The 121,896-nt window shown below is 48.4% G+C and overlaps 5 protein-coding genes, 2 long non-coding RNA genes, 1 other non-coding gene and 3 pseudogenes across 35 annotated transcripts; 9 read left to right on the forward strand and 2 right to left on the reverse strand.

Annotated features, from left to right (window-relative positions):
• The first annotated feature begins 1,295 nt into the window (after positions 1-1,295).
• Positions 1,296-2,532, forward strand: LOC136794921 (THAP domain-containing protein 11-like; annotated as a pseudogene).
• An 11,757-nt stretch (positions 2,533-14,289) lies between these two features.
• Positions 14,290-15,887, forward strand: LOC131764576 (heat shock factor protein 1-like; annotated as a pseudogene).
• Positions 15,888-33,587: 17,700 nt separating this feature from the next.
• LOC136792002 (uncharacterized) lies at positions 33,588-42,225 on the forward strand. The gene is made up of 3 exons (XR_010835041.1): positions 33,588-33,806; positions 40,976-41,110; positions 41,822-42,225. It is a non-coding gene; the product is annotated as an uncharacterized lncRNA (long non-coding RNA).
• A 1,627-nt stretch (positions 42,226-43,852) lies between these two features.
• Positions 43,853-58,069, forward strand: KIFC1 (kinesin family member C1). 2 transcript variants are annotated; one of them, XM_059077995.2, is made up of 11 exons: positions 43,853-44,071; positions 50,077-50,217; positions 50,349-50,442; positions 50,961-51,014; positions 51,127-51,177; positions 51,385-51,785; positions 52,466-53,245; positions 54,042-54,332; positions 54,433-54,506; positions 54,634-54,709; positions 57,783-58,022. In XM_059077995.2, exons 1-11 carry the CDS (start codon positions 44,060-44,062, stop codon positions 57,825-57,827), a joined length of 2,019 nt encoding a protein of 672 aa, XP_058933978.1. In that variant the 5' UTR covers positions 43,853-44,059; the 3' UTR covers positions 57,828-58,022. The 2 variants fall into 2 exon arrangements, with proteins under 2 accessions (XP_058933978.1, XP_058933979.1); XM_059077996.2 differs by having other exon boundaries at positions 43,880-44,071; positions 50,080-50,217; positions 57,783-58,069.
• LOC131764588 (uncharacterized) lies at positions 57,993-62,210 on the reverse strand. Its single transcript, XR_010835045.1, has 4 exons — positions 62,176-62,210; positions 61,892-61,945; positions 60,435-60,503; positions 57,993-58,953 (listed from the first exon to the last, which is right to left on the reverse strand). It is a non-coding gene; the product is annotated as an uncharacterized lncRNA (long non-coding RNA).
• Positions 59,222-64,402, forward strand: PHF1 (PHD finger protein 1). 15 transcript variants are annotated; one of them, XM_059077998.2, is made up of 15 exons: positions 59,222-59,442; positions 60,177-60,355; positions 60,444-60,525; positions 60,626-60,721; positions 61,161-61,261; positions 61,357-61,505; positions 61,694-61,789; positions 61,984-62,052; positions 62,200-62,323; positions 62,434-62,501; positions 62,669-62,773; positions 62,881-63,070; positions 63,155-63,249; positions 63,520-63,600; positions 63,763-64,402. In XM_059077998.2, exons 2-15 carry the CDS (start codon positions 60,197-60,199, stop codon positions 64,049-64,051), a joined length of 1,704 nt encoding a protein of 567 aa, XP_058933981.1. In that variant the 5' UTR covers positions 59,222-59,442; positions 60,177-60,196; the 3' UTR covers positions 64,052-64,402. The 15 variants fall into 15 exon arrangements, 10 of the variants coding, with proteins under 10 accessions (XP_058933981.1, XP_058933983.1, XP_058933980.1 ...); XR_009337872.2 differs by having other exon boundaries at positions 59,231-59,442; positions 62,892-63,070; XR_010835042.1 differs by having other exon boundaries at positions 59,234-59,442; positions 62,892-63,070; positions 63,155-63,276.
• Positions 64,403-64,501: 99 nt separating this feature from the next.
• Positions 64,502-66,103, reverse strand: CUTA (cutA divalent cation tolerance homolog). 3 transcript variants are annotated; one of them, XM_059078019.2, is made up of 6 exons: positions 65,995-66,103; positions 65,385-65,593; positions 65,166-65,225; positions 65,010-65,055; positions 64,841-64,890; positions 64,502-64,723 (listed from the first exon to the last, which is right to left on the reverse strand). In XM_059078019.2, the coding sequence occupies exons 2-6, from the start codon at positions 65,564-65,566 to the stop codon at positions 64,597-64,599; spliced, it is 465 nt and encodes a 154-aa protein (XP_058934002.1). In that variant the 5' UTR covers positions 65,567-65,593; positions 65,995-66,103; the 3' UTR covers positions 64,502-64,596. The 3 variants fall into 3 exon arrangements, with proteins under 3 accessions (XP_058934002.1, XP_058934000.1, XP_058934003.1); XM_059078017.2 differs by having other exon boundaries at positions 65,860-66,014; XM_059078020.2 differs by having other exon boundaries at positions 65,775-66,014.
• Positions 66,104-68,092: 1,989 nt separating this feature from the next.
• SYNGAP1 (synaptic Ras GTPase activating protein 1) lies at positions 68,093-99,700 on the forward strand. Of its 10 annotated transcripts, XR_010835046.1 has the most exons (20): positions 68,093-68,349; positions 71,638-71,759; positions 73,883-73,988; positions 80,275-80,366; positions 80,829-80,950; positions 83,111-83,264; positions 83,490-83,588; positions 84,973-85,599; positions 85,730-85,874; positions 86,090-86,234; positions 87,782-88,018; positions 88,149-88,350; positions 88,563-88,741; positions 89,387-89,428; positions 89,828-90,902; positions 91,338-91,511; positions 92,637-92,848; positions 93,981-94,071; positions 94,935-95,014; positions 97,775-97,856. XR_010835046.1 is itself a non-coding variant. In XM_067006035.1 (19 exons), exons 1-18 carry the CDS (start codon positions 68,283-68,285, stop codon positions 94,029-94,031), a joined length of 3,864 nt encoding a protein of 1,287 aa, XP_066862136.1. In that variant the 5' UTR covers positions 68,093-68,282; the 3' UTR covers positions 94,032-94,071; positions 97,775-99,700. The 10 variants fall into 10 exon arrangements, 8 of the variants coding, with proteins under 8 accessions (XP_066862136.1, XP_058933974.1, XP_066862138.1 ...); XR_010835047.1 differs by lacking the exon at positions 89,387-89,428 and having other exon boundaries at positions 92,643-92,848; positions 93,968-94,071; positions 97,775-99,700; XM_067006035.1 differs by lacking the exon at positions 94,935-95,014 and having other exon boundaries at positions 93,968-94,071; positions 97,775-99,700.
• A 79-nt stretch (positions 99,701-99,779) lies between these two features.
• Positions 99,780-100,917, forward strand: LOC131764173 (GTP-binding nuclear protein Ran-like; annotated as a pseudogene).
• A 549-nt stretch (positions 100,918-101,466) lies between these two features.
• ZBTB9 (zinc finger and BTB domain containing 9) lies at positions 101,467-104,483 on the forward strand. Of its 2 annotated transcripts, none has more exons than XM_059078006.2 (2): positions 101,467-101,737; positions 101,993-104,483. In XM_059078006.2, exon 2 carries the CDS (start codon positions 101,999-102,001, stop codon positions 103,409-103,411), a length of 1,413 nt encoding a protein of 470 aa, XP_058933989.1. In that variant the 5' UTR covers positions 101,467-101,737; positions 101,993-101,998; the 3' UTR covers positions 103,412-104,483. The 2 variants fall into 2 exon arrangements, with proteins under 2 accessions (XP_058933989.1, XP_058933988.1); XM_059078005.2 differs by having other exon boundaries at positions 101,511-101,737; positions 101,918-104,483.
• A 12,158-nt stretch (positions 104,484-116,641) lies between these two features.
• On the forward strand, positions 116,642-116,714 carry TRNAG-UCC (transfer RNA glycine (anticodon UCC)). Its single transcript has one exon. It is a non-coding gene; the product is annotated as a tRNA-Gly (tRNA).
• The last annotated feature ends 5,182 nt before the right edge of the window (positions 116,715-121,896 follow it).

The raw sequence follows: 121,896 nt of genomic DNA on the forward strand, positions 1-121,896 counted from the left end.
TAATCAGGAAATCAACACCACTATCCAATTATAGGTACAATTCAGATTTCATCAGCTGTCCCACTAATGCCTCTGTCCTTTTTGGTCCAGGATTGCAAATCGCATTTGGTAGTCACATATCTGCAGACTCCTTCAATGTGGGCAGTTCTTCTGTCTTTCTCTTTCATGAATCAGTTTTAAAGAGTACAGGCTTTTCATTTCTGTACAATGTCTCTGCAACCTAAGTGCGTGTTGGGGCAAGAGAGAAATGATGTGGCCTTTGTGTATCACATCAGAAGTTGCTGGAGGCAAAACCATCTCACTCCTGATGCTGCCAAACCAGTCTGGCAGGTTCTCCACCTTAAAGTCATAACTGTCCCTTTGTAATTCCTAAGTATCTGGCACATCACCAAATCTCCACCTGCCTGCCTTAGCATCCCTTTATGACTCTCATCGTTATAAGCATGATGATGTTTATTTTTATTTATTTATTTTTTTTGAGGTACGCGGGCCTCTCACTGTTGTGGCCTCTCCCGTTGCGGAGCACAGGCTCCGGACGCGCAGGCTCAGCGGCCATGGCTCACGGGCCCAGCCGCTCCGCAGCATGTGGGATCTTTCCGGACCGGGGCAGGAACCCGTGAGGTGGACTCTCAACCACTGCGCCACCAGGGAAGCCCGATGATGTTTATTTTTATTTTTAAATTTTATTTGTTTATTTATTTTTGGCTGTGTTGGGTCTTCGTTGCTGTGCGCAGGCTTTCTCTAGTTGCAGTGAGCGGGGGCTACTCTTCGTTGTGGCTTCTCATTGTCGTGGCTTCTCTTGTTGTGGAGCACGGGCTCTAGGCGTGCAGGCTTCAGTAGTTGTGGCACGTGGGCTCAGTTGCTGTGGCTTGTGGGCTCTAGAGCTCAGGCTCAGTAATTGGGGTGCACGGGCTTAGTTGCTCCACAGTATGTGGGATCTTCCCAGGCCAGGGCTCGAACCCGTGTCCCTTGCATTGGCAAGCGGATTCTTAACGACTGCACCACCAGGGAAGCCCGATGATGTTTATTAAATGGTGATTTTTTTTTTTTTTTTTTTTTTTTTACTCTGTCATTTCTTCTTCAGTTTTCAGTCAACAATGGACTATAAAAGAACATTTCTTTCTCCCTCATTTATTCATTTATTTATTTATTTATATCATATGGACTCATGGATTCCAATTTTACTCAATAACTTGTAATCCATTACTACCATATTTACTTATATTGCCTGGACCCATGCATTTGTATTTTATTTAATTAATTGTTGTCAGTTACTATCATCATTAATTTCATGTACAAATTATCCCAAATTTGGGCGGCGCCAGACTCTGGCATCCGTGCTGCCTGGAGCCCACCATTCCCACGGGAGAAGATGGGAAGCCCATGGGCTTGGTGGTGCAAGTGGAGTTCATAAGCCACAGCCCCAGCAGCTGCAGCATCGGAGCTAGAGGCTGCTACAGCCCCAAGGGCCCCCAGCTGGTGGGGGGCGGGGAGGGGGGTGAGGGCTTCCCTGATACTGGCTCGGAACACTCTACTTGTCGTCAGGCACCACGGAGGAGGAGCTCCTGCGCAAGCTGGACGAGCAGCTGTACATCCTGGTGCTGATGGAGGTGGAGATGAAGGGCAGCATCCTCACCTGTGTCTCACCGAGGCCAAGCTCTGTGAAAAACTCCTCAAGAGGGATCGGCTGCTGGCTATGGCTGTCATCCGCAAAAAGCACGGGATATGAATGAGTCCCATTTCGGCCTTCGGGACTCCCAGACACCTAGCAGCTTAGTGGGGACCTTAGGCCGCCACTGTTGAACTCCCTCATACTCCTGGGGCACTGGTTGACAGTACTAAGGCTTAGGGCAGTTGGACTCTTGCTGGTGACCTGGCACCCTCTCGTGTTTCCTCCTGAAGCAAGGTCCTGAAGTCCGGGATCTCAGACTCTGCACTGGTGACACCAGCAATTATGACTTTGTCTACCCCTCCCCACCTTCACCCCCACCCCCAAATTTATGTTGCAGTATCTGGTGAAGCAGAGGCTTCAGAACCATTGAACTTGAAACTTATCCCCTACAGATGCAGGCAGGATGCCCAAGGACTATGGGTTTGGGAATACAACACCTTGAGTTTGGCCAGCAATCAGAACTCTTCCATGTGTAGTGATAAGAGATCCAAGTAACATCAATTCTACTTGTTGTGCTTTTCCTTCCCACGTGCAGCCTGTGCTTCTGATAGGGACTGGCAGATCTGTGCCTCTCCCTCCTAGGACCTCCCTCCCACGAGGCCATCTACAAGGCAATCTATGGGATCTCAGTGGAGATCCAGCTTGCCAGGGACTTAAGTCTATCCTGTTATGTTTGCTACAAATTCTATTTTCTGTACAATTAGTCAGATTAAAATTTTCACTATGTTTGTTTGGCAAAATGAATTAAAAAGAAAGTAAAGTTTAAAAAAATTATCCCAAATTTGGCAAATGAGAAAATGCTCCAAGCTGGTTCCTGTGTCTTTTTGCAATGTCTACAACATTATTTGATCATTCCCTTACTTTATGGTACAAGAGGTAATTCAGGCTCAATTTGTACTTTTCCTGACTTAGCCCAGGAATCAACCATTTCTTCAAGAGCCTCTGGCTTCTTTTTTTTAAAATAAATTTATTTATTTTATTTATGGCTGCGTTGGGTCTTTGTTGCTGTCTGTGGGCTTTCTCTAGTTGCGGTGAGCGGGGGCTACTCTTCATTGCAGTGCGTGGGCTTCTCATTACAGTGGCTTCTCTTGTTGTGGAGCACAGTCTCTAGGCTTCAGTAGTTGTGGCTTGAGGGTTCTAGAGCCCAGGCTCAGTAGTTGTGGCTCATGGGCTTATAGTTGCTCCACGCATGTGGGATCTTCTTGGATCAGGCCTCAAACCAGTGTCTTCTGCATTGGCAGGTGGATTCTTAACCACTGTGCCACCAGGGAAGCCCTCTCTGGCTTCTTTTAACTAAGGATAGTATTTGGAAACCAAGATCTGGGTGCCAGATATCTTCATTGCTACTATGATGCCATTGCTCCTAGGCCTTCTCAGCAAATAGAGCTAGGAAATATATAAATGTATATATGTATACACATACATACATACATACATACATACACACACACACACACACACACACACTGTTCCAGTTACTATAGCCACCTAACATACCACCCCAAAACTTGGTGTAAAACAACCATTTTATTATGCTCATGGAATAGTGTGTCAGAAAGGACACAGTAAGGATGGCTTGTCTTTGCTCAGTGATGTCTGGGTCCTTATCTGGGGAGACTTAAAGGCTGAGGGTGACTTAACCACTGAGATCTGGGATCATCTGGAGGCATCTTCGTCACATGTCTGGCAGTTGATGCTAGCTGTCAGCTGGCTCTCTGCTGGCGATGTTAGCCAGAGCACCTGCACTTGTCCTCTCCATGTAGCATGAGCTTTTTCACAGCATGGCAACCTTGAGATAGTTCAAATTCTTACATGGCACTCATGGCTCCAAAAGCATGTTGAAATGAGTAAGGCAGAAGCTGTATAATCTTTTCTGAGCTAGCCTCAGAAATCATGCAGTATGGGCTTCCCTGGTGGCGCAGTGGTTGAGAGTCCGCCTGCCAATGCAGGGGACACAGGTTCGTGCCTCGGTCCGGGAGGATCCCACATGCCACGGAGCGGCTGGGCCCGTGAGCCATGGCCGCTGAGCCTGTGCGTCCGGAGCCTGTGCTCCGCAATGGGAGAGGCCACAACAGTGAGAGGCCCGCGTACCGCAAAAAAAAAAAAAAAAAAAGAAAGAAAGAAAGAAATCATGCAGTATGACTTCTGCTGCATTCTGTTGGTTATAAGACAGTTACAAACATGTTTAGATTTAAGGGGAGGAGGTATGGACCTCATAACCCACCTCTTTTAAAAAATTATTTTATTGAAGTATAGTTGATTTACAAAGTTATGTTAATTTCTGCTATATAGCAAATTGATTCAGTTATGTATATATATATATATATTCTTTTTCATATTCTTTTCCATTATGGTTTTATCACAGGGTATTGAATATAGTTCCCTGTGCTATACAGTAGGACCTTGTTGTTTATCTATCCTATATATAAGAGTTTGCATCTGCTCATCCCAAACTCCCAATCCTCCCCTATCCCACCCCCCCATCCTTGGCAAACACAAGTCTGTTCTCTATGTCTGTGAGTCTATAAACCAACCTCTTGACAGAAAAAATGGAAAGAGTTCAAGACAAAGTAGTAGATGAGAAAGACAACAAGAGTACAGCCAGTCCTTTCAAAGAATTTTGCCCTAAAGGGAAGGATAGAAATGCAGCATAATGTAGAAAGAAATGTGGGCTTAGAGGAAGGATATTTAAAATGGGCATATTTGGGTATTTTTATATGCTAATAGGAATGACAAAGTAGACAGGGCCAGGGGCCAGGGAGTGCAATTGTAGGAGTGATGCTCTTGATGGAGAAGGACTGGGATTCAGTGCACAAGTGGAGGGGGTGACCCTAGATAAGACACATTTGTGATGCCTGGAGGGAGACAGAGTGTAAGGGCAGAAATGTAGGAGAATGTGGGAAGTGGAAAAAGAAGTTCTTTTCTGTTGTCCCTGGTTTTCAGTGAACTAGGAAGTAATGTCATCAGCTGGGCATGAGGGAGTTGATTTGAGGAGAGAAAAGAAGGTGCCCCAGGGCAAGAATAAAAATGGAGGCTCACATATCATAGGTCTAAATTTTTTAAAGTTAATCATCAAGTTAATAAACTGTTAGGTATGTTCTTTACTCTTACTTTGGCAAGTCTACTTTCATAACAACAAAAGAATATGTGTAAAGCAACACAGTTGAAAAAAATATCAAAATGACTACATTTAATTATTATCGCATGTATCTAGGTATTCTTTTGGTGGACCAGATATGGCTGGATGAGTAACAAAATAAAGATGTGTATTACTGGAGAAAGAATAGTCTCTTCAATAAATGATGCTGGGAAAACTGGACAGCCAACATGCAAAAAAAAAAAAAAGAGTGAGAGAGAGAGAGAGACTAGACCACTACCTCACACCATTTACAAAAATCAACTCAAAATGGATTAAAGACTTGAATGTAAGACCTGAAACCATACAACTCCTGGAAAAAAAAATACACAGTATGCTCTTTGACATCGATTGTAGCAATATTTTTCCGGATATGTCTCCACAGGCAAGGGAAACAAAAGCAAAAATAAACAAAGGAGACTACATCAAGTTAAAAAGCTTCTGCACAGCAAAGGAAACCATCAACAAAATGAAAGGACAACCTACCGAATGGGAGAAGATATTTACAGATCATATATCTGTTAAGGGCTTAAAATCTAAAATATATAAAGAACTCATACAACTCAAAAACTACTTGAATTTTTTACATGGGCAGAGGAGCCAAATAGACATTTTTCGAAAGAAGACACACTGATGGCCAATAGGCGCATGAAAAAGATGTTCTGCATCACTAATTATTAGGGAAATACAAATCAAAATCACAAGATATCATCTCATGCCTGTCAGAATGGCTATTATCAAAAAGGCAAAAAATAACAAGTGTTGATGAGGATGTGGAGGGAGAAAAGGAACTCTTGTACATTGTTGGTGGGAATGTAAACTGCTACAGCCACTGTGGAAAACAGTATGGGGATTCCTCAAAAAATTAAGAATAGAATTACCATATGACCCAGCTATTCCACTTTTGGGCATTTATCCCCCAAATATGAAAACACTAATTAAAAGAAATATGCACCCCTGTGTTTATTGCAGCATCATTTACAATAGCTACTCTATGGAAACAACTTAAGTGCCCACTGGCGGATGAAAGGATAAATAAGATGTGGTGTATGTATATTAACTGGAATACTATGCAGCCATAAAAAAGATGAAATCTTGCCATTTGAGACAATATGGGCGGATCTTGGGGGTATTCCACTAAGTGAAATAAGTCAGATGGAGAAAGACAAATACTGTATGATTTCACTCATATGTGGAATAAAAAATAAATAAATAAATGAACAAACCAAACCAAACAAAAACAAACACGTAGATACAGAGAACAGAGCAGTGGCTACCAGAGGTGAAGGGATGAGGGGAGGGTGAAGTGGGTAAAAGGGGTCAACTTTATGGTGATGGATGGAAACAAAATTTTTGGTGGTGAGCACACTATAGTGTATACAGAAATAGAAGTATAATGTTGTACACATGAAACTTATGTTATAAACCAATGTTACCTCAATTTAAAAGAGACATGCATTATTTACAAGTTAATAAATATATATTTCAAACCATTTATTTTTCTTCATTTTTGCAAAGTCACTAATTATGTTGTTATAATTGAGATTTTCATATAATCTATGTTCTATTAACGGTAATGGGCTAAAGAATTTAAAAGTTAAATGCAGGACTTCCCTGGTGGCGCAGTGGTTAAGAATCCACCTGCCAATACAGGGGACACAGGTTCAAGCCCTGGTCAGGGAAGATCCCACATGTCATGGAGCAACTAAGTCCATGAACCACAACTACTGAGCCCACTTGCCACAACTACTGAAGCTCATGTGACTAGAGCCCATGCTCCACAACAAGAAAAGCCACCACAATGAGAAGACGGCACACTGCAATGAAGAGTAGCTCCTGTTCGCCACAACTAGAGAAAGCCTGCACACAACAACAAAGACCCAATGCAGACAAAAATTAGTTAATTAAAAATAAAATAAAACTTAAATGCAACTGACTTCAAACTTTACATAATTTGAATATATTTTCATGAAGACATATAATGAAGTTAATGTAAAATTATTATCATGCTTTCTAATGTTATTTTTCTAATATTTAAATCATCTATTAAAATTGAAGTGTAAACTGCAAATTATACTGAATAAATATTAAAAGTTATTTATAGAAAGCTGCCACTTGAAGTGAGGTCTTCCCTGGTGGTGCTGTGGTTAAGAATCTGCCTGCCAATGCAGGGGACATAGGTTTGAGCCCTGGTCTGGGGAGATCCCACATGCCGCGGAGCAACTAAACCCATGCGCCACAACTACTGAGGCTGCACTCTAGAGCCCATGAGCCACAACTACTGAGCCCACGTGCCACAACTACTGAAGCCTGCGTGCGTAGAGCCTGTGTTCACAACAAGAGAAGCCACTGCAATGAGAAGCCTGTGCACCACAAGGAAGAGTAGCCCCCGCTCGCCGCAACCAGAGAAAGCCCAAGAGCAGCAACGAAGACCCAACACAGCCAAAAATAAAATAAAATAAGTTAATTTAAAAAAAGAAAGCTGCCATTTGAAAATTTAACTTTTTGAAATTTTAATTAAATCCTATGAAATATTTTTATAAAAATAAAACTATTCATGTATTAGATGCCTATTTAGTTTCCAGTGTAACTTCATGTGCCATATTTGTTATGCATACATATGCATATATACAAATTGAAGAGTAATATTAATTGTTTAGTACAGGAACATGTTCCTCAGCCACTGTGGGCAACTGTGACCCTACTGGGAAAGGATACATCATTATGTAAGAAGGTACTGCATTCATACTGACTGAGAGAGGAGGTTTGACAAGTTAATTAATTTGTCTTTTCTGTTGCTTAATCACTATCACTGCTAAATTCTCCCTGCATCCCAAACAAGTGGCCATCTGCAGGGTCAGCAACAGCAAAACCTATGAATCTTCACAGCATTTGGTCAACATCACCTTTTGTTTCAATGATAAAGGACAAGAGGTAAGGAGACACATTTCCTTGCAACTTGAATAGTGTTCATTATAACAGCAGATGTTTAGACTTATGGTCATGCTGTGTCTAGTAGACTGCCTTCTAAAATGGCTCCCAGTGATCTCCACCTTCTGATGGTTAGGCCCATATGTAATTCCCTCCCCTTAAGTGTGGACTGAATCTAGTGACTTGCTTCTTTTTCTAGTTGCAGCGAGCGGGGACTATTCTTTGTTGCGGTGCACAGACTTCTCATTGCAGTGGCTTCTATTGTTGTGGAGCATGGGCTCTAGGTGTGTGGGCTTCAGTAGTTGTGGCCCACAGGCTCTAGTTGTGGCTTGCAGGCTCTAGAGCACAGCCTAAGTAGTTGTGGTGCACAGGCTTAGTTGCTCCACAGCATGTGGGATCTTCCCGGCCCAGGGCTTGAACCCGTGTCCCCTGCATTAGCAGGCAGATTCTTAACCACTGCGCCACCAGGGAAGTCCCCTAGTGACTTGTTTCTAATGAATAGAATTTAGCAAAGAGTGACGGGATGTCAATTCTGAGATTAAAAGTCATGACTTTTCTCTTGTAGGCACTTTATTGCTGGTTTTGAAGAAGCAAGCTGCCACTTTGGAGAGGCCCACATGACAAGAAACTGAGGGTGGCCTCTGGGAAATAACCAAAAAGAGACTGATAACTTCAGTCCATCAACCTTTAAGGAACTGAATCCTGCCAACAATTCGTGGAGCAAGATTAGAAGCAGGTCTTTCCCCAACTGAGCCTTCAGATGAGATCACTGGCAACACCCTGATTGCAGCTTTATGGGAGACCCTGAAGCAGAGGATCCAGCTAAGTTTCTCCCAGGTTTCTGATTGACAGAAATCATGAAATAATGTGTGTTGTTTTGAGCTACTAGTTTGGGGGTAATTTTATATAGCGAGAGATAATTAATACACTGTACCAGAATTAAGTGTCAGATCCTTAGTAATAGAGATACCCCTATGTCCCTTCGAAATTGTTTGTGTGTTGACATGAGGTGTCCTCTTAAATGTGGGCTCAAGGCAGAGTCCCTTCTTGCCTGGGTGTACTAATAGTACCATGACTAGTTCATCAGTCTTCAATTTTTTTGCTTGCATGTTTCCTAAAAACATTTTGGAAAACTATGTGACCTCCTGCATATCTTTTACCCCATATCTAATTTCTTTCCTTGTAAATTTAAATAACTACAAACGGTGTAAAAATTTTAGTATCTTATAAATATCAACATTTAAGAATAAAACTGTTTATATTCCTGGGGGTTTTTTTTGTTTTTTTTTTGTTTTTTTGGCTGTGCCGTGAGGCATGTGGGATCTTAGTTCCCCCAACCAGGGATTGAACCCACGCCCCCTGAAGTGGAAGAGCAGAGTCTTAACCACTGGACTGCCAGTGAAGTCCCAATGCCATAGCTTTTTGATATTCAACGTCATCCTTTTAAAAAACATATGAATAGGGACTTCTCAGGTGGTCTAGTGGTTGAGATTTCACCTTCCAACGCAAGGTAACAGGTTCAATCCCTGATCGGAGAGCTAGGATTTCACATGTCTCAGGCCAAAAAACCAAAAAACATAAAACAGAAGCAATACTGTAACAAATTCAATAAAGACTTTTAAAAAAATGGTCCACATTCAAAAAATAAAAATCTTTTAAAAAAACAGATAAAACATATGAATAAACTCTTCTTCAACAGCTGGACATTTTACATTATTTACTTTTTCCTTGAATTCATATTTCATTCACTTCCATTACATAATTTTTTCTTAATGTATTTTATATGTGAAAGTCTTGTATTGATCTTTCTATATTTCTCTGTAACAAAATATATTTTAAAAAATTAGTTCTTTTTAATTTCTTTTAACCATAGTACTCTAAATGTTTAAACTTTTCTTTTGGATTGAACTATTAGTAACGAAGCAAATTGATCAAAATCACATAAATATATTATACATTTTGATAGATATCAATAAGCATAAATATAAAATTTTATTCACAAGCATCTTTTAATGGGTTTTTAGCTAGTTCTGTATTAAGGAAGAACAAGTCTGACTCCATATTAGATCTCTTCCTTTTCCTTTTTTTATTTAAAAAAAATTATTTATTTATTTATTTTTGGATGCGGTGGGTCGTTGTTGCTGCGTGCAGACTTTCTCTAATTGTGGTGAGCAGTGGCTTCTCTTGTTGCAGAGCATGAGCTCTAGGCTCATGGGCTTCAGTAGTTGCAGCATGCAGGCTCAATAGTTGTGGCTCTTGGGCTCTAGAGCACAGGCCCAATAGTTGTGGTGCATGGGGTTAGCTGCTCCACAGAATGTGGGATCTTCCCGTACCAGGGTTCGAACCTGTGTCCCCTGCATTGGCAGGTGGCTTCTTAACCAGTGCGCCACCAGGTAAGTCCTCCCTTTACTTTAATCTTTATGCTCTGTTGCCTGTGCTTAGTCGTGCTGGCTCTGCACCTTTTGTAAAAGAATGTTGCCTATAGCTTCAAGTATACAGGATAGCCTGACCTTGACCTGACCTGAACACAGACTAACATTTGTCTTGTTGGAGGTTTAGAGGAACATCATGACCTGTGAACTGACCTACCTGGACAGCTGCAAGAACAAACGATCCCACACCAAGAAGTTTGCAACAACTAACCATGCCACTCCCTCATCTTGCCTTTAAAAGGGCTTTGCAGGACTTCCCTGGGGGTCCAGTGGTAAAGACTCCACACTTGCTTCCACTATATGGGGCACGGGTTCAATACCTGGTCTGTGAACTAAGATCCCGCATGCCCTACAGTGCGGCCAAAAAAGAAAAAGGCTTTGCTTGAAAGCCTTTGGGGAGTTTGGGCTTTTTAAGCCATGAGCCACTCGTCTCTTTGCCTGGTCCTGCAATAAACCTTTCTCTGCTCCAGACTCTGACAACAACAACGTTCTGGTATTGTTTGGCCTCACTGTGCCTCAGGCACATGGGCTTGCTTTAGGTAACAGTTCATGTATCATTGAATCGTAAGAACAGCATAGCTGGAATGAGACAACCTTCAGTAACAATCCTCTATTTATTTTTTCATCAGAATAAAAGCTGAGTTCTTGTTCACATAAATAAGTAAATGGGAATGGAAATAGTTTTATTATAGCAATGACACTCACTTCTTTGAACTCCTTCTGAATTATATGCCAAAAATCACATAATGAGCCATCATTAAATGTATTTTAATGATATTCAAGCTGAAAACTCAATTAGATTCTCTTCTAATTTTGTTGAAAGCAACGAATTGAAAACCACCTGACTTGCTAAAGGATTCATTACTCAATCATTAGAGTCAATTACTTTCAAAAACAATATTTCAAATATTTCAAATTATACTTTAGTTTAGCAACTCAGATGTTTTTGTATTTCCCCATCTTGGGAGAATGGCAAATGGGCAATGACAAAAGAGCAGGAGAGAAATGAAAATATGCACAAAAGTTCACAGGTAATTCAGTTTTAGGAAAAGGATATACAGAAACAGAAAATGTGAAAATGGATACATTCATAACTGGCCATTTCCTCCTGTCCCTTGTAGGACTTTGTGTATTCCTTGAAGTCCGCACACTCCAGGGTGAAAACCACTAGACTAAGGACATGTAGTATGATTGTCAGCCAGCACAAGGTCTACTTGAGACTTAACCAAAAATTCAAAGTGAGACCAGTCAGCATGGTGTGTGTTTTCCTTTCCCTCCAGATATATTCAGCCACGCGCATGCAATGGCAGAGTTGGCAGAGAGTTAGGACTTTGCCAAGAGTGCTGGGAAAGGATGAAAGAGCAAAGGAGTCAAGGCTGTATGCAAAGTAACATCAGGATTATTGGTGAAGTCCAGACAGGAAGGTGAGTCCTAAAATTTCCAGTTCTTAAGGATGAACTCTCCCAGGGTAGCAAAATGAGAAGAGAAGGGGGTTCAAGCTTTGGACGGCTCCAATATTTAATGTCAGTGGGGCAGGAGATAGATGGGCTCCAGGTTAGATATTTACAACCAGCCTCCTGTTTGCACTTCGAAATAGGAATAACAACAGAAACAGGGTAAGTTAGCCAGGCTTTGTCTCCTGAGTACACTTTAAGATAACAGTCATGGCAGGGAACAGAGACGGGCTAAACCCTGTTTGAGTAAAAGATCAAGAGGTCCTATATTTCCCATCTTTGGGGCAAAGGAGACACTGCACATGCACAGAAAGGCTCCTTGGGGGTCAAAAAAGAGGGGTCACCACCCCAGAATAGGTGATGCCAAGGGCCCCCATAGGCCTCTGGGCTGGAATCCATCTTGGAAAAAAGTTGTGCATGCAAGTTGGGGAGGGTCCTAGGACAGGTCAGGTGTAGAAAAAGAAACCAGATAAATGGTCAAAGGTAAACAAAGACTGGGAAGAACTGTATAAATGACTTAACTGCCTCTTTACTGTGCTCCTCTTCATTACAGAGGACACCCACACCCTTCCTCTCTGGGTGCGGTTATCTCTGCCTTGCTTCTGTCTTAACTAAACAAACTGTTTCTCTGTGTGCTCTCCCACTTGTTGGGCTGTGTCTCTAATAATAAACTTCATACCTGTTTTTACATTTTTTGTCTCCCTGAGAAATGCATTTTTCAGTGGAGGCAAGAGCCAGAGAAAATTTACTTCTGGCCCCCAGCCCTTGCTGGTCTAGTGGCTAGGATTCCTGGTTTTCATCCAGGCTACCCAGGTTCAATTCCTGGGCAGGGAACTAAGATCTTGCTTCAAGCCACTGCTCACTGCTGCTGCATCTCCAAGATCATCAGGATAAAGAAGGCAGTGGAGGTCAAGAGTGATCACAGAGGTGGATATTAGAAAGTGTTGTGTCTTGGAGACCAAGGAAAGTGTCCGAAGAAAGTGGAAGTCCACTTATCTGGTGCTGGAGAAATCAAATAAGAGGAGGTCTGGAAATTTATTGTATTTAGTTACATCCAAGTCATTGGGGGATTTAGGAGAGTAAGAAGCAGAAGCCCAGCTGGAGGGGGTTGTGAAAAATGAGTGGGAGGTGGGGGATGGGAAAAGCCAATACTAACAGTTCTTATTTGGATGTGAAAAGGAGGACAATAGGATTATTCTTTATCCCTTTTATTTGTTTTCATTATAATGTTTACTGCAGTTTATTTTATATATATATATATATATATATATATATATATATATATATATATATATATATATACACACACACACACACACACACATATTGTCTTCTCTTCTTTATCTGTGGGTCTCCTTTCTCAAAACTGCAATCAAAGCTCTATGAGGCTGGCAACCAACACTGTCTTGTCCAGTCTGTGCAGTATACTGGACACTTGGAAATATTTTTGTATCAATTGATGAAAAAACCAATGCTAAACAAAAGGTTTACAGAAGTAGTCCATCCCCAAACAAACGTATATCTTGATCCAAGGACAAATTTGTGTTTCATTTCTTTGAACTTGAAAGTAATTTTAAGCTCTTTTGGTTAAATCTTGAGAATTGGACATTCAAGTTCCTCTCACCTCATGCTGCAAACCTCCCTGAAATGGGATAAGAAAGGCACAAAGAGAACAGGGGAAGAGACAATATCAGACGGGAGAAGACAACATCTTAATTGGAAAGCTGGTGGAGCTGAGAGAAGAGTGATTACTGACCTTGTCAATCTGAAAAAGCAAAACCTAAGGGTGAGAGCAGGAGCTGTGGGCAACAAGAAGCAATTCCTGAGGCAGAACTTCGGGAAGATGTAGGAATTTCACAACTCTAGTTTCCCGTGAAAGCAGAGGTGCAAGGGGAGGATGGATTAAAAGTTTTTGAAGAAGCTGAGATACCTGTAGTTAATTCCCCCCATAGTTGGTAACCAGGCAACTCCCAGGCCAGCCCATCATGCTGGGAGAAGACTGGGGAAAGACCAAACCAGACAGATTCTGGCCTTGGGGACACCAAGCCCAAATGAGAGCAGAGAGCAGGCTCCATACTGAACACAGGGGCCTTTAGTGAAGACCTATATCCCAAGCAGTGAACCACCAGCCCCCTTTCCGCATTTGGTTCCCAGAAGACTGACAATCCACTCTCACCCCGGAGGCAACTGACTCACTCAAGAAAAAATACCCACAGATATTGATGTTTGAATGTGATTCAAAAAATTTGCCATTCTGCGTGCAGGAAAGCGCAGAGTCCTAACCACTGTCCTGCCAGGGAATTCCCATGATTCAAAAATTTAAAAGTCTGGATTCCCACTCAATTACTCAAGGCCACTAGTTCCCACCTAGGTTCCAGAGTGGCCCACCAGCTTGTGGGTGTCTCGCTTTTAAATAGGAGTGCTCAGGTCAGGACCACCATATACTGTATTTGAGGGAGACTTTGGACATGAACAAAAAAATCAAAATAAAAAGTTAAAAAGAGGCCAGTGGGTGGCGCCGGTGGGAGCTCAACCGTCGCAAGATGGCGGCGGCCACGTGGCCCACAGGCCCTGGCACGGTTCGCATCCGGGCGGCCTGCGGTGGCGGCCAGCCCGTGGTCTCTCCTCGTGGTCACTCCCTCCGCCTCTCCCGCCTTGCCCGGGATGGATCTGCCCGCGGGCCTGGGCACGGCGGAGCCCAGCAACGTCCAGGTTTTTCTGACCAAGTTGTGGACCTTTGTGAGCAACCAAGACACGGACGTTCTGGAGTCCAAGCAGGAGCGGCGTCCACGTGCTCGACCAGGGCCCGTTTGCCAAGGAGGTGCCACCTAAGTCCTCCAAGCACAGCAGCACGGCCAGCTTCGTGGGGCAGCTCAACGTGTGTGGCTTCCGGAAGGTGGTCCGCATTGAGCAGGGCAGCCTGGTCAAGCCAGAGGGGGACGACACCGAGCTCCAGCACCCGTGCTTCCTGCGCGGCCAGGAGCAGCCCCTGATCAAGAGGAAAGTGACCAGTGTGTCCACTCTGCGGAGCGAGGACATAAAGATTCCCCAGGACAGTGTCACCAAGCTGCTGACCGACATGCAGCCCATGAAGGAGAAGCAGGAGAGCATGGATCCCAAACTGCTGACCGTGAAGCCAGAGAACGAGGCCCTGTGGCGGAAGGTGGCTGGCCTGCGGCAGAAGCACGCCCGGCAGCAGAAAGTCGTCAACAAGCTCATCCAGTTCCTCATCTCGCTGGTGCAGCAGAAGCAGATCCTGGGGGTGAAGAGAAAGATCCCCCTGATGCTGTACGACAGCTATTCCATGTCCAGTACTCCCTGGAGCACATCCACGGCCCGGGCCCCTACTCGGCTCCGGCCTGGCCTACAGCGGCCGCGGCCTCTGTTCCCCAGATGCTGTTGCCGGCTCGGGACCCATCATCTCTGACATCACTGAGCTGCCCCAGTAGCCCCTTGGCCTCTCCAGGCAGGAGCGTAGACGACGAGAGGCCCCTGTCCAATAGGCCCTTGGTTCGAGTCAAGGAGGAGCCCCCCAGCCCACCTCGGAGCCCCTGGGCAGAGGATGCCGGTCCCGGGCACCCGTCCACCATGGTGGATACGCCCCTGTCCCCAGCCACCCTCACTGACTCCATCCTGTGGGAGAACCTGCGCCGGCTGCCTCGGCCACACCCTTCACAGACGCGGGGGCGGAGTGGGGGAGGGGGTGCCCCCTTTCGCCCCTGTCCGCCTCGGCCCCACCCCCCATCCCTCCCAGAAGTGCCTCAGCGTAACCCGCCTGGACAATTTGACTTGCGCTCCACAGATGTCTGGGGTCGCCCGCTTCTTTCCCTGCCCCTCCTCCTCTCTGCGTGTTTGAGTGCAGCCAGGAGACCGAGCTCAGGGACCACTTGGACGCCATGGACTCGAACCTGGGTCTGCAGACCAAGCCGGCTAGCCACGGCTTCAGCGTGGACACCAGTGCCCTGCCGGACCTGTTCGGCCCCTCAGTGACAGTGCCCGACAGGAGTCTGCCTGACCTTGACAGCAGCCTGGCCCGCGAGACCCCCAGGCCTCGCGAGGCAGAAAGCAGCAGCCCTGACTTGGGGAAGCAGCTCCTGCTGGACCCGGGCTCCATGGACATGCGGGGCAGCAGTCTGCTGGTGCTCTTAGAGCTGGGGGAGGGCTCCTGCTTCTCGCAGGAAGACGACCACGCCGACGACCCCACCATCTCCCTGCTGATGGGCTCTGAGCTCCCCAAAGCCAGGGACCCCACTGTCTCCTAGAGGCACGGGTCTGGGCGTGGTCCCCCAGACCAAGGGTCCGGCCCTGTGTGCCAAGGCTTGCTTGGGGCTTCACAGCCACACTCGGACTGACTAGTACACGAGTGTTCATAGAACTATATTTTGGATTTTTACATGAGAAACCCCCTTTCCCCTTCCGTAGAGATATACAGATAAATACGAGAATGGACGGAGGGATAACAGTCGGACAAGACAGGCAGAGATCTATGAACAACGGGCTCTGTCTGTGGCAAAAAACAAACACACAACAACAACAAAATACAGAGGCAGAGAGAAGAGGGGAATGTCACATCAACTATAATAAACTTCCTCATAGATAAGTTTAGAATATTTATGAAAGAAGAACAGGATGCTGTAAAAAATCAGCAAGGAGGTGCTGTAAGATGATCAACAGTATATGAGAAATAAAACCTTAAGGTCAATTTTAAGACCCAGATTTTTATTCTTATGAGCGAAAGAAGCTACTGGTATTGAAAAAACAACAGTTGTCATTATTGTCCTTAGCTCAACCAACCAAAAATGGTATGTATCTTCTTTTTCCGTCTTGAAAATGAAGGGAGTCTCTAAAGAAAGAAATCTATCTTTCTCTGAGAAATTACTGTTTGTTCTGGTTATTTAGGAACTGTATTGGTTTGACACTGCAATTAATTTACAAAGGAATTCTTCCTATTGAATAGATAACATACGTGCAAAATCCCAAAGGGAGAAAGGAGCAATCGCTTGTTTTCTCGCGTCCTGCAGCCACCCAGTTCACCTCTCAGGAGCCAAACTCTTTTACTGGTTTCTCCTGCATCTTTCCAGATAGAGGCAATTTACTGTGAAGCCAACTATGCTTCTGCATCAGCGTGCCTTGCTTGCTTAGGCCCCTTCCCAGGCCTTGTACCTAATTTTGTATTTGTACTTTTTGTATTCTTTTCCTTAAAAAGGGCCACCAGAATTGTACAAGTTTCAGAGCCCCTCAAACCTGAATCTGCTAGCTTCCAGAGACAGTGTCTTCATACACAAGCGTGTATTTGCATATATTCTATAAAAATACATAAACAGTATATCATATTCATTGTTCTCTGCCTTGCTTTTTTACACTTCATTTCTTGAAATCAGTATTTACAAGAGTTGCTCCTTTTTAACCATTGTGTTACATTCTATTGTAGGGATAATGGTACTTTTATATAAACATTTCATCTATTGATGAATAATTGAGTTATTTCCACTATTCTACCAATACACATGGTGCTGCAATGAATAACCTTGTATGTAATTCACAGTCAGGGTGACCATACCTGCAGGTGTCTGGGGTAGTCCTTGCTTGTAACAGTGCTCCCTTAGATTCTCAAAAATGTCCACTGTAGATGTATATTCTTTGAAGGAGAATCACTAGATTAAAGAATATGTAAATATTTAACTTCAGTAGATATTATAAAATTGCTGTCTGTAGAGGTTGCACAGGTGTACCCTCCCATCAACGTGTGGACAGTACTAATTTCGTTCCCTGGCCCCTGAAAACTGAGAGTGTTATCAAACTTCTATATCTGTGTCTACATGATGGGCAAGACATAGTGTGTCAGTGTTATTTTAAATTACTTTTACAAGTTAGGAGTGAAATTAAGTGTATTTCTATTTCAATCAAGTGGTTGAAAAACTATTTGAATTTCCTTTCCTATAAATAATCTATGTCTTTGCTCATTTTCTATTGGTTGTCAATATTTTTCTTATTGATTTGAAAGAGATTTTTATATGTTGGGGAGTGCTGCCTGTTATTTAGAAATAACTTTGGGAAAGTAAAGGCTGGAGGTAAAATATACACATACTTTACTTTAAACCCATGCTTTTCAAACTGGTTTACACACATCCTAGGAAATACTTGTCAGTGTGGCAGGGAACAGAGTAGATGGTGTTTAATAGCATCAACTCTGGAGCCAGACTGCCGGGTTCATGTTCCAGTTCTGCCTCTTGCTAACTAAGTAACTTTGGACAAATCTTTTAAATTTCATTGACTCAATTAACTATCCATAAAGTAGATAATAATCTCTATTTCACAAAGTTGGAGTTAAAGAGCCTATGCCAAGAAAAGATAGTTAGCTTGGAAAACCAAAATAAACAATAATTCTGGTCCTGTTATTTGGCTTTTTAAAAAGAATCATAAGGACACACAAAAAATTAAATCAGGGCTTCCCTGGTGGCACAGTGGTTGAGAGTCCGCCTGCCGATGCAGGGGTTACGGGTTCGTGCCCTGGTCCAGGAGGATCCCACGTGCCACGGAGCGGCTGGGCCCGTGAGCCATGGCAGCTGGGCCTGCATGTCCGGGGCCTATGCTCCGCAACGGGAGAGGCCACACAGTAAGAGTCCTGCGTACTGCAAAAAAAAAAAAAAAAAAATTAAAGCAAAGGGATAAGAGTATGCCATGCAAATTTTGAACAAGAATCCAGCTGGCACAGATAACTTCTTAACAGACTGTATCAGTTAGTTAATTGCTGTTTTTATTTATTTATTTATTTGGGGGTTTTATTTATTTATGGCTGTGTTGGGTCTTCGTTGCTGCAGGCTTTCTCTTGTTGTGGCAAGAGGGGGCTACTCTTCGTTGGGGTGCAGGCTTCTCATTGCGGTGACTTCCCTTGTTGCAGAGCACGGGATCTAGGCACATGGGCTTCGGTAGTTGTGGCACGCGGATTCAGGAATTGTGGCACACGGGCTTAGTTGCTCCGTGGCATGTGGGATCTTCCTGGACCAGGGCTTTAACCCGTGTCCCCTACATTGGCAGACGGATTCTTAACCACTGCGCCACAAGGGAAGTCCTAATTGCTGTTTTTAAAAAGGAACAACAGGCCCCAAATGGAGTCACTTATGCTAAGCCCCACCAAGACTTAGTACCTAACTTAATTGTACTTTCAACTTCTCCCAGGAGTGGAATTTTAAACCAATTAGTCTGAAAGTACCTGATCAACCTTAGTGAAGCAATCAGCTTGATAAGACCCCCTGTCTTCCCCTAACGCAAGGGGATCTTCCCTGGAAAATTCACTTAACTTCCTTGTCTCATCCTCCTTCTGCTTTTAAAGTCTTTCCATCTTGAACATCTCCTCAGAGCACAGTTCTCTTTATTTTTTGGTGGGTTTTGTTTGTTTGTTTTTAAATAAACTTATTTATTTTATTTATTTATTTTTGGCTACGTTGGGTCTTCGTTGCTGTGCGCAGGCTTTCTCTAGTTGTGGTAAGCAAGGGCTACTCTTCATTGCAGTGCGCGGGCTTCTCATTGCAGTGACTACTCTTGCTGCAAAGCACGGGCTCTAGAGCGCAGGCTCAGTAGTTGTGGCGCACGGGCTTAGTTGCTCCGCGGCATGTGGGATCTTCCAGGACCAGGGATCGAACCCATGTCCCCTGCATTGGCAGGCGGGTTACTAACCAGTGCGCCACCAGGGAAGCCCCAGTGTCCTGGTGGATTTTTTTGGTCCTGCTGCCTGGCTTGTGGGATCCTAGTTCCCCGACCAGGGATCGTACCCGGGCCCACATCAGTGAAAGTGCTGAGTGTTAACCACTGGACCACCAGAGAATTCCCTGAGCACACTCCTCTTTGTTAGATAGGATGCTGCCCAATTCATGAATCATTGAATAAAGCCAATTAGATCTTCAGATTTTCTCTGTTCAGTTTGTTGTTTAACACTGTGTATCTCACTATCCCAATATTTTGTGTCTTAACCATTTAATTAACTCACCCTTCTGTGGGTTAGCAGCATGGGCTGGGCTCCTGTATGGAATTCTTGTAATCTCAGCAAAGCTCACTCAGCAGCTGGTCGGTTGGACAGCTCTGCTTCTGAAGGTTGCCTGGGTGTTGCTGCGGTGATAAGAGGTGCCTGGGCCACCGGTCTTGTCATCCAGAAGACTAGCCTGAGGGTGTTGGCTGGCAGGGTTTCGGGATTGAGAGCAGAAGTGTACAGGGCTTTCTGAGGCCTTGGCTGGCACAAGGTTGCTTGCACCTAGTTTTATTGACCAAAGCCAGTCACAAGGCCAATCCAGGTTCCAGGAGTGCGGCAACAAGCTCCACCTTTTGATGGAGTAGCTGCCAAGAGCACATTGCAAAGAGCTCAGATAACAGGAAGTGGAGAGAATTGCAGTCAATTCCACACATAGATAAATTTGAAGTTTGGAATACAGAGTGCAGATGAGAGATAGCCAGCAATCATGGGGCTAGACAAACCCACAAACATCCCACAGAGCAAAAATCAATCTGAACATCTATCACAGCCAGACAAAACCAAAACCACTTCTGGTCTGTGCTGGTTAAGTAAAGCATTTCCTCCCCTGCACCTGGCACTGATGGGTATGGTGGGATGCTGCGGGAGTCTGGAAAGAAATTCACAAAGAAGAATCCAATCACACTGTCTTTGTTCCCCAGCACAACTTTCCAAGTCAAGCCAGTGATAGCTGGCCGAGGTAAAAAACTTAATTTAAAATGAAGTGTGGAGGACTTTTTATAGAGAAATTAAGCAGACTCGCTCTGTGACCTTCCTGAGTATTGTTCAAAGGCAGAGAAAAACCTAGCTCCACAGGGCAGGTTACCAGGGACAATGGGGTAAAGGATAAAGCTATTATCTAACTACAACCTACCAGCTCACAGACTCAATGTACTGCTACAGAGATAAAAAAAAATTATAGATTGTAGTAAGTGATGTAAAGGAAATAAACCGCGTGAGAGAGAATTAGAGCTATATAGAGAGGGGAGGCATTGGGTTTCTTGATAGAGTGGCCTGGAAATGACTCCCTGGGGTGACTTGAAGTCAGAGAATGAACTGTCCCAGTGTTTACGGCAGAGGGACTGGCTAGTGTCAAGTCACAAGAGAAGGAAGACCTTGGCACGTTCTCGGACAATGACTTGCTTTTTCTTTTTTAACTACAATTTATGGGATAAAAATCATTTTATTACTGCAATCCAGAACACATGCATCCAAAACAAAAATTTCATGAAATTCTCCTTCTACATAAAGTGCTAAAATGCACTCTTGTATTTTCTTTTACTTCAGGTTCATTGAGACATAATTTACATACAGTAAAATCCACCCTTGTTAGGTGTACAGTTCCATGCGTTTTGACAAATGTATGCAGTCGCAGACATCACCACACTCAAGATATAGGACATTTCCATCCACCTCAAAATTCCCTGAGGCTCCTTCGTAGTCAATCGCCTCCCCCAACATGAAGCCACTAACAAGCACTGATATGATTTCTGCTCCTACAGATTTTTTTAAATAGTTTTTCTTAGTGTCTTTCTATAGGTTTATTGATTTTAATGATCTTTTCAAATAACCTGCTTTTAGTATCATTGATTTTTCTCTGTTTTTCTGTTCTCAATTTCATTGATTTCTGCTCTAACCTTCCTTATTTCTTACTTATTCACTTTGAATTTAATTTGCTCTTCTTTTTTCTGACTTCTTAAGATGGAACATAGATTAATAATTTGAAACTATTTTTGTTTTCTAGTTTAATGATTAAATTTCCATTTAGGCACCACTTTGGCTGTGTCCCACAAATTTTGATGTTTCCATCTTTATTCAATTCAAAATATTTTCTAGTTTCCCTTGTGACTTCCTCTTTGACCCATGGGTAATTTAGAAGTGTGTTGTTTAGCCTGCAAATATTTGGGAGATTTTCCAGATATCATTCTAATTTAATTCAGTTGTGGTCAGAGAATATACTTTTTATGATTTCAGTTATTTAAAATTTGTTGAGGCTTGTTTTATGGTCCAGACTATTATCTATCCTGATGAATGCTCCATGTGCCCTTGGAAAGAATGTTGTTCTTCTGTTGTTGGGTGGAATGTTCTATAAATGTCAGTTAGGCCAAATCTGTTGATAGTGTGTTCAGATCTTTTTACCTTTGCTGATTTTCTGTCTACTTGTTTCATCAATTACTGAGACAGGAGTATTGAAGCCTCTAGCTATAACTGTGGATTTATCTATTTTGACTTTCAGTTCTATAAATTTTGCTATATGTATTTTGGAGCTGTGTTCAATGCATGAACATTTAGGACTATTATGTCTTCTTCATGAATTTTTGTTTGTTTTTGAGATTTTTAAAAAATTTTTATTTTATTTATTTGGCTGCTTCGTTGCTGCTCACAGTGTTTCTCTAGTTGCGGCAAGCAGGGGCTACTCTTCATTGCGGTGCGTGGGCTTCTCATTGCAGTGGCCTCTTTTGTTGAGGAGCACGGGCTGTAGGTGCACGGGCTCAGCATTTGTGGCACGTGGGTTCAGTAGCTGTGGTCGCAGGCTCTAGAGCACAGACTCAGTAGTTGTGGCGCACGGGCTTAGTTGCTCCACGGCATGTGGGATCTTCCCGGACCAGGACTCAAACCTCTGTCCCCTGCATTGGCAGGCTGATTCTTAACCACTGTGACACCAGGGAAGTCCCTGTTTTTGAGATTTTTTTAAAACTTTTTTTTTATTGGAGTATAATTGCTTTACAATGTTGTGTTAGTTTCTGTTATACAATGAAGTGAATCAGCTATATGTATACATGTAACCCCTCCCACTTGGACTTGCCTCCTACCTCACCCCCATCCTGCCCATCTAGGTCATCACAGAGCACCAAGCTGAGCTCCCTGTGCTATACAGCAGGTTCCCCCTAGCTATCTATTTTACACATCGTAGTGTATTTGTGTCAAACCTAATTTCCCAATTCATCCCACCCTCCACTTCTGCCCCTGTGTCCATACGTCTGTTCTCTACATCTGCATCTCTATTCTTGCCCTGGAAATAGGTTCATCTGTACTAGTTTTCTAGATTCCACATATATGCATTAATATACGATATTTGTTTTTCTCTTTCTGACTTACTTCACTCTGTATGACAGACTCTAGGTTCATCCACATCTCTACAAATTACCCAATTTTGTTACTTTTTATGGCTGCATAATATTCTATTATGTATATGTACATCTTCTTTATCCATTCATCTGTTGATAGACACTTAGGTTGCTTCCATGTCCTGGCTATTGTAAACAGTGCTGCAGTGAACATTGGGGTACATGTGTCTTTTTGAATTATGGTTTTCTTAGGATATATGCCCAGTAGTGGGATTGCTGGGTCATGTGGTAGTTCTATTTTTAGTTTTTTAAGGAACCTCCATACTGTTCTCCACAGTGGTTGTATCAATTTTACATTCCCACCAAAAGTGTGAGAGGGTTTCCTTTTCTCTGGGATGTTTGGTACGATTTCAATTTTCTTAAATTTTCCGAGGCTTAATTTGTGACCCAAGACATGAACTATCTTGGAGAATGTTCTGTGTGCACTTGAGAAGAAAGTGTATTCTGCTGCTTTAGGGTGGAAAGTCCTATAAATATCAATTATATATATATATATTATATATATTATATAATATATATAATATATTATATTTTATACATATATAATTGATATTTATAGGACATTCCACCCAAAAGCAGCAGAATATATATATAATATATATTATATATATTATATAATATAATTATATATAATGTCCTATAAATATCAATTAAATCTATCTGGTCTATTGTGTCAGTTAAAGCTTATTTTCTGCCTGGATGATCTGTCCATTGGTGTAAATGGCGTGTTAAATCCCCCACTATTACTGTGTTACTGTTTATTTCCCCTTTTATGGATGTTACCATTTGCCTTATGTACTGAGGTGCTCCTATGTTGGGTGCATAAATATTTATAATTATGATACCTTTTTCTTGGGTTGATCCCTTAGTCATTATGTAGTGTCCTTCCTTATCTCTTGTAACAGTCTTTAAAGTCTACTTTATCTAATATGAGTATTACTACTCCAGCTTTCTTTTGATTTCCATTTGCATGGAATATCTTTTTCCATCCCCTCACTTTCAGTCTGTATGTGTCCCTAGGTCTGAAGTGGGTCTCTTGTAGACAGCATATATACGGGTCTTGTTTTTGTATCCATTCAGCCAGCTTGTGTCTTTTGTTTGGAGCATTTAATCAATTTACATTCAAGGTAATTATTGGTATGTATATTCCTATTACCATTTTCTTAACTGTTTTGGGTTTGTTTTTGTGGGTCTTTTTCTTCTCTTGGGTTTTCCACCTAGAGAAGTTCCTCTAGCATTTATGTAAGGCTGGTTTGGTGGTGCTGAATTCTCCTAGCTTTTGCTTGTCTGTAAAGCTTTTGATTTCTCTGGTGAATCTGAATGAGATCGTTGCTGGGTAGAGTAATCTTGGTTGTAAGTTTTCCCCTTTCATCACTTTAAATATATCCTGCCACTCCACTCTGCCTGCAGAGTTTCTCCTGAAAAATCAGCTGATAACCTTATGGGGATTCCCTTGCATGTTATTTGTTGCTTTTCTCTTGCTGCTTTTGATATTTTTTTCTTTGAATTTAATTTTTGTTAATTTGATTAATATGTGTCTTGGTGTGTTTCTCCTAGGGTTTATCCTATATGAGACTCTCACTTCCTGGACTTGAGTGGCTATTTCCTTTCCCACGTTAGGGGAGTTTTCAACTATAATCTCTTCAGATATTTTTCAGACCCTTTCTCTTTCTCTTCTTCTAGGACCCCTATAATTCGAATGTTTGTGCATTTAATATTGTCCCAGAGGTCTCTGAGACTGTCCTCAATTCTTTTCATTCTTTTTTCTTTATTCTGCTCTTCAGCAGTTATTTCCACCATTCTATCTTTGAGGTCACTTATTTGTTCTTCTGCCTCAGTTATTCTGCTATTGATTCCTTCTAGAGTATTTTTCATTTCAGTTATTGTGTTGTTCATCACTGTTCTTTAGTTCTTCTAGGTCTTTGTTAAAGATTTGTTGTATTTTCTCGATCCATGCCTCCATTCTATTTCTGAGATTTTGGATCATCTTTACTATCATTACTCAGAATTCTTTTTCAGGTAGGTTGCCTATTTCCTCTTCATTTATTTGGTCTTGTAGGTTTTTACCTTGCTCCATCATCTGTAACATATTTTTTAGTCGTCTCATTTTTTTTGATGGGTGAGGCTGTATTCCTGTCTTACTGGTTGTTTGGCCTGAGGCATCCAGGACTGGAGTTTGCAGGCAGTTAGGTAGAACCAGATCTTGGTGCCGAGATGAGGACCTCCAGGAGACCTCTCTCCAGTTAATATTCCCTGGGGTCTGAGGTTCTCTGTTAGTCCAGCAGTTTGGACTCAGTGCTCCCACCACAGGAGCTCAAGCCTGACCTCCCAGCCTAGGAGCCAAGATCCTGCAAGCCGTGAGGCACAGCAGATAAAAAAAAAAAAATGCAGAACAATAACAAAGAATAGGGCTCCCCTGGTGGCGCAGTGGTTGAGAATCCACCTGCCAATGCAGGGGACATGGGTTCGAGCCCTGGTCTGGGAGGATCCCACATGCCGCAGAGCAACTGGGCCCGTGAGCCACAACTACTGAGCCTGCGCGTCTGGAGCCTGTGCTCCACAACAAGAGAGGCCGCGATAGTGAGAGGCCCACACACCGCGATGAAGAGGGGCCCCCGCTTGCCACAACTAGAGAAGGCCCTCGCACAGAAATGAAGACCCAACACAGCCCAAAATAAATAAATTAATAATAAACTCCTACCCCCAACATCTTCAAAAAAAAAAAAATAACAGAGAATAAAAAATGTTTAAAAATTAGAAAAATAGGGACTTCCCTGGTGATGCAGTGGTTAAGAATCCACCTGCCAATGCAGCGGACACGGGTTTGATCCCAGTCTGGGAAGATCCCACATGCCGTGGAGCAGCTAAGCCCGTGCACCACAACTACTGAGCCTGCACTCTAGAGCCTGCGAGCCACAACTACTGAGCCCACATGCCACAACACTGAAGCCCACGTGCTGCAACTACTGAAGCCTGCGTGCCTATAGCCCATGCTCCACAACAAGAGAAGCCACCGCAAGGAGAAGTCCACACACCACAATGAAGAGTAGCCCCCGATCGCTGCAATTAGAGAAAGCCCACACGCAGCAACGAAGACCCAACGCAGCCAATAAATAGATAAATAAATAAAAATTTTTAAAAGGCTTTAAAAAAAAGTAAACTGCTGATCCCTACTTTTATCTCCTCTCCTGTTTAGAGGTCCCAACTTTATTTCACTTAGCTATTTATTTTGCTATTAATTTCATACTTTTATTATTTTTTAATCAAAGTTATTCATGCACATAGTCTAAAGATTCAAATAGTTGGGAAACAACATCCCTTCTCCCACCCATCTGCCCATTTCTCCAGTCCAACATAGCCCATTTAAAAAAACTATTTATTTATTTAATTATAATTGACATATAATATTATATTAGTTTCAGGCATACAACATAGTGATTTGATATTTTTATACATTATGAAATGATCACCATGATAAGTCTAGTTATCTGTCACTATACAGAGTTAGTACATTATAGCTCATTTTGCTTAGATGGATATTCATCATTAACCTATTATGACTGCACAAACATTACTCACTGAATAAACTCTCATTTTCCCTTGATCTAATAATTGCCTTTTTGTGTATTGTTTCTATGTTCTTACCATTAATTCAACCCCCAAATATCTTCCAGTATGTATTTCTTCTCAATTTCTTCAAATACATCAAGTAGTCTATGACATCTTCTGAATGAAATTCCCTCTCGAAGCCTCTGATCAGCTCCAATGGGAAATGGCTGCCCTCCAGTCCTGCTGAACAGCTCTGGTGTTTGGGGTCTCCCTTCACTGTCCTCCTAGGAATTTTCCTCCTCCCTTGTGTTTGACCTCCTGTTTCATACATATCAAGCCTTCTTCTTTTTTGTTTATCTCCTGGTTGTGGTGGAGCACATCCTGTAAAAGTTTCCAGAGCAAAGGTGCACGAGAAGTAAATGCTTTGAGACTTTGTATGTCTGGAAATGTATTTATACTATTCATACACTGATTAATAGTTTGGTTTGGTACTGAATCTTAGATTGGAAAAAAATTTCCTAAGAAATTTGAAGGCATTGCTCCACTGTGTTTTTGCTTTCAATGGATGGCATTCTTGCTCTTGATTCTTTGTATCAAACCTTTTTTAGGGGACTTTCCTGGTGGTCCAGTGGTTGAGACTTCGTGCTTCCACTGCAGGGGGGGCAGGTTTGATCCATGTTCAGGGAACTAGGATCCCTCATGCCACGTGGTGCAGCCAAACAAAACAAAACAAAATCTGTTTTATCTTCCTTTAGGAGTTGTTAGAATCGTCTCTTTTTCCTCACTGGTGAAATTTCAAAATGATATAACTCTGGAACGGGCATATTTTTGTTTAATGTGCTGCACCCTGTCATTCTAGACACTCATCTGCCAGTCCTGGGGAATTTCTTAAATTATTTCTTTGGTTATATCCTTCCAGCTGTTTTCCTTCTTTATATAACTCCCAGAATCAGATACTGGACCTCTTGGACTGATTCTCTAAATTTTTTAATCCTTTTTTTGCTCTACTTTCTGGGCGATTTCACCAACATTATCTTTCAAATCTCTATGTTTTTCACTTCTATCATATATATATTTTTCATTTTCAAGAGTTCTGTTTTGTTCTCTGAATATTATTTTTTATAGTATTCTGTTATTGTTTCATGAATGTAATTTCTTTTCTTTTTTTTTTTTTTTTCGGTACGCGGGCCTCTCACTGTTGTGGCCTCTCCCATTGCAGAGCACAGGCTCCAGACGCGCAGGCTCAGCGGCCATGGCTCACGGGCTCAGCCTCTCCGCGGCATGTGGGATCCTCCCGGACCGGGGCACGAACCCGTGTTCCCTGCATCAGCAGGCAGACTCTCAACCACTGCGCTACCAGGGAAGCCCTCTTTTCTTAACTCTCTTGAAGAAATTAATAATAGATATTTTGGCAAGTTTTCTTCCTCCTTTTTAGTCTCTCTTTCCTATGAGGTATTTTCTTATTTTGATCTCTGTATTTCCAGTTAGAGATTTTTCTTAAACTTCGGATGATCCTTGGTTGTCTGCCTATATTTAAGAATGGTGGGACTTCCCTGGTGGTGCAGTGGTTAAGATTCCACCTGCCAATGCAGGGGACACAGGTTCGATCCTTGGGCTAGGAAGATCCCACGTGCTGCAGAGCAACTAAGCCTGGGTGTACTAGGAGCCTGTGCACCTAGAGCCCATGTTCTGCAACAAGAGAAGCCACTGCCTGCAGCAACTAGAGGAAGCCCATGCGCAGCAATGAAGACACAATGCAGCCAACAATTAAAAAAAATTTTTTTTTAATGGTGCACTAGGGCTTCCCTGGTAGCGCAGTGGTTGCCTGTGCTCCGCAACGGGAGAGGCCACAACAGTGAGAGGCCCGCGTACCGCAAAAAAAAAAAAAAAAAAAAATAGTACACTAAAAAGCTGATTAGAAGATCTGTTCACTTTGCATGGGGCTTTTCAACTTTAACATGATAATCTTAGTTTGAGTTCTCCCAAAAGTGAACCGAAAGCCATGTATTCGAGTGGAAGTACTTGGTGGAAACATAAGTAGGGGAGTAGGAAAGTGAGACAGGGAAGAGAAAACAGCTGTAAAGCTAACTGTGATTGAGGCTTAATGCTATGGAGTAACTTTGGGAAAATGGTGTAAAACACACACCTCAGAATTACTGCATACAAGGGCAAGAGAGCTGGAGTATTTATACATCAAATTCTGACAGTCATGGGTTGAGAGCTGCTCCTGTGGAGGAAGGTATTAATTCCCTAGAACCTCTGGCCTCTGCCTTGTACCTGGGCAAGATTGCCTTACCTGGCTTTGGAGGGAGACTCCAGGCAAAGAGGCTCAGATTTTGGCAGCTGGAAGTCAGCAGGAGTACACTGAAGTGGGATTGCCCAGAGGATATGAGTGGGGGCAGTGATGTCTGCTGTAGTGATCTAGCTGGGCTGTTACTTGGGAACTTCCATCCGTATTTTTAGGTCTTTTCTTTTGTCCTTGTCATATTTTCTGGACAATCTCTTGTCTGCAGGGTTATAGTCTGCTTGCCAGGGTCTGTGAGCTAAGTGGGGGGAAAGGCGAGGAATCTCAACTTTCATTGGGAAACTCTAAATTTTCACTTAATCCTCCTGTTTCAGGATGACACCCTTGATCTCTGATGTCCTCCAGTCTAGAGACTCTCTAATTAGTACTGTTGACCTAAAGTAAATAGACTGCCAGATATTTCTCCAGCAAAGATAGGCTTATTAGGGATCAGCAGAGAGTTGCAGCTCGGGATCTGCAGTCTGGTGAGGCACGTGCAATTCCCTACACGGCAAGAGAAGGAGAATTCTTTTACAGAGAGGAAAAGGAAGTTGGGAGGGCTATAGCAAACAAAGAATCCATGGCTTTTCACTGGTGGAGTCCTTGCCAGCAAAGAAGAGGAGTCTTTCTTCTTCCTATTGGTCTCTGCTGTTGTCGCAGGGTGTGAGAGCTCCCCCTGCTGGTCTCCTGACTGTATTTAATTGAGGTTTCTATTTATTGATATTACTTTTTTTACATTTCTCCCTTTTGATCAAGATCATTCTCTGAAAGCATTGCAGATCCAGAGACAGGTTTTCTAGTTTCAACGGCTTTTTGTCCCTCAGTATCAGGAAGGATCTTTCTTGGGTGTAGTGTCTTATGTCAGAGAGAAAATGTACAGATTGAAAAACTATCAAGGTCACATTTGAGCAACAAGGAGGGGCAGCAGGGAGAACTCTCATGTACCTTTTATCTAAAGTCCATATGTTATCAAGATCATAGACACTGGATACCATCTGAAGTTTTTGTTTGTTTGTTTGTTTGTTTGCGGCACGCGGGCCTCTCACTGCCGTGGCCTCTCCCACTGCGGAGCACAGGCTCTGGACGCCATGTGCCCACGGGCCCAGCCGCTCCGCGGCATGTGGGATCCTCCCAAACCGGGGCACGAACCCGTGTCCCCTGCATCGGCAGGCGGACTCTCAACCACTGCGCCACCAGGGAAGCCCTGAAGTTTTTTTTAAATATATAAATTTATTTTATTTATTTATTTTTGGCTACATTAGGTCTTCGTTGCTGCACACAGGCTTTCTCTAGTTGCAGCTAGCAGGGGCTACTCTTCGTTGAGGTGCGCGGGCTTCTTTCTCATTGCTGTGGCTTCTCTTGTTGCAGAGCACGGGCTCCAGGCATGCAGGCTTCAGTAGTTGTGTCACATGGGCTCAGTAGTTGTGGCTCGCGGGCTCTAGAGTGCAGGCTCAGCAGTTGTGGAGCACGGGCCTAGTTGCTCCACGGCATGTGGGATCTTCCCGGACCAGGGTTTGAACCTGTGTCCCTTGCATTGGCAGGTGGATTCTTAACCACCACGCCACCAGGGAAGTCCTGAAGTTGAAGTTTTGGGTTTTTTAAAAAAATATTTACTTATTTATTTATTTGGCCATGTCAGGCCTTAGTTGTGGCATGTGGGATCTTTTATTTGCGGCATGTGGGACCTTTAGATGCAGCATGTGAGCTCTTAGTTGTGGCATGTTGAATCTAGTTCCCTGACCAAGGATCGAACCGGGGCCCTCTGCATTAGGAGCATGGAGTCTTAGCCACTGGACCACCAGGGAAGTCCCCATCTGAAGTATTATGTCATCAAAAAGGTTTGGGGAAAATATTTCAACAGGCCTGGTCTGGATATCTTGGGAAAACTGTCTCATCAGATGTCATCTGCTTCAATTCTGGGAATCTTTACTTTCAGGTCACCAAATGATGTGCAGATACAGTCAGGGTTCAGTACTTTCTTAAGGTGTGTCAGGTAAATCCAAGAGTCTATTCCTTGGAGTTTGGCAGCACAAGGGTTGGTAGAAGCACCCAATAAAAGCCTTTCTAGAGAGGCTGAAAAGAGTCCTGGAGGTTTCTTTTCCAAGAGATGATGTCTCCGGGTTGCAAGGTGTTATGCTTAAGGTCTTCCTCTCCTGAGTACGCACTGTGGAAAGATTGCTCTACCAAAGCACAGTTATTTTTAATAGAAGCAATAAGGCCTTTTGCAATATTGGAGTGTCTCTCCTTTTATCAGTTGTGAGTCAAAAGAAGCAGAAGCCAAGTGCATTGGGCATCCTGTGACTATCTCAAAGGGTGAGTGTTTATGAGTTCCAAAAGGGGTGGATCTGGGCTTCCCTGGTGGCACAGTGGTTGGGAGTCTGCTTGCCGATGCAGGGGACGCAGGTTCGTGCCCCAGTCCGGGAAGATCCCACATGCCGCGGAGCAGCTGGGCCCGTGAGCCATGGCCGCTGAGCCTGCGCGTCCGGAACCTGTGCTCCGCAACGGGAGACGCCACAGCAGTGAGAGGCCCGCATACTGCAAAAAAAAAAAAAAGTCACATCCACAAAAGGGGTGGATCTGAGACTTAGAAGGACCCATGGCAATGCTTTTGGAGGGTCTCTCCAAGGTAATTGAAGGACCTCTGCAAATTTTGCCAGTTAAGTCTTAATGATGCCATTAGTGCATTAGACTAAACCAGAGGATTGAGAGTAGTAAGCACAGTGAAAGCATTGTAAAACTGGCCAAGCAGTGCAGATTTGTTGAGGTATCTGGCCAATATAGTGGGTTCCTTGATCACTAATGAAGTTTGAGAGGAGTTTCCCCGGGTAGGGATAATCTTTTCCAAATGGATTTTAACCACAATAGAGGCAGTAGCTCATCTGCAAGGGAAGGCTTTGATCCAGAAAGAAAACATACAGACCATGACTAAAACATATATCCATGAGTTGGAGGAAGTTGTTTGAAATCCATTTGCCAGATCTTGAATGGTTCATTAGGCAGTTTGAGTGTAGAAGTATGAATAGGCTTCCCTGGGTTATACTTCTGACAAGTGGGACAAGTGAAATGGGCACTTTTTGTGGCCTTGTTAATGCTTCCTCACCAATATTGATTCATGAACGCTATCATTTTGTCAGTAGCCCAATGGGTTAATCCATGTACAGTGGTGAGGAGTGGGAAATTTAGAGTCAAAGCAACAACTGTTGAATTCCTAATCTTATTTTTCCTTTTCTGAGGCCAATTGTTTGGGCTTCTCTAGCCAGTTTTTCTAAGTTATCATTTGGGAGAAATATCCCTTTGGACTGTGACAGAAGTTTGGCTGCTGGTGGTCGTTTTTGTTTTGTTTTGTTTTGTTTTGTTTTTTGGTACGCGGGCCTCTCACCGTTGTGGAGCACAGGCTCCGGACGCGCAGGCTCAGCGGCCATGGCTCACGGGCCCAGCCGCTCCGCGGCATGTGGGATCTTCCCAGACCGGGGTACAAACCCGTGTCCCCTGCATTGGCAGGCGGACTGTCAACCACTGCGCCACCAGGGAAGGCCCTGGTAGTCCCTTTAAGGGCAGCATTTCTTGTGGAAGTATCAGCAAGGTGATTTCCCTTAGCTTCCAGAGAGTCAAGTTCAGAATGCTCCAGAATCTTACCAGTAGTTAAAGTGGCAGGTAAAAGTATTGCACCTAATAATTTCTGAACATAGGGACCTTTTTTTTTGCGGTACGCGGGCCTCTCACCATTGTGGCCTCTCCCGTTGTGGAGCACAGGCTCCGCCGCGCAAGGTCAGCGGCCATGGCTCACGGGCCCAGCCACTCCGCGGCATGTGGGATCTTCCCGGATCAGGGCACGAACCCGTGTCCCCTGCATCGGCAGGCAGACTCTCAACCACTGCACCACCAGGGAAGCCCCATAGGGGCCATTTTTAATTTTATTTCCACTGGAAGTAAGGAAGCCACAGTGCTCCCACAACATACCAAAATCATGAACTACTCTGAAAACGTATCTACCATCAGTATAAATATTGGCAGTTTTGTCCTTGGCTGAAATACAAGCCCATGTAAAAGCATATAATTCAGCCTGTTGGCCATAGGTAAAGATGCTGCCTCAACATCAAAAGGCGTTGTAGTAGCATACCCAGCACAATATTTACTGTTGTCACCTTTTAAATAAGAACCATCAGTAAACCATAAGAAGTCAGAATTACCCAGAGGAATTTCCTCAAGATCATCAAGAGGAATCACAAGGTGGTCCATCAGCATTAAGCAGTTGTGAGGGATTTCATTGGTGAAAAGAGGAGAAGAGTAGCAGGGTTAAGATTACTAGAACATAAATGAGTTACATGAGACCATTTAAGAAAAGGACTTCATAGGAGGTGAGGCATTTGGCTGAGAAATGTTCAGTGTAATTAGAATTCAGGGGTGCTTCTACTGCATGAGGTACAAATGGCTAAAGGGGACCCACAACAATTTTCTCAGTGGCTTCAACCTAAAGGGCAGTGACCATAATGGCTCTAAGGCAAGGGACATAATGGGTCAATGGTGGTCCCCGTGTTTTGGGGTGAATACCCCAAGGACATTCCCTTAGTTTTAATATACAAAAAGGAAAAAGGGAATCTGATAATTGGGATGCCTAACTGTGGCGAGCATTGCCCTCTGAGGAATGCGCCATTAAGACCCTCCTAAGCCTCAGGGCCCGATTGTACTCTCCTTGGTATGCATCCTGGACTTTATGGTTATGAACGTAAAAAAGGAGATGGCCTTTGGCCAGATCGCTCCAGGGACCTGCTCAGTTAATGAGAGTCCCTGGTTGTTCCCTAAAGCTAGGAAAAGCAATCCTGGAGGGGAAATTGGTGCCTTTGTGGAACAAGCGATAGACCCGCTGATGCAGATAAGGTGGCGACTAAACCGAGAGACGATAAACCCGCTAATGCACTTATGGTGGCGACTAAGCCTAAGATGAAAGACTAGTTCCACAGAACAAAGGTTATGCAAAGTTTCTGCTTTACAATGACTATGCAAAGTCCCTGCTTTAGGGGTATATATATGGCTATGCTTCGTTATTAAATTTGCCTTGCAACCATCAGTTGCTTGTGCCCTTCTGATCCCATACCTTGGTGCTTTCCGTTCCCTACCCCCTCTCGTCGATTGTTGCTGCACTTTGAGGACCCGCCGCGGCTGGCGGCAAGTGGCGCCCGAACAGGGACCGGACGAGAGGGACATCTGAATCTCGGTAGGTGAATCCCCGGAGTTAAGAGTGAAAGTGTGGCCACATAGTAAAGTTGATAGTAACTCGGGGCAATAGTCAGAAGTAAAAGAATATGGGACAAAAAGGATCTAAGGAGCGACAATTGTTCTCTCAAGCTTTACTTTCGATGTTAAAAGCTCGCGGCTCTACTGTGACCGCTTCTCAAGTTTCTGATTTTCTACAACAAGTTTATGAAGTCTCTCCTTGGTTTCCAGAAGGGGGCTCTATGGATGCCGCTATATGGAAGAGGGTTGGAGAGGATCTAAAAAGGCATTACGATAAAAACGGACCGGGTGGGGTACCCGTTATTACGTCTACTCTATGGAATTTGATTAAAGGCTGTTTCGAGCCCATATATGATTCAGTACCTAACTTGTGTGATACTTCCCCTCCGGGCCCGACTGCTCCCCCCTTGATGGCCAAAATGGCTCCTGAGACCTCCTCTGACGTCTCTTTCGATTTGGCTGATGCGGAAGCTAAATATGAAGCTAAAAAATACCCCGATGAATATATTCTGGCTCAGGTGGAACAGTCTGTTAAAAACTTAACTTTATCTTCCTCTGCTCCTTTAAAACTGAGCCCCTTACAGCAAGCTATTAGAGGGGCATTATCTAGGGGCGAGGATCCTTTATTTTGTTGCCCAGTGGTCGAACGGCCGGATCCCCAGAATCCCCAACAAAATCTTCGAGAGTATCAGCCCTTATCTTTTAAGATACTTAAGGACTTGAAATCTGCCTGTGCCCAGTACGGGCCCATTGCACCATTTACTGTAACTATGCTTGACACCATTGCTGCTGAAGCATTGCCCCCTGCTGATTGGAAGTCAATAGCTCTTGCTTGTTTGAATGGAGGGGATTATTTGCTGTGGAAGTCAGATTATTATGAAAAGGCTGCCAAGCAGGCTGATCGCAACGGGGCTCATAATTTGCCAGTTACTTATGAAATGTTAGTAGGTTAAATGTCTTGCATCACAGGATCAGTTAGCTTTTCCTTTTGTAGCCTATGCCCAAATTTAATCACATTGCTCTTATAGCCTGGAAAAAGCTTCCTTCTAGTCGAACGGAAGATCTTTCTAAGGTACGTCAGGGGGCTGATGAACCTTATGCTGATTTTGTTGATAGACTACTACAAGCTGTTAGTCGTATTATTGCTGATGGCCCATCTGGTACAATTATAGTGAAACAATTAGCTTATGAGAATGCAAACAGTACTTGTCAAGCAGCTATTCGGCCTTGGAAGAAAAAAGGAACTTTGGAAGACTACATTAGAGTTTGTGCTGATATTGGCCCATCATATTTACAGGGAGCTGCCATTGCTGTCACTCTCACTAAAGCTGGATTTGGTCCCCAAACTAAAAAGGCGCAAACATGCTTTAAATGCGGCAAGCCAGGTCATTTTGCCCGAGTATGCCGCCAGGCTATATCAGAACCTGGAGCGGTGAAACCATTAAATAATAATAACCCAACTAAACCTATGGAAAATGCTCCCTCAAGGTATGGCCAATAGTCCAACCTTATGCCAACACTTCGTAGCTTGAGCACTTAAGCCTATAAAGTTTCCTTCTTTATATTTAATTCATTATATGGATGACATTCTTATCGCTCATAAACATTCAGATGTCCTACAACAAGCATATAAGGAATTACAGTTACAACTTCAACAGCATGGCCTTATAATTGCCCCTGAAAAAGTTTAAATGCATCCACCCTATCATATTTGGGGAGATACATTTACGATCAAAAGATTGTTCCTCCTTGGACTTCCCTGGTGGCGCAGTGGTTGAGAATCCGCCTGCCGATGCAGGAGACACGGGTTCGTGCCTTGGTCCGGGAAGATCCCACTTGCCGCGGAGCAACTAAGCCCGTGAGCCATGGCCGCTGCGCCTGCGCGTCCGGAGCCTGTGCTCCGCAACGGGAGAGGCCACAACAGTGAGAGGCCCGCATACCGCAAAAAAAAAAAAAAAAAAAAAAGATTGTTCCTCAAAAAATTGAGATAAGAACTGATTGTTTGCAAACATTAAATGATTTTCAAAAATTGTTAGGAGATATTAATCGGCTTCGCCCTAGTTTAAAACTAACCACATTTCAATTACAACCACTTTTTGATATTTTAAAAGGGGATTCCAATCCTAATTCCCCTCGAGTTTTGACTGAGCCAGCACAAAAGGCCCTTGCTATTGTTAATCAAGCAATTCAAGCTGAGCAATTAACTCGGAAGATTATCATTTACCAGTTTCTTTTATTGTTTGTCCTACACCTCATGTGCCTACTGCATTATTTTGGCAAAAATATGGAGTGCTAGAATGGGTTCATATGAAAAATACTTCTTCTAAAGTAATAACTCCATATTATGAATTAGTTGCACAATTAATACAAATGGGACGAAAAAGGGCTATTCAGTTAATGGGATCAGAGCCAGACAACATTATAATACCTTATACTGCTCAGCAACATTCCTGGTTATTGTTTACCTCCAATCACTGGGGACTCGCCTTTTGTGATTATCCTGGGAAAGTTGATAATCATTACCCATCTGATAAACTGGTACATTTTGCCCTACAGCATTCTTTTATTTATCTGAAAATCATCACCTCCAAGCCAATCACTGGAATTCCATATAACCCACAAGGACAAGGTATAATTGAGCACATGAATCAACAATTAAAACTTGCATTACAAAAAATAAAAAAGGGGGAGTATAATAGGACTCCACAGAATATGTTATGGCATGCAGTATTTATTTTAAATTTTTTAACAGTGAACAGATTTGGTCATACTCCTTATGAACACCTTTTTTCCTCTACTTTGCGGAATTATGCTGAGGTTAAATGGCGTGATCCCTTAACCAATGAATGGAAAGGTCCTGATCCTGTATTGATGTGGGGTCAGGTTATGTTTGTGTTTTTCCAAAGGATTCTAAAGGCATGAAAGGCATGGCATGGACATATATACAATACCAAATGTAATATAGATAGCTAGTGGGAAGCAGCCGCATAGCACAGGGAGGTCAGCTCCGTGCTTTGTGTCCACCTAGAGGGGTGGAATAGGGAGGGTGGGAGGGAGACACAAGAGGGAGGAGATATGGGGATGTATGTATAGCTGATTCACTTTGTTATACAGCAGAAATTAACACACCATTGTAAAGCAATTATACTCCAATAAAGATGTTTTAAAAAAAAAAGATATAGTGATGTGTTTTTTGAAAGCAAATGTGTTATGAGATCTTTCTTTTTTTTTTTTTTAACTTATACAGACCACAAGGAGAGAAACTTGAGATTTGGAATCTAACTTAGCAAGATAATACACAGATATGATTAATTATAACAAAATCAGCAAGTTCCTGGCTGGGTTAACAATGGGATAAACAATGGGTTATCAATATAAGGTCGCTATACAAATGTAACTTCATATAATAAATATAACCTTAGCTCAAAATGAACAAACATAATTTGCTATAACAAACATTCTGACAAATGCGATTTTCTGTAACATATAATTAGAGCTTTCAATTTTACGTTATAATTTCTGGAGTTAGAAGTAGCTTAGCACAGAGCTACCAGACTTTATCCCACTTTTTTTTTTTTTTTTTTTTTTTTTTATGTGGTATACAGGCCTCTCACTGTTGTGGTCTCTCCCGTTGTGGAGCACAGGCTCCAGACGCCCAGCCGCTCTACAGCATGTGGGACCTTCCCGGACTGGGGCACGAACCCGTGTCCCCTGCACTGGCAGGCGGACCCTCAACCACTGCGCCACCAGGGAAGCCCCTATCCCACTTTTTTAAATGGAATGGTAGTTACCTTTACTAGAGACAGAGCATAGATAAAAATCTTAAAAAACCTTCTTCCCCTTGCCAAATATTGGTTGATTGTGACCTGGAGTCTGCCAGGATACTACTTACACCTGTACCTGTACCAATCCTGCACTGAAAAACCTCATGTTAACAAGTTCTTTTCTTGCAATGTTTCCCATTAGATATCACAGTGACTCGTGTTACTGGTTTGAACCAAGATTGAATTAGTTACAGTCTTTTTAAATTTGTAAAAATTTTTATGCCACACCTGTTACTGTCGAGTCTTCAAAATCACAATTTTCAGTGGCTACATCATGTGCCACGTGTTCTCAAACGCCTTTCTTTCATTGATCTATCTCGCTTTACAATCGTACACTTAATGATATGGCTCTGTGTTTTATGTCTGTCCTTTCATTTGACTATAAGTTCTCTAAGGGCAGGGCCGTGTCACTTTTTGGGTTTTTTATTTTTTATTGAAGTATGTTTGATTTACAATGTTGTGTTAGGTTCCAGTGTACAGCAAAGTGATTCAGTTTTATATATATATATTTCTTCTATATGGTTTATTACAGGATATTGAATATAGTCCCCTATGCTATACAGTAGGATCTTGTTGTTTATCTATTTTATATATGGTAGTGTGTATTTGTTAATCCCAAACTCCTAATTTATCCCTCCCCATCCCCTTTCCCCTTCAGTAACCATAAGTTTGTTTTCTATGTCTATAAGTCTGTTTCTGTTTTGTAAATAAGTTCATTTGTGTCATATTTTAGATTCCACATACAAGTGATATCATGTGGTATTTGTCTTTCTCTTCTGACTTACTTCACTTAGTATGATAATCTCTAGATCCATCCTTGTTGCTGCACATGGCATTATTTCATTCTTTTTTATGGCTGAGTAGTATTCTATTGCATATATATATATATATATATGCAATATATCTTCTTTATCCATTCATCTGTTGACAGGCATTTAGGTTGCTTCCATGTCTTGGCTGTTGTAAACAGTGCTGCAATGAACACTGGGGTGCCTGTATCTTTTCAAATTAGAGTTTTCCCCAGATATATGACCAGGAGTATGAATGCTGGATCTCATAAGGCTGTGTCAGTTTTGGCTCCGGGTTGAATCAACCAACAGCAGCCCACACAGTAGATGTGTTGTCCCTAGTGTGTGTATAGATTGAATTTGTATTATGCAATATAGTTTTATCATCTTCTATTTAAAAATTGTCCATTGGTGAAATTTTTGGTTGTTTTTAGTGCTTTGCTTTCGTAAATTTTTTTTCTTGAAGTATAGTTGATTTACAATGTTGTGTTAGTTTTAGGTGTACAACAAAGTGATTCAGGTATACATATATATATGCTTTTGTAAATTTTTGTGCATATTTCTGATTATTTCCTTAAAGTAAACTCTTAAATTTGAATGCTACATTGAGAGGTTTTGGTACTATCAAGTTTCCTGAACTTGTCGGAAAGAAGTACCAATTTATACTCCCAGCAATAATGTGTGGGATTATCGATTTGACAGGAAAACATATTTCATTATTCTCATTTTCTTTTCATTCTATTTATCTTAATGTGCAATATATTCATATGGTTCAAAATGCAAAAGTACTGCCCCCTGCCCAGGCACACTTTGAGTTGCCTGGTCATCATGTCATCTTGGTCTTCACTTCCTACTCAGCCTAGGAAATATGGGGGCTTTTTTCTCACCCCAAACGCTTCTTTTCTTGGGGGATGAAAGGCTGATGGTGCACCTCAGGCCTAATGGTAGTCATGTTCTTCTGCCATGAGCTACTCAAATCTGGTGCCTGGAGAGATCTCCATAATGGTCACTTGTGGATTTGGGGCAAATGGTCTGGAGTAGGGCTCCTCCTCTGCTCACTGTGTTTGCAGAAGGTGAGTGTGTGAGGGTCCCTGGAGAGCCCCTCTGTACCTTTTTCCCTAGAGCCTGCAGACAAGGATCAGGGGGTCACTGCAGCGTTGGAATATTCCGGGATGAGCCGGAAGCCTTCCTCTCCAGAATAAATCACAAGGCCCACTCCTCCCCGGGACTGTCTGTGGAAGCGAGTGGGTCTCTCCGTCACAGGAGTGGTATCTACCTATGCCTTGGTTGCGCTATCAAATGGAACTCTGGGATACAGGGAGAACAACTTGGGGGAAATCAACCACCTCTGGCTGCGGACCTCAGCTCCTGTCCTGCACCCACATGTCTCCACCCCTGTGAAATGGAAGCTGCTTTTTCTCTTTACTTTTACTTATCTTGCTGCTCCCAGCTGAGATGAGAACTTCCTCTGGAAATATTTCTCCCACTCCTCACCTCTGAGCAAGGTGATCTGACTCTAGCACCTGTCTTCCTTCTACCATATGGTAACATTTTATTGTCTGTGTCCCCTTCACTCCCAAACTGGAAGCTCTGGGAGGAAAGAGATGTTTATCTCCTTCATCAGTGTAGCCCAAGAGCCTAGCACAATGCATGACAGAGTGGGCACTTAAGAAATGATGAATTGTACTTGAAAACTGAGTGACATTTTTATAACAATTTTGAGAAATAAAATTCATTCTTTTAAAATGTACAATTCATTGGCTTTTAGTATATTCACAGAGTTGGTCAACCATCACCACTATCTAATTTTGGAACACTTTTTATCAATCCAAAAAGAAACCCATACCCATTAGCTAATCACCATTCCCCCCTCCCCTGGTCCCTGGAACCACTAATTTACTTTCTGTCTCTATGGATTTGCCTATTCTGGACATTTCAGATAGATGGAATCACACAATATGTGGCCTTTTGTGTCTGGCTTCTTTCATTCAGTGTAATGTTTTCAAGATTCATCCATGTTGTAGCATGTATGAGTACTTTCTTTTTATGGTTGAATAATAGTCCATTTTATGGATATACTAAATGTTGTTTATCTAAAGAGTCTTTCACATTTTTTGGTTTGTTTCTTTGTTTAGTTTTTATCTTTGGAATTTCAACTAGGCAACACCATGTATGGAAAAAAGGCTGCAAGGCAGTACAACAATACGAACAGTGGTTTCCGTGGCTAGCAGAATGATGGATTTGTTTTCCTCTAAATATTTTCGTTTTTCTTTAAATTTTTTTTTTACTTAAGTATAGTTGATTTACAATGTGTTAATTACTGCTATACAGCAAAGTGATTCAGTTATACATATGTATACTTTTTTAATATATTCTTTTCCATTATGGTTTATCATAGGATATTGAATATATGGTTGCCTATGCTATACAGTAGGACCTTGTTGTTTAGCTATTTTATATATAGTAGTGTGTATTTGTTACTCCCAAATTCCTAACTTATCCTTCCCCTCCGACCTTTCCCCTTTGGTAATCATAAGGTAACTTTACTGCACACTTTGCCATCTGTGGAGAGGCCTACAACGGGCTGGGCAGGGAGAAGGGAATCCGCCAGAGAAACAAGGCAGAGAAGCAGTGGAAGAGGGGACACGGGGTTCAGGAATGTGATTTCCAAGGTAAGAAATCCTCCTCTGCTTGCAGGAGGGATCTCTGGTGAGGGGGAAAGGACCACCAAGGGCAGTCCCACTCAGCCTGCTCCTGAGATAGGCAGATGAGACTCTAGCAGGACCAGGCATCATGGACTCTATCATCCCCCTTAGCCCAACACCAAGGCCTTGGAGAGAACTGACATCTTTACAACATCAAGTCTTTCTCTGAAAGTACATAGTATATCTTTTCATTAATTTAGATTTTCTTGAACATCTTCCAATAAGTTTTATCCACAAAGGGTTTACATTCCAGTTGTTAAATTTATTCCTAAGTAATTTGTATTTTTATTGCTATTGCAAATGGTATTTTTTAATTAAAATTTTGATTGCAGTATAACATAAAGTGCAAAAATCAAGTGCATAGCTTGACTTTTATATATGTATATAGTTATGTAACCAAATGGTACATTTTAAAAGTTACACTTTCTGACTGATGGTTGCTGATGATAGAAATGCAATAGATTTTATATATTCATTTTTTTTCTATATTGATTTCCCACCCAGCAACTTTACTAAACTCACTTATTAATTCCACCTGAATTTTCTTTTGGGCTTGCTACACATGCAAATACTGTATATTTCATCTGCAAATACTGAAATTCTTGTTTCTTTCCAACGTCTATATATTTGCTGTTGTTGTTTATTGGACTGGCTAAGACTTCCATTATTGTATTACAGGATTACTGAGAGCAGGTTTCCTTGCCTTGTCTCTCATCTTAAGAGGAAGGCTTTGGGCTTCCCTGGTGGTGCAGTGGTTGAGAATCTGCCTGCTAATGCAGGGGACACAGGTTTGAGCCCTGGTCCAGGAAGACCCCACGTGCTATGGAGCAACTAAGCCCGTGTGCCACAACTACTGAGCCTACACTCTAAAGCCAGCGAGCCACAACTACTGAAGCCCATGCTCTGTGACAAGAGAAGCCCCCGCAATGAAAAGCCCACCCACCGCAATAAATAAAAAGAGGAAGGCTTTCAACACTTCGCCATTTTTGTGATGTGTGCTGTTGGATTTTTGAAGATGTCCTTTAACAGGTTATGTTCATTTTTCTTCAATATCAATGGATGTTGAATATTTTGAGTAGTTTTTCTGCATCGATTAAGATGAATAAACTTTTTCCTCTTTAATGTCCTTATTTCTTCTAGTCTAACATTTGTTTAACTTTGATAAATGTCTTTTGATATACATTTCTTCTCATGTTTCCCTTCTCAGTTCTCTTTACCCATTCAGTGTTGGTCTTTTCCAGTTTCCTCCATCACTACTCACTCTTCAAGCTCCTGCTCCGTGTACTTTCCTAGGATTTCAAAGGTTGGGGGATGATGGCAGGGTTTTTAGACACTGTGTTTCCCCATAGTCTGCTCCCCACCACAAGCACGTTTGAATTCAAGTCAAAGCACTGGATTAGAAGATATGTGGCTTGAGTTCCAGTTCGGTCAATCTCCAATTATGCACCAAGACAAATCCGATAAGTCCCCTGCCTTTCAGTCTCATAAATAAAATCCCTGCCCTGCCTACCTCCAGGATGGTTGGTAACTAAGAGTAGTAGAACAACTCTGCAAATTATTCACAGGTAAGAGGTTGTTGTTTTTGTTACTAAGGCTATTAGAAGTAGTGTGAGATAACCGATATAGCCTGGTGGGGTTTTTTGTTTTGTTTTGTTTGGCCGCGACTTGCGGCATGTGGGATCTTTGTTCCCCAACCAGGAATTGAACCCGTTCCCCCTGCAGTGGAAGCGCAGAGTCCTAACCACTGGGCCGCCAGGGAAGGCCCATAGCTTGTATTTCGAAACCAGTGGAATCTAGATCCACTCTCAATCAGCAGTGTGACTTTGTACTTCTTACTTCACCTTTCTGAACCTGGCTCCTTCATCTGGCTTGCAAATAAGAAATGCAAAGCACTTGACACATAGTAAGAGCCCAGTGAATTGAGGGATCATTAAAAGGGATAATGCACGGGTACACTTAGTCTGAAAAGCATAAAAAATATTCCATAAACGTAAGCAGTAAGGCCACGATGGGCTCTAGGCTCGGAAAGACTCAAGCCAGTTCTCCAGCACCAGTAACAGCGCCCAGGTACGTAGGAGGTAAGGCGAGGAGGCTGACTTGGAGAGAAAAATCCTCCTCTCCTGGGCCTCGAATTCCCACCGTTGGGCTTCCCTGGAGCGCCAAGCTGTACTCAAGGTCCTTAAGTTTGGTGCTAAATGCCAAAGAAACCGGGGAATGGGCAAACTCAGCCACTCACTCTGACATCCGCATAAGAGATCCAGCATCAACTTCCGGGATCAGTTCTAAGCATCTGGGAGACATCGCGCACCATCCGCAATCACATCTATCCAGTCGGGGCTAACGAGTGCGCTTCCTACTGCCGCCGCTAGGGGTCGCTGGTCCCGCCCCCGCGCCCCCGCACTGGTTCTGTTTGCGCACGCGTGATTCCTTTCCTCCAGCGTCCCCGCCCCCACACGAGTTACGTTAGGGCGGTGTGTTCCCTGCAATTTCTGACACAGCGAGCGGCGGCCGGGAGCCGAGCGGAAGTCCAGCGCGACTCCCGCTAGAGGAGGGGTGGGGTGAGAAAAGAAACAGTGAGGCCGGAAGTGTGACTAACCCGCCTGCCTCCCTGGGCAGGGGAAGCAGGGACGGGAAGGCGGTGGCCGGGCGGGGTGTGGCCTCGGGAGGTGGAGGGCACTGCGATTGGCCCTCGGCTGTGGCGGCGGCGACGATTGGCTCCTGAGTGCGGAGCGAGGTGAGCAGGGTGGCGGCCGTTGAAATTCAAAAGTGGCGGGTGTGGCGCCGGGGTGGCAGCGCCGGAGCCCGGAACGTGCGTGTTCTGTGTCGCGAGCGCGCGAGGGAACGCGGGTCCCGGTAGCTCCGGCGCCCTGTCCTCTTCCATTGCGCTTCCCCGCCGTGTGTGGCACGGAGCTGGACATGGAGCCGCAGGTGAGTAGGAGTCGGCGCGGGGACGACAACTGGCCGCCCTACCCCCCAGTGCTGACGTGCCGGCGGCCTCAGTTATGCCTGCCTGCCGGGCCAAGGTCGTGCGTCCCCGCACGGTGGAAAGGGATGAGGGGTGGAGAGTGGAGAAGGCAGGAAGCAGCCCCAGGAGTGGGGGTGGGGGGAGTCCACCTGCCTTCCCGCAGCTTCAGGGAGTCCCCCACTCCCTTGCTCACTTTCATGTTTCCAGGATTTCCCACTTCGAATTCTCAGGCTTGTCTGAACGCGTTCCCAACTGTCCATTCCTACTCACTATTGCAGTGTGAGTTCTGAGATGACCACTAGCTCTAGGGAAGTGGTGTCTGAGGCCAAATCCCTGCTGATGTCCTTTCGTGTCCTCTCTCCTCTTTGCGGCCTCTTCGGGGTGTAGGAAGGGGAGAGGGGGAATGGAATACTGTGAACTGAAGGACTCCTCATTATCTCTCCTTCCCCAGGTTTTGCAGAGATCTCTGCTCAGTGGGACTGGTTAACTTAATTTCTTCTCTCATCAGTGCCCTGCCGCACCTCACAACCACCTGCAGCCTCCCCTCTCCAGTGGAGAGAGGTGTGTTTGTGACTGTGAGAGTGGGTTTACTTCTGGTGCCAGAAAAGGCCGCCTGCCTGAATCCTCTGTTTACTAGTATTTCACATTCAGATTTACCCAAAGTCAGGTTTCAACTTGAAGAGAGATAGATACTCTTTGTATCCTGCCAGCCAGAGAGCAGAGCAGTGTGATGTGACAGTGAAAAAGAATAGAAGCCTTCTCATATTTATTTATCACATATTTACTGAGCACCTATTATGTGCTTGGGATGCGGCAGCGAGCAAGCAGAGATCCTGGTCATTATGGAGCTGCCATTCCATGGGGAGACAGGCAATATGTGATAAGTAAATTATCTAATGCTGTTAAGAAGGTGATAAGGGCTATGGAGAAAAGGAAAATTTTGAGCAGATTAAGAGAGGGAGGGGAGGCCAGCTGGCAAGATAGACTGTTAAATTGGGTTGTCTTAGTAAGCTCCATTAAGAAGGTGAGAGTTGAATAAAGACTTGAAAGAGGTGAGGGAAACAGGCAAGTAGTTATTAAGATCATTCCAGGCAGAGGGAATCCGCTAGAGCAAAGCCACTAGAGTTGTGTAGCAAACCCGAAATGGAATGAGCAACGGGGAAGGTTGTGTGGGAAGGGATGTCAGGTAACAGAGAGGGGGTTGTTGAACGCATTGCTCCTCGCAGGGGCCGTTGTGAAGACTTGGATTTTTTTTTCTCTGAGTGAGATGGGGAATCACTGGATGGTTTTAAGCAAAGAGAGACAAGATCTGTCTTACAATTTAAGAGGACCACTCTAGCAGCTGCATTGAGATTAGACTGTAAGGGAGAAAGGATAGAAACAAGGAGAGCTTTTAGGAATGGGGCAGGTTTTCTCAACTTTCACATTATTGACTTCTTATGGGGGGCAGGGGGGATTGTTCTATAAGTTGTCTGTTGTTTAGCAGCACTCCTGGCTTCTACCCACTAGATGACAGTAGCAACCCCCACCTAATCATGACAAAGTGTCTCCAGACATTGTCAAACGTCCCCTGGGGAGTAAAGTCATCCCTAGTTGAGAACCAGTAGAGTGTGATAATCCAGGTGACAGATGATGGTAACTTGGATCATCGTAGTAGCAGGGGAGGTGGTAACAAGTGGTCCGATTCTGGATCTATTTGGAAGATAGAATTGGCCACGTTTGCTGATGTTAGACTTTGTGGTATGTAAGAGAATGAGAGGACTTTGGGTGTATTTGCTTGACCAGCTGAAAGATGGATTTATATCAACTGAGATGGAGGAAGCTGCAGGAGAGCAAGGTTGAAGGAGGGTTGGAAGTCAGGAGGTTAAGATTTGGATGCATTAAGTTTGATGTGTTTATTTGGCTTCCAAGTGGAGACATTGAGGTTAGTTCCCTATGACTTCAGGGTCAAAGTCTGGGCTGGAGACAATAGTTTGGGAGTTGTCAGCATATGAATGGTGTTTAAAGCCATAGGAGTGGCCTAGGGTGTAGATAGAGAATAGAAAGACCACTGTTAAAGTTTGGGGAGATGAAGAGTATCTGCCAGCCAGGTAGGAAAACCAGGAGAGGATGGTCTACCAGGAGCTAAATGAAGCGAGTGTATTAAGGAAGAGAAAGTGATCAGTTGCATCACACGCTGCTGATGGGTCAAGAAACAAAAAGATGAAGAATTGGTTTAGCAACACAAGCAGGCTTGTGACCTTGAGGGCAGTTTTGGTGGAATGGTGGGAGTGAAAGCCTGACTGGGACAGGGTTAGAGAAAAACTCTTTTTGGTTGGAAGTAATAATAGCATGTATTATATACTGATTGGAATGATCCAGGAGAGAGTGAAAATGATGGTGCAGAGGAGAGAAGGAGGGCTTTCTGGAGTGCTGTTCCTGTGTGGTGAGGGTGGGAGTGGATGCGCACGTGCAGGAGATTCCTTAGCAGCAGGGCATCCTGGGAAGTGGATATAGGAGGGGTTCCATGAAAATCTGTTTTTATAGAAGGTTAAATGCATATGCTTATTGTGGAAAGTTGGGAGTCATCCTGTCTAGCTTTATAGATGGGAGAAAAATAAATACTGTACTCTTAGGAGTTGTCCTGTATAAACAAACCTTTGAACACATTTTCTGAACCCACTCAAATTCCAGGGAGGTAGGTCTTTAGTTGATCCACTATGGTAGTGTAGGGAGAATGAAGGGCACAGGTAATTTAAAAATGCAGTGTTTGACCTTGAAATACTTAAAAGAAAAATTTAGTTTTCATACTACATTTGATTAAAGTGAATTAAAATCATCATTCTTTGTGCACATTTCTGCAGGTGGAAGGAAAAGAGAACACCACCACCTTTTTTTTTCCTTTTTATTTGTATAGGAGCCAATGGTTTGGATGTATTGCAGTTTATTTGAGCATTTCCCTGCTGGTGGACATCTAATTTCATTCCTTGAAAAATGTATTGAGGGAATTCCCTGGCAGTCTGATGGTTAGGACTCCGTGCTTTCACTGCCGAGGGCACAGGTTTGATCCCTGGTCGGGAACTAAGATCCCGCAAGCTGTTCAGCGCTGCCCAAAATTTTTTTTAAAAAGTATTGAGTCCTACCATGTAGCAGACATTGTACTGGGCACTCTGGTTCTATAGTTGTGAACAAAACAGGCATGTTCTTGTGATGCTCACAGTCTAATGTTAGGAAAGACAATAAACCAATAAACTAAAAATTTTAAAACCAGGATATCAAATTGTTTTCTCTTTAGTGATGTTCTGTGAACGTCCTCAACCTCACTTTCCCAAAGTTGAACTTAGCATCTCTTAAAAATTAGCCCTTCAGGCACTCTCAGATCTCTCCATATTATTTCTTACAACGGCATGTGAATCTACAATGGTTTTAAAATGAGAAGTTTAATTAAAAAACAAACAAACCCAGATTTTCCTTCTGTGATCTTGGGAACCAGGGCAGGCTTCTTGGAGTCAGCCTGGACTCCATCTCCTTCACTACCTGACAACCAGCTACTCCCCCCCCACTCCCACACCAGCTCTGCTTAGCCATCAAACTCTTAGAACATCCCCTCTCAACTGAGTTCCATGAGAATTAAGATCTAATTCCCTAAGGCATCCTTTGTATCTAATGCATTAACTTCTCTCTGAGACACCTAGAATGGTAGGAGCTCTTTTTTATATTCTTGGGAGAATTGAGAAAACAGATCATTTTCTGTAGAGCTTAATTCTCTTGTACCCCAGTTTGGAAAGGCTGCCCTAGAAAGTAAGCTCTGGGCAGGCAGGGACTTTACATTCATTACTGTCACCCCGGAGCCTAGAAGACCAGTCATTCAACAAATCTAGTGCAACAAATCCTTGTTGAATGGATGAATGAAGGAATGACGCCATCCCTCTGCTGTGATAACCCTCATCTTCTATTTCCGTTCATTCATTGCTCACAGTTCACTTTTTCAATAAAGATCGAGTCATACTATTCTCATGTTTAAAAATCATCAGTGTCCCTCTTGTCTTCAGTAGACCCCAGATTCCTTATCGCGGCATACCACTGCCACGGTCTTTCCCTTCTACCTCTCTTCTCCTCTCCCCACTTTCTATGCGCATCCCTGTGTTCACTTGAACAGAATAATTTGTCATTCCTTACAAGTCCCTCTCCTTGCTTTCTGCTTGGAATGCTCCTCCTTGGCCCAAGCCCGTCAAGCCAACTCTTCCTCATCTTCAAGGCTTGGCCTAAAAATACTTTGTAGAATTGTGTCTGACACTCTCCCTATCTAAACTGGATGCCCACCGCTCCTTTGGGATCCTTTTATGATAGCACTTGGTAAAGATTTAATCATCTCTTTAAATGCTTCGCTTGCCTACTGTCCTGTCACAGTCTTGAGGGCAGGGACCACGTCTGTTACTCCAGAATCCAGATCATTTCCTGGCATGTAATCGGAACTTTGTAAATATTGAATGAATGAAATAAACTGAAGGGCAGAGAGAGATTGGCCTTGGAATTAACAGTTACCTATAGTGAAACTCAGAAGTTGATCTATACATGGTGCTTTCCTAATGGTGGGATAGGAGTAGGGTGACCACCTGTCCTGTTTTGCATAGGAATGACCTGGTTTTAACACTGAAATGCTGTGTCCCAAGAAACCTCTCAGTTCTTGGCAAGCCAGAATAGTTGGTCATCCTACATAGGAGTAACCATAGGGTGGGCATGATCCCCAGGCACTGAACTGGGCTGCTTAGAGGAGAGGATCTTTCTTTCCCACGCCCCTACCTCACACCTGTACTTCAGTGGTCTCCAGACTGGTCATGCCCCTGCTTCCTCGTCTTCCCCATGCAAGTCAGCCTACTTACATACACCTCATTATTATTTATTTATTTGTTTATAAATTTATTTATTTTTGGCTGCATTGAGTCTTCGTTGCAGCGCGTGGGCTTTCTCTAGTTGTAGTGACCAGGGGCTCTCTTCGTTGCTGTGCATGGGCTTCTTATTGCGGTGGTTTCTCTTGTTGCAGAGCACGGTCTCTAGGTGCGCAGGCTTCAGTAGTTGTGGCTCGCGGGCTCTAGAGCACAGGCTCAGTAGTTGTGGCTCATGGACTTAGTTGTTCCACTGCATGTGGGATCTTCCTGGACCAGGGCTCGAACCCGTGTCCCCTGCATTGGCAGGTGGATTCTTAACCAGTGTGCCACCAGGGGAGTCCCTATTATTATTTATAATAGGCTCTTTTGTATGTTTTTCACATGCCTGATCAGAAACTGTATCTGGCTCTCCATATATGCAGGACTAAAGCCTAAATTCCTTAGCTTGGCATCAATGCCCTATGGGACAGTGTGGTCAAGTGGTTACAAACATGGCCTCCAGAACCAGACTGTCTAGATTCTAACCCTGGCTTTGCTTTTTATTCACTGATGACTTTAGACCAGCTAGTTTACCTCTCAGCCTTCCTTCCCTCATCTGCAAAATGAGGCTAATAATAGCTCCCCCTCAGTGGGCTGGGAGGTTTAAGTCAGTTGATACAGATAAAGCATTTGAAACAGTTCCTAATAAATGTTACCTGCTCCTCCTACCCAGTCTTCAACCTTATTCTTCCAACTCTCTCCCTTGTTTATGATCTCAGCTTTGCTTAAAAGGGCGGAGTGGTTTCCCAGCTGTACCATGTGCAAGCTTAAGGTTTTGCCTTCCGAAAGGAGTGTTCCTTTTCCCTGCTTTTTTAAGCACTGGCCTTAAACTTAGCTGAAATTCAGCATCTGTCCAGCTATTCCCTTAGGGATTGTGTTACGTCCCACCTCTCTCCATGGTTTTTAGATGACACATCATCTGTGAGCTGCAGTTTGTGGCACAAGAGGTACTCATATGATGCTTGTTGGTGGTGATGGGAATTAGGCTGGGGGGCCATAAATGGGAGTTCTTGGGACATTTGGGCCACAGGGTATTGTCTGAAGGGTCTCTCTCTTCCCAGCAGAGGTCCCCCTTGTTGGAAGTGAAGGGGAACATAGAGCTGAAGAGAGCCCTGGCCAAAGCCCCTTCCCGGCTCCCTCTCCCGGGAAGCAGGCTGAAGAGGGGTCCCGACCAGATGGAGGAGGACTTGGAGCCTGAGAAGGTGAGCTGGGTTTGGAAATCCATGTATGTTTGTGTGTGTGTGTGTGTGTGTGTGTGTGTGTGTTTGTGTGTGTATAAAACCATCAGAGAGGGTAACTATGGACTCCGCCCCCTATCTTTGTCTTTCCCCAGAAAAGGACACGAGGCCTGGGCACCAAAGTTGCCACGTCCCACCCCAGAGCAATGGCCCTCACCACTGTGCCACAGACAAAAGGCCAGACCGCAGGTGGGCTCCAAGGCACAAAGTCCAGTTTTCTTCAACTGACTTATTTCTTTTTCTTTTTCTTTTCATTAAATCTTAGCTTTGAATAGGTAATATGTTTCACTTATTTCAAAATTCCGAAGGCACAAAAGTTGTTATACAGTGAAAAATCTCCCTCCTGCTCATGTTCCCCAGGCGCCCAGTCCCCCCGCCAGGGGCAACTGTGAGTCCTTCCAGGGATGTTCTGTGGGTTTGCAAGCAAATATGGGCATGTTCCCCAACATGTTTTACACACATGCTAGCGTACTTTACACCTGGTTCTGACCCCTTGCTCTTTTTGCTTGTCTTGATCCAACTTGTTTCTTGGCTTATTGGTCCTAGGAAGGCTATCTCTAGGAGTTGGTCAGATTTAAGGGAAGAAGGAAGTTATCTTATTTCTTCTAATCCTCTGAAAAAGCAGCTCCTCTGCCTTTGGCCCAGCCAGAGTACATGCCATCCTGAGAATCATGACTCTGCTTTTCCTGTCTCCAATCTCCCGACAGTGCTGAAAATTCCCAGGAAGACAGGACCCCGATGTTCCACAGCTATCGCCACAGGTAACAGTGCTTAAGAGCTGGGGCCGAGAAGGGATTGGGGGTAAAAAGGGAAGGATGGAGGTGGAGGGACCCTGATGCTATAATTCCTTATGTCACCTCCCCAATTCTCTAGTGCTGAAGAATCAGAAGCCAGGCCCTGCTGTTCCTGCCCAGAAGCCTGGCAGTAGGTGACAAATATAATCCTTGGGTGAGAGGCTGGGATAGGGAAGAGGAGGTGGTGAGTACCCAGAAAAATCCTTTTGGTTTCTTCCCTGTCTGAAGAAGAAGGAGATGGAGGGTCAGCTGTGGAGGCCCTAAAGGCTAGGAGGGAGGAGAGAGTGAGACAGAGGCAGGAGTTCCCTGACCTTTGTCTTTTCTGTGCCCATCTTAGCAACAGCTGCTCCTCCTGTGGTGGGAAGGAAGAAACCCAGCAAACGTCCGGCCTGGGACTTAAAGGGTCAGTTATGTGACCTAAACGCAGAGCTGAAATGCTGCCGTGAGAGGACCCAGATGTTGGACCAGGAGAACCAACAGTTGCGGAACCAGCTCAGGGAGGCCCAGCAACAGGCCACGGCCCTGGGGGCAGAGTGCAGGACACTGGAAGAGGAGTCGGCCAGGATGCGGGCCCAGGCTGAGCAGGGCCAACAGGAGCTGGGGAACCTGAGCTCCCGGGTCCTGGAGCTGGAAGAGCGGCTGGGCACGCAGGAGGGCTTAGTGCAAGAGCTCCAGAAAGAACAGCTGGAATTGCAGGAGGAGCGGAGGGGACTGGCTGCCCTTCTGGAGGAGCAGGAGGTAAGGGCCAGCTTCTCGCCAAATGCTGACCCTTCTTTCTAGGTTGCCCAGAAGTCACTTTGGGCTTCAAATCCCTGACCACCTCTCTCTGGCAGTACACCTCGGTCCCCTACCCTGCTCCCCCGTTGTCCCCACCCCCCCGCCCATTCTTGACTCTGTCTTGCTTTCTGCCCCACTTCACCCTATCCTGACTCTGTTTCCGTATCTCCCCCGGGTCTGTGTTGCCTCTACTTCTCCTCCCTCCTTCTTCTTTCTCTCTCTTTTCCTGATAAAAATTCTCACGCATTCTCTCTCCTTCTTCTCATCCATTTGACTCCTTGGCGAGCACCAACTAGATTGCATTACTTGTAGTCTCTCAAATGACTCGATTCTCAATTCAGGGCATTTTGCATATACACGTCCCTCTTTGTGGAATATTCTTTCTGCACTCCATCCTTCCCTTGGTCCACTCCAATACTTTTGGGTGTCAGCCTAGATATCATCCTCCTTGTGCCGCTTCTGGATGCTCCCATAGCACTCCCTATTCTAGTACTATGATTCGTATTTCCTTATCTCTTTCTTTACCAGACTGTCAAGTCCTTGGGTCAGGGCCCAGCCCACCTCCCACCCCCCCATCCCATCATGACTTGTTCTTGTTCTTGGTTGCATCTCACCCTCTGTGTCTGCTCTGTTCTGGACAGAGGAGGCTACAGGCATCAGAAGCTGCTCTGTCGGGCAGCCAAGCGAAGGTGGCATCCCTGTGCCAGGAGGCTGCGGCCCAGGCGGCCTTACTGGCTAAACGGGAAGAACGTCTCCATGGGCTCGAGATGGAGCGCCGGCGGCTACACAACCAGCTGCAGGAACTCAAAGGCAATGTCCGTGTCTTCTGCCGGGTCCGCCCCGTCCTTCCAGGGGAGTCCACCCCACCCCCTGGTTTCCTGCTATTTCCCTCCGGCCCCAGCGGGCCCTCTGACCCTCCAACCCGACTCAGCCTCTCCCGGTCTGATGAGCGGCGTGGGACTCTGAGTGGGGCGCCAGCCGCCCCCACCCGCCATGACTTCTCCTTTGACCGGGTATTCCCACCAGGGAGTGGACAGGACGAAGTGTTTGAAGAGATTTCCATGCTTGTCCAGTCAGCCCTGGATGGCTACCCAGTATGCATCTTTGCCTACGGCCAGACAGGCAGCGGCAAGACCTTCACCATGGAGGGTGGGCCTGGGGGAGACCCCCAGGTGGAGGGGCTGATCCCCCGGGCCCTGCGGCACCTCTTCTCTGTGGCCCAGGAGCTAAGTGGCCAGGGCTGGACCTACAGCTTTGTGGCAAGTTACGTAGAGATCTACAATGAGACTGTCCGAGACCTGCTGGCCACTGGGACCCGGAAGGGCCATGGGGGTGAGTGTGAGATTCGCCGGGCAGGGCCAGGGAGCGAGGAGCTTACTGTCACCAACGCCCGATATGTTCCTGTCTCCTGTGAGAGAGAGGTAAGTGCTGAGGGGCACTAGGCCTGGACACTGGGGAGGCATGGGCAGGGTGACAAGGATGGAGGTGGACAAGCAAGGGCAGGAGAATGCTGAGGATGAGGAAGGGTGAGTGGTGAGGGTAGGTTACACATTCAGTTTTGGCTGGTGGGCTATGAGGTGCATCCGCTTTTGTGGAACCAAGGAGTGGAGAGAAGTGGTGGGCCTGCTGAAGTGGGTGCCACTGGGCCTTGTCCGTCAATCTCAGGTCTCACCTCTGCCCACTCTTCTTGCTCAGTTCACGACATCCATGCTGGCCTCCTGGCTGTTGCTCAGCCAGCTCATCACACCCTCAGATCAGGGCCTTTGCACGTGCTGTCTCCTTTACCTGAACATTCCTGCTCCTCTCCTGGAAGGGCTTGCTCCCTTGCTTAAGATTTTAAGGCATTGAGGCCATCCCTGGCCATCCTTTTTTTTTTCCCTAACTTTTGGCCACACTGCACAGCTTGTGAGATCTTAGTTCCCCAACCAGGGATTGAACCCGGGCCCCAGCAGTGAAAGCACAGAGTCCTAACCACTAGACCACCAGGGAATTCCTGCTGGCCATCCTTTCTAAAATTGCAACCTTCACCCTCACACACTATTTTTCTGTTTTATTTTACTCCTTAGTACTCTCGGACACACTGTGTATTTTCCTTATTTTGCTAGCTAGAAGGAAAGCATCAGGAGGGCAGGTGCTGAGTCTTGCTCATCGCCTTACCTGACCTAGCTATGTACTGACTTCTGCCTGCCTTTGCCTCTTGCTGCTCTCCATCCCCAGGTGGAGGCCCTGCTCCATCTGGCCCGCCAGAACCGGGCTGTGGCCCGCACAGCCCAGAATGAACGATCGTCGCGAAGTCACAGTGTGTTCCAGCTGCAGATCTCTGGGGAGCATGCTGGCCGAGGCCTGCAGTGCACGGCCCCCCTCAGCCTTGTAGACCTGGCTGGGAGTGAGCGGCTAGACCCCGGCTTGGCCCTCGGCCCTGGGGAGCGGGAACGCCTTCGGGAAACGCAGGCCATTAACAGCAGCTTGTCCACTCTGGGGCTGGTCATCATGGCCTTGAGCAACAAGGTAGTAATGGGGGTGGGGGCAGGCAGACCCAGGGAGAGGTTGGGGCTGGCCATGCTGAACCCAGCCCTGTCCTAACCACCTGTCCCCCCCAACCCTCTAGGAGTCCCACGTGCCTTACCGGAACAGCAAGCTGACCTACCTGCTGCAGAACTCTCTGGGCGGCAGCGCTAAGATGTAAGGGGAAGGGGTGGGCTGGGAACCACAATGTTGGGGTCAGGGTGGGGGAGGCAACACCGTGAAGACCTGGTCCAGGCTCTGCCCAGCCACTGATGCTGGGGCTTGGCCCCCTTTCTCTCCACAGGCTCATGTTTGTGAACATTTCCCCGCTAGAAGAGAACGTCTCCGAGTCCCTCAACTCCCTACGCTTTGCCTCCAAGGTGCGGTCACTACCAGTGCCATCCCTGTCAGGCCTCCTGGGAATTATAGGCTTCTCCACCCCTACCCTGCTGTCCTTCAGGCCAGGGGGCATGGTTCATCCAGAATGGATGTACATTTGCCAGGCATCTGGGGCACTACCTACCTGGATCCTTTTTTTTTTTTTTTTTTTTAAACTATTGACTTTTGGGGGTTTTTAATTAAGTTTTTAAAAATAGGTAGTTGAAAGGTCAAAACTATATCAATAGAAAGCTATGTACAACAAGTGAGATTTAACCACTGCCCCTGTCCCCATTCTCCCCACTTGCCCTAGTAATCATTTTCATCATTTATCATTTTACTTATCCTTCCAATGTTTCTTTTTGCAAATACAAGCAACATGCATGGGATTTCCCTCCTTATATGACATCTCTTCTCCCCGCTCATATATTATGTCATATATTATGTTGTCCCGTGCTTTTTTCTTTTTTCTTTTTTTTTTTTTTTTTTTTTGATTAACAAGACAGCCCCAGAATTATTCCCCACCAGCACAGAGATGATCCCATTATTTTTACATCTGCCTAGAACTCCACTGTGTAGATGCACCAAAGTTTATCCACCAGTTCCCTCTACTGGACACTTGGATTATTTCCACCCTTTTACTATTACATACAAGGCCATGTTTGCTAACCTTGTACATTATCATTTTATATTTGTTTAGTTACATCTAACTATCTAGGGAGAGAGTCCTTGAAATGGAATTCCTGTATCAGAGACATACACGTTTTTCACACTATTCCAAATAGTGTGAATTTAGGCTCCAATCCCCACAAAGATCAGCTGTGTCCATGACCATGAATTCTCTAGGAGACTTAAGCTCCCTCTACTAGAGTTAAGTCAGGATGTTTCTTTACTGTCTGCCTCCAGAGGGTAATTTTTTCCTCTGGTTACTTGTTTTCCTGAGGGTATAGTCCTACGATATGTTCTGGCTTTATTCAGGGTCTCTGATCTTGTATGCCCTTCTGTACTCTTGCTGCCATGGTAGTAGTCAGCCACCTTAGCACCCTGCCCTGGTCTACTTTAATCAGGATTTCCCTTGCAATCTTGCAAGTTCAAGTAAAGTTCTTTTTTTTTTAGTTTATGTATTTTTGGCTGCTTTGGGTCTTCATTGCTGTGCGTGGGCTTTCTCTGGTTGCGGCAAGCGGGGGCTGCACAGGCTTCTTATTGCGGTGGCTTCTTGTGGGAGCATGGGCTCTAGGCGCACGGGCTTCAGTAGTTGTGGCTCGCAAGGCTCTAGGCGCACAGGCTTCAGTAGTTGTGGTGCAGGGGCTTAGTTGCTTTGCGGCAAGTGGGATCTGCCCGGACCAGGCCTCAAACCCGTGTCCCCTGCGTTGGCAGGCGGATTCTTAACCTCTGTACCACCAGGGAAGTCCCCAAGTAAAGTTCTATCAACATCATTAACACCCAACAGCATGAACTCTTTAATAGCCTCCAATACCCAGTTGATGTTGAATTTCCCTGTTGTCTCAGAAATGACTTTTATACATTAGGTTTGCTCTGTTCAGGATCAAAGCAAGGGCTGCCCATTTCATTTGGTTGAAATTGTCTCGAGTTTCTTTTTAAATTTTTATTTATTTATTTATGGCTGCATTGCATCTTCGTTGCTGTGCACGGGCTTTCTCTAGCTGTGGCGAGCCGGGGCTACTCTTCATTGCAGTGCGTGGGCTTCTCACTGTGGTGGCTTCTCTTGTTGCGGAGCACGGGATCTAGGTGCGCGGGCTTCAGTAGTTGTGGCACATGGGCTTAGTTGCTCCACAGCATGTGGGATCTTCCCGGCGAGTAGGGCTTGAACCTGTGTGCCCTGCATTGGCAGGCGGATTCTTAACCACTGCACCACCAGAGAAGTCCGAGTTTCTTTTAATCTATAATAATCTCATCCCCTTTTATAGCATTTATTTGTTGAAGAAGTAGGGTCATTTGTCCTATAGAATATACCATATTCTAGATTTTGGCTGGTTGCTTCCTCTTTCCTTCACAATTTTTGTAGATTTAGAGGCTTGATTTGAATCAGGTTTAAATTTCTTGGGAAAAAACTTCGATGGTATGATACGCTTTCTATTGCATCATATCAGGAGGCACCTAGTATCTAGTTGTTCCACTTTTTTTCCCCCTTCCCCTAATTGTTCCACTTTTAATGATATAAAAATTGATCATTGGATTTGGGTATTGTCAGCCTGATCTATCCATTTAAAAACTCCCTATCAACTTTTTCCCCTAGTGATTTTATCAGTGATGCTATCTAGATCTATTATTAGGGAGTTTTTAAATGGTGATTTTTTAAAAAATGGTGATTTTCTAATTTTCTCAGTTCTACATTTATTAATCACTATTCTTCTATAAATAACTCCCCCACACCATCTATTTGGTTATTCTGAAATTTAGTCCATATAAGTAAGATGGAATAAATGCTAGATTCTTTATCAATTTTCAGTATTACAAGTTGGTATCTTGGCAACTTTCAAAGGTGAACAGTGAGTTTTTTATCCAGGAGGTAACATCTTACAGATACTTGTACTTTTGGTATATATCCTTTGCTGTCATTATTCTTTGATGCTCAAATTGCCCATCTTTGGCCAGTGGAAGCTCCAACTTGGCTCCTGTGTCCTTTAGATAGGTCCCCAGTAGTCTTGACTCCAGATCTATCTTGTACATTTCCTCCCCTAGGCTTGGAATCATTAATTTTCCAAATAGCCTTGGTTCCTAAATTTGTGTTGTTCTTGTTTTATCTAGCTTATTAAGCATTAGTGTTGGGAGGGCTTTGGGGGTGTCTAGTCCGAGGTACTGCTAGAAACAGAAGCTCCTCTCTCTGCTCCTGTGTGGGGCTTTTGTCCCTTCTCAGGCCTTTCTTCCTCTTCCAGACCTAGAATACCTAGTGGGCATGGGAGAACTGAGACCAGCCTAAACCTCCTTTCAGAGCCCTTACTTTAGGATTCTCTGAGGGCAGCCCTAATATTGGGGGTTGGGAGGTGATTTGGAGAAAACTGTTCTTTTGGTTACTCTGAAGACTTTTTTTGTCTGTCTACCCCCTGCCCGCAGGTGAACCAGTGTGTTATTGGTACTGCCCAGGCCAATAGGAAATGAAGACGGATCTAGATTTTTTTGTGTGTGTGTGTGTGAGAGAGAGAGAGAGAGAGAGACACACACACACGGGGAAGGGGGGCGGTGGGGGGTGCTTTATTGGGAGGGGGGCATTGTGATACCTGGACCTATCAAATAAAGAAGAGGGTTTTTTGTTTGTTTTTTTTTAAATAAAGGTTTTATTAGCGGTTGCCCAATAAGGGAGATATTTTTCATGCCTGTAAAGATGGGAACTGTGTATCTTCCATTCTGCCAAGCATTTGTGTGTGTTTCACGGGGTTAGGGCTTCGGCTTTTCTCCCTAACAGACCATACCCGGAGTTGGGTGGCCTCCAGTTCCCATACCCTGCCCCCGTCGTCCACGTCTAGGAATTGCCCACTAGGTATCCACAGTCACTAGCTCTGTTTCCCCTTTGCCACGGGCCACCCTAGCCCGGGGCAGGAACTCCTCTGGCGAGCGTGGGAAGGTAGGAACCCGAGCCCAGGGGCGGGGCTGGCGCTCCTTCCCACAAACTGCTGGCTCTTTCCTCCCGCTCTTTCCCTGCCTTCCCGTTCGAACCGCTGGGGCTGGCCCCGCCCGCTGCCCATTGGCTGGCTCTTGGCGGCGTCACCGCCTCGGTACTAGCCCTCCCGGTCTGTGGACCCTCCTTGGAAGCGCGGGGCGGGACGCAAGCCCCGACTCCCTCGCGCCAACCGCCGAGGGCCACCGCCCCGTAAAGGAGGGGCTGGGTCCTCCCAGGTGCCGCGCGCGCGGGAGGGGTCACGCGTGCGCAGAAGCGCGGAGACGGTAGGTGGGGGGGCAGCTAGGCACAGCGAGGGGGAGGGCGGGGCACTCGAGGGAGGAGGGCGTGGCGGGGGCAATGAGAAGGGTGAGTGGAGGGCGGGGTCGTGAACTGGGGCTGGGGGGTGGGACTTGGAATGACCCTGAAGGTTGTGGGGGCAGTTAACGGATGTCGTATGGGGTGAGGGCCCGGCCGGAGGCCGGCGGCCGGGAGGGGGAATTTCCTTCTGCCCCGAGGGCAGGTCTCCCTTTGGAGAATGGGGCTGCGGGGATCCCCTCTCCCGCCGGGTCCGACAGTCTGCCCGCCCCATCCGCGGAGAAGGCGCCGCTTGCTCTGCACGCTCCAGGCCTGTGAGAGGTGAGGGAGGTGGGGTGAGGTGGGGCCCGCCCCGCTACCCCCGGCTCCTCCTTCCCCCCAGTCCTCCCCTCCCACCACCCTCCCCCCGCGCCGGTTTGTCCCTCCCCTCCCCTTTCCTCCCCTTCTCTCCCCTCCCCTCCCCTCCCCTCCCTTCCCCTCCCCTCCCCTCCCTTCCCCTCCCCTCCCCTCCCCTCCCCTCCCTTCCCCTCCCCTCCCCTCCCCTCCCCTCCCCTCCCCTCCCCTCCCCTCCCCTCCCCTCCCCTCCTTCCCCCCGCCGCCTCCTCCTCCTGCCGCTGCCGCTGCTTTGGCTGCTGCGTCATACGCCCCAGAGCCGCCGGGACGGAGGGGCTGGGCCTGGGGGCCCCCCGGTCTCTGCCTGCACGCCCCCCGACGCCCAGACGTGCCCTCCCCGCGCGGGGGGTTCGCCTCGGTCTCCCACGTCTGCCTCTGCCCGGCTCCCGGCGGCCCCAGCTGTCACTGGTAAGGAGGCGGCGGGAGGCGCCCGTGGGGGGGGCAGGGAGCCGGGGGTCGGCGCGCAGAGCGCGGGCGGGAGAACCGCGCCTCCCGGGCATCGGGTCGTGTCGGGCCGATTCAAGTACCCTCTCGGACTCACCGTCATGGGGAGTAGAGACCGAGACTGGGACACGCCCCCCTCCCGGGGCACTCAGGGAAGTTATCTAACCCGGGGGTGGGAGCCCCGAATTTAAGGGTAACCTGACATAACCTGGCATCAAGATGATTGTTCTGAATGAGACACGCGGGCCCGGGAAGCAACCGTTTCCACTCTGGAAAACATCTCCAGAAAAAGCTCCTAAAACACATCTCTGGGAAACAGTACCCCAATTATGGTCCCTCTAAACAGCAATAGAAGGTGGTAGTAGAAATTGAGTGGTAACCTTTGCCTTTACAACCATCGTTTCTGCTAAAATCTCAAGGCCAGGATATAACGTCCCAGGGGAGGTCTGGAAGCTGGGAAACTAGAGAACTAGGTTGGTGGGGGGGTGGGGGTAGGGAGAACAGAGCCAGTGGTGACTGTGTTGGGAGAGTTGGAGTCAAGAAGCCCGGGAGGGGGGCCCAGTGGTTTCCCATCCAGGTGTCTCAGGGAAATGGAGACTGGGGGCACACCTGCTTGAGTCCTTGACAGAAAAATAGGCAAAGAAAATGGGAACCAGTTCCTCAGTATTCATAACTTTCTCCTCCCATCCCACTTCTAGCTAGACCCCCCCAGGATGCAATGGCACAGCTCCCCCGGCTGAGCCGCTCTGGTGCCCCCCCACTTTGGGACCCAGCTTCCCCTGCTCCCACCTCAGGCCCCAGGCCTCGACTTTGGGAGGGTCAAGATGTGCTGGCCAGATGGACAGATGGGCTGCTATACTTGGGGACCATCAAAAAGGTAAGACTTTTGATCTCTGACTTCTCACCTTTTCTCATTTCCCTTATCTAGTTCTGACTTCCATTTGATATGTGCTCACCCATTCCAGGTGGACAGTGCTCGGGAGGTGTGTCTGGTCCAGTTTGAGGATGATTCCCAGTTTCTGGTTCTATGGAAAGACATCAGCCCTGGTGAGAGACCTGAGGGTGTGCATCCAGTGGAAAACAAAAACCTGGTGTAGGGGGCAGAAAGGGTTTAAGGACAGGCCTTCTGACACTCTGTTCTTCACAGCTGCCCTCCCTGGGGAGGAACTCCTCTGCTGTGTATGTCGCTCTGAGACTGTGGTCCCTGGGAACCGGCTGGTCAGCTGTGAGAAGTGTCGTCACGGTGAGAGAGCAGGACACCTGAATGCTCCAGCTTGCCCTGGGCCTTCCAGGCTGCCTCTCACCCTTCCCTCTAGCACTGGTCCTTATACCACCTGTCCTGGCCTGAGTCCCCAAGTCACTGCTCTGGCCCATCTCCTCAATCCTGTAACCTCACTCCCTTCCAGCACAGGGAGTGGCAAACATGGGAATGGGACGTGTGAACTCTGCAGGCAGACAGTAGTTCAAATACACCCTTTTCTGCCCATATGACCTTGGGCAAGTCCCTAAACTTTTAGGAGCCACAGCTGCCTCACCTGCTATTAAATTAAAGGTAACACGCCCACCCCAGCAGGACCACGGTCAAGAATGAAATGAGATGGGTAAGACTCCTCCTGTCCCAACACCTAGTGCAGACAGGTATGCAACGCAATGAGTGGTCTATCAACATTATCGTTACTCAGCTTATCACCAGGACTGCCACGTTCCAAGGGCCCCAGCCCCCGGAGAGGGAGAGGGCACATCCTGGGTCTGCCGCCAGTGCGTCTTTGCCATCGCTACCAAGGTAAAGGCACCTTCCTGTGGGAGCCTCCCACCCCAAGCCTCTCCCAAGTCCTTTCTTCCCCCACCCCTGAGGCCGCCTGCCTGTTCCACCTGCAGAGGGGAGGTGCGCTGAAGAAGGGCCCCTATGCCCGGGCCATGCTGGGCATGAAGCTGTCCCTGCCGTACGGACTAAAGGGGTTGGACTGGGACGCTGGGCATCTGAGCAACCGGCAGCAGAGCTACTGTTACTGTGGTGGCCCTGGGGAGTGAGTAGTGAGGGGCGGGGGTTAGGGAATAAGTTGTGGGGCGGGGGGTGGGGGTGGATTCAGGGAACGAAGGAGAAAGAACAGGGTGGCTGGCTGGAGTGTTGAAGGTGTGGGAGAAGGTGGTGAGCTGGGTTTGGGGCAGTTAAGGAGGGGTATTTGGGGGTCACTGGTCCTGTGTTTCCCCTCAGGTGGAACCTGAAGATGCTGCAGTGCAGGAGCTGCCTACAGTGGTTCCATGAGGCCTGCACCCAGTGTCTGAGCAAGCCCCTCCTCTATGGGGACAGGTGAGCCTGGCTGGTCTCTCCAAGAGCTCTGCTCCATCACCTCCATTCCCCACCCTCCCATCCCAGACCCAGTCTCTTCCCAATCTCTGCAGCTTTGCTTACCTGTTGGCCCGGTCCTTGTTTGGGAGTCCCCCCTGCCAGCATGATGTAGTTTTCCTGTGAAAAGTATTTTTCTCCCTCTTGTCCATGTCCAGGTTCTATGAGTTTGAATGCTGTGTGTGTCGGGGGGGCCCTGAGAAGGTCCGGAGGCTACAGCTTCGGTGGTGAGCTGGATGGGGCACGACCTCAGCGTAACTCCTCCCGCAACACCCCCAGTTTTTCACCTTACAGGCCCCCCCAGCCCCCCGCCTTGGGACACCCCCTGGCTTTTGTAACCCTTCTACCACCTTGACAAGTTAATGTTTCTCCAGGGTGGACGTGGCTCATCTTGTCCTCTACCACCTCAGCGTTTGCTGTAAGAAAAAATACTTTGATTTTGACCGTGAGATCCTCCCCTTCACCTCTGAGAATTGGGACAGTTTGCTCCTTGGGGAGGTAAGGGGTAGCGCAGCTCTGGGGGTCCGGGTGGACCAGGGAGATATGGAGAAAAGGGGGAGGGAGGGAATCACTGCTCCCCTGATCCCATTTTCCCTCCCCTCCCCCAGCTCTCAGACACCCCCAAGGGAGAACGTTCTTCCAGGCTCCTCTCTGCTCTCAATAGCCACAAGGACCGGTGAGTTGGAGGGAGGCTCAGAAAGAGATGGAGATATGGTATGGCAGCCTGGGAGGGGAGGGGCTGCAGCCCACCTGGAAGATCACCTCTGAAAAGGACTGAGTAATGACATAGGAGGGTCCCTTTTCTACGGAACTGACCTTATATTATTTTTCTCCTTACCCCAGTTTCATTTCAGGGAGGGAGATTAAGAAGAGGAAATGCTTGTTTGGTCTCCATGCTCGGATCCCTCCCCCTGTGGAGCCCCCTACTGGAGATGGAGCCCCCACCAGGTCACTGGTCCAGGGGGGATGGGGAAATTCTCAGGGTGTATGTATGGAAACGGGGAGGTCTTGGGGTGTCCGGGAGGGGGCTGGGGGGATAAGGAGGCCTCTTACAGCTTCCCTTCAGGGCAGGGCCCTGGGGGAGGGGTCTCACGTCCCCTGGGGAAGCGCCGGAGGCCGGAGCCAGAGCCCCTGAGGAGGAGGCAGAAGGGGAAAATGGAGGAGCTGGGGCCACCCTCAGCAGTGCGCAACCAGCCCGAGCCCCAGGAGCAGAGGGAGCGGGCTCGTCTGCAGAGGGCACTGCAGGTACAAGGGCAGGGGCACCCCGTGGGGCAGATGGTGGTGTGGGAAGACATCAAGGATTATCTCTCAGTCCTTTGCTCCTTCTAGGCCTCAGTGTCTCCACCACCCTCCAGCCCTAACCAGAGTTACCAGGGCAGCAGCGGCTACAACTTCCGGCCCACAGATGCCCGCTGCCTGCCCAGGTCAGTGCACCTCCTGCCTCCAGCCAGGTGTGCTCCCTTGGAACCTCTCTTCCAGTCGTCTACATCTTCTGGACTTTCTCACCCAGAATTCTTTCCCCTCTCTCCCTTGGCTGCCCACTTCTTTTCCTAGAGACACTTAGAGCCAATGTCGGCTTCCCAGTATTCTGGGGACAGGGGTTCCTTGAGGGCAGTGTTTGAGCTCTGCCCTTCTCAGGGGAGGGTCCTGTTCCCCTGCTTCGGGTCCTGACTTTCCCCCTCCCCCAACCCCAGCAGTCCCATCCGGATGTTCGCTTCCTTCCACCCCTCTGCCAGCACCGCAGGGACCTCTGGGGATGGTGAACCCCCAGACAGGTGAGATTCTATTCCTTTACCTGTGATACCTCTGTGCTCTTCACCTCTGTGCTCTTTAAGTTCCTTGGTCTCTAACCGTTTGTTACTCTAATCCACATACGGCCTCCATTTCTGGTCAGTCCTTAATTTCCGTCTGGACTGACAATTGCCTTCTCTCCCTAGGTCACCCCTGGAACTTCACATTGGTTTTCCCACAGACCTCCCTAAAAGTGCCCCCCACTCGATGACTGCCTCATCTTCCTCAGTCCCAGCCCCCTCCCCAGGTCTTCCTAGACGCTCAGCACCCCCTTCTCCCCTGTGCCGTAGTTTGTCTCCTGGAACTGGGGGAGGAGTCCGAGGTGGGGTCGGCTACCTGTCCCGAGGGGACCCCGTCCGGGTCCTTGCTCGTAGAGTACGGCCTGATGGCTCTGTGCAGTACCTGGTTGAGTGGGGAGGAGGGGGCATCTTCTGAACAGCCTGCCTCTGCCCACTTACTTCCCCATTCACATACACCGGCACTTTCATACCCTGACCTCTGACCTCACCTACAGCTGGGATGTACCTGTGGCAGTAGGGGGTACTTCGCCCTACTGCCCAGGCTGGAATCCAGGTGGGGGGTCGGGGAAGAGGCTCTCTCTTCTCTACTCCCTTCATGATTCCTGACCCTTCCCCCATTCCTCTTCCCATTTCCTTTGATGTTATTTTGTTACAGCTTTTTAAATATTTTTAAAAATTATTTAACCCCTGGGGACGGAGACTGAGGAAGGGAGGATGATAAAGGATCCTGGGCTCTGTATCATTGAAATAAAGATAAATAAACAAACTTAGCAGCTCTGAGTCATTCTGAAAGATGAGAACAAAGGGACTAGAAGCACTTCTGATCTTCCCAACCAAATTCACTTTTGACAAGGAAAAAGGAAAATGACAGAACTAACGCTTTATTAAGGGTCCAGTCATCACCTGGAAGGCAGGGGGCACTGAAGTATATGAAGGGAACGTGGCAAAAACAAAGGCTCATCACGGTGGGGCTGTGCCGGACTCAGGAACTGACCCTGTAACCTGGCGTACCCAATGCAGGTACGGGGAGTTCCCCTGTTCCACAGGCAATGCAATCACCTCGGCCACTTCGTAAGGGTGCACAGAACTGGGAAAAAGATGGGGGATCACTCAAAGATTTACCCGAAGGAGCCCACCCCCTTAGACTGTCCAGCAAGTCTCACCCCACAGGACACACCCTCACCTCTACCCATAAAGTTCTCACCGAACAAAATCTGTCAAAGCTGGAACCAAGGAACTTTGGGTTTTAATCATCTAAGGGGGGGAAGACAGTTGAATCAATGGGTGAAATTGATTTCAGGATCTCAGACAAGGGACAGGGATCAAAGTGGTCAGGGAATTAAGTTTTTGTTGGGTGAGGGAACGTTTCTCACCATCAGCACTTCACTGTCCTCCTCAATCTTTCCTTTCCACTCATAGCTGAAAAGGTCAGGAAGAGAGCGTTGTGGCAGCAAAGATTTCCCCCAAGGAAAAAATACTGCCAATCAGACCCGAGAGGTAGGTTAACCCCCCCAACTTCTATGACTCACATGGATGTAATCTGAGGAATGAGGTTGACGCAGGCTGCCAGGTGCTTCTCCACCACAGCCCTGAAGGTGAAGAGACAGCACCATTTAGAGACCCCGTGACCCGGATTTTTGCACTGGCAGCCCAGAGACAGGCAGGAAGCAGCGGGAGGGCACTCTTCTCCCCCACCTCCAACTCTCCCTTCCTAAGCATCCTTCCTCGCTCCACACTGAGGTCCCCACCTGGCGATCTCCTTGGCGACCTTCTCGTTGGGGCAGGTGACAAAGGCTGCAGAGACCGATCCGGCAAAGTAGGCGGAGCCCGAGACCGGCGAGGGCTGGGCCGGGGGGCTTCCTGAAGCCATGGACAGCAGGGCTCGGGGTAGCAACAGAAGGCGGGAGACTACAGGCAGCAGGGCCGGCATCCAAAGAAGCGACAGGAGCAGAGCGGCCTGAGAGCAGGAGGTGAATTCTGTGTTTCCCCATAAATACCCCAGGAAATTGCACCCTGGGAACCCTTTGCTTGTATAGACACTCAGGCTCTGCCTTCCCTCTTCTACACCCCGAAGGAAAAGTTCCCTGAAGCTGAGAGAGAAACTTGGAAAATTAAGACAATGACTCGGTTTTCACTACCTCCTCCCGGGCCAACCTCTGCGATTTGGGGTGCGGGTGGTGGCCGAAGCTTCGAGGACCGGAAGAGGCGGGGCCAGTCACTCACCCCTCCGCCGAGCAGGAATGCGGGAGCCCGCCCCCCCCTCATGCAGCCTAGGCTGGTAGAGGAGAGTTGAATATCAAAGGCCATACGTTACGCCGAGAAAGGGCCCCAAAGCTAGGAAGAGCGGCCTCTTCTTACCTGGGCAGCAGCCACGTGATAAGAAAACAGCGCTGACCGCGTGACAGTAGAAACCGGACCACCCTAACCCCCAGAGCCAGCCAATCCTTGCCCTCACGTGGCCCAGTTTGTCCCGCCTCCCAGTGAGGGAAGGGCGAAGAGGGATCCAACCAATCAACAGCCGGATCTGCAGACGTGCACGGAAGTGGGACACCCGTTTCCGTGTAAACCGGAAACGGCCTATTGCAGGCTAAGGAGAGCCGCAGCGGCGTTCCACTGTCACGTGAGGGGGCCGGTACCCTCAGGCGGCGGTACCTCAATGAGCTACGCGAAGAGACCAATCGCGGGACAGCCTCGCAGGCCACGTGATGAGAGACCTGGCGCAAGGAAAGGGGGTCTGGAGACCCCTCAGAGTGGATGCGTCAGGTTGTGGAGTGGGGAGTCATCCTTAAAACACCAGAATGTGCCTAGTAACAGCCCCTACACTGTTCCCGAGGCCTTAAGGAGTGGGAGGGTCTTATGAGATTCAACCTCAGGGGGTGGAGAGAACGCCCCCTGCCATTTTGGTTAGGAGTGACAGATGCCTGAATTGGGGAATGCACAAGTATAACCTGAGGAACCAGCTGTCCCTGGGTAGGGGGGAGTGATTAGGCAGACACGGCATGGGAAGACCATGCCTAGGTGAGGAAAGATGCATTTTATAAAAAGGACAGTGAGACCCTGTAAATGGGATAGAAGATGATTAAAATGGGGCTGAGGGCGGTCAGCCCTCTTAACTGAAACCCCAAAGCTGGAGACAGACTGGTGAATCGGTATGGGGTGTGGGGGAAGGGCTGCAGGTTGGGGATATGGAGAGGAGACCAGGAAGTAGTGATGGTCCTTTTGTCCCTTATCCCCTTGCTGTTTCACTCTCCGGGACAGGTCTACCTTTCAGTCTTGGGTCTCCTTCCCTTAACCCATCCCCCTAGGAGCCAGGACCTGTCCTACATAACCTCCCTGGGGCCCAAGCACATCCTGTGACCCAAAAATGGAGACAGGGGCCAATGAGAGGAGAAATAGGTGGGAGGAGGCAGGGAGAAAAACGCTCTTGCGTCACCCCTTACCCAGTATTCCACCTCCCTCCTAGGTCTGGGGTCTCTGGTCTAATCTGTGGGTATGCCTGGGCATTTCCCAGGCTGAGTTCTTTCATACCTACCTCTCTGGGGCTGGGGTCTCCCTGAGATCTCTGTCTTTGGGTTTGGAGTTTGTCTCTGAGATAGATCTCTGTGGGGTCTTTTAGTATTTGCATTAGCATCTTTCTCAGGGCTGAGTTTCATTGTTTTTTGTTTAGGGGGTTTCTGGGTCCGCCATCACCCTCTCTCAGAGATCTTAGAAACTTTTCTTTATGAGTCTGGGGTCTCTGAGTTCTGCATCTTCCGGCTGAGTGTCTCTTCTGGCCCCGCCCCCAGGGTCTGGAGTTTCTGTGTCTCTCGAGTTGTCAGTCTCCGAGTCTGCAGTTTCTTCTCTCTGAGATCTAAGTCTGGGGTCTCATATCTCTCTCTGGGTCTGAGTTCTCAAAGACCTAATTCTAGGTCTGGGTTCTTTCTGAATCTGGGTCTCATCTATTTCTTTGAGTCTACTTCTTAGGTCTCAGTCCCTGAGATCACCGTCTGAGTCTTGAGTCCAAGATTTCTGTGCCTATGGAGAACCTTTTTGAGACTGGATGCTCAGAGTTTGACCTTTGACCCATCTCTTAGAGTCGGGGGCGGGGGGGGGGGTCTGGGGTCTTTTTTTCTCAGACTGGGGTCTCTTTTCCTCTAGACTTTGGGTTTGTGCCTCAGATTATTCCCCGCCCTCCCAGTACCCCGGGTGGCAAGGTATCTTTTTCTGTGAGTCTGGGGTCTCCCCATCTCAGGGTCTGGGGTCTGCATCTTTAGAACTGCTCTCTCTCTGGTGTGTTTTTGAGTCAGGGGTCTCTTCCTCTCTGGTTCTCACTGAGTAGGGGTGGGGGCTGCAGAGACTCTCTCCTCCTCCTCCTCCTCCTGCTCTTTCCTCTCTCGCTCGCTCCCCCGCCCCCCCTCTCTCTCTCTCTCTCTCTCTCTCTCTCTCTCTCTCTCTCTCTCTCTCCCCCTCTCCCTGCTGCCGCTGCTGCCGTTGGCTCCTATTCTCCTCCTCCTCCTCCTCTCTCCTCCTCTCTGCTCCTCTCCGCTCCTCTCCGCTCCTCTCTCCTCCTCCTCCTCCACCTCCTCCTCCTTCTCCCCCTCTCTCTCCCCCTCTTTCTCTCCTCTCTTTCTCCCCCGGCCCCCCCCGCCCCCTCCCCCCCAGGCCTGATGAGCAGGTCTCGCGCCTCCATCCATCGGGGGAGCATCCCCGCGATGTCCTATGCCCCCTTCAGAGGTACGGTGGTGAGGGGAGGGGGAGGGCCAGTTGTGGGGGAGAGAAGGGGGGAGGGGCGGGGGGGGGCTGGGCAGAGCTGGGGCCAGGGAGGGGAGCAGCTGAAATGGAACGGGAGAGGAGGACCGGGAAGGCGGGATGGGAGCAATGGGGAAGGAGGGATTGGAGGTCAGAGAATAGGGGTAGATAGGGGCCGGAGGGGCCAAGAAACAGGCCTTGAAGGGGGGCTGAGGGGAAAATGATGAAGAGGAAAGAGATCGCCAGAAAGGGTGGGAAGATAGAAGGACAGGGTTGGGGAAGAGCTGCAGAAATAATTTGGAGGTGGGAGCTGAGAGATGAGGAAAATATCAAGGAAATAGAAGGACAGAGTTTTAGGAGAGGGGCTAGGAGGGGAAAATGAAGAAAATGAAAACATAGGGGTGAAAAGAGAAGCCAAGAAAATGGGGGGAAGAATATGGTGGGGGGCTCGGAGTATGGTAGGGGGTAGAAAAAGACAGGAGATGGAGGGAGAGAAGGGGCCAGATGGAGAGAGAGGGAGGCAGTGGGGGGAGGGGGGAAGAGGAATGGAGGGTCCAGATGGAGGGAAGAGAGGAGAGAGAGAATGGGGAATGGGTTGGGGGAGGAGAGACCAGGGCAGGGGGAGGGCCAAATTCAGTGTGTGTTTGTTGGGGGGGGGGGCAATACAAGTAAGACTGAGTGATGGGAATAGGGGGCAGGTTAGGACCCTGCCCCACACTCTGACCCTCATCAAGGCCTTTGACCATTGAAATGTAATCCCTGGGGTCTTATCCACTTCCTTCACTTCACCACTTTTACCCCCCTCCCCCACCTCCAATCCTTATTTCCATTCCCCCTCCCTCCTCTGGTGTCCATCACCTATATCTTTCCCCCCATATGGTGTCCGTTCCTTATATGAGTCCCCCTTCTGTCCTTCCCCTATATCAGTCCCTTCTCTGGTGTCCATTCTCTTTCTCCCTCACTTCTATCTGGTAGCTCCCTTATATCTCTACCACCTCTTTGCCCCCTCCTTCTTGACCCCCTTGTCCTAGTACTCCTATGAGGTCCACCTCATTTCCTCTGCCCCATGTCCATTTGGGCCCTTCTGGTATATTCCCTTGTCCCTAAAGATTTACCATCATTCCTGTCTCCTTTTCTCTTAGATCAATCCCTGTTATTTCTTCTCTACCCCATCCTCTCTTCCTCACCCCATTCCCCATCTTATCACCACTAGTCTGTGCCTACTCACTTTCCCCTAAGACCCCAGCTCTTATCACCCATTCCTCTTTTCTTGGCCCCTCTACTTCCTGGGGTGTTGGAGATTTGGGGAGCAAAGACAGGTTTTGGTGGTTGGAACAGGACCTACAAGAGATCCCCATGTGAGCCCTGTGGAATTGCTCATCCTAGTAAATCTTTCCCCTTTCTCAACTGTGTTTCTCTATCTCTTGCGTCTGCTTCCCAGAATCATCCTTACTTAAGTCCAGACAATATTTGTGTGTGTGTATTTCCAGAGTTGCTCCTAAGCTAAGTTCGCCATGTCCTTCCCCGCTCCCGGAAGGTGTCCCCTTAAGTCTAACCTACCTCCCTGTAGCTGCAGCCTGAACCAGTCCCTCCCATAATGATGATATGTATCAACAGATGTCTCCTCTGGGTGTCCTCAGGGTCTGATTGCAATGGGCATGTTTCCTGCAGTGTCTGCAGTCCCAGAGCCTGGGTTTTGGTAATCTCTGTATCTAGAGGGTATTGGTTAGAATCTCTGAGATGGCATTGAGATAGTGAGAGTTTCAAAGTATTGGGGTTTCTAGATACCTGTATTCTGGGGGTTCATCTCTGACTCTGACCTGCAGATTGGGTAAATTTGAAACATGTTTATAGACAGAAAGGGGCTAGATGTTTCAAAACTCCTATTCAGAGCTTTCAGTTGGAATGAAGTTCAAAGACCAGTTCTTTTCCTGCAATATACCCATGATTAATTATCCTGTAATGGTAACAGCATTTTTTTCCTCTAAACTCTGACTCTGATTCCTTAAGCTTACTTTCTATCACTTTGATGTCACCAATTTGATTTCTGTCTTCTATAGGGCCTGTCCCCTACATCCCTATGATGGTGTGTGGCATTGAGGTTTAAAGGGGAAGCAGTTTGCAGGGATGGGGGCATGGGAAGAAAAACAGCAAAGTTGGGGAAGGGGGACCCTGGGGGGTGTGTCTCTGAGTAGGGGTGACCCTTAGTCTACTGTTCTTCTTTTTTAGAAATTTTGTCCCCAACCCCAGCTTTAGTCTTGGGAGACTCGCTCTATGTCACATGCCTGGATCTTCCATTCTTCCCTCCCCTCTTTCTTCCTCAAGCTCCTCACCGAGCGAGCGTTGGGGAGGTTCCTAACTTGTAGAGTTGGCTCGCATCCTGTCTGTGGAGACGCAGGGTGGGGGGAGGGGTAGCGTAGGGGGACAGTATTGAATCTTCGACCTCCGACCTCCGGGCATGGAATAGGGGAAGACATCAATTCAGTATTCATTCAAACAGCATATTTCCTACCTCACTTCCCTATCCCCTCCACTGCCAGACCCATCCTTCCACACCCCCACCCCCCACCCCCGACCACTAGCAGAACCAGATCTTTCCCCAAAGGATGAGCAGGGTTGGGCTAGGGGAGGAGAGGCAGGAGGGGAGGCCCTCTCATGACTGACTCTGGGAACAGGTAAGTTCCCTCACTCCCTCTCTTTTCCAAATGTTTAGCTCTCAGAGTCTCATGACCCAAATGTCCCTACATCCCCATCCTGCTTTCCCACAGTTCTGTAGTCTTCCTCTTACTCTCTTGCAGATGGGTGGTGCCACGTCCAAATCCTTGTCTTCTGCAGCTATCTGGATGCCCTCCCTCTTCCCAGACACTTGCCACCAACCTCCCTGTGTTTTTCTTCTGCCAGTTTTGATGCACCATCCACCTTTCTATTTTTCTGAAGTGGTTGGAGAGCTCCTTCACCTTTCTCTGCCTCCAGACTTGTACCTTCTCTGTCATGATATAATTCCACTCTCTGAAGCACTCCTCTGTATTTCTTCTGCCAAGTCTCCAGAGCCCCCTGTGATTTGATTCCCCTCACCTCTTTTCCCCCAGATAGAGAAGCTTATCTTCTTTTCCTGTAAAGTTACCAGGGGCCTCACCCCCATCTGTGATCTCCTCAAGGCCGGTGGGTTCCCCTTCTGCCCTTTTATGGACTCTCTTCTTGCCATTTTAGACACCTCTGTCTCCCAAATACATAGAGCCTCCCTTACCATTTCTGTGTGTCTCTGCCCCCTAGATGTACGGGGACCCCCTATGCACCGAACCCAATACGTTCATTCCCCATATGATCGTCCTGGTTGGAACCCTCGGTTCTGCATCATCTCGGGGAACCAGCTTCTCATGCTGGATGAGGATGAGGTGAGCAGGGTGGGAAGGCTGGGAAAAGACCTCTGGGTAGTGTGGGAAAATGTGGAGAGAAGGATGGGGAGAATCCTCATTAGCGAAGGGACGTGAGACACAAAGAAGGCAAAGAGAAACACTGGCAAGTGGTGGGAGGAGGGTGGCCACTGAGATTGGGGTTGGGATGTCAGAAGGGGCAGGTGTTCTCTCCCCTTGGCCAGGGGGTCTTTGAGGGCCATGTACAGTGATGGGGAGGAAATATGGTTCTAAAGATTTGTGGGTGCCTCCTGTTTTCACCCTGCTCATATTGTGGGATAGGTTAGGCTAGGAAAGGAAAACTAAGGGGCTTGGAGGAGAGGTAAAGACATGGGGATCACTTTGGAGAGATTGTCTCCAAAGCAATCCTCGGGACCCTCTCCTCTCCCCCCACTCAGTAAGCCCCATCATTGACCACTCCCTGTCCTTTCCCTGGTGTGGGGCAGAGTACAGGATTCAGAGAGTGGGGGTCTCTGAGTGGGGAAACTGGGAAGGGGCTGCAGGGTACCAGGAGAGATGACAGAGGTCAGTAGGTCTGGGTGTGGTTGGCGGTGAAGATGGGGAAGGCTGAGATCAGGGTTTAGAGAGACACTGGGAGGGCTTTCGCTAGGGACATGGGGAAGGAATATAAGGGAAGAGATGCCTGGGGGTGAGGGGAACTGGGAGTATGGGAAGTTGTCTAAAGGAGTAAGAGTGGGATAGGGGCAGGGACTAGCCAGAGTGAAAGACGTGAAATGAACAGAGCATCCTTGTGGGAGGTGGCGGCCATGCAGGGTGATTAGAGCGTGGGTTCTGATTTTGGAGCTGGGTCAGCAGTGGAGGGTCCATCAGAGGAAACAAGATGTGAATATGAAGGGTGGATGCCCAGAGGTGTGATTGGGAGTGGGGGTGATTTGGGGACCAGGCTTAGAGAGTGATAGGGCAACCTGCAGAGGGGTGGTGAGAGATGCACCCCGAAAGCTGTCAGGGAGGGTGTAGCGAGGCAGGGTTAGAACTGGAGTTGAGGTTAACCGGGGTTTCAAGTGATCTGGGGGGCAAGTGAGTGTGGAGAGATGGCTGGGTAGAGAGCTTCCAAGGCACAGAATCAAGTCCAAGTGTCCAGGGGAAGATACGGTGACTCAAGGGAGAGGTGGTTTGGGGAGTCAAGTTTTAGGCACTGGGGGACATTTGAGTGATTCACTAGTGGTCACTGGTCTTGACCAAGGGTTTGAGGTCTGTAGGATGAACTGGGGAAACTGGAGACTGTGTGAGGATGAAGAGGGAGGACAGTGGGTGGGGGGATGAAGGCATGACAGAGATGGGGACAGACAGGTCCAGGGGACCAGTGGCCAGAGACTGAAATAGGAAGGGTGCAGAGGGAGGGAGTGGGAAATGACAGAGTGTAGGGTCACAGGGAGCTGGAATTGACTGAGTTGTGGAGCCCGGGTTGGGGACTAGTGGGGTGGGTGGTTCTTGGAGGGGTGGAGAGGGGGAGGTTAAGAAGGAGGTGGCAAGGGCGAGTTGGGGATGAGGCTTAGGGAGAGGTGATGGCTAAAGGGAAGTGAGAGGGGCGATGGAAGGAGATGAAGGGTGGGGGGAGGTGACCAAGCCCTCTGTGGGGGTGGGGAGGTTGGGTCCCATTCTGGCCGCAAGCCTGGCCGTGGGAGGGAGACAAGCTGTGGATCCTGATTATAAATGCAGCTTCTGCTACCCCCGTGACAGCCACAGAGGGAGGGAAGGGGGTGAGGGAGGTGGGAGGTTGGGAGGAAAACAGGGAGAATGGAGGAACTGAAGGTCAAGGGGAAAGTGGATTCAGGGAGCAGCGAAGGCCAGAGAGGTTGCGGGAATTCCCTGGAGGGTGTTTCGGGTGGTTCGAAAGAAATGGTGGAAGAAAAGAGGAGGGTGGGACGGGAGGGAATGAGGGAGACAGACTCGGAGGGAGAAGGGAACGAGAAATCGAGAAATCCACTCACCCCGAGACACTTAAGGAGTACAGAGGGGCGGGGGCAGAAGGTGGTCAGGCCTGGTGGAAAGGCAGGCTCATCCTTCCTTGGTGGGGGAGGGAAAGAGGAGGGACGGCCTGGGCCAGCGAGGTCTGACACCCCCCCCCCCCCCGCATCCCCTAGATACACCCCCTTCTGATCCGGGACCGGAGGAGCGAGTCCAGTCGCAACAAACTGCTGAGACGCACAGTCTCCGTGCCGGTGGAGGGGCGGCCCCACGGCGAGCATGGTACGGCGGCCGAGCAGGCTCGAGCAGGCTCTTGTGCCCCGGACAGTCGCGGGGAGGGGGCTGAAGGTGGACAGGGTTGCATGGGAGGGGGAGTCCGGGAACCGAGGGAGCTGTCAGGGGCCGGGAGGAGGCGGAGACAAAGTCTCGAATTCTGCGAGTGGGAACCTGGGCGGAGCAGGCGCCCTCCTCTGGGATCTGAGCGGGACGGAGGCTGTGGGTGAGAGGCCCCAGCGGTCCTTGCTGTTTCGCTCCCTTTTTCCTCTCCAGCAGCGAAGTTTGACTCTTTCCCCGGTGCTTGCAAAAATAGTCTCCTTAGATCTTTAGCTTCCTGTCCGAGTGTAGTTGCCCCTGCCCCTCCCAGCCCCAGGTCTGGGATCTTGGAAAGAATGACCTAGTTCCTGCCCTGCCCCCAGACCTCAGCCCCACCCCCACGCTCCTGATCCTTCTTCCAGACCTTATGGCCTGTGGACCCTCCCTGTTTTCTTTCCTCTTTTCCCCTCTTCTCATCAGCTGTTCTGTTTTCTGCAATTCTATCACCTTCTTTCTCTTTCTTCCCCGATTTATTTATTTTCTCTATCCCTCTTGATTCCTCTGCCTCGCCCCTCTGCTCCTGGTGGATCTCCGTCAGACCCCCATCTCCTCTCTTTTCTGCCTGTCTGTGGAGCTATGTGCTCAGTCTGTCTCTCCAACTCTCCCTCTCTCCATCTGTCTCTTCCCCTCCCTCCCTCTTTCTGCCCCCCCTCCACCCCCCTCTTTAGTCATTTAAAAAAAGATTTTTGTCTTCCTGAGAAGTTCGCTTAAAAGGTTTCCATGGGAACAGTGAGGGGAGATGAAGGCAGAGAACAGAGATCTGCAGCCAAGGTGCAGAGAGACGCCCTCAGCCCCCCGGAAATCCCCTTGTCACTGCCCCCTACCACTCTGTTCCCCTTCCAGGACCAAGGGTCCAGGTCCTTCATCCCCTCAACCCCTTGTGACCCCTTTCTTCCACCAGCTACCCCTCCCCTCAGGGATCCAGGCTTCCAGTTTCTCTTCCTTGGAGAGAGCCAGTGGCCTGTCTCCATCCCTTGGCTCCCTTCAGCCCTCTTCTCATAGGCCCGTGCCTTACTGCCCTTGGGGGCCAGCTCTGGGACCCTGGATGGATGGGTGGCCAGGGGTGTATGTCATTGTCATGGAAACTTCTGACCATGGGGGTGTGTGGGTAGCACATCTCTGTGAGGCAAAGCCAGGTGGTGGTGGTGGAGTGTGTACAGAGAATGTGTGTGATGTCTGTCACATCTGTGTGTGTGTGAGAGAGAAAGAGGGAGTCAAGTCATGTCCATGTCTGGGAAAGGTTTGTGTACATGTGTGCATACCTGTGTGTCGAGGCCAGAATGGTCACAAGCTTGTGAAGCATGTTTATCATATATCCGGTGGTTGGTGTCTCAGCCCACATATTCCCCTTCTTTCTCCTTACCCTCAGTCCTCAGGGTCTGGGGTCTCTGGTGTGGGTCTCCTGTGTGTTTAGGGGGAGGGCACCCATGTGTGTTTGGAGTTGGAGGATGGTATGTGGGGGTGTTTGTGTTGGAGGTTCAATAGGGGTTGGGAGGGGGCCAGGGGTATATATATTTAGGGGAAGGGTTTAGCGAAAGAGTTGATAGATGGTGAACGTTTGGGGTTCTCAGGTGGACGTGGAATGTGTAAAGGGCATGCAGGATGTGCTGCAGGGAACATAGGAGTCTTCGGGGCCCTGGGGACCTGGGTATGAGAAGGTCTGTGCAGAGGCTGTGGACTCTCGAGCCCAGGAGAGGTCGCCGGACCTTTGAGGGGCATTGGCATCCAGGGCTCCTCCTCTGCTGGGTGGAGCCGCCGCCCCTCGTTCCCTCCGAGGTTTTGATGGGGGGGTCCTGCTCAGGAGGATGGTGGGAGGCCCGGTTGGTTTTGGGGGTCCCCTCGTCCCCCTCCCGCGTCTCTCTCGCGCTGTCTCCGGGCGACGGGGCTCGTGACAGAGGCGGCCACGGCAGCAGCGGTCGCCTAGCAACGGCGGCGGGGCCCGGGCAACGGCGGCAGCGGCGGGAGCGGCGGCGGAGGGAGCCGTTCCCGCGGCCGTCACCGCTCGGCCGTCCCGGCCTTCCCGGGCCCCGCCGCCGCCCCCACTGCGCCGGGCGGCGCGAGCCGGGCCGCGCCGCCCCCTCTACCGCTGCACCCCGCCCCTCCCCCGCGCAGGGGCGGGGCCCCTCCTCCACCGGGGACACCCCCCCCGACCCCCCCGGGGGGCGGTGCGAGGTAAGGGCGGGGCCGGGCGGACGAGGAACGCGCGCGTGGGGGGGCGCCGCGCTCTTGGGGGCGGGGGCGCGTGTGTGCGTGGGCGCCGGGAGGGGGGTGGGGAGGCCGCGGCGGCGGCGGCGGCGGCGGCGGCAGCTGCTCCCTCCGCATGTTCTCGCTGCATCTTCCGAGTGGGGGGAGTTATGGTAACTGGAGGGGGGCAGCGGAGGTCGGGGGGTCGGGGACAGGCCTCGTGGGGCCAGGGTGTCGAGCGCGCGGGGGCGGCCGGTGTGGGGTGGTCTTGGAGACCCTCGGTGGAGGTGGCAGCCCGGGTGTCCGCGTGTGTGTCGCTGTCCAGGCTCGTGTCCCCTGTGTGTCGGTGCCATGTGCACACGGGGCCCCAGTTCCTCGTGCACACATGTGCAGCCAGCGGTTTTCAAGTCTGTCCTGTCGTATCCTGCCTCTGCCGGCTTCCTGCCTAGGGGGCTGCTGGGCTGACCACTGGCTTGTGGGGCAGCTTTTGGCCATACTGGTACCTGTCACCTCTGACCCTGAGAATGCATGTTCCTTGCTGGGGCTCATCTCCTGTCAGCCTCCTGTGTGTGGGGATGTGTGGCTGCATGAGAAGGATTTTCTGTGTCCCTGGTGGCAAGTGTGTGTCCTTGCATGTGTGTTCCATCGTTGGCCTGGGTATCTGTGTCAATCCCAGCATGGGTGTCCAGGGCGTGTCTGGATGTGGGTGGTGTGCAAGTGGGGGGAGAGAGTAAGTGTGTGAGCGTGTTCCTTGGAATCCTACCATGTATGAAACACCTTTGGGCTAGCAGGTGTGAGCCCCTGCTTGGTTAGGGAGTAGGGACAGAAAAGCTGAAAAGGGAAAGAGCTGGTTAAAGAGGAAAAGTGGGGAGTTGGAGAGGAGGAATGAGAGAGGCTTGCAGAGGAGAGAGAGCCTGGGAGAGAGAATAGCTGGAGAATAGCTGGGAAGGTGGGAGATAGTGGAGCCAGATTTAGAAGAGAGAGGAGAAGAGGTTTTAAGATGGGGAACTGGTTGGAGACAGCAGAGAAGGGTCCTGGAAGCTGGGGAGACAGCTTGTGGGGCAGAGAGAGTCAGGCCTTTGGTAAAGTGATTTCAGAGGAGAAAGGGCAAGACGGGGTTGGGATTTGTGTAGGCCGTGTAGGATCAGGCTTGGTTGGATCAGGGAAGGCCATCATAGAGGCTGGCTCACAGTGAGGCCTGGCACGGCAGGATCTGCTGTTAGACGTTCCTGTTCCCAGCACAGAGTTTGCCCCTCATTTCTCTGCTCTCTGTCCAACTCTGTTCCTCCACCTGCTTTGGCAGCCTCCCTTTGTGGCTCCCCTTGAGAGCTGCCATCTGGGTGTGACAGGGAAGAAAGGCCAAAGGGAAGGTTAGGGATTTGGGGGATTGGAGGGCAGAGGGAGATTCTGTGGGTGATGGCAACATTAGAGAGGTTGGAGAGGCGGGAGTCTAAGCCCTCACTCTGTGTGTGTGTGTGTGTGTGTGTGTGTGAGAGAGAGAGAGAGAGTGAGTGCAATTGTGTGTGTATACAGGGTGTGTACATGTGTGGGTGTGTGCACAATGCCTGTGTTACGGGTCTGTGTAGGTGGCTGTTATGCGTGTGCATGCGTATATACATTGTGCAGGGATGGGACATGGAGACCCAGGATCGTGGTGTATGCTTATCAGGTTTGCTCTGTGTGTGGACATGGGTGTGTGCCTGTTTTCTGCACATGTCACTGCATGCAGCACTAATAACAGGATGTCCTGTGATTCTGTCACTCTGCCCCTTTTCCCTCTGTGTTTCTGCTCTTTTTTTCCACTGTGGCAGTGAGGGTCTTTGTAAATGTATGTGTATGTGGCCTCCATGTAGCTCTGACTTATGTGTGAGTACTTGGATCTTAGTGCTTGGTTGTATGTATAGGGTTATGTTACTTCAAGAACCAAGCAAACCAATTAGCAAATCCATTCTCCTTCTGTTAATTCTTTAGTTCCAAAATGTAATTTTAGTGGATTTGAAGTTAGAGTTTATGCCTTTATTACAGGAGCTTGCAAATGAAAATAGTGGCTGAGCTACATTCCATGATATGAGACAGGCAGCTAGACCTGAGAAAGGCAAAGACTAGGAAGGAGATATTCTAAACCCTTAGATGCATCGTTGAGTGTGTTACAGAAGGGTAATTAACATGTTTGCGTCTTGGTCCCTTTGTATTCTGGTAGCAACCACGGATTCATGTGTTGGAGTCTGGGAAGGGCTGGGGGAGAAGAAGGGGTTGTCCTGAGACAGTGGTTGTGGTTGTACTTCTCATGTGAATGAATGATGTGTGTGCTTTGGGGATACGGGGATACCTTGATGTGGTCAGGATCACGGTATACTCAAACATGTGTTTTAGAGGTTAAAATGGTTTCCCCTGTGTGGGGGCCCTGTGTGTGTCTCTGGGTTAAATGTCCCCTTCTGTAACGTGCTGCCCACATGACTGCCCGAGGGACTCGGGCCCCACATCCACACTAGCAGCTCTCACGTGAGTGTCTGGGTCCAAGTATGTACTCCCCTGTTTCAGTGCTCACATATGTCTAAGCATGTATCCTGTGGGGTATATGGGCCCCAGGGTCTCAGAATGTGGACTAGTGGCACCCTCTATTCTCACAGTTGCCTGTATGTCTCATAAGCACCTAGATCCCTTTTTATTTTTTGTATCATGGGTCTTATGTGCATGTACCCCCCACAGCTCGGTGTATGTTTTTGTGCTTTACACATGTGTTCCTGAGAGACTGACAAGGGTTCCTGTGTCATGGGAGCCACATTTTTGTGTGCACATCTCCTAACACCCAGGTTTTAGAGGCTTAGGGAAGCTGGAGACTGATTCTAGAGCAATTTGCAGGCGATTTGCAATTCAGGAAGCCGACAGTGAACATGTAGCTGTGGCCCTCCCTTGTTTTGGAAACTAGAGGGTTAACAGGCAGCTCTTCCGGTCCACCCCCCCACCAGCATGTAGCTTCTTGTTGCCATGGAGATGGTAGCCCCGCCCCTGATGCAGCACCTGCCCCCCCATTGGCTGCAGTGGTGACTGTGGGGCTGAGGGGGGAGCCCAGGCCTGGGCAGCCATTCTGGAGCTGGAGCCCGAGCTTGGCATCCCCCCACTTTCATTCTCCTCTAGCCACTTGGCCCCTCTAAATTCCCTGGCAGCAGACCCTCAGCTTCCCTCCTCCCAGCTGCCACCCTTCTTGACTCTGAGCAGTCTGAGCTTCATCGGCATTCATCTCCCCTCCTCCTCCTCTCCCTGCCCTCACTTGGGAGTCCCCCGAGTCCCCACTGGCCATCTTACCCACTCCCTGCCCATTCCCCTGCATTCTTCTCTTTGCCCCTTCCCCCCTTCACTTCTGAGTCCCTGCCACTGCAGTGCACGTGGAACCAGCCCCTTCTCCCCTCCCCCCATCCCTTCCTTGAATTTTCTGTCCCCAGGCTTTTTCCACTTCCACTCCTCACAGGTCCCTTCCAAGACTTCCCCCTCCAGTCCAGGGAGGGGGTCATGAGAGGTAGCTCTGGCCCTCCAGACAGACAGGGGTTCCAGGAGTGGGGGCCAGGTGGAAGATGTGCCCAGCTGAGGGAGGAGGAAGGCCTGCCTCTGGTCAATGACCTTTAACCCGACTTCCCCCACCAGCTCGCCCCTTCTTGGCGGGGTGGGCACCAAGGACCTAGGTTCTGTGGATCTTCGGTGTCCTTTATTCCTGGAGTTTTACTGACCCTCTCAGCCATGCCCCTTTGCTGACTGCCAGGCCCAGCCCCAGTCATGGGCCTAAGGCCTCCCACCCCGTCCCCCTCCGGGGGCTCCGGCTCGGGTTCCTTGCCCCCTCCTTCCCGCCGCCAGCTTCTCAGCCGCCGCTGCTCTTCCTGCTGCTTTCCGGGGGGTAGGTGAGGCTGGAGCTAAGGGGCAGAGGGAGGTGGGTGAGTGTGCTGGGGCCAGGGGTGGAAACCTGGGCTAACGGCGACCCCCTCCCCAACTTCCCTTCCGGCCCTTTTCTCCCCTCCAGAATACCACTTGGGTCGCTCGAGGAGGAAGAGCGTCCCAGGGGGGAAGCAGTACAGCATGGAGGCCGCCCCCGCTGCACCCTTTCGGCCCTCGGTGAGTGAAGGCGCGCCTGCCAGATGTGGCTCAGCTGGGTCCCCTCCCCTCCAGCCCCAGCTGGAGCCTGAGGATTATGAGAAAGGGGGAAGGAGGGGAGAGAGAGAAAGAGAGTATGTGTGTGTGTGCCCCCACCTCTTTGGTTTCCCCTTTCTTGGCTCTGCCCCCCTGCTTCTCAGACCAGCCCTCCCACCTTCTCCAGGCTGGTGTGTGTGTGTGTGCGCGCGCGCGCGTGTGTGTGTGTGTGTGTGTGTGTGTGTGTGTGTGTGTGTGTACACTCGCATCCGTGAGAGCACAGGAAGACAAACTGGTAGCAGGGCTCCTATCCCCCTTTCCTCGCCTCTAGAGATTTCCCTTTTCCCCCCATCCCACCTTCATCCAGGGACTCTACCAGCTGAGCGGTGAGGAGGTAGAACTGACCCTACCCCAAACCACACCTATCCCCATTTCCCCCCCACCCAGCAAGGCTTCCTGAGCCGGAGGCTAAAAAGCTCCATCAAACGTACGAAGTCACAACCCAAACTTGACCGGACCAGCAGCTTTCGCCAGATCCTGCCTCGCTTCCGAAGTGCTGACCATGACCGGTACAGGGCCGGGAGTGGCGGGCTAGAGCGGGGTGGGATGAGTTGGATGCAGTGTAGGGGCCTCCAGAGTGAGGTTGGAGGGGTGGGGGTTCTCAGAATGTAGAGCTTGACGGCTTCAGATTGATTGAGAGGTGTGGTGGGGCAGGGGTCAGAACAGAGGAGCAGCAGGAGAGGGGTGGGGTTCAGGGTGCCCAGAGAGGGTGAGCAGCGGGGCAGGAAAGGGGGTGAAGGTGAAGCCAAGGAGGGATGGACTCTTCTGACCGTTGGAAGGATGGGCTCCAGCCCAGGATGGAAGGAGCTGTACAGAAGGACAGAGAAGGAGTGACAGAGCCTGGGAGGAGCATTTAAGGAATCCAGGGAAGGGGTGGTGGGCTGGTTGGTAGGAGGGGAGAGTGTGATCTAGGTAGAGGGTATGAGGGAAGGGTGGCAGGGTGGGGTGGGGCTGGCAGGTATTATGGAGGAGAGAAGGTGCAGCATTGAGCGTGACAGAGAAGGGGAGGTGGCACGGGTATGCAGGTCAACAGACTGGGGAGGGGAGTTGGAGGGTTAATCCATGGACTGAAGCCTGAGGAAGAAGCCCGCAGAGAAGTCCAGAGGGCACTGTCTCCGAGGCTGGGCTTGAAGGAAATCTTGTTTGCTTCTGTGGTCTGCTCTTTGGGGTCCCTCTTCGGGTTTCCCCCTCACCCAATCCCGCCCCGCCCCAGGGAGAACCCTGTCCTTCCTTTCCCCCCATGTCTGGCTGCCCCCGGATGGGGCAGGTAGGGGAGGTTGGGATAGGTGAGTCACACCTTCCCCTCCCCCCTCCCATGTCACTGGAGCTGGATTTGGGGAGGGGGGGTGTGAGGGCCTGGTATTCCTGGCCGCGGGGGCGGGGGGCCGGGGGAGCGTCGTGCTGACGGCAACAGAGCCCAAGATGACGGGGCTGCTATAAATAGCTCCATGGAGGCTCCCACACCCGAGCTCCCCCTCCCGCTTCCCTACTGCTCTCTACTCTTCATCCCCTAGCCGGCTGCGAGCAAACTGTCCTGTGGTCGTGGCCTCCACTCCCCTCAGTGCCTTTCACCTCTGCCCTTCTGCAATGATTTTCCCAAGTTTGTCCCCCACCCCCCGTCCCCCACCTCTGTTCCCACATCCAGCTCTCCAGTGGCCTCTCCTCATCTTCTCCCATCCTGTCTTTCTGCACACACCTTTCCCTCCTCCTTTTCTCCTTCTCGCCCTATCTGTTCTTCCCCAGTCCCCATTTTCAGTCCCTTATCTCCATTGTCACTCTTCTGCCCCAAATCCTTCTTCTATTTCTTATGATTTTCCCTCACTCTTTCCCCGGATTCTGCTAAAACTTGTCCTCTTAGCTCGTTGGATTTATTAAGTGCTTTTTAGGCACTACCTGTGTGCCAAGGCCCAGACCAACATCTTTGAACTTCTGCTTCTTTCTTTTTTAAATTTATTTATTTATTTTTGGCTGTACTGGGTCCCCTTTGCAGTGCGCGGGCTTTCTCTAGTTGTGGAGTGTGGGGGCTGCTCTTCATTGCGGTGTGCCGGCTTCTCATTGCGGTGACTTCTCTTGTTGCAGAGCACAGGCTCTAGAGCACAGGCTCAGTAGTTGTGGCACATGGGCTCAGTAGTTGTGGCACACGGGCTTAGTTGCTCCGCAGCATGTGGGATCTCCCCGGACCAGGGCTCGAACCCGTGTCCCCTGCATTGGCAGGCGGATTCTAAACCACTGTGCCACCAGGGAAGCCCCTGTACTTCTGGTTCTTTACTCCCACCTTTTTCCTCTATATTGAAGCTGTGGTTTTGGAGGAGGAGGTGTCACATAGAAGTCCCACCTAGAAGTGTCCAAGGCCCACCTGTTTTTTTTTTTTTTTTTCCCATGGTCCCTTTCTGGGTTGAGATATTTCTAGGTGTCCCCAGTCCTCACAACCCCTTAGGTGGTGGACTGAGGGGAGGGGATTTCTTAAAGGGTTCTCATTTCTCTCACATCCTTCATGTCCTTCCCCAGGGACAGGCTGGGTTTCTTTCTGTGTCTGTGTCCATGTGGGAAGTGGGTTTAGGAGCCCTTTTCCCCAGGTCTCCATCCTAGAACCAGGTTGGTGATGCAGGCCTCTGGGTGTGTAAGCAGAGTGGGGCCCTGATTCTCCCTCCTGGACCCCCACCTGCCAGGGCCCGGCTGATGCAGAGCTTTAAGGAGTCGCACTCTCACGAGTCCTTGCTGAGTCCCAGCAGTGCGGCCGAGGCCTTGGAGCTTAACCTGGATGAAGATTCCATTATCAAGCCAGTGCACAGCTCCATCCTGGGTCAGGAGTTCTGTTTTGAGGTACTGGGTGTAGGGGGCTGGGGAGGGCCAAAGGGCAGGGGTCACGGAGGGGGAGGGCAGAGAGTCCTGGAGAAAGCGGCAGAGGTGGGGACGTCAAGGAAACAGAAGCCTCTGGGGCTGAGAGAAAGGAGGATAGGCCGGGGAGGAAGAGATGGTGGTGGACTCTCAGTCCTTGGGAGTCATCACCCCTCTAGAGCCCCAACTGACCTCCACATTCCTCTCTAGGTAACAACATCATCAGGAACAAAATGTTTTGCTTGTCGTTCTGCGGCCGAAAGGGACAAATGGATCGAGAATCTACAGCGGGCCGTAAAACCCAACAAGGTATTGGGAGTACAGGGTACACAGACAGCATGGGCAAGGCAAAGGTCAAGCGGCAGGGGAAACTGGGGGCATAGGGGAGAAGGGGACCGAGGAGGAAGTTACCCCCATTTTCCTCTGAGTCCCCGATTTCTTTTTCCTTTCTTTCTACCTTATGATGTTTCACTACCATAGAAATCATAGACTTATGGAACTGATGGGGCTCTGGAAGTCCTCTGGTGCATCTTCCCTGCAAGCAGGGATGTCCCACTAATACCCTGACAGGTGGGCACCAGGCCCCCGCTTGCAGTGTTTCTGCAGGACACATAGATTTGTCAGGTAGATTTAGACCTTGGTTTCCTCTCAGTATGACTGGTAGGAATGGGGTTGAACTACATAATCTCTAAGGTCCCTTTGGCTCAAAAATTCTATGAGTTTGTGTTCTTCCCAGGAGAAATGCTCCCAGTTCCGTGAGCTGTTCTCTGTTTCCCAGTTTCCAGTGAGCTCACAGTCCTCGTGGCCTCCTCTGTGGGAACCCTTGTTTGTCAATGTCCTTCTTAAAAACTAGACCCAAGATGCTGGATGTGATCTGCCCCATGCAGAGTACAAACACCAGGTTCTTTTCACACTGCAGCATCACCTGAGCCTCACTGGTCAATTGTCATCCTCCAGGCCCTTTTCACACTAACTGTATTGTCTTACCTGCTGCATTTATGCATTTTTTGCAATTACCTTCCAATTGTCTTTGAAGAACTCCTCAGTTCTCCTGTTCAAATTCCACCTTAATATTTTGGGTTTATTATTCTAGCTTTTAAAAACTTTTCTCAGTACGAATTCTGTCATCTGATGTATGAGCTCCCTCTGCATCAGTTTCCTATGGCTGCTCTAACAAATTACCGCTCTCTGGACTGCTTAACACAACAGAAATTTATTCTCTGACAGTTCAGGAGATCGGAAGTCAAAAATCAAGGTGTCAGCAGGGCCTTGCTCCCTCAGAAGCTCTAGGAAGAATCCTCCCTTGTCCCTTCATACCTTCTGGTGGTTGCTGGCAGTCTCTGGCATCCCTTGACTTCTTGCTGCATCTGTGCACTTTCTGCCTCCATCTTCATGTGGTCATCTTCCCTCCATGTGTCTCTGGTCTCCAAATCTCCCTCTCCATATAGACCCCAGTCATTGGATTTAGGGTCCACCCTTGTCCAGTATGACCACGTCTTAAGTGACTATAGTTACTTAATGTGACTATAAGATATGAATTCCGGGGTGACACGGTTTAATCCCACACACGCCTTCTCAGCCTTTGATTGCTGGTGTCGGAGACTGTCTGGCTTTTTCACCGTCTCTCCTCTTTTGGTGTCTCTGTCTCTCTGTCCCTTCCCCTTCATCTGCTGCGCCTGCCCTACCCTGCCAGGACAACAGCCGCCGGGTGGACAACGTGTTGAAGCTGTGGATCATAGAGGCGCGGGAACTGCCCCCCAAGAAGCGGTACTATTGTGAGCTCTGCCTGGATGATATGCTGTATGCACGCACCACCTCCAAGCCCCGCTCGGCCTCAGGGGACACCGTCTTCTGGGGCGAGCACTTCGAGTTCAACAACCTGCCAGCCGTCCGGGCCCTGCGGCTGCATCTGTACCGTGACTCAGACAAAAAGCGCAAGAAGGACAAGGCGGGCTATGTCGGCCTGGTGACTGTGCCTGTGGCCACCCTGGCTGGGCGCCACTTCACAGAGCAGTGGTACCCCGTGACCCTGCCGACAGGCAGTGGGGGCTCAGGGGGTATGGGGGGCTCGGGAGGAGGAGGGGGCTCAGGGGGTGGCTCAGGGGGCAAGGGCAAAGGAGGTTGCCCGGCTGTGCGGCTGAAAGCACGTTACCAGACAATGAGCATCCTGCCCATGGAGCTGTATAAGGAGTTTGCAGAGTACGTCACCAACCATTATCGGATGCTGTGTGCGGTGTTGGAGCCCGCCCTGAATGTCAAGGGCAAGGAGGAGGTCGCCAGCGCGCTGGTTCACATCCTGCAGAGTACGGGCAAGGCCAAGGTGAGAACTGGGCCCTCAGGATAAGGTGACCTGGGAGTGCACACTCGTGGGGATAGTAAGGGTAGGGCACATCTGTCTTCATCAGCTTGGGTTGGACAGAGGCTGACCCTTGGCTTTTCCTGGCCCCCAGGACTTCCTTTCAGACATGGCCATGTCCGAGGTGGACCGGTTCATGGAACGGGAGCACCTCATATTCCGCGAGAACACGCTCGCCACTAAAGCCATAGAAGAGTACATGAGACTGATTGGTCAGAAATACCTCAAGGATGCCATCGGTATGGCCCACCCACAGGTGTTCTTCCCAAACCTGCCAGATGCCCACCCCAGCCCTAAATGTAGCTACTCCAGACCTCAAGTCCACCTTGCCTCAGCTTGATGCTTCTGGGCTCAGAGTCCCCTCCAACCTGATTCCGAGATTACCCAAACCCTGGCAGCCTGTCCCTGCCCTTCAAAAGTGTGACCACCCTCCGCTGTGCCCCCACCTCTGCAGGGGAATTCATCCGTGCTCTGTATGAATCTGAGGAGAACTGTGAGGTAGACCCCATCAAGTGCACGGCGTCCAGTCTGGCAGAGCACCAGGCCAACCTGCGGATGTGCTGTGAGTTGGCCCTGTGCAAGGTGGTCAACTCCCATTGGTGAGACTGGGAACCCTGGGTTGGGGGGCCAGGGTTGGGGGAGTCGTGTGTTCATCTGTTCATCCATCTGTCCATCTTCAAAGAGAACTGAGAACCAGTTATGGGCAAAGCATTGTGCTTGGTGCTGTAGAGCAGACAGAGAGCCATGAGGTTTGGCCCCTGCCCTCAGAGGACCTGCACCAGAATGAGTAGGGACAGATTAGATATGCAGAAAGCCACAGAACAGTACAATATGTGTTAAGTTCCAGGTGAGGTACCCCCTCCCCACGCCTCCGCAATGCAACATAAGGTCAGAGAAGGCAGATCTTTGATTGAGATAAGCAGGGAAGGCTTTGTGGAGGAGGTGCCCCCAAGGCTGCGCTTGGAAGACTGGGTCAGGTTCTGATGTATAGATATGGTGGGCTGAGAAGATGTTTCGGGAGAAGGCTGTGGAACAGGCCCACACGTGAAGGTGAGAGGTCCTGGGACAGCAGGCAGAGGTAGTTTAGTGGAGCGTGTGGCTCACAGTGGAGAGTGATGGGAGACGTGTCTGGACAGGGTGAGGAGAGTTAGCATCTGAAGGCCTCTGCTGCCAGGTAAAGGAGTTGGAGCTCATTGGTAGGTCGTGGGATGCCAAGCAGTATCATGATTGAGAAGGTTAATTCTTAAGTGGAAGTGGGTGTGGCTGGTGGCTGGAGTAGGGAGAATGAAGTCCAGGCTAGTTGGGGACTGTTGTTAATGGGTCAGGCATCGAAATCATAGTCTGAGTCAGGATGGTAGCAGGAAAAGTAGAAAGGGGCTACTGTAAGGATCCTCTGCGGAAAGGATCAACAGGAGTCATTGGCTAATTGGAAAGGAGGGGGCATGTCTGTGGGGAGCAAGGACGACTCCCAAGGCCATGAGGCTGGTGCTTGGGAGACCGGTGACCTCACTGACAGAACTGGGGAGTCAGGAGGGGGAGCCCAGTGGAGGTTGGAGGTGTGGGGGGCAATGCTGAGCTCCACTTCACACCAGTTAGAGTTTAAGGTGTCAATGGGACATTGAAGAGGAGGACCAGGGAGGTGGGGAGAATGAGCTCTGAGCCATTCCAGGGACTGGGGATCATGCCTGGGACACCTCCATCCCCATTTCCCTGGAATCCAGAAGAGTTGGGGGGGTCCGAGCTCCCTGTACCTCGAGTGACCCTCCATCTCTCTCCCATCTCTGTCTCTCCCTGGTGTCTTTCTTCTCCTCCTCTCCTTGTCTCTCTCACACTTGCCCCTGTCTCTCTTCCGGCGTGTCCCTCTCCCCTCACCTCCTCTCCCGTCCATTCTCTCTCCCTACCCTGTCTGTCACCTCTGTCCCCTCTGCCATAGCCCTCTTCCTCCAGCAGCCTCCTGTCCGCCTCCTGTCCTCCTCCTGCGCTCCCTCCCTCCCTCCCTGTTGCTCTCACCTCTGTGAGGGCTCCACACCCTCACCTCCTTCCACCCCCCTCAGCATGTTCCGTGGAAGCTGAGGGTCTCTGGGGCTCAGTCCCGGTCTCTCTCTTTCTCTCTCTCTCTCTCTGTCTCCCCACCCTATCCCCTCAGCGTGTTCCCGAGGGAGCTGAAGGAGGTGTTTGCGTCTTGGCGGCTGCGCTGCGCAGAGAGGGGCCGGGAGGACATCGCAGACCGGCTGATCAGCGCCTCGCTCTTCCTGCGCTTCCTCTGCCCGGCCATCATGTCACCCAGTCTCTTTGGGCTCATGCAGGAGTACCCAGATGAGCAGACCTCGCGAACCCTCACCCTCATCGCCAAGGTCATCCAGAACCTGGCCAACTTTTCCAAGTGAGGGAAGCCTCAGGCTGGGTGTCAGACGGGGCTGGAGTGGGCAGGAAGGGTCTCCTGAGTCCTTAGAGACAGGCATGGGTTGGAGGCCTTCTGGGTGTGACCTGTACCTTCTGGATGCTTTGGCCAGGTTTACCTCAAAGGAGGACTTTCTGGGCTTCATGAATGAGTTTCTGGAGCTGGAGTGGGGTTCCATGCAGCAGTTCCTGTACGAGATCTCCAACCTGGACACACTGACCAATAGCAGTAGCTTTGAGGGTTACATCGACCTGGGCCGAGAGCTCTCCACGCTGCACGCCCTGCTCTGGGAGGTGCTGCCCCAGCTCAGCAAGGTGAGCATAGGCCCCTTGGCCCGTCCTCAGGTCTCCAGAGGCTCCTGTGGCCCGGAGACCACCCCCTGCACAGATTCTTCCCCCATCCTATTCCCAGACAAGTCACTGCCACTTCCATTGCCACTTCCCCAGCTCAGACTCCTTCTACCTGAACTCTGAGGCCCCCTTAAAGCTGGGCTGTTAGCCCCCGGGTAAGAGCCTCCCCTTTCCAGGAAGCCCTCCTGAAGCTGGGCCCACTGCCCCGGCTCCTCAACGACATCAGCACAGCTCTGAGGAACCCCAACATCCAACGGCAGCCGAGCCGTCAGAGCGAGCGGCCCCGGCCTCAGCCTATGGTGCTGCGGGGCCCTTCGGCCGAGATGCAGGGCTACGTGATGCGGGACCTGAACAGGTGAGCACCCAGGGCCCCAGGCCTGTGCCCTAGGCGCCATTATGCTTCTGTCCTGGATACACTCTGCTGGGCCCCATGTGCCTTTCTCGAGGGCTTGAAAGAAAGGAAAGAGAAGCGTTTTCTTAGAGAAAACGGTAAGGAGACAGGTCCAGTCAGTAGTTAGCTGCAAGCCAGAGGGAGCAAGGAATGTAGAGCCCCCCCAAAACATGCTGAGATTCTGCCAGCTCCAGCCTGGTGTAAGCCTAGGAGGTCCCTCTCCCTGCTCAGAGCTGGGGTTCAGCCGGTACACTTGGACCAGCCACCTGGTGTCAGAACATTCACATAGCTCTGTATTGGTAAAGCAGCACCATCCCCAGCCCCGCCACCAGGACCCCTCAGACCTTGCCCCGATTCAGCACTAGAGCAGTAGCCCCTGGACCCCAGAGCCTCCCCACCACAGCCTCCAGGCTGGGAGGCGCACAGAGCCACAGCTGCCGCTCGTTGTTTTGATGACCATCCTGCTCCTCGTTCCTCTGCCCGCATCTCTCCCTCCATGATGCCATACCCATCCCACCATCCCCGCCTCTCCTTCCACACATCCCCAACTTCCACCTGCCTCTCTCCTTCTCTCTGTCTGTGCTCGTCCCTCTTCCCATCTCTCTCCAGCTCCATCGACCTTCAGTCCTTCATGGCTCGAGGCCTCAACAGGTGAGGGGCTCTCCCCTCCCCCACCCTCTCCTCTCCTGTCTGCTCCCCCCCCAATCCCAACTCCAGTGGCCATCACCTCCCTCCACTCCTCTTCTCCTCCATGCGCCCTCATCTCCTCCACATCTGCCCAGACCTGCCCCTCATGCCTCCTCCTGCTGCCCCATCTCCCCTTCTCCAGGCCTCCCTCCCTTCCCGGAGGGGCCCTGTCCCATCCTATTTTCTTCGCATCCCCTCCCACCACCCCAGCCTGCCTGCCCTCTCCCGAGCTGCAAACGTCAGCTCTCAGCCCTTCCCTGCGGGTCCCACTCTTCACCCCAGGCCTATGTTGGACCACAGAGTCTCTACTGCCAGTAGTCTGGGTCTTACCTCCCACTCGTGTGCCTGCTTCCCTTCCTGCAGCTCTATGGACATGGCTCGCCTCCCCTCCCCAACCAAGGAAAAGCCCCCCCCACCGCCGCCTGGTGGGGGGAAAGACTTGTTCTATGTCAGCCGCCCACCCCTGGCCCGGTCCTCACCCGCGTACTGCACGAGCAGCTCGGACATCACAGAACCGGAGCAGAAGATGCTGAGTGTCAACAAGAGCGTCTCCATGCTGGACCTGCAGGGTGATGGGCCCGGTGGCCGCCTCAACAGCAGCAGTGTGTCTAACCTGGCAGCCGTTGGGGACCTGCTGCACTCGAGCCAGGCCTCCCTGACTGCGGCCTTGGGGCTGCGGCCCGCGCCTGCTGGCCGCCTCTCCCAGGGGAGTGGCTCATCCATCACAGCGGCCGGCATGCGTCTCAGCCAGATGGGCGTCACCACGGACGGTGTCCCTGCCCAGCAACTGCGCATACCCCTCTCCTTCCAGAATCCTCTCTTCCACATGGCTGCTGATGGGCCAGGCCCCCCAGGGGGCCACGGAGGGGGCGGAGGCCACGGTCCACCCTCCTCCCATCACCACCATCACCACCATCACCACCATCGTGGTGGAGAGCCCCCAGGGGACACTTTCGCCCCATTCCATGGCTATAGCAAGAGTGAGGACCTCTCCTCAGGGGTCCCCAAGCCCCCCGCTGCTTCCATCCTCCACAGCCACAGCTACAGTGATGAGTTTGGACCCTCTGGCACTGACTTCACCCGTCGGCAGCTCTCACTCCAGGACAACCTGCAGCACATGCTGTCTCCTCCTCAGATCACCATTGGTCCCCAGAGGCCCGTTCCCCCAGGGCCTGGAGGTGGGAGCGGCGGTGGGGGCAGCGGCGGGGGTGGCGGGGGCCAGCCGCCTCCGTTGCAGAGGGGCAAGTCTCAGCAGTTGACAGTCAGCGCTGCCCAGAAACCCCGGCCGTCCAGCGGGAACCTGTTGCAGTCGCCGGAGCCAAGTTATGGCCCTGCCCGTCCGCGGCAACAGAGCCTCAGCAAAGAGGGCAGCATTGGGGGCAGCGGGGGCAGCGGCGGTGGAGGGGGTGGGGGGCTCAAGCCCTCCATCACCAAGCAGGTAGGTGGGGGTGGGAGGAAGGCCGGAGGGGTGAAGAGCAGGGAGGGAAGAAGGAAACGGGTTGGAGGGCTGGTAGAACAGAGTCTGTGGTTTGAAGTTACAATTTTCTCACTTCCTTTCATTCATTAAACAAATGTTCATAGAGGGCTTGCTTTGCGCCATGTGCTGTTCTAGGCACTGTGCACTTGGCAGTGAACGACAGACAAAACTCCTTGCCCTCGTGGGGCTCCTGAGGGGAGATATGATGAATAACTAATATAGCATTCACGAGGTGATGGGTGCTAGCGCAGGGGACAGGCTGGGGACTCTCATCTAGTGCGGGGGACAGGAAGGGGACTCTCGTCTCTTTGGGCAGTGCTCCCTCCTTCTAAAAGCACTCCCCCTCCTCCTCCCACCTTCCCTCTCTCCTTCTGCCCCCACTTCGCCCTGCCTCAGCATTCTCAGACGCCATCCACGCTGAACCCCACGATGCCAGCCTCCGAGCGGACGGTGGCCTGGGTCTCCAACATGCCTCATCTGTCGGCTGACATCGAGAGTGCCCACATCGAGCGGGAAGAGTACAAGCTCAAGGAATACTCGAAGTCCATGGACGAGAGCCGGCTGGATAGGGTACGCAGGGCCCTCCCTGCCCCAAGCCCCGTCTTACCCTTTACCCACAGGGCAGGCTTCTAGTCCCTTCCAAGGGCAACATCTGTGGCCAGGTAGTTAGGATAAAAAAAAGGACAAAGACCCGATGTCTTCTCCTGAGAAGCCCTTAGTCTGTCAGGGGAGGCCAGATACAGTCCATTGAAAAACCCATTTCAACTCTGTTATTTTGGGTTACACACATCATAGACTGTCTGGGGAAAAGCATGCTGTATATTAGGCTGCCTGCGTGTTCTTCCCCGGAGAGAACATGTTGAAGTCCTGGCTCCTGTGACTTCTCAGGAAAGGGGAAGTCACTTCACTAGCAGTGGGAGCTGTACTTGGGCGAGGGGCAGAGTGGTCATACCAGGACCCATGCACAGCTTACCCAGTCACTGTCCCGTGGGCATCGGTGACAGAGGGTTGGTGGTCGGGGGAGGGTGGTGTGTATTGGCCCACGTGTGGAAAGACTTTCCAGACTCTCAGCTGGTGGTGGTCCCGAGCAAAAGTCAGCAGGAGCTCTGGCCTTCACACACTTAGCAGAAAGTTCCTTGGGAGCCGTTGTTGCGAGGACCCTGAAGAAGAGGGTAGCTGCAGGGTTAGATTATATATACAGAATACATGACTGCAACTTGGGGGAACAGGGAGGCTTTTGGGGAGAAGTGGTCTCTGAGCAAAGGAAAATGTTGGGATTGATGTAGATGGACTTGAGCTAAGAGAATATCTTCAGGTCTTATAATAAATTATTTCCAGCACCATTTAACAAGCTGAGGCCAAAATGCATTCCACGTGTGTCCATGAGTCTGTCCGGGCTCCTGTGTGGGTCCTCCCGTGTCCAAATGCACACGTGAGAGCATGTGTGTACCTCTAGGGTGGGGAAGTCCACCATTTTGCTCCATCTTGAGGGAGCCTCAGTCCCATGGAAGTGCCTTCTTAAAGGCCAGTTGTGTGTGTGTGTGTATATGACCAACAGGCAGAGAAGGGCTGGAGGAGGCTGGTGGGGTGTCCCTCACCACATGGCGGCTGTGCTTGGCAGGCAGGGGTAGAGGCTGGGTGCTGGGGTCAGGCACAGCCCCCCTCACAGTGCGGGGTCGTGTGCCCGGCGGGCAGGTGAAGGAGTATGAGGAGGAGATCCACTCGCTGAAGGAGCGGCTGCACATGTCCAACCGGAAGCTGGAAGAGTATGAACGGAGGCTGCTGTCCCAGGAAGAACAGACCAGCAAAATCCTGATGCAGTATCAGGCCCGGCTGGAACAGAGCGAGAAGAGGCTAAGGCAGCAGCAGGCAGAGAAGGACTCACAGATCAAGAGCATCATTGGCAGGTGAGGGGCGGCCCGGGGAGGAGTGGCAAGGGAGAGCCTGAGGCTGAAGAGGGCCAGCGAGCTCCCCCCAGCCCCCAACCACCATCCCCCAGCCCCCAATGCAGGACACCAGGAGGAAAGCCCACCACCCTCCTCCCAGGGATGCCACCCACTCCGTCATCACCAGATGGAGAGAAACCTCCCGCTTAGTGCATTAAATGTCCCTTTACTAAACCCTGATCTCTCTCCTAGTAGAGTAACTTCTGAAGCCCTTGGAAAATGTACCTCTTACTGTCCAACCATCTTTCTGTGTCTGGACCTGGCCTAGCCTGGGACTCCCTACTGGTTATTCTCAACTCAGCCTGTGATGTTCACCCCAAATCTAAACAGGGGTCCCTTGGCCATAGTAGCCCCTGACCATCCCATCCTGGGCCCAGCCTCCTCTGCAGCTGTGGAAAGGTATTCCATCAGAAAGTAAATGACGCTTGTTTTAGCCTGTGCTCTGTCAAGCCCTGGGCTCCAAAGAGGTGTCTCAACAAGGGGATCAGTTACCTTGAGAACTGGGTAGGACCCCCACTCCAACCAGAGCCAGCTCCATTTCCACCCATTCTAAATGTATTTTTGAGTAAGATTAATTAGAAGAAAAAAGTTTGACTGGAAACCTTTTTGAAAACCACTGCTTTGATATCCTTTATGAGAAGTCACCTTGAGAATCTTCATAGAAGGCAGGGAGAGTCCGGGAATGATGATTGTAGAGACCCCTCTTGGGTGAGGGGTGTCTAGGGGCTGCCCTGGAGATGGCCTAGTTTAGGTGAGGTGGGGTGAGGGGTGGAGAAGGCAGGTCTTCAGCCACAGGGTCTGAGGGACGGCATAGTCCTGAGTGGCAGCGCAGAGGGCCGGGGTGCCTGGTGGTAGGTAGGGGGTCTCTGAGGCACAGAAACCCGTCCTTAGCAGGGAGATGTGAGCGTCCCTGAAAGGAAGGTGAATGACAGGGCGTCTTTTGGAGTCAGAACAATGGAGGGATTCTGAGCGCGGGGGAGAAGGATGCCCAAGGCTTTTCCAGAGAGCTGTGGGGTTCCCCGGGATCGTGAGCTCCCCGGGCAGGCTCCGCGCCCGTGCCCGCCACTAACCCCACTGAAGCCCGTCCCTTCAGGCTGATGCTGGTGGAGGAGGAGCTGCGCCGGGAGCACCCCGCCATGGCTGAGCCGCTGCCCGAACCCAAGAAGAGGCTGCTCGACGCTCAGGTGGAAATTACAATGTCATTTATCTTCTCCGTGTCCCATCCCCATCCATCCCACTGTCCTTCGTGCAGTCACTGCACCAGCCACCCCAGCCCCATCGCCATCCGTCTCTCCCATTGTTCTCCGTTTGTCCACTGGCTGCTCCTGGCAGCCCCCAAGCGACCCCATTTTCATCCCATCGTCTGTGCCTTTGTCACTCCCAGCAGTGTCAGCCCCCTTCCCCTGCCGTGCCTCCCCACCCTGCCTTTCCCACTTCTGTTTGCATTTCAGGACCTCCTACCAGAGCCTCAGACCCCACCAAGTTCCTGGATCCCTAGCCCTGCTGGGCCCGCCCCTGTGTGAGTCAGGGAGTTTGGCCTCCTCTGAGCTCCTCTCGGGACAGGAGGGCCAGAGGCTGCAGTTTGCTAGAACAGAGCCCAGGGCAGTAGGAGTGCTAGTGTCCCCAGGCTCCGGCTGGTGCCCTGGGGACTTGGGGTACTTGTCACCACTGTTCTCTGGGCCCCCCAATCCCCATCACTCCTTGACAGCCGCCGCTGGGCCTCCTCTTCCCGACTCCTCAGATCCTGAAAGCCCCTTGCCCTGTAAGCTCTCCCTTCCTTCCCTCGGTGTTGAAGCCTTAGCTGCCTTCTTTGGCCTGCGTCTCCCTGTGGTCCTCACTCCTGACTGGCCTCTCCAGCTCCTGGCTGCTCTCCCTCTCTCTCATCAGCCAACCTTTAGGACCACCCTCCTGCCCCCTTAACCCCTTGTTCTCCCCCAATTCTGCTCACTTCCCACCCATGCTCCTCTTTCTCTGCTCTGACCTCCAGGCTTCCCCCGCAGCACCACCAAGGCTCCTGACCCCATGACCCCACTCTCTCCCCCTGCAGCTCCTCATCAGGTAATTCTCCTGGTTCCGCTTTGACCACGGGCGGAGGACACAGGGGGAGGTGACTCCGGACCACTGCAGGTTGGTCGTGAAGCCCACTCCCCTCTGACTCTCCAGAGCCTCTCCCCTGCTCACTGCTGCCCCCCACACCCGAGGACCTCTACAGACCCGACCCTCCGGACACCTCCTGCACAGACCTGTCTCCCCAGGCATTGTCCTAAGAGCACTTCCTGCCGCCTCCCAGAACCGTTCAGCGACACCTGACCAGTACCAAGCACCTTACTCTAGATGGCCCACACATCCCCCAGATCACACTCCCCTTCCTACACACCCCCCCGCGGCCTCCTCCTGACTCTCAGTCCTCCTCCTCTACCTCTCCAGTGTATGTCTGTCACCCCCCATTTCACCAAAGCGTCCTTGGGGGTTGGGATGTTGGGGTCAGGGTTTGTTAAAGGGGTGGTGGTGATGCTGGGTTGGGGGCCCCTGGCTAAAGGGGCTGTGCTGGCTGCAGCAGGTAGGCTGGGGTTTCCTCTTCCTTCTCCCACACCTTGGTTCTGTAGAGAGCCCTCCTTCCTCCCACCCCTCACCTATTTCTCTCTTCCTCCTTCCTTACATCTGTGAGGTAGAAGGCATCTGGGGTTCCTGTTCAGCCCCACTGGCTGGGAATGAAGAGTGGGTAATTTATTAAGGGAGACTTTGGGGTGCCAGGAAAGCATGCTGTTCAGATGTCGGGACAGTAAGGGTGAGTGGAGCAAGGAGAAGGAGTGAGAAAGGAACCTTGACAGATGTTAGGATGTGGACTGGTGCATGTGGCATTGGGAGTTGGAAGTGGGGGGAGGTGTCCTCCTACATAAGATCGTGGGCTCTGTAGCCATGTTGATTCCAGGCAGAGATGCCAGAACCAGCAGATTAAATAACCTCTTGTCAGTGCTCACAGCCCTGGGCTGCTAATACCACTCACTCCCCCTCTCCCGCCACCCAGTGGCCTTGCCGGACACAGAATCCTACCTGAAAAGCCAGTAAATGGGAACTAGTCAGCCACTGACATCACTTCTGAGATGCTTTATTTTCTGCGGGATTGATCTGCAGTGGGCAGTGTCTCCTCACACTGTAATTTTAACTCTCTGCCTGCCCGGCCTCTCTGTCAAAGTAGTTGGTGAGTTAAAAACAGATGCTGCAAGGCACCAGGGGACCTCACCATTTAAAGGACTCCTGTAGTGAATTCTTTTGTATAATGAATAATGGCACCCTAATTTATCTCCTTTCTAAATTTGGGTCCATGGGGGTGTTGGGGGCATGCCTGTGTGCTGTTGCCAGCAGACAAGCAGGGGAAGGGAATCTGAGGTTTCCTTCCCTTGCTCTCCTGCCACACTCAGGATACCCTACCAGACAGGATTTCCTCTCTTGCTGGCTGTGGAAAGTGTGGGAGAGGCAAGCTGAGAGGGTGGCTTTGCTTAAATCTTGGGTTTGGGTGACCTTCTGAGAGATGAGGAGAGGTGACCTGGGAGCCTCTGCTTGGAGTGTTTTTATGTCTTTTAGAGATTCTGTCAGACACAGCTAGGTTGTCAGGATTCAATGCCCTATGGTCCAGGAAATAATTTGGACACTTTCTCTAAACCCCTTTCAGGTATTGGTCCCTCTGCAACTCAGCCATTAACGTAAAAATTAATTATGTGCCTTTATTTTTAAAAGCTTAAGCAAGCAACCTGAAGTGTAGAACACATGGCTTTCTTCTCTCCCAGCAGAGGAACAGAAGCCAGAGCTGAGGGGAGGAGCCAGGAGTTGGTCCAGGAAGGGTAGGAAGGGATAGAATAGGACCAGGGGTGGGAGTAGGGTTTGGTACCCCTCACCCTCTAACTGGGAGCCCAGGGTGACGGAATGAAAGGAGCGTGGGGGTGGAAAAGAACGAAGCCCTTCTGTTTCCTGGGTATGCAGAGCTTGGGGCATGCTGCGTCTCTGCAGAAGCTTCTTGTCCTTTCCTTCCTGCCATTATTGTGAGCGAGAGGTGGCCCCTCCCACAGTGTTTTCTCCTTCCCACATCACTTCCCTGAATCCCCTTCCTTTCCCCCCAGTACAGTTAAACCTCTCTAATTTGTGATGTTATATTTGAGAAGCTGGCCACTCTGAATAAGTGACAAAACTGAATGACAGTGTCTATTTAATGAAATGCATGTCTTTATACTATATACAGTAAGTAGAACTCAATGAATGAGGCTTTCCCACTCGAGGCCCTCTGGGAGCATGTGTTAATGAGTAGATAGGATTGAAAAGTCTGTTTTCTGGTATAGGTTAAATATTCCCTCCCACAGACACGTTTCCACTATTAATTTCGCTTAGCACACCCTTTCTTCACAGATAAAGGAAAACTCAAGCCCATTTTTTGTTCAAATTATGGAAAAAAATCTCAAATCCATGGGGGTTTGGATTAATGAGGTTTTGCTTTACTGCTTCCCCTTGTTCCCTCCACACAAAGTTCCCACCTCTGATTGGGGGTGGCCTGGGAGAGGTGGGGCACTGGGCAGGGGAAGATGCAAGGGTTAGGCTGGGGGTGAGATAGGGGTACTTGTTGTGAACTGGGTTCCTGATGTGATTCCCTGGGTTGAAGGCCCCTGTTAGGAGTCAGGGGTGAGATTCTCTTCTCCCTGATCCCAGAAGATGTAACTTCTCCTACAGGTGAGAAACAAAGGAGGACGATGCGGGTGGGGGTGTCCTGGGGTAAGGGGGTGGGACGTGGTTTGTGGAGTGGGCCAGCTCTGGGGGAGGCCACTGCTAGGGGGCTGGCACCCAGGCCCCCGCGAAGCGTCTCAATAAGTCCGCGCTCTCCTCTTTGGTGTCTTGCAGGAGAGGCAGCTTCCCCCCTTGGGTCCAACAAACCCGCGTGTGACGCTGGCCCCACCTTGGAACGGCCTGGCCCCCCCAGCCCCACCTCCCCCACCCCGGCTGCAGATCACCGAGAACGGCGAGTTCCGAAACACCGCAGACCACTAGCCCACCCTGCATCACAGACCTCCTTCTCCCTCCCTGTGCACCCCACCTTGGAACGGCACCAACCACCAGGACTGGACGTCGCCGAGGGACAGCGGGATTGCCTCCCTGAATGCCTCGCTGGGGGGCACCAGTCCCCCACCCCCACTGCACCATTTCCAGGAGGGAGAGCGGGGACCCTCAGCTGCTCCCTTTTCCTACCTGTTGGGGTGCTTCCCCCTGTGACCCCCAGGAACCCTTGCCCCAGGACACCACCTACCCCACACAGACCCCTTCACTCCGGGGTGCTATCCCCATCCTCTGCCTCATCGTTCCCCTGAGCACTGGGGGACAGACCCTCACCACACCGTGGGGGTGCGGCACCTCCAAACTTTCAACTTCAGGGTGATTTTTTAGCAGTAACCAGAGCTGACAATCTAACTCCCCTCCACCGCCCCATTTTGGCCTCCCCTGTCCCCCTTGTTATGGGGAGGGGACCCCAGGTGAGGGGGCCCTATTGCCCCTTGATTTCTCAGGAGCGTCTGGGGGGGCTCAGCACGCACAAACTCCTTCTCCTCCTACCATTCTTAAATTTACTCCCTCCCCACCCAGAACCCAGATGGGGTGGAGGGGCCACCGGGGCAGGGAGGGGGCGGCAAGGGGGGAATGGGAGTTGTCTCCCCTTCTTCCCATACCTGATCTGCTCTTGGCTGGTCCCAGAGCGGGGTGAGGGGGCTTGTGCCCCCCCCTCCCCCAGTGTGTTGGGTGGGGCGGAATTGAGGTTTGGGGGAGGGGTTAGGGTTTAGGAGCGGGTGTATGTTGGGGAGGACAGACTAGTTTATCTGCCCTACCCTGACACACACAGCCCTGCTGCCCCTCCCCTCTCTTTTCTTGGTCTCTACTCCCAGGGGGAGGGGGGAACTTACTCTAGGAAAAGCCATGTCTCTCTCCCCCAGGGTGGGGGGACCTGTGTTAGAGGAGGGGTGTTGGGGGCCCCCTTCCATGACTCTGTCCCCCGGGGGAGGTAGGACAGGGCTGGGCTTCCCTCTCATCCTCCCCCCCTCCCCAATCTCCCTCCACCTTCCTCCCTCCCGCCAGGTCCACAATTTTTCGGTGTTTCTCTGTACATAGCTCTCTGGCGGGATAGGGGAGGTAGGATGGATGGGGTTTGGTGTGGGTAGGTCACAGGAGGGGAAAAGCCCCTCCTTGGCACCCCCTCTTCCCTGACTGCTGTCCCCTACCCAGCCTTGCCCCCTCATTTCTTGCGTTTGGTATTGAGACTCTTCCCAGACTCCACCCTTCTTTCTTTTGTATGGACAGTTCCCCTTCAGTCCCATTCCACTACACACATACACCCAGCCGGGGCCAAATTTATACTTATATAAAAGTTGTAAATATGTGAAATTTTATCCCTGTGCCCTTTCCTTGCTTTCCCAACCTCAGACCCTACCCCTGATCTCCCTTTCCTCTTCTCTTCTTTGGCTGTTGTAATTATCTGGGGTTTGTACTGTACATATCCAGGGTGTGTGTGTGGGGGCTAGGGGCAACCCCTCTGTACAGAGCTTCCTGGCCCCCTCCCCCCCACGCTTCCCTCCCCCGGCCACCACCTTCAGGGTAGGGAGATGTTCTTCCTACCTGTTTTATTTTGTTTTCACGTTCTTCCTCCCCACCCTACCCCACTCCCAACCTACTCTATCCCCAGCCACTGTCCCTTTTTCTCCACTCCCAGCCCCATTTCCTTTTTTTCTGGAGTGTGTGGTGAAACAGAAAAATCATGTTTAATAAACGGAGATTGTTCTTTTATCGCTGTGCTTGCTTTCCTAGGCTGGGACCTCCAGGAGGACCAGCAGGGTGACGAGCTGCTTTTTGAGAGGAAGCTGACAGCCTAGGAGAAACTGTATATCCTTATGTGGTGCCGTAGTCTTCACCCTAGAATATCGCTGTCCCGACCAGCAGGAGATTTATTGTTTTAGAGTAGGGGTTTTGCACTGGCCAAATTTACTCCGTCTGTCTCTCCCCTCACCACTGCACCACTTAACCCAAAGGAGTAAAGAGGTCAAAGAACAGCAGCATTAAATAAATAAAACATTAAAAAAGAAAAAAATAGCATTCTCTGATGAAAGATTCCAAGTATACATCTACGTGTAACTTAAAAATAATAACTAGTAAAACTACATTTGTGAAACATCATCTGACTGGTGAATTTGAGAAGTATATAGCTACCTTGGGTGTTGAGGTCCATCCCCTTGTGTTCCATACCAACAGAGGACCTATTAAGTTCAATGTATGGGATACAGCTGGTCAGGAGAAACTTGGTGGACTGATGGCTATTATATCCAAGCTCTTTGCCATTATAATGTTTGATGTAATGTCGAGAGTTACAAGAACGTGCGTAACTGGCATAGAGATCTGGTACGAGTGTGTGAGAACATCCCCATCGTGTTGTGTGGCAACAAAGTGGTTACTAAGGACAGAAAGGTTAAGGCAAAGTCAACTGTCTTCCACCGAAAGAAGAATCTTCAGTACTATGACATTTCTGCCAAAAGTAACTACAACTTTGAAAAGCCCTTCCTCTGGCTTGCTAGGAAACTGATCGGAGACCCTAACTTGGAGTTCGTTGCCATGCCTGCTCTCGCCCCACCAGAGTTGGTCATGGATCCAGTGTTGGCAGCGCAGTACAAGCATGATCTAGAGGTTGCTCAGACAACTGCCCTCCCGGATGAACATGATGACCTGTGAGAAAGTGAAGCTGGAGCCCAGAGTCAGAAGTCTAGTTTTATAGGCAACTGTCCTGTGATGTCGGTGGTGCAGGGTGTTTGCCACTTTATTATATAGCTAAGCAGAACATGTGCTTAATCTTTGGGATGCTGAAGGAGATGAATGGGCTTCGGAGTGAATGTGGCAGTTAAAAAAAAAAAACAAACCTCCATTTTTTTGGACCTGCATACTTGTGTTTTGGAACACAGTTGTTTCCTCCTTGAGCTTCAAATATAAGACTGCTACAGTCACATCACGATATTCAGTGGTGGAATCTTGTTTGTTACTGTCATTCCCATTCCTTTTCGTTTAGAATCAGAATAAAGTTGTATTCAAATATCTAAAAAAAAATTACCTAGAAATGAAGTTTATTTAATTGCTAGTTAGAGGAAAAATAAAAATTAGTTTAAATGCTCCCATGTGAAATGGAGGAAAGAACATGGTGCCTCAGCGATGTGGGGACCATCCCCAGGGCCACCACTTGCCAGCCTCGGTTTCCCCCGAGGAAACGGGATGGAAACACCTACCTCGTTGGTGGCGGAGCCCGAGGGATACAAGGTGATGCGGCCAATACGTAGCACATACGGTAAGTGCCCGTTTAATCTCGCCCTCTCAGCATCTACCAGAGGCGGGAGTTAAGTTTAATCACCGGAGCGTAAACCCACGCTTTCTGCGGCCCGGCTGGGGCCAGCGGCTTCTCGCCAGCACCGCTTTCTCACCCGCGCAACCAATCAACATGAGGCTTGTAGGCCGGCGTCCTCCGATTGGCTGCCTCCCAGGCACCGCCCAGCGCCCCGGCGTCCGCGTCCGGCGGGGAGGCGGCGGCTTCCGGCCGGGGCGGTACGGTTGCTGCAGAGGCGCCTTGGACGCCGGGCAGCGTGTGTACTCTCGGGGGCGTGGCGGCGGGAAGAGCCGGGCGGCAGGCGCTGGCGATCTCCGGGTGGCCGCGCCTGCCCTGGAGCCGGACTCTGCGGGCACGTGAGTGGGAGCGGAGCGGCGGGGAGAAGCCGACCCGGCCGGCGAGGTCCGGCTCGCGGCTGAAGGACCTCTTCGTCTCCACAGGCCCTGGAAGTTCAAGCCTCGGTTGGTGTTTTGTTGTGGTTTGTTTTCGTTTTCTCGGCGGGGGAGTGCGTGGGACTGATCTGCCCGAACCGCCGCCGACTGAAAAGTTTCCACACGTTGCGGGGCAGGGGAGGCGGGCGTTTGAGGAGACACGGTTCCCCTTATCCAGAGCTTCTGTGACCCCGTCCCTTTCCTTCACAGCCCTCTTCCCGCTCGGGCTCTACCCCGCCCCTCACCTCCTGTACTCGACCCCTCTGGGGTTTCTCTCTTACCCAGGAGGCCATGGATACCTCGACGCCTTTGCCTCCCGTAGCCCCTTCCCCGGCCTGCAACCCAGCCCCACGGACGATCCAGATCGAGTTCCCTCAGCATAGCTCGTTACTCCTGGAGGCCCTGAACCGCCACAGGCTGGAGGGAAAGTTCTGTGACGTGTCCCTCCTGGTGCAGGGCCGCGAACTTAGGGCCCACAAAGCGGTATTGGCTGCCGCCTCTCCTTACTTCCACGACAAACTTCTTCTGGGGGATGCACCACGTCTCACCCTGCCCAGCGTCATCGAAGCCGACGCCTTCGAGGGGCTGCTCCAGCTCATTTATTCCGGGCACCTCCGTCTGCCACTGGATGCTCTCCCTGCCCACCTCCTTGTGGCCAGTGGTCTCCAGATGTGGCAAGTGGTAGATCAGTGCTCTGAGATCCTTAGAGAACTAGAAAACTCAGGTGGTGGGATTTCAACTCGGGGAGCGACCCCTTTCCACACACTTCTTTCCACCACATCTTCTCCAGGAGGCTGGTGCATCCGCTCTTCCCCTTTCCAGACTGTGGCGCAGTCTTCCGCTTCTACCCAGAGCCCCATTGGAGGGGAGGGGAGTGAACTGGGAGATATGTTACAGCTTCAAGTTGAAGAAGAGGAGGAGGAGGAGGAGGAAGAAGAAGAAGAAGATGAGGAGGACCAAAGGTCAACAGCACCCTCTCAGACTCCTCAGCCTCAGAGAGGATCAGGGGGTTTTCCCCGCCCTCCATCCCAGGCCCTACCCACATCCACTACTCCTTGCAGGCTTCCAGAGGGCGAGAGTGCTCCCCCTGAGCCTCCTGCCCCTCATACTGTACTGCCTCCCAAAACCTTCTACATTAAGCAGGAACCCTTTGAGCCCAAGGAGGAGATATCAGGAGGCGGAACTCAGTCTGGAGGAACAAAGGAGGAGACCAAAGTGTTTCCAGGAGGGGACGCTGAAGAGAATGGAGAACTAGGGTTCTTATTGCCCTCAGGAGCAGGGCCAACATCTGGAGGAGGTGGTCCATCCTGGAAGCCAGTGGATCTTCATGGGAATGAAATCTTGTCAGGGGGAGGGGGACCTGGGGGAGCAGGGCAAGCTGTGCATGGGCCTGTGAAGCTAGGCGGGGCACCTCCTGCAGATGGAAAACGCTTTGGTTGTTTGTGTGGGAAGCGGTTTGCAGTGAAGCCAAAGCGTGACCGGCACATCATGCTGACCTTCAGCCTTCGGCCCTTTGGCTGTGGCATCTGCAACAAGCGCTTCAAGCTGAAGCACCATCTAACAGAGCATATGAAGACCCACGCTGGAGCCCTGCATGCCTGTCCTCACTGTGGCCGCCGGTTCCGAGTCCATGCCTGTTTCCTTCGCCACCGGGATGTGTGCAAGGGCCAGGGCTGGGCCACTGCTCACTGGACTTACAAGTGACTACTGAGGCCATACACTAACTTACAGGACAGGGGAGCCACTGCTGCTGTTGGATACTTACCCCTCACTACCATGGCACCCCAATCCTGTATCTTGTTAATTATGCCAAGAGGATAGCTATATTATGGACCTCTTGTTTTTGGGTGTGGGCTTCAACCTGACCGATTTGGAAACTCTGATTTCTCATCTCACTCCAGGTTTTCGCTAACTACCCTACAGGAAAGTGGTTTACAGGCCATACGTAAATCGATCAATTGCGCATAATAGATATTCTTTTCATACAGGAAACTGGAATTCAGATTAGAAGTTTATTTGATGAGAGAGGAGTTAGCAAGAAAAATTATGATAAATATTTCATTCAATCTCTGTGAGTAGTTAAGGGAGCTGGTCTCCATCTAGAGATATGTTTGATTCAGAGTTCTAGTAATCCGGAGACTAAGCTCTAAGCTTTACTCTCCCTCATCATTGCTGAAATTGTGTGAGTAGAGGTCTTCTTATATACTTTTGTTAAAATTTTCCAGAAACCCTTCAGATTATAAATTGCTTTCTCACTAGTAGGTAATTTTGCAACACCTTTTTTTTTTGTATGTTGTAGTTGAGCACTTTAACAGATTGAGCATTCCATGTGTCACCTAGACCCCTCTTTAATAGAGGATCTTAGTTCCCGGACCAGGGGTCTAACCTACGCCCCTTGCAGTGGAAGTGCGGAGTCTTAACCACTGGACTGCCCGGGAAGTCCCTCTTGTGTACCTTTGACCACCACTGATCATCCATATTGATCACACTGACTGGAATGTGAGCAGTGAATTCAGGAGACGGCCACTGACCTAAGATACTCTCAGGGTAGCACCACTGCTCTGCAGAAGTGGCTATGGTCAGAGCGACTCAGGGCTGAGATGGCACATGCTGAAAACTAGAGAAATAACTGCACAGTGGGACCACACCCCCTCCCTTTCCATCCCTACCCACACTTGACAGCCCCTTGGTCAACACATAGAAGGATAGATGTTGGAATGGGGAGATTGTCTTAAGTTTCTTAATTTCTTCAAATAAACTTTGCTGTGAAAGCTAAGCTGACAGTGGACTGAATTGAATCATTTATATGGGAGAGACGATGTGAGAACAGAGTTGCAAAGACTTGGACATATTCCTTATGCGGCTGGGTTATGCTGATGGGGAAAGAATCGGATAGTCTCACACTGCTGCAGAGAACACTGTCCTGGATGTCACTAGGCCAGATTCTCAGCCCTGACCTGCCCCTGAATAACTTCTGGTAAGTTGCCTTATTTTTCAGAGTCTGAACTGTTTTGTTTATTTTTTTATTTTTAAATTTTTTTTTGGTGGGGTCGTATGTACCTCCGAACTGGTTCTCTGTCTTCTTTTTTTTAAGGGGTTGTTCACATGATCTTTACCTATAATATTCCCTGACTTCATGTATTATGTTTATTTGGTTTGTTCTACATTTATTGCAAAGCACTGTACTAGACCCTGACTTACACTCTACCCTCAGAGAGTTCACAGCTACTACCAAAGCTAGACATAATGACAATGTGGTATGGTAAGTCCATGATGGGAGACAGTACAAGCTACTGTAGTGGCACAATCCGCTGAGTAAAGACCTATGATGGGTCACCAGAGGTTTCACAAAGAACTCCATTGCCAGAGTGTGGCAGTGGGTGTGGGTGGCTGAATTGATGTGGAAATGGTGAACATGAGTTGAAGTCACAACTATAGAGCCAGGAGTGACAGCCTTTGCCAAAGCACGTTCCTCAAAAGTTAATAGGTATGGAACCTAAAGGGGCTAAAAAATATGACTTTATGGCTGAGAAGGTGAGTTGTAGCTGGGATCTGTCAGCCTTTCTAAAGAGCCTTGCCATGATACCATCCCCACTGTAAGGACTGTGACCACATTGGATAAGGGGTCAGGGATGGAGGCTGCCAACCTTGGATCTACTACCATCCCACCCACCTGTCATTCTTTTGGCACATGTTCTGTAGCTGACTATATCTGTTGGCCAGGATCCTTGGGTTGCAAGCAGTGGAAACTGGCTCTGACTAACCTTATCAACACAGGAATCTGAAGGATGTGGGGTGGCTCCTGGAATGGAAGGAAGGGCTAAAAGACCAGCCTTTGGAAGGACAAGACCTGGGTCAGCTCCAGGGGTTCAGGGAACAGGAACTGGGGAATTTTTCCGGTCATATGTTTGGGATGATGACCCAGTCAATCTTATTTCTTCTGTCACTCATCTCAAGATAAAATTTCCCAGGAGAGAACTCTGGGCCTCAGGGCCATCCTCTGACCAGAGCACCTTGATCATATGTTCCATTGAGGTGACGACAAATCCTGGAATCCTCAAGGGAAATTGAAGTTCTGGGACAGAAGAGTGGAGAATGGGTGCTGGCCAGCCCACAAGAACAGAGGCCCACCCATACAATCTCCATATGTTGTCTGTCTTGGGATCTGTAAAGCCTCAGGTATATCTGGCCCTTAATAGGTGTCCAAACTTAGGGCAGAATTGCTTCCTCCCTCTCCTTAATCCCCATAGCACTTTACTACTTCTGTGAAGCCAATTAAGACACCATGTTAGAAGTTTGGGTTTTCTTTCCAAGTTATTAGGATTATAGGGAAATTGAGTTCCATGATGAAAGATTTTGGTTTAAACAAACGTGCACCTCTCTGCTTCTGTCCTTTCCTCCTTATAGTGGAAGAGATGTCCCTTCTACTGTCCAAGGCTAGCCCCCTTCCCAGAGCCTTTGCTCTTCTAATTATCCTTTCTCTCCTATATCTTCACTCTCTGTCTCTGTAGTTTCTCATTAGCATTTATTATGTTCATAGGGTTGTGAGAATTAATACATGTAAAATGCTTAGAATAGTGCCTTGCACTCAGTAAACTCAATAAATGTCAACTGTTATGAGTGAGAACAGTAGTTCCCCACACTTTTACAGGGATCGGTTCTCTCAGGGAAGGGTCACATACATAAAGGGAAAATATTTTCAACTAAAAGGGAAATGAAGCATACAGCACTCAGTAAGGATTAGATGTTATTGTTTTAATTATTACCTTTCTCATAATGCTAGAGTTTTTCAGGGCCCTTTCCCCCATCTTCTAACTTGATACACTCCTGGGTGATTTTTATCCACTCTTCTGAGTTAAAGCATCCATTTATTTATTTACTTACTTACAGCTGTGTTGGGTCTTCGTTGCTGTGCACAGGCTTTCTCTAGTTGCGGCGAGCGGGGGCTACTCTTCATTGCGGTAAGCAGGCTTCTTATTGCAGTGGCTTCTCTTTGTTGCGGAGCACAGGCTCCAGGCACGCGGGCTGCAGTAGCTGTGGCATGCAGGCTCAGTAGTTGTGGCTTGTGGGCTCTAGAGCGCAGGCTCAGTAGTTGTGGTGCACAGGCTTAGTTGCTCCGTGGCATGTGGGATCTTCCCACACCAGGGCTTGAATCCGTGTCCCCTGCATTGGCAGGCGTATTCTTAACCACTGCACCACCAGGGAAGTCCCCTGAGTTAAAGCATTTAAATACTGAATACCCTTAGTTTTTTATCTCCAGTTTTCCTGACCCCCAGACCCACTTAGATTTCTTCCCTCTTTCCTGCCTTCCTTCAGCAATAAATGTCTGCAGTGTACCAGGCACTGATGAAAAAATCAGAAGGTATCACAGGGGATTGGGCCCTGGATTGTCACTTTAAGAGACAGATGTTTAAACCAGTTATGTAGGTATTTCATAGATCTATCAAAAGGGAAAGGAAATAAAACAGGCAACAAGGTGGAGAGTAACAGAAAAGGAAGGCATACTGTACACATTTATCTAGTATCCAAAGGAAAAGAAAGACCCAGACATGCAAAACAGGGCAAGGAAAGTGGTTCTAGTAAAGTGTTCGGCAGATGTAAAGGCCAAGGAAGAGAAAGGGAGGTATATTTGATGAGACCAGTGGACCTGAAGAGGAATGAGATGTTGTCTTAGTCCATTCTGGCATCTGTAACAATACCACAGACCAGGTGGCTTATAAACAATGGAAGTTTATTTCTCACAGTTCTGGAGTCTGGGAAGTCCAAGATCAAGCACCAGAAGATTCAGTGTCATGAAGACCTGCTACCTGGCTCATAAACAGTCATCTTGCTGTATCTTCACATAGTGCAAAGAGAAAGGGAGCTCTCTGGAGTCTCTTTTATAAGGGCACTAATCCCATTCATGAGGTCTTCACCTTCCTGACCTGATCACCCCAAAGCCCCACCTCCTAGTAACATCACATTGGGGATTAGGATTTTAACATAATTTTGAGGGACATAAACATTCAGTTCATTGCAGATGTGATTGAAGAGGTGGGCTGGGCTATATAGAGCCTTGCACATCATGATGAGGAATGCAGATTTTATTCTAACTGCAATGAGAAGACTATAAAGAGTTTAAAGTAAGGGAGTAATGATCTTTTCACATTTTAAAGAGATTCCTATAGCTATAGAGCAAATATTAGATCATTAAAGGCCAAGATTCTTGGAAGAAAAAAAAAGGGGAGAGTGCCAAGAGTGGGAGCAGGGAAACAAATTAGACTATTTCATTAGTGCAGACAAGAGGTGAGTAAATGCAGCAGATACGGAGAGAAGGAGATGGATTAAAACTTATTATATTTTGAGGTAGGACTGACAGAACATTTTAACAGATTAGTATAGAGATTGTGGGAAAGTAAAAAATCAGGGATGACTTCTAGAGTTTTGGCTTGAGCAGTTGAATTGGAGGCCATTTAATGAGTGGGAGACAGGAATAGAACTTGGGAGTGGATCAAGGGCAGACGCATGTATTGACCAGGGTTCTTCTAGACCAAGGGTTGGCAAACTTATTCTATAAAGGATAAGATAGTAAATATTAGGCTTTGCATGCTAAGAAGCAAAATCAAGGATATTATATAGGTACATAGAAATTAAGGAAAACAAATTTCCATGATTCCTTTGAGTTTATTGACAAAATTCAAGTTATAATAATTGAGCATAGGGGCTTCCCTGGTGGCGCAGTGGTTGAGAGTCTGCCTGCCGATGCAGGGGACGCGGGTTCGTGCCCCGGTCCGGGAAGATCCCACGTGCCGCGGAGTGGCTGGGCCCGTGAGCCACGGCCGCTGAGCCTGCGCGTCTGAAGCCTGTGCTCCGCAACGGGAGAGGCCACGACAGTGAGAGGCCCGCGTACCACAAAAAATAATAATAATAATAATAATTGAGCACAAATTTTTGTAGTACAGGTCTGCTGCTTAATTGGGGTTCAAACTTAGTGTTTCCTATCATTAAAATCAATTGCAAATGTTCATCTGTTAGTGTGGATCTATAATAAAATTTTATGTATTTCATCTTTGAAAATGTCTTCACAGATAGTACTGCCAAATACTGGTATCAGTCCCAAGAGCATATGATTTTAACTGAGCACATTCATCACTTGAAAGGCATTTATAGGACTCTGTAATTTATATTCTCTTCATACTTGCCTCTTATCACATCATTACATTGTAGATCAAGCACATCCAATTGAAGGCTAGGTGGAAGTGCCACAATTGCACAGTTAAATGAAATATAGAAATTTCCTTTGCACTTGCACTGAGGTCTGAAAAACATTGCTGGAACTGTAGTTTGAGCTCAGAATATGTATCTGTTGCAAATTTGTGTGGGAATGGAGATCTTGCCTCTTGTTCTTGACTCTACATGCAATTAAAACAACTTTAATGATTTTGCTGCAATGTATGTTTCCATATAATCTCTGTTTTGCCTTGTAATTTTTTGGCTTGTAAGAAACGGTACCACGTCTGTAGCATGTCCACTGGCCGATGTATGGATGAACAAAATGTGGTATTTATATACAATGGAATGTTACTCAACCTTAAAAAGGAAGGAAATCCTGACACATGCTCCAACATAGGTGAACCTTGAAGACATTATGCTAAGTGAAATAATCCAGGTACAAAAGGAAAGATACTGTTATGATTCTGCTTATATGAGGGACTTAGAGCAGTCAAGTTCATAGAGACAGGAAGTATAATGGTGGTTGCCTAGGGGCTGGGGAGAGCAGGAAATGGGGAGTTATTGTTTAATAGGTACAGAGTTTCAGTGTGGAGAGATGAAAAAAGTTCTGCAGATGTATGGTGGTGATGGTTGCACAACAACATGAATTACTTAGTGCCACTGAACTGTAAACTTAAAAATGGTTTAAAACATGCTTTAAATTGTAAATTTTGTTATGTATATTTAACCACAATAAAAAAATAAATGAACCACCAATGAGCTAATGGATATAGGCATTGAGCATCAGTGGCTGCTAATAGCACAAAAAAGAAACACACAGACTTTATGTGCTTCTTATGGAAAACACCACCACCACCTATTAATTAGTCTGGCCCAAAATACTGAACTTGAATGTGATCAAGCCTCAAGATATAACTGCCAATTCACAGAAGATGCAGAAGGCAGGGAAACATGTTAAACCATACCACAGTGATGCAATCAGCAAAACTGAGACTGTAAGAAATTCTGGGGAATAAATAACCAGTTTTCTTCAAAAAAAAAAATTGTAAGGGGAAAAAAGCGATGGAAGGTAATCTGTAGTTTAAAAGATTTTAAAGGACATTAACCAATCATAATGCGTGGATCTTACTTGGATAAAGTTCTTTAAAAAGATTTAAAAAAAATTTTATGACCTTTATGAGACAACTGACTGGACATCTGATGATATCAGGAGTTATTGTTAAAAATTTTAGTTGTGATAATGATATTGTGAGTTAAGTTTAAAAAGGGGGAGCCCTTGTGTTTTCATGGCATTGGTTATTTATGGATAGATATATTTATGGATAGTTGTGGACTGAATAAAAATGCCAAATACACATATATGAGCTCTAGAGAATTGTATTAATTATAATTTGTGTATTTATATATAGTCACTTTTTTAAAAGATTGAGAAATAAATTTGGAAATAGTTATATACAGTAAGAACATCTAATCAGAAATTTTATATTAAACATTCTGGTTTGTGTTCTTGTCCAAGTTAATAAAACTTTCTGCTTGAATCTTGAAAACAAAATAATCATTTGCTCTCTGTATTGATTTAGAAAGATCTCCAACATATATATTTTAAAATTTTATTTATTTTATTTATTTTTGGCTGCCTTGGGTCTTCGTTGCTGCATGCGGGCTTTCTCTAGTTGCAGCAAGCGGAGGCTACTCTTCGTTGCGGTGTGCAGGCTTCTCATTGCAGTGACTTCTCTTGTTGTGGAGCACCGGCTCTAGGTGCGCGAGCTTCAGTAGTTGTGGCTCGCGGCCTCTAGATCACAGGCTTAGTAGTTGTGACGCACGGGCTTAGTTGCTCTGCAGCATGTGGGATCTTCCTGGACCAGGGATCGAACCCGTGTCCCCTGCATTGGCAGGTGGATTCTTAACTGCTGTGCCACCAGGGAAGTCCTCCAGCATATATTGTTGAGTGAAAAAAGCAAAGTGCAGAACGATATATATAACATGCTTTGTTTTGTATGAGAGTAAGAGTAAGGAGGAAATAAGAAAAGTATATTTGCAAAAAGAAGCACTACTGGGATAAACAAGAAACCAATAAAAACGGGAAAAGAAGTTGAGCTAAGGACAGAAACAAGACTATATGTGCTTTAAGACTCCTTTATGTGTACTTTGAATTATGTAATTTCACTAACTAAGCATGGCTTCTTGGAGAAATTGCTGATTCCATGTCTAGAAGCAGACATTGTTCAAAGTGCACCTGGTATACCTTTTCATGTTAAGAAGCAAGGAAGCTTTTTTAGAAGAAAATGTCATGTCAAAAGGACCCAGGAGGGATTCCCTGGTGGCACAGTGGTTGAGAGTCCGTCTGCCAATGCAGGGGACGCGGATTCGTGCCCCGGTCCAGGAGGATCCCACATGCCGCGGAGCGGCTGGGCCCGTGAGCCATGGCCGCTGAGCCTGCGCGTCCGGAGCCTGTGCTCCGCAACGGGAGAGGCCACGACAGTGAGAGGCCTGCATACCACACACACACCCACACACACACACACACACACACACACACACACAAACAAACACAGACACACACAGGACCCAGGAGCCCATATGAAAGTGTCCCCACTGAACAAAGTTGTCACAATCTTAGCAACTAAAACAATAATGATTGAATTTAACAGTGATTCAGTGAAATTCATTATTTTATGATGATACTCAAAATGAGAGTAAATCAGGAAGTCTCAATGGTTACTTTTGTTACCAAAGTTACCATTTGGGGTAACTTTTAAAACATTTACTTTGAAAATTGGTAATTAAAGGGAAAATTTTAAACATTATTTTGCTCTTCTGGTAAAAATTTATTTTAGGATAACCAAATAGTCCTAGTTAATGAAGAAGCCTTCCCAGAATTCTTGTAAACAATGTGAAAGAAACAAAATAATTAGAAAAACATAGTTTCACAAACTCCAATGAAATTATTGATTCAGGCAAGGATTATCATTATTATTATTGTGAGCCCACACCTCACAGTAAAGGCTAGCCCCTGCTCGCCACAACTAGAGAAAGCCTGCGCGCAGCAACGAAGACCCAACACAGCCAAAAATAAGTAAAAATTTTTTAAAAACCCAATAGATGATTGATTGTTGTAAACATTCATATAGAGCCAAAGTAACACCACACAGATTACTTTCCAATCTGAAGAGGGAAAGCGTTAACTGTAAATTGAGTGATCAATTTTAGAATCACTAGTGGTTGATCATATGTGTCCTCTAATGAAATGTAATATTCACAACAATATAATAATGATATGACTTTATTCTTTCTAGTACCTCATATTCTAGTACAGGCGTCCCTCAGAGGATTTAATCCATTCCTAAAAACACGTTGGATAGTGAATTTTTAGGTAGTGGGAGTCTGTGCATCATTACTTTAAGTAGAAAAAAATAATATATTCCCAGCACATCTAAAAACCCCAACCAATTTCTTTCAGTACTGGAAACCCTCTAAAATATATATATACACACATATATATAAAACAATCAACGAGGTTTTTCTACTTAAGATAAAGCCTTTAAAACACCAACTATCTAATTGTTTAACAATTAACTCACTAATGACTTTATTTGTGCAGTAACCCTATAGGGTAGGGTACAAATCATGTTTTCCTTTTAACTGTAACAAATGTGTACTGTAATGTAAATGAACAGTGAAACAATATGTTTAAGACACATAATGAAGGCAAATAACACTTAGCAATAATAAAATAAAGAAGGCAAGTTTTTAAACATGATTACTGAAGATTACAGTGCTTCCTGAGTGAGGTTTGGAGATGAGAAGGGAGATATGGAGGCTGTAGTCACTGTTGGTGTCTAGGGGTGGAAGAAGGTGACTAAGAACAAGCTTCGGAAGAAATGAGTGAAACAATAAATGTCTGAGGCTCATCCATGTCAGATCCAAGAAGCTGGTGGATAGTCTGCTTTCCTTGGCAATGGAGTCATCAGAATTGGATGATTGTGAATCATCTTCTGAAAGTATTGACAAAGCATGACCAGAAACTCAAAATGTACAGGTGTTACATTCCCTTTGCTTGTGTTATGCAGCTTCTGATAACCCTAGACTGTGCTGGAGGTTGCATTTTTATTTTAATTTTTTGTGTGTGTGTGTGCTAGGCGGGCCTCTCACTGTTGTGGCCTCTCCCGTTGTGGAGGCTCCGGACGCGCAGGCTCAGCGGCCATGGCTCACGGGCCCAGCCGCTCCGCGGCATGTGGAATCTTCCCAGACCGGGGCACGATCCTGCATCCCCTGTATCGGCAGGTGGATTCTCAACCACTGCGCCACCAGGGAAGCCCCCTGGAGATTGCATTTTTGAATGTGATTTTTCTGCTCTTGTCATGATCATGATCTCTTGTAATCAACAGCAACCATTCTGTCTACATGATCTAAACTTTCCTTTAAAGATTTATTGTCAAGTATTAGTGGCTCTTTGTATTAGTCTTCTAGGGCTGCCATGACAAAAATACCACAGGCTGTTGGCTTAAACAAGAGATACTTATTTTCTCACAGTTCTGGAGACTAAGTTCAAGATTAAGATGCCAGCAGGGGGCTTCCCTGGTGGTACAGTGGTTAAGAATCCGCCTACCAACACAGGGGGACACGGGTTTGGGCCCTGGTTTAGGAAGATCCCACATGCTGCAGAGCAACTAAACCCGCGAGCCACAACTACTGAGCCCCTGTGCCTCAACTACTGAAGCCCGCGTGCCTAGAGCCCGTGCTCCACAACAAGAGAAGCCACCACAGTGAGAAGCCCACACACCACAATGAAGAGTAGCTCCTGCTCGCCGCAACTAGAGAAAGCCCATGCAGCAACGAAGACCCAATGCAGCCAAAAATAATAAATAAACAAAATAAATACATTTATTTTTAAAAAAAAAAAAAGATGCCAGCAGGTTTGGTTTCTCCTGAGGCCTCTCTCCTTAGCTTGCAGACTGCTGCCTTCTCACTGGGTCCTCACATGACCTTTCTCTGTGCACATGCACTCCTGGTGTCTCTATTCTTGCAAAGACACCCCTCATACTGAATTGGGGCTCCAGCCTTAGGACCTCATTTAGCCTTAATTACTTCTTTAAAGGCTTTATCTCCAAGTACAGTCTCTCTAATTGAGCATTAGAGTTTCAACATATGAACGGAGGAGGGCACAGTTCAGTCCATAACACTCTTCTTCCTCCAACTTAGTTCCTTCCAGCATTATTCCTTCCAATTGAATGTGTTTCTTGAACATGGTAAAGTTTTCCAAATCAACATTTTTAATAATTTGTCTTTATTTTCTCACACACAGGAAATAGGTTATTCATAGTAAATGGAAAGGTATGAATGGCCATATATCCTTTTATGCTTTCACCTCTTAATATACTTTATCATTCCCAATATACATGCTTCTAAGGGTTTTATAGTTTTAGCTTTCACTTTTAGGTCTTTGATCCATTTTGAGTTAATTTTTGTGTATTATGTGGGGTAAGGCTCCACAATTATCATTTTGCATGTAGATTGTCTAATGTCCTTTCATTTCAGCCTGTAGGGCTCCCTTAGCACTTCTGATAGAGCAGGTCTCCTAGCAATTAACTCCAGCAGCTTTTGTGTATCTGGGAATGTCTTAATTTCTTCTGTATTCTTTTTTTTTTTTTTGCAGTACACGGGCCTCTCACTGTTGTGGCCTCTTCCGTTGCGGAGCACAGGCTCCGGACGTGCAGGCTCAGTGGCCATGGCTGACAGGCCCAGCCGCTCCACGGCATGTGGGATCTTCCCGGACTGGGGCACGAACCCGTGTCCCCTGCATTGGCAGGCGGACTCCTAACCACTGCGCCACCAGCGAAGCCCTCTTCTATATTCTTTTTTTTTTTTGCGGTATGCGGGCCTCTCACTGTTATGGCCTCTCCCCTTGTGGAGTACAGGCTCCGGATGTGCAGGCTCAGTGGCCATGGCTTACGGGCCCAGCCGCTCCGCGGCATGTGGGATCTTCCCGGACTGGGGCACAAACCCGTGTCCCTTGCATCAGCAGGCGGACTCTTAACCATTGCGCCACCAGGGAAGCACTCTCTTCTATATTCTTGAAGGATAGTTTTGCTGGATATAGAATTCTTGGTTGACAGGTTTCCTCCACCCCCACCCCAGCACTTTATTTATTTATTTATTTGGCCACACCACTCCGCCACCAGGGATTGAACCCAGGCCCACAGCACTGAAACACTGAGTCCTGACCACTAGACCACCAGGAAACCCCCATATTTTTCACCCCAGCACTTTAGTTATGTTATCCCACTGCCTTTTGGCCTCCATGGTTTCTGATTAGAAATAGGTTGTTAGGGCTTCCCTGGTGGCACAGTGGTTGAGAGTCCACCTGCTGATGTAGGGGACATGGGTTTGTGCCCCAGTCTGGGAAGATCCCACGTGCCGCGGAGCTGCTAGGCCCGTGAGCCTGCGCTCCGCAGTGGGAGAGGCCACAGCGGTGAGAGGCCTGCGTACAGCAAAAAAAAAAAAAAAAAAAAGGTTGTTAATACTTATTGGTAATCTCTTGCACATTATGATTCACTTCTCTCTTGCTGCTTTCAAGATTCTCTTTATTTTTGGCTTTCAGCTGTTTGATTATATGTCTCAATGTGGATCCCTTTGAGTTTTTCCTACTGGAAGTTCATTGAGTTTCTTGGATGTATATATTCATGTCTTTTATCAAATTGGTGTGGGGGTGGGGTTAGCCATTAATTCTTCAAATATTTTTCCTGCCCCTTTCTCTCTCTCCTCTCTTTCTTGGGACTCACATTATGCATATGTTGGTATGTCTGATGGTGTCTCACAGATCTCTTAGGCTCTGTTCATTTTTCTTAATCCTTTTTTTTTTTTTTTCCTGCTCTTCAGACCGGATACTTTCAGTTGGCCTATTTTCAAGTTCACTGATCTTACCTCTGTCTGCTCAAATCAACTATTGAAACCGCCAGGTGAATTTTTCATTTCAGTTATTGTACTTTTCAACTCCAGAATTGCTGTTTGGTTTGTTGTATCATTTATATCTCTTTATTGATATTCTTTTTTCCCCCATGAATGGGCCATACTTTCTTGTTTCTTTGCATGCTTCATAATTTTTTGTTGTAAACTGGATGTCTTGAATATTATGGGGGGAAAAATGAAAGAAAAGGAAAGGAAAATTACTCTCTAGGTCTTTCCAGATTGGCTCTGGGTTGGGAAAACTCCTTCAGTGCTTAACCAGGCCATTTACAACTCTTTCTTAGCCTGCACTTCCTACATCTGCGGCAGATGCCTTGTAAGTGATACCTGCCCTCTTCAAGATTTGCCCCCACATTCCTCTGTGACTTCTAGGCTAATAATTTGGATCTTTTATTATGGCCCAACTGGGGAAATACTGACTCTACTTTGGGAGAAAATAAATTATTCACCAAAAGAGTTGCAGAATCCGGTTAATATGTACCCGTAGTAACTGGGAGAATGTACCAGGGGATGGGGATATTGAGGGTGCTGGAACAAGAGGACTGGAATATAAGACCAGATAAGGAAGACATAGTAATATAAGGACACTCTTTTGTGATATAGGATTTAATATCCTGGCAAAGACACCTGGAACTGATCCTAGTACGTCACTGAGAAAGCTCCTTAAAGCTTGGGAAAACAATACCCCATAGTGAGAGAGGTGGAGGTGCTGGAACTGCCTTGGGGAAAAGTTAAAATATAGACATTCTAGGTACTTCCCTGGTGGTCCAGTGGTTAAGACTCTGCACTTCCAATGCAGGGGGCCTGGGTTCGATCCCTGGTCAGGGAACTAGATCCCACATGCATCAACTAAGAGCCTGCATGCTGCAACTAAAAGATCCTGCATGCTGCAACTAAAGATCCCACATGCCACATGAAGATACCTCATGCTGCAACTAAAGATCCTGCATGCTGCAATGAAGATTCCGTGTGCCACAACTAAGCCCCAATGCAGCCAAATAAATAAATAAATATTTTTTTAAAAGAAAGGAATAGAAGGAATTGTCTTTAAAAAAAATGTAGACATGCTAGAATAAATTTACCTTAAAATCAAAGAACTCGTCAGTTGACTGTGTTCCCTGGGAATCCAGAGGACACTCCCCTCAATAAAACAGTAAGAAATCTGCTAGAGATGAGCACTGACATTGTTGAGAATATCAGTAGTAGCTGTTCTATGAAAGCTAGGATTCATCATAGAGGCTGATATGGAACTGGAGTCTGTAGTGTCAGTGGAGATGATAGGATTTTGAAAGAGTAGAGGCCCTGACTTATTTGTCAGGGACAAGGCAGACATAATTACCATAACAGGCAGCAAAGCAAGAATGGCAACTAGAGGGAAGAGATGGAGATCTGTGGCAATGGCTAATAGGCCGAGGTATTCCCAGAGTAAGGTAGATAGAAAGCCAGGTAGGATATTAACTCAACCTATATAATCAAAAAAAGAAAAAAAAAAAAAAAAGATCAAGAGTGAATGAGCCAAAGGCTGATGTTTGCTACTGAAAAGAAGTATCATATCCCTCACTCAATTGCTAGACCAGAGCCAGTTCTCAGACCCAGAGAAGACTGAATTATCTTGAGGAAGGACTCTGTGATAGCACGGTAGAAGTTCCTCTAATCCTAAAGGGACCTGAACTGTACATAGGAAAAAAGAGGAACCACAAGATCTTTTGTGAGATGTGGGTTTTAGAATCCGGAATGACACTGGTATCAGGATACAAAAAGTGACATCATGGCTCTCCTATTAAATGGTATAGGGAAGGTGGGTGATAAATGGAGTTCTGACCCAAGTTTTTTTCACAGTAGGTCTGTGGAACAATTCTCTGGTAATAGCCCTAATTCCCAAAAGCATAGTAAGAATGGATCTATTTAGACTCTGATAGAACCCTCCTAGTAGTTCCCTGATCTATGGAGTAAGAGCCATAATGGTAGGAAAAGACAAGTAAAAGCCCGCAAAACAGTCTCTCCTACCTCTACCAAGCCAAGATCAATTAGATGTAGTTTTGCATCCTACATGGAATGGCAGAGATTAATATCATCCTCAAATACTTAATGCAGTCATTATATTTCCTTTTTTTTTTTTTCACTACTGTGGCTCCTATAAAAACCAGATTGTTTATGGTGGATGGTGGTGGACTATTTGATAATCCAACATAGCCTCTGGCTCTTGGTATATGGCTTTTGATCTGGTAATTGTATTCTTTTCTATCTCTATCAGGAAGGAAGTTTAGAAACAGTTCACATTCACACAGAATAGATACCAGTGTACAGTCATGGTCTTTCCCAGGGCTACTCCCTTGCCCTCTCTTGCTCTCTGTCACAATATAGGATAACATGACCTTGATCACCTGGATAGTCTCCAGAGTATTATACTGATCCACTATATTGAAAACATCTTAGATCAGGGAGCAGGAAGTAGCAAGTACCCTGGATGCTCCCATAAGACAAAGGTATACCACAAGGTAAGAGTTAAACTATACACAGATTCAGGGGTATCTCATATTGGTGCAGAATTAGGAGTCCAATGATTTTGGACATGATGCACCTTATTGCTGATGTGGATGAAGTTTTTGTGGTCTCATTAGATCAAACCAGCTATAACATTCCCTTAAACCAAAGCCTAATCCACAGCAAGGCCCTAACTCTCTTCAATTCTATGAAGGCTGAGAGAGTTGAGGAAGCTGCAGAAGAAAGTTTGAAGCTAGCAGAAGTTGGTTCATACGGTTTGAGAAAAGAAGCTATCTCCGTGACACAAGCAGCAAGTGCTGATGTAGAAGCTGCAGGAAGTTAGCCACAAGATCTAGCTAATTCATAAAAGTGGCTATGCTAAACAACACATTTTCAATGCAGATGAAAAAGGCTTACATTGGGGGCTTCCCTGGTGGCACAGTGGTTGAGAGTCTGCCTGCCGATGCAGGGGACACGGGTTCGTGCCCCGATCCGGGAAGATCCCACATGCCACGGAGCGGCTGGGCCCGTGAGCCATGGCCACTGAGCCTGTGCTCTGCAACGGGAGGGCCACAACAGTGAGAGGCCTGCGTACGGCAAAAAAAAAAAAAAAAAGAAAAGAAAAGAAAAGAAAAAGGCTTACATTGGAAGAAGATGCCATCTAGGACTTTCATAGCTAGAGAGGAGAAGTCAACGTCTGGCTTCAAAGCTTCAAAGGACAGGCTGACTCTCTTTTTAGGGCCTGACGCAGCTGGTAACTTTAAGATGAAGCCAGTGCTCATTTGCCCTTCCAAAAGCCCTAGGGCCCTTAAGCATTATGCTAAATCTACTCTGCCTGTGCTCTATAAATGGAATAACAAAGCCTGGATGACAGCACTTTTGTTTACAACATGGTAAAGACAAATACTGTATGATATCACTTAAATGTGTGGAATCTGAGAAACTAGTGATTATAACAAAAAAAGAAACAGACTCACAAATATAGAGAAAAAACTAGTCATTACCAGTGGGGAGAGGGAAGGGGGTGGGGTCAAGATAGGGGTAGGGGATTAAGAGGTACAAAGTACTATTTATAAAATAAACAAGCTACAAAGATACATAGTACAACACAAGGAATATAGCCACTATTTTATAATAACTAAATGGAATATAACCTTTAAAAATTGGGAATCAGGGACTTCCCTGGTGGTCCAGCAGTTAAGACTCCATGCTCCCAATGCAGGGGGCCCAGTTTCCATCCCTGGTCAGGGAACTAGATCCCACATTCCACAGCTTAAAAAGATGCTGGATCCCGCAACGAAGATCCCACCTGCCACAACTAAGACCCGGCAGCAGGCAAATAAGTAAATAAAGAAATAAATAAATAAAATATTTTTAAAAGAAATTGTGAATCACTATGTTGTATACCCAAGACATGTAATATTGTACATCAACTATATACTTCAAAAAAAAAACACTATAGTATAGTGTAAACATAACTTTTTTTTCCTTCTTTTTTTTTTTTTTTTTGCCACACCCTGCGGCAGCCCCTTAGTTCCCCAACCAGGGATCAAACCTATGCCCTCAAAGATTGTTATTTTGATACTGTAGTCTGCCGTCTTCTTGGTCTGCTGACTTTATGAATAAAGTCGTATTCCTTGCCTCGAAAACAACAACAACAACAAAAACCCATGCCCTCTGCATTGGGAGTGTGAAGTCAAACTGGACCACGAGGGAAGTCCCTATAAACGTAACTTTTATATGCACTGGAAAAACAAAAAATTTGTGTGACTTGCTCTATTGCAGTATCCGCTTTTTTGAGGTGGTCTGGAACCAAACCTGCCATATTTCCGAGGTATGCCTGTATTAGTGGGGGGATTACCTACACCCTTGAAAAGTTCTGTGGTTGCTGTCCATTGTAGGCAATTTATGCATGTAGGAGATGCCTGATTTCAATGAAGATGATGATATTCCATTGTAGCAGAAGCCAAGCGTAAGCACTTAACCATCACCCGTAAAGGGCATCACAGGTATTTCAGTAATCAGAACATTCTGGTCTGCAAAGATCTTTATTGATACCTAATTGATCATGGTGTCCCTAGGAACAAAATAGATAATCAGCCTACTAGAATATTGCTTGATCTGCATAACAGGAAAAACTGTAGGTCTGGTAGCCCCAAAACTTGAGTCACCATAGTGGAGAATGATGCCCTCTCACCTAGTCCAAGGCTTAAGTCAGTTCACAGACCCAGAGCCTTTTGAAAAGGCCAGGTTCCCTTGAGGAAGGACCTTGCACTGCTGCCACAAATAAACACCTTAATCTTCCCCCACGCATTTCCCAAAGGGACCTATAGCCATTTACTAGATGACGCTACACTAGGGAAAAAAATATCCAGACCTATGGTTATTTCCCTGGTTACTGGAAGTATAATTGGATTAGATATATTTGGCAGCTGGATTAATCCCCACATTGCCTCTGCCCTATGGGATCATTATGGGGTCACTGTGGTAGGGAGGGCTAAGTGGAAGTCTCTGGAACTTCCACCCCTTGCCAAGATAGTGAACCAGAAGCAATACTGCAACCCTGGGGGAAATGCAGAGATTGATGCTCCCATTAAAGACCTGAAAGAAGCAGGGGTCGTGATTCCTAACCCTCCCCACTTAATTCACAGTTTGGCCTCTACAAAAGTCAGGTGGATCTTAGAAAAATTACTGTGGACGATCATAAACTTAATCTGGTGGTTATTCTGTCTGCAGCTACTGTCCATATATAATCTCTTTACTGTAGTATCTTTTACTGGACCTGTGACTCATCTAGAAATTGTGTGTCTGTATTTCACATTTATAAAAATATGGAGCTTTAAAAGTATCTTTAAAAAAATAGGTTTCTAGCTTAGTTGCTTTGTGGTCTAAGCATATGGTCTTATAATAACCTTGCAATTTGTTAAGACTTATTTTGTGTCCTAATACATAGTGAATTTTTGCCGTTTTTGTAAATGTCCCATGTGTACTTGACAGGAATGTAAATTCTCTAATTGTATGCAAGTTTGCTAATCTATGGTGTGCTAATATATTTCTTTGCTTGATCTAGAAATTTCTGAGAGATAATGTTAAAAATCTCCCACTGTCATTAGAAAGTATAAATGTCTCCTTATAATTCTTCAGTTTTTGCTTTTTATATCTATAGGCTATATGATTTTGTGCATACAAATTAAGAATTATTAATTCCTCCTTCTGAATTTTATCTGTGATTATGTAGAGATTCCCCTTCATTTAAAAAAAAATATATTTATTTATTTATTGGCTGCGCTGGGTCTTCGCCGCTGCGCGTGGGCTCCCTCCAGCTGCGGCGACCTCGTTGCAATGTTCACGGGCCTCTCATCGCGGTGGCCCCTCCTGCTGCAGAGCACGGGCTCTAGGCGCGTGGGCCTCAGTGGTTGTGGCACGTGGGCTCAGTAGCTGTGGCCCACAGGCTCCAGAGCACAGGCTCAGCAGCTGTGGTACACGGGCTCAGCCGCTCTGCAGCATGTGGGATCCTCCCGGACCAG

Source organism: Kogia breviceps, chromosome 10, assembly GCF_026419965.1.
Source record: "Kogia breviceps isolate mKogBre1 chromosome 10, mKogBre1 haplotype 1, whole genome shotgun sequence".
NCBI lineage: Eukaryota > Metazoa > Chordata > Mammalia > Artiodactyla > Physeteridae > Kogia > Kogia breviceps.

What these genes read in the sequence shown, in the direction of transcription:
- KIFC1 (XM_059077995.2), top strand. An exon ending in GACAAAAGGCCAGACCGCAG is followed by an intron (nt 50,443 to 50,960) that starts GTGGGCTCCAAG and finishes ATCTCCCGACAG; the next exon opens with TGCTGAAAATTCCCAGGAAG. An exon ending in CTGGGCGGCAGCGCTAAGAT is followed by an intron (nt 54,507 to 54,633) that starts GTAAGGGGAAGG and finishes TTCTCTCCACAG; the next exon opens with GCTCATGTTTGTGAACATTT.
- PHF1 (XM_059077997.2), top strand. Translation starts at nt 60,197, where the DNA reads ATGGCACAGCTCCCCCGGCTGAGCCGCTCTGGTGCCCCCCCACTTTGG. An exon ending in CGGAGGCTACAGCTTCGGTG is followed by an intron (nt 62,053 to 62,199) that starts GTGAGCTGGATG and finishes ATGTTTCTCCAG; the next exon opens with GGTGGACGTGGCTCATCTTG. An exon ending in CACCTCCTGCCTCCAGCCAG is followed by an intron (nt 63,277 to 63,519) that starts GTGTGCTCCCTT and finishes CCCCAACCCCAG; the next exon opens with CAGTCCCATCCGGATGTTCG.
- CUTA (XM_059078017.2), bottom strand. Translation starts at nt 65,943, where the DNA reads ATGGCCTTTGATATTCAACTCTCCTCTACCAGCCTAGGCTGCATGAGG. An exon ending in ATTCCTCAGATTACATCCAT is followed by an intron (nt 65,056 to 65,165) that starts GTGAGTCATAGA and finishes TGACCTTTTCAG; the next exon opens with CTATGAGTGGAAAGGAAAGA. An exon ending in AGGACAGTGAAGTGCTGATG is followed by an intron (nt 64,891 to 65,009) that starts GTGAGAAACGTT and finishes TCCCCCCCTTAG; the next exon opens with ATGATTAAAACCCAAAGTTC.
- SYNGAP1 (XM_067006032.1), top strand. Translation starts at nt 68,283, where the DNA reads ATGAGCAGGTCTCGCGCCTCCATCCATCGGGGGAGCATCCCCGCGATG. An exon ending in GTCCTATGCCCCCTTCAGAG is followed by an intron (nt 68,350 to 71,637) that starts GTACGGTGGTGA and finishes TCTGCCCCCTAG; the next exon opens with ATGTACGGGGACCCCCTATG. An exon ending in GGGCCGTAAAACCCAACAAG is followed by an intron (nt 83,589 to 84,972) that starts GTATTGGGAGTA and finishes CTACCCTGCCAG; the next exon opens with GACAACAGCCGCCGGGTGGA.
- ZBTB9 (XM_059078006.2), top strand. Translation starts at nt 101,999, where the DNA reads ATGGATACCTCGACGCCTTTGCCTCCCGTAGCCCCTTCCCCGGCCTGC.